This window comes from Salarias fasciatus, chromosome 20 (assembly GCF_902148845.1).
Source record: "Salarias fasciatus chromosome 20, fSalaFa1.1, whole genome shotgun sequence".
NCBI classification, from domain to species: domain Eukaryota; kingdom Metazoa; phylum Chordata; class Actinopteri; order Blenniiformes; family Blenniidae; genus Salarias; species Salarias fasciatus.
Genome location: NC_043764.1, coordinates 24,626,439 through 24,765,858, shown reverse-complemented (window position 1 = coordinate 24,765,858; position 139,420 = coordinate 24,626,439). Strand labels below are relative to the sequence as shown.

The window sequence follows — 139,420 nt, the reverse complement described above, 5'->3', positions numbered from 1 at the left end:
GTTAAAGGGGGTGGGGGCGTGGGGGGTAGATGGGATGGAGGGGGTTGGGGCAGAGCAGCAGCGGCAGATGAAGTTTAATCACCCCACTGGCTCCGTGAACCTGAACTCAGCTGAGTGATCCAGCAGCAGAGTGAAGAACGGCGGGAAACACACACTGAAACATTCAGACGTTTTCATGATACAGGATAAGCTCCTGGAACTAATTCAGTATGTGTGAAAAATTGCCAATATAAAAATAAATGTTTCGCTGTGTGTATGTTTAGAGGAATATTTACAGTGTTAGAAATAAGTCAGTGTGCTGGAAATTTCTCTGGAGAAAAATCTCCATCTTTGATGTGTTTTGATTTGTTTCAAGCATTTTGAACTTTTCTTTCTTTTTGTAACGTTTGGTTGGAGTCGGTTTGTCCGAGAGTCTGTATATGTGTGAGACTCATTTTGTGTTTCTGATTGTCACAAAACAAACTAGGAACTCACAACCCACCTGTTTGGCTTATTCATAGTAGTATTTTTGTTGATCGAAATGAATCAATAAATAAAAAAAATTAAACTTGCATAGATACATTTGAGATTATATTACAACACAATGCATCAGTAAATTTCTCATATTTCAATTAAAATGGTAAATCTTCCATATTTTTGTAGCTGTACGACACAAAAACTAACATGCATACAGAATTTTTCCCTTACAATTTAACCTCCAATCCTTAAAAATAAAAAAAAGTTGTATTTCATTGAGTCAGAATATTTTTTCCCATATTTTTTTTAAAGAGGAAGTCACAAACTTTTAGTCTGTATAGGTATATAATCTGTTGTCTTCGCAGCTGTATTGACTGTAATATCAAATATCTGATGCAGCTTCATGCTAATACTAATGTATTTGGACAGAGATTTATTAAATAGAAGCTGCTGTAGACAGTTAAAAATACACTGTCACACCGTTAGATGTAAAGATAAGCTTTATAACTAAAACTGTAGATAAAAATTCTCAACTAATACTTTGTCGCCTCCTAGTGCCAATAAGCAACACAGCAGAAACAGTAAGAATAATCCTGCTGTGACCAAAACACTCCAGTAGGAGTAAAACAAAATCACTAAATTCAGAGGATTTTTTTTCTAAATGTATTTATTTTCCATCAAGCTGAATGTACAGACATGGCCAATGCAATACTCCACTTCATCTGGAGATTCGGATGCTTACAAAACACTTCAGCTGTGATACGAAAGAAATACTTCAATAAAAACACATAAAATGTCACAAACAAACAAACAAACACCAGCAGTTCACATTGTGTGAGACGTAACGTAAGCCGCTTCTCCTCTGGAGAAGTTTGAGAAGAAATAAAAAAAAAAAACATGACAACGATCACGTGGAGTTAAAACGCTCAGCAAAAGTAACTAATTCTGTTAGATTAGGTTTTTCTGAGCATCATTAAATTCTCTGTTTGAATGTTACATTAAATTCTGCTGCACAATTGAAAACCAGAGCAGTTGGATTGTTTCAGAATCTCTGTACAAAACGTAATTTAGGTTCTACTGGTACCATCAAGAGCAAAGATCACATCAGAAAAAATCTGAACGAGGTTCACATCGAATACAACTTCACTGGGAGGCCTCACCATCTGCTTTTACATTTTAGTTTGAAGAGACACATTCTCACACCGAGGCAGAGAAGGCACAGATGGGGGCTGTCGTCAAATAACAAATTACAACATATCAAATCTGCACGGGCTTTTCTTATAATGCCAAAAACTACTGACGTGAAAGGAGGACATGGTGTGGTGTGTGTGTGTGTGTGTGTGTGTGTGTGTGTGTGTGTGTGTGTGTGTGTGTGTGTGTGTGTGTGTGTGTGTGTGTGTCTGTCTCAGGGCTGCACGATATCGTGACCAAAAGACTGAACGCCACTATGCACTGTTCATTCAGACCAAGCTCTACTAAACTAGATAATGTTAATAGATATTATTTTACTGGTTTACATGCAAAGAAGCAGAAAACACAAAAATCAAAGAAAAAATAAAGAAATAAAGTGCTGGAAATGCTGATACAGATCTGATTTACAGAAGGTATCAACATCATTACACTCCGCAATGTCGTGCAGCCCTGGTTTATGCTTAGTACTCTAAAAGCACAACAAATGAACTGAGCTCAACATTTTTAAACACTGGTTTCAACTATGCTGCAATAAAATCTTTAAAAAATTAAGAGAACAAGACAATGAGAAAGTCTAAAAGCTGTTCACAGGTTCCTACTTATCTGTTGCATTGCAAATTGCAGAGGATGATGGATGAACTCTTTAAGTGTGCATGAAACATGCAGCTGTACGAGTTGCAGCTTGACCTCAGCGGCTGAGTAAATATTGAATACTGGATAAATATCGGGAGTGCGTTTGAAATGTGAGTGATGTGAAGAAGTAGTCATTCATCAGGTGCGGTGCGCGGTAAAGATGCAGAGGTTTGTCTGAGTGCAGCTGGTGACAGAGACAGTGTAAGACCACCTGATCCGAGGTCAGCTCCAGGGCTTAACTGAGCATCTTGTGGCGGTCAAAAACAGTCTTGCGCTGCTCCTGAACCTGCTTCTTCCAGCGCTGCTGGGCGCCCTCCACCCGCTCCAGCACCGTGTTCCCTCTGGCCTGACTGCTGTCCACCTGAGGACGCATCTCCTGGACAACACAGGACACGAACGCATGAAGACAAGCTGCACAGTAAAGGATTCCTGATTGAACATGATTCAGAGAAACTTGTTCATGCATTTATTTTCAGTAAGCTGGATTATAACAGTGTGTTTACAGGTCTCAACTCCACCTCCAGATTAAATCCAATTCAAGCAGTGACTGTACTTCCATACAGCTCTGAAGGCTTACCTCAGTGTCCTCCTCGTTGTGCAGAGGCTGGGTGTAGGGGTCGTGTTTACGGATGAGAGGATCAACCAGCAGCAGAAACAGCATGTAGAGCAGGAGGGCTCCAACCACAGACAGGTAGATGATGATGGTTACCTGGAATATTCACAATAACATGACAGATAACCTCCAGTAACACAAATCCCAGCACACATGGAAAAGGACTTTGCAAAGCCCGGTCATTCAAGCCTCAAGGCGAGCCGGTACCTTGATGGTGTTGCTGCTTCGCTCCTCGTACTTGCACTCGCACAGCAGACAGTAAGCTTCCACGTCATGACCGGGAACAGGCATCGGCTCCACAACATGGAGGCAGTTACTGTGAAACACACACAGCGTCTTCACTGAACAGAGGAACTATTTATATACGCTTCAAGCAGAACTGAGCTCAAGAGGCACATCACCACAAAACTTACTAAAAAGTCAGGGAAACTTATGAAGACTTTCAATCCCTCAAAGACAACTTAAATATTGTTGCAGAAACAGGTTGAGATTGAAATAAAAAGTTTCTCTCACCAATCTTTCTGGGAGACGTTCCTGTTATAGATGTGACCGGTGATGTTTCTGTATGGAGGGCAGATGCACTTACAGCGAACATCCTCAAAACTCTGAAAGAAAAAAACAAACAAACAAACATCAGATCTGAATGGTCGCAAATGTTTTCCAACAAGACGATCTTGCATGGCGGCCCAATCTCAAGCTTTTTACAATTAACAACAAATCTGATTTAGAAAGAGCTTATAATACTTCTGTTTGAAAGATACATACATACAATCTATAGTCAGAAAACAAAATAAATAGGTAAAATAATAACTAAGGTGCTACAAATATGTATACAATCTCACACAAGTGACACTTAAGAGACCTAAACTGTTTATGGTTTGACTGCTGCTTCTTACATTACATTTTTAAAAATCAGCACAAACATTGCTTTGATGAAATATACATAATATCTTGCTCTTTGTACTCATTTTATGGGCTGTGCTGATCAAGCCTTTCAGGCCGTATTATATAAACTTTGCCTGCACTTATGCAAGCAGATGATTCATTCAAAAAAATGTAAAGACTCACCTCTTCAGGCCTTAAACATGATACCTGCATGTTATGTTTACTGTTCTGCCATTTTTCACATGTTATTACTGTAGTAAATCTAATTTATAACGGTTGGAATTTAAGAAATGGAATAATATTTTTTTTAAATGATTTAAAAGGGCCAGACACTGACATGATGATTGACACTCCAGCGAAAAACATCAAGGGTTCAGGTGCATGCACAGATATTCATCCCACAGTCCAAAAACAAGAGTTTGAGGCTAACTGTTGTCTCTAAATTGCCTGTAGGTGTGACTGTTGGTCTGATGGACTGGTGACCCTGCCTTCACCCATTGTTCTCCCAGCTCCACTGCCCTGCACCCCTGACCCAGATGTGATGTAGAAGATGGATGTATTATTCAAATACCCTCTGACTCTTGTTCGTTAAAAAAAGGTATATATAATATATGACACTGTTAATGAGTACAGACATGTCCCACTGACTGTCATGTTGTGTCTAATATCTCTGGCTGTCGAAGTTTATCATCTATGCTTCTTACCTACAGCCACTAAGCTTTCTTAAAACAGATGCTATTTTTCCTTATCATTGTGCTTTCCCTTATTAAACTGTTACATTCGTATTCACTTTGTCCGGATGCAAATCTCCATGAAGCAGATATCCAGTCATTGGTACAATATAAATATTAAATATATATAATTAGAGAGCGTTATATCAGAGTGCGTCTTTTACCTTGGCCTGTGCAAACGCAGCAGCATCGAGCAGCAGCAGCAGGGTGACTGCAGCAGCTCCCACAAACATCCTGGAGGATGACATGTCCACCAGGAGCAATCAGGACCACCAGGACTACCAGAACCAGGACCTCCAAGACCAGCAGAACCACCAGTTCCGAAAGAGGTACCCTGAAGAAACAGCGCACATTCGAGGAAATGAACGACACGAAGCACACAAAAATGCGTACACAGTGACAATTTAACCTCCTAAACAGGAAGCGAAAAGTACATTTAACTTACGTTAGACGAGAGGATTAAAGTGCATCCGTGTTTTTATTCAGGAAGAAATAAAACGTTCGTTGAGAGATGGTAGATTTATCTTCCTCTTCCGGGATCCAGAGTGACGTCACACTGAAGATAAACCAGAATCTTAAGCGACACTGCTCCCTAGCGGACAGAACATGGCACGACATAAATGTTATATTAATTTTTAAATGTAAACTTTTCTTATTATAAACTAAGACTTCAAAACATGCAGACGATTAGTAAGTTACAATCAGATATAGCCATTTTATGAACTGAGATAAAAGAGTGACGGTTAAATGAACATTGCAGGGAAAAAGACCCACAGAAGCTGCAATAATGGCCATAAATATGCCATAAAAATGAGAGAACAAAATGAAAGTAAAGTACAATAAATGTGAAGATAATCTCAGTTGGAGGGTGAAGAGAAAGTTGGTTGTAGAAGTCTAACATTGATTCTTACTTGTTGTTTACACGTTTCAAAAACTTGAAGAGTTAAAAGAATTTCCCCCTGGGATTAATAAAATATTAATAAGTGTCAGCAATGGGGGCGGATTTAGAAAATATTTGTTTATGCAAAAATATATTTCATGTCTGGCAACAAAATTTATTAGGACTTCAAATTTGACATTTGGGGGTTGTAATGTATATACACGATGTACATGTACGATGTACGATGTACGATGTACATGATCCTTATAGAAATTTTATATTAACAATTTTATTTTTCATCTGCACACACTCAGTTCTGTGAGCCTAATAAACTGTATTTTTTGTGTTTTGGCTCTATTAGACAATTCCAATCATCCTGACATCCAAGCACCCACAATGCTGATGTGAATAATCTTCATAAAAGATTTAATCAGCATTGCCTTCTAATAAGTCAAAGAAAATGTGACAAACAATTTTTCTTTCTCTCTTTATTTGATGGATGGGTACTTTTTATTCTGCCATGCATTCTTGTAAATTGAAATCATTACTTATTATGTGACAGTGATTGTAGACGTGTAATGTGAGCATGTATTTTGAACACTAGTAGCGCTACATTAGTACTACTACTCTATTCTATTCTATTCTATTCTATTCTATTCTATTCTATTCTATTCTATTCTATTCTATTCATAGTGCTTTTATAATTTATATTTTTGCTGAAAAGTATTTCATTTTAATCCTGAAACCAGAATATGATTCCATCAATCGTATCCAAAGTGTGTGATTTACTATTTGATGTCTTTCCATCTTTGTTTCATTCCATCTTGTTTCATAATCAAAGTTAATGGTCCATCTGTGCATGCATCTTCTATATCTACTTTGTTCAAAGAAAGCTCATATAGAGTCTCTGCCATGTGGATCACTTTAAAAGAAGCAACTGAAAAAAAATTGTTTGTTTGTTCTTTTATTTCTAACACTCAGTCTCACACTAGTGATGGCTGCAATCTGATAGATTCTGACTCTGCAGCAAGCACTAAACCAAGTGTAAACAATATCAACGTCAAAATGACTGTAAAGGTGCTTTTGATTCAGTTATTTGTGCAGGTGTGACTGTGAATGTATTAGAAGAGCTAAGGTGATGTGAATATCAACACGGTCCTCATATGCAGCAGTGCTGCTGTTTTCTGAAGCAATCCAAAGAAACAATAAAAAGCTCAACTATTAGCCAGTAATAATAAAAACAATAATGATATATATATACTATATATACATGTGGCACATATTCGTTACCTGGAGACCCAATCAAAAAAGTAATAATTTATGACTCATCAGAATAGTTTCAGAGTCTTAATGGTTGTTTTGTCAAATTCTGTCTCCCTGTTGGAATTTGAAACATCAACCTCGGCGTCTTGATCCAATCGATACCTCTATTTCCAAGTAATCCTGCTTTCACATGTCTCTCTGTGCAGTAAGATACTCAAACCTTTAATAAACCATAGAAATCAATGACTTACAAATTTATCCTGAACCTCTTGAGCTTGTGGTCACACAGATCAATTGAGACCACGGTTATTTCTCTAATGAGCAATGATATCAGTGTGAAGAACGCAACGCAATCCTTCGTGTAACCTCGCACATCCGTCCACACGAGCGTTTAAAAACAGCTGTCAGGCTGCCAGCTCATTGTTTATTCCACACGCTGTATGGAGATGTGGAGGGTTTGGGGATTTCCGATCTACAAAGAACAGATTCAGTTCAGGTCTACGAGGTCTTTGTTGGCTGTGCTAATATGTACAAATACACAACAGACTGCATCATGAGTGTGAGCCGTGGGAGTGAGAACATGTTCACCTGGGACACAAACACAAGCAGCTCTTGGCCAAACTACATTCAGCATGAGAAAACAACATGTAGGGAAATGTGTATCTTCAAAGGAAATGCCAATATTTTGGCATGTTTTACATTTTTTTTTCATCATATGGTCCATTTGCGTACAGTTCAATGAGCGCTGTTACATATATAACAACAAAAGTAACATGGTAAGAAATTAGCTTTAAAACTCATTTCAAGATGTTTAGTTAATTGACATAAAAAAAAGAACTTCAATTGATTTTACACCTGCAAATAATTACATTTTTAGGTCAACTTTTAGTAATTAATGAGTGATCAGTGTATGATTTTATGAAAGATCGTGTTATTGCTGATAAACCAATTTATGAATGAAGGTTTTCCTTTTTTGAATAGGCGGGGTTTTAATAAGTCAACTAAAATCGTATTGTTCGTACTTCCTGTGTGTTTTGATCAATTTATTGCCTTTTCTTTAAATTTCAACGCTGTATGTTTTGGGTGTTGGTATATGATTCAGAGAATCAACTAGATTTCCAAGCCTGCAGTTTTTGATTTTTCTGATCGTCACTATCTTGTGCTTATGATTCATATACACTATCTTCAGGTAGGGATTTGCGTGAGCCCCTCACCTGTAGTATATTTCGTTTCTCAATTCTCAGCTCTCAGTCTTCTCTGATGTGCGGCTGCCCTTTACACCCGCGGGCCAATTATAGCATAAATGACAGTGACCAGAGCTCTGCGCCGGGGCTCATTATCAGTTCACACTTCTTTAAAAAAGGCGAGGCAGCCCCTTTTGTAGAGGGAATTAACAAGAATTATTCCATATAAAAGGAAATTAATGTAAAATAGCACAAAACTGGGAATGTCTAATTGATGCAAGCAGATACAATAAATGTAGACACAGTCCTTGAGTGGTGGGCTGTGAACACACCTGGACTGTAAAGCAGCGAAGGAAAGGTATCCATAATGGAAACACTGCAGAGGTTCTCACCTCATAAACAACATCAGGGGGAGTCAAGCTCCTCTATTTGTTAGGTTATCTGGAGGTATTGACTGCATCACGTAATTTGAAGCATTCATTTTCCAGAGATATGGAAAGAGGGGCTGCTTTTCCCACTGAGAGATGCTACAAGGCCCAGAGCAGAGCAAATTGGGAGCCTACAAGGAGATACTGGACTGGAGAGAATTTGCTTGAATATATTGTGAAATCTACAGGTGATGCAAATAAAAAAAACATTCAGAACTTGTATTTTGGATTTCGGATCACAGATTAGACCCACAGGAATATTCTACTTTTAAAAACCAAATTACAAACATGAGCTGCAGTAAGAGACTGCTGGTTTGCGTCCTTAATCTCACATTTTCAATACACTCCTCAAGCTTCCAGCATGTTTCTTTTTGACCTTTATCACATCATCTGCAGTGTCTTTTTGCTCTCCACTCATCCTCTGTATCATGCTTTTGGAGAGAACACAGTTTGAATAACAAGACCATCTCTGGGAAGCGATTCCTCTCGTCTCCTCTCCTCCTCTCCTCTCGTCTCCTCCCTCTCCTTGCCGCCGAGGCGATGCGCCGTGGGCAGCAGGACTATTCTAATAGACACATATAGTAATTACAGTAGTGGGAGGCGGCAGACGGTGGTGGTCCAGGGACAGCGCAAAACTATAAATCACAACTCCAGGTTCCACCCTCCTGAGCGTAGCCGATCACGCTCAACCAAAAAGCAATTCTGCCAACATGTGTTTGCACATTTGTCTTCATCAGCCACTGGCTTGTTTTGGGCCCTGGCGACTGGATTTTCCTTTCCCATGGTAATCAAACAAGGACTACTTCTCAAGTGTTTCAGTCAAACTCCTCCATATATAAAGGCCGCGCAGTTAGTTAGACACACTCGAGATGCCACGAGTGAAACTGCTCTGCGTTATGAAGGAGAAACAAACAAGTGTTTACGTCATTAAAACCCTCTGATGGAGTGCGAGCTCGTGTGAAGAGTATCCTAACAACAGCGGAGGTGCTGGAGGTGTACAGCACGCGCCCTGCTCTGCTTTATCCGTACGGACAGCTGCCTGTCAGCCAGCTGAGCCCGCGCAGGGGGAGAAGGTGTGTGCTGAGGAGCCGGTGTCAGCGAGGTGAGAGCAGAGCCCAGCGACGCTGAGCGGAGCTGAAATGGATGCAGAGGAGAGAGCGGCTCCTGCCTCTGAGGGACACCGATTTTTCAGCGAGGAAACAGAGACCGCTGGAGCAGGAGACTCAGCCAGACAGAACATGAAAGCCAAGAGGAGCCATGACACATGATGGACACAAACGCAGGGAGAGAGGCTGTCCCCCCTCCTCCTCCTCCTCCTCCTCCTCCTCCTCCCGTTCTCACCCGCCGCTCGCTGTTTCTCACTCTCAGTGGTTCTGCGGAGAAACAAGAGTCCCCCCCCCTGAAGAAGAGGCTGGGAAGGGGGAGGAAGGAGTGATGATGCTTGAATCCCAGTGGCACCGTCCTGAACTCTGACCCCGCTGTAATATGTGGTCTTTGATGTTACCCGAGATGTTTAGTGAGCTTCAAAGAGAGCTTCCCGGGCCAATCGCAGAACGAACCGGGGAGGAGAAAAACACCGCAGCAAGCTGCCAGAAATGCGGTTGCACCGTTCAAGGTAAGCAGGGGTCAGGCAGGGAGACAGCTGAAAACAATAGCAAGAAATGAAAGGTGACATGAATTGAAAGGTAGATAAATAGCTGCAGGGGAGGAAGGAAGTTTGTTGTTGGTATAAAAGGATGCGATGTAGGCTTTGGTCTGGGAAAAGCTGCCAGGTGCTTTAACAAGGCTTGGCAGGCCAGTCAATAGACTGTCAGCCATTAAAGTCCACATTTAAGTGACACCAGCTCCCGGACTGATTTATACTTCCACTGATGCAAAGAATCCTTCAGGATAGAAATACTAGACACCTGGCCGATCTCGTCGGTGAGTAAAACAGAGCGCATACGTGTTCGTCCTGCGCGTCAGCAAAACAGAGCCATGCAGAAACCGCATGTGACGATTCTTTCTGTGTCGGCTGCCTCGAAGGATTTGAACCAAACCAAGTGGTCAGAAGTCGTGCAGGAGCAGGGCTTCGTCCAGCAAAACCAGGACACATCAGAAAAATCTTTCTGACATTAATCCTCGATAAAATGACCTCCGGTTTCAGTCCCACCAGTGTGGAAGGTGGTTTTGAAGTGACCGGGGTCTTTACTGGGGTTGCGTTGCCCCTTCTTCAGCATTCTTCTTGCAGTGGCAGGCAGTGATTTACCCGCCGCCCCAGCTGCGGGCCACATCTGCAGGCATGACGGAGCTCGTCCGCCGGGGCCTCCTCCACCGAACGCCACTGCGACTCAGACTCCTCCGCCGCAATCTGACCTGGCAGCTCCGTGGCGTGCCACGACGGACCGCCCCCGGCACTTTCACAAACACAAACCTACACAAAAGTATCGTCGAGACGCAGATGATATGGAGTAAAAACACCGGTCGGCGCGGCGTGAACCGAGTAACAGACACCAGGAAGCAGGTGCTTCCTCTGAAAATCACAAAACATGAGATGAAACCACAGCGATCAGAGAGCAAACTGTCATCTCACAACTCCAGGAGTCAAACCCTGATGAATTATTTCAGAATACTGTAACCCTGAAACACTTGTTTGGGTCACAGTCAACCCATATTGACAGCAGTGAGAATTCCCTTAATGCTTCAAGTTTTATGACTTTTCCTTAATACATTTGTAATATGACTTTCGGACAATGTGAGGCCAAATCTGAGCCTTTTGGATCCACCTGTGTGATTTGATTGAACAAAACTGCTCAAGTTTTGCAGTTACTTCTTAGATTTTCATATTTTATGTTAGCCAGGGCATGCTACCGGACTCTTATTCACACAATGAGTGCTGCAAAACCTGGAAGATACACAGCCCCTGCCTTCTGAAGCAAATCTATTGAGGTTTATTAATTTCATTCACTAATGTCAGATAAACGATTTATACAATTTAATAAATTGTTGAAAGAACTCTATCAAAACAATAAGGCTGTGACTTTAACGCGTTAGTTACGATTAATTAATTACAGAAATTTTAACGCGATAAAAAAATTATCGCAAATTGTCGCGGAACGTTTGTCACCGGACGAGTTTCACCCGGACATATTTCGCTGTGACACAACAACGAAACAGCTCCCGACTTGGTGACTTTCTCATTAAATCTGGCGACTTTCCAAAGCCTCCTGGCGACTTTTTTTTGTCAAAAGCGACTAGCAACAAATTTAGCGACTTTTTCTGGTGCTCTGGAGACGTGACAGGACGTCTCGTTCTGCAGCTGCTGTCCTCAATGAGCTGCGGGTGCTGCGTGAGCCCCTCCCCCGTCCCAAAGCTCTCACAGGCGGCCAGTCTCACGCAGCACTCCCTGCTGCAGTCAGAGCAGAGAGGAGACCCTCACCACTCCTCCACACTTCAAATGAATCGCGTGTGCGCAAGTACGCCACTGCTCACTTGCTGACAAACCAAGAATCAACAGAAGAAAATTCATTTGTAGTTCTAAACATATTTAGGGTGTTTTTTTTAACTCACATTTTGCTTCTCCCGTGACGTTATTCCTCTCTCCTACAGCGTCCATTACAATTACATGCAAATTGCAAATTAGGTAACGACCTCATCTAGCGACTTCTGGCGACTTTTAGGACAGCCAATAGTGACTTTCCTTACTGGGGAGTTGGCAACACTGCTCCCGACGACAGCGCACTACTTGGTCTCGTGCACAGAAAATTTAGATTTAAAAAGCCAGCGGATGGCAGCGTGGATAAAACCAAAGCTGTATGCACATTGTGCAGCAAAGAATTTGCATACCATTGCAGCACATCGAGCCTGCTATATCATCTGAATGCTAAGCATGTCGCAGCAACGGCCAACACGCAAGCCTGGCATACAGCTGGAGTTGAAGAGGACGTCACTCTGACTACTTCAAGGACCCTCGCCCAGCCCAACAAAAGTTGCACTAATCAATGTGTATTGGTTTAATTGTCTTGGTTAAATTCCTCCTTCCTTGCTGAAAAAATGAAGTGTTTTGTTGCTTAAGCTTATGTATCACTATATTGATTCACAATACCAAAATCCATTAGAAAAAGAAAGGTTCTCACTGATCTCGGGTCAAATATCGATATGCGATTAATTGAGATTAATTAATTACAAAGGCCCTAATTAATTAGATTAATTTTTTTAATCGAGTCCCACCCCTACAAAACAACTTTTGAAGAATATATCAGGTCTGAAACAAAGATTTGAAGCAGGGGGGTCAGACATGTTCGAGTTCAGGGGCCACGTCATCTTGATTGGGTCAGATCAGTAAAATAGCCCTATAATAACCTTCAATTAATATGATTAAGTAATCTTTGATTTCTCTTTGTTGTGGTGCAGAGTGCATGTGAAGAAAATGTCTATAGTTTCACAAAACCAAACAATTACTACTGAAAATGACAACAGTGTAAACATAAAACCAATTTTTAGGAAACCCTCAGGTTTTGCACCCTCAGGTGCAAAATGCTCGCTGGTTTGACTGTCTGGACTGGAGCTAACTGAGGACCAGTTTTGGCCCGTGGGCCTTATGTTTGACAGCCCTGATTAAAACTTCATTTGAATAAGCAGATCATACGAAGTCAGTCATGACGACTTACCGAACATGATGTTCCAACATTTAGAGATCAAAACCGGTCTTTCTGCAGGGAGTTTGCATGTTCTTCCCAGGTTATTTCAGGCTTCCTCTCACACTCCAAAGATGTACTGTATATATTTGTTGAATTGTTGTGTGAGTCCCCCTGGTCTCAGTGCAGGAGAAGAATATTAAAGAAAATGTGACCAGAAAGCAATTTATTACAATATTTCTGTTTACAAAAAAAAAAAAAAAAAAAAAAAAAAAGTTATTGATAATTGCTACTAAGCAAAAATGCAGACAGGAAACAGATGCAGCAGCAAAAATGAAAATAAAAGGAAACATAATCCCTGAACACAAGATGCTGAGCAGCAGGTTACTTTTCTCAAGCAGTAATGAGGAGCAGGTTAAAGTTTCTGCACCGCGTATTTCTTGCAGCCTTAAAACCTCAACTTACTGACTTACTAATTTCAGATCAGATTGGTGCTACAAAAACACTGACACCCTTTTTTTACATATTAAGCCGGTATCCTTGTGTTCTGTACATAAATCAATACAGCGATGAAACAATCAGAAAATTAACACATGTTCCTTATTCTTCCTTTTTTTTTATAGACCCTCTCGTCTCCCTCTTCGCTGAGCACCGGAAGGTGGATCAAAGTTGCCCGGCCCTCTTTGACAGCCTCTGTCATATTTCACTCCGTTTCCAGTCTTTATAGACTTTATCAATATGATCTCTATCACAGGAGGATTACAGAGGCTGTTTATCGGATCTGAGGGAAAACAAAAAAAAAATCGAGGATTGTGAGAAGATGAGGAAGGTGGAGGTTTGAGGAGAGAGAGGGAGAGAGAACAGGAGGAGGTGGGTTAACGGGAGACGCTCCACTGCCTGGCTGACAAACAGAGGGTCCCTCCAGAGCAACGCAGATGAGAGGGAGAGGAGGAGGAAGGGAGAGGGCTGAGAGAAAAGGAGGGGAGTTTGATGTGGGCAGTCAAGCCCACCACCCTGCAGCAGCACCACCACCCCCCCCCTTCTCTCCCCCCACCCCCAAGCAGAAAATCTATGCCGGCTCTCTTAGCATTCCTGCCGTCTCCTGTGAAGGCTCTGTGGAGGGGAGAGCAGACAAGTGGACTGCGAGTGCGGCCCTGGCCAGCCGTGTGTGATGCTATCTGGGAGGTTTTTTTTTTTTTTTTTTATCCCCAGTCTTCCCGTTTAGGACGAGGTGTTTGCTCAGAGCTGACAGGACAGGCCGAGCGCCCAGCCACTCCGAAACCTCCACCGGGGACCTGAACCGGACACGTCCTCCCTCCCTCTCTGTTTGGAGACCAGTAGATCAACTGGTCCACCATGCAAACCATTCATTCAGGACAGTGAGGGAACAGAATCACATTCAGAATTTCATATGAACTCTCTCTGTCGAGAGTCATTCAGTGACCCAAATGAAGGAAAAGCCAGGCCAAAGACAAAAACTTATTTAAAATGCGACACTGTAAACATACACGGCTACATCTGGGTTCATGCATTTGAATGAAAAGCATACGAGATAGTAAAATATGAAAATATAGAAGTGTCGGATGGTAAACACTGAGCATATAGAAAACATCTCTGCTGAAGTATCGGCGTCGCCTTTGTGCCTCTGTTACAACGACAACTTTTGCATTTCTGCTCGCCGACTGTGAAGCCGGAGTACAGTCTCACAGAGCTGCAGGCGTGACTGCAGACTACCTGCATGCAAATGCAGCGCTGCAAAACAAGGCGACTGACAAAAAGGAAGATGACAAATGCCCCCGTGTGCCGGATTTCCTATCCCATGCAAATCTGAAGTGATGAAACTTTTACATAGTGATATTTATGGACAACGACGGCGGTGTGGAAGCTGGAAAATCGATCAATAAACCAATCAATCAAAAAAAGGTTGCTCAACTTGGGTTCATGGTGAAACACTCAATATAAGCTTTAGTATTCTGGTTCGTAAACTGAAGATGTGGCAAAGAGTGATACAAATGCACAGTAGACCTGCTTATTTTGATCTTAAAGAGCATTTCCACACAGCTGACCTCGATTCTCTGACAACAATCCAAGTGCTATTGATCATCCATGATGCTTTAATCTCCATTACCGCTGCTCCACCATGACTCCTGAAGCACAAATAACCAAAGCTTTGTTGTCTTTAATATCTCCTTCCAAAGTCGGCGGTTCCTCTGTCACCTTGAGCCCGGTTCGTCATGCTCGTGTGATTGCTCTAAAGGTCACAGCTTGTAGCTACTGTCATTAGCTGTCACTCTCCAGGCGCCCCCTCCCTCTTCGTGCTTCACCCCTCCTTCAAGTCACTCTCTGTCATGCATTTCGTTCTTGGTGGCTGGAACACGGATCAAAGTGCCATCCTTAGTTGGACTTTGAAGGTTAAGAGAAGTGAAAGGTGATCCCGGCGCAGAATGAGTCTGCCTCGGTGCTCCTGCGCTTTCAGATGAGTCCAGATGTGGAGCAAGTGGAGTCAAATGGATGGAGGTATCTCAGTGTGGAGCTCAGCGTCCGGACCACGCAGGTGGAGGAGAACAAGCAAATGTATGGATTCCTGAGGATTCACCGCCTGAGGGGAGAAAAGGGGGAAAAGTGTGATTCTGGTGCTTCAAGAGTTCCTAATCAACGTCTAATATTTGGAGTCGCAATAAGTGAAAAGATTCTCTGAGAATCGAAAGAAGGAAATTAGTATTGTCTTTAAATAAAATCTACATTTTATGAACACAGCACATCTAAATGAATGATCAATGGGTGGAGGGGTGGCGGCGGACAGGAACAGTAGTGAAGTGAGGTGCATTCCTCTGCACGCCGTGACCACATGTGGTTAATTGAAACATGTTTGAGTGAGAGGAAGGAGAGGAAGAGGAGAATTAGTAAAGAGACAGCAAACACAGGTGTGGCGTTTCATCTGTTGGGGAGGTGAGGGGTAATCACGGCAAACTTTAATCAGTTCAGATCAATTATTCATGGTCAGGGGCCTAGCGAGCTGATTTCTAAAATGCCCCTTTCTCTCCCCCTCTCTCTCTGACAGCACTGTATGAATTATTCAGCCTGCATTTACACAAAGAACTCCATCTCTGATACCTGATCAGTCAGTTAGAAACATTATGCAACAGGGAATGTCAATTAGAAATAGGGAAACGGGTCTCCTGATAAGTGCACAATAAAAAGAAAAACAAAGCCACTCAAGGAGAAGACACGATAACATCCGCCACAAGAAGTCCAGAAGCCACAACTTAGTTTTCCTCTGAAATGATTATTCATTGATAAGGAAAATTTTCGGCTTTAATGGGCTCAGCCAAAGTCAATAACATCTCTGCTCTGTATGTCTACACAGCATCCGTCAGTTTATCTATTCACTAAGTGAACTCCTCCTACACTGTGTCACACCAAGGACTCAGCCCCGCTCCATGCTCGCCTTTTAATCGTTTTCATCACAACTCACCTCCGACTCTTTCAAAAACACTTGATTTAGCCCCCGCTGCTCCTTCCGAGTGCCGCAGCTGCCTAATCGCTGCTGTCTTCTTCTTCTTCTCTCTCGTTGCAACAGGTTGTTTGTAGCTACAATAAACTAGATTATAACGCCGGTTGTAAAGCAAGGATCACAATCTCGCACGCCAAGGCCAAGTTATATGCTCCAGACACCGTCGGTGTTACAGCGCTGCTCTCCATGGTCGCCTTTTCATCTCACCTTCTCTCTTTATCATTTTCAACAACAGGTATTTACTGTCATCGCCATCGAAATTAAAAGCAGCTTCTCTGTTTTCAAACAGTGTAGTTTCTTTTGAAAGGCCTGCAGGAAAACCTTCGTCCTCAATTCTTTTTAGATAAATCATCCACAAACAAAAACGCGCAGTCCTGCGTGTTTGATGTGTGCAGAGAGTCTAAAATCTGTGTTCGCATACACCGATTCTATGGCTGAGGAAGCCTGTGAGTTTGGATCCACACGCCGAAAGCATTTCAGGTTACTTAGTGAGACTGACAATAACCACAATGGCGGCCTTCAGAGTGTCCGGACTCCCAGTGGGATTTGGGAGTTTTATAGTTGAGAGTCACCATAAATAGCAAACCAGTTTGGTCTGATCTGTCAACACAAATGTCCTTGTACTCGCCGTTGTTAACTTTCCTGTGTGCATTTCTGTGTGGCTTCATGACAAAAACAGTGTGAACATGAAACTTTTCTGAAGCGATGCGTTTTTCACTTGAAAATGAAGTTAAACAGAAAGGACTATCCTTTTCTCACTGATATCCACAAGCAAGTGTTTGTAACTGTAAAACTATTTATTGAGTTTGTCTTGCTAAATTCATGTAAATCTTATCCATTCATTTCTACTTTCCCACTGACAATCACTCTGTTAACACGTCTCCGGAGGTACAGACACATGTTGTAATCCTGCTTTACTGCACGACTTCCGAGGACACGTCCTAAAAGTCTATCTGAAAACTTACAAGGACAGAGGAGGTAGTGGGATAAGTGCTGGATAGAGAAGGGGTGGTCAGGCAGAGAAAGGCAGATAAATAGACAGTGGAGAAATGAGAAAGTGTAATTCTTGCTTGGCACGATTTGTCACCGCGTACCTGACAGCCACCAACCATAAGTCACCAAATAATCACTCTCAATAATTCAGAGGGATCTCTGGTGTCCTCCCTTCCCCTCTGCCTGTCCTTGTCATGCGTTCCCATGGCATGAGGTCGGGCTCACGCCCGCTGACGCCTCAAACTCCCGGTGAATGCAGTTTGACCAGACCACCCTCAACGTGACTGACTGTACCGCCGCGGCGCATGACAACAGGTTTAGAGGGAGGGGTGGAGGGACCGGCGCCACATGTCATTCATTCCTCCCCGCGTTTCTTAGCAATGCTGCGTCTCACCGGCCGGACTAATAGGCTATCATGATTGACATCTCCATGGGAACGTCCCACTGCATCACTAATACACAATTCACCGCCGCTTCCTTACATTCCAATAATATCCCCCCTCCAGCAGGCTGACAGTGAGGGTAAGCAGTGGCTGCCTTTGTTTTCTCTGGATTTTCATGCGTGAAGTGTGCTGAAAACCACTGATCAATGCCAAATTTGTCAGCGGATATAAATTCTACAGGATAGAAATATCTGCCTGACATGGAGGTGTGTTATGTGTGGGTGGAACATGAAATACAGACGGGTGAACAGCAAAAAAAAAATTAAGGAGTAACACAGAATGAATGACCGGGCAGCATCGTGATGCAGATGTTCTATCATGGCACAATTAATAAGAAACTAAACTCTAAACGCTGAGATGATTCTTGATTTTGTTTCAAGTTAACAATATTATAATTTTCAAAAGTCTGACCAGGATTTGTTTGGGAACTCAGTTGTGAATGTTTCAGTAAATGCACTGCTCCTTGCAATTTAGTTTTTATTAATTGCACCAATAAATAATCATTTGAATTCTTGCAACATTAAAAAAAAATATGGAACAATTAATCCTGAAATGTTATGTCACGACATGGGAGCCGTCCTTCTGGAGCACAACAGTTCAGCTTCATGGGGTCAAAGTGACTCAACAGCTGTGAGACATTTTGGAAGAACTTGTTAAAAAAAAAACAAAAAAAAACTCTCTTGTCTGCCTCCATCAAGTAAACGAGAATTTGTTAAACCTTCACAGACTTTCAAACCTTCATCCAAGCGGGGGTCACATAATGTTCCAACATTTTATCAAAACATTCATGCAGTTTTTCTTCTTCTTCATCAGAAATTTCTATATGCTCCACATCGTGAGCTGTGTTCGCTAAAATGAGTCTATTAAGAGCCGAAATGCGGCTGAACAAGGGGCGCGAAGGACTTGGAATAACTGCGAGAAAATATGAGCCAGATAAATGTATAATTTTTGCAGCAGCATGTGTTTAGGTTGGGATCGCTGGACAGTTCATTCATCCCCGTCATGCTGCTGTCAGAGCTCCGCCGCAGACGAGTGATGACCACTCTTGTCAGACCGAGTGCGGTCTGTCTCCCTCTGAATGATAGAAATGTAGAATATGTCTGTATGGAAGAACCGATCAATTTCTTTGGCTCTGTCCTTCTGTGTTCTTTCCCCTGTCATACTTTGAAAATCACTGTAATCTTTTCTCCTCTGATAGAGAAGATTTGGATGTTTGGTTTGTCTTTCTCTCCCTATCCGACTCTTCCTCCGCACCTATACTCGGGGAAGGTTTTCACTCTGACATCTGTCCCTGCTGTGTATCGCTTTTCGACCTTTTCTCAGTGTGTGTGTCCATCATCCCTTTTGTCCGTGTCTGCTGGCTTGGGTGATCATGTGTGCGGGGTGTGTGCTTGTTTCTCAGCGTGGCACAGGAGGGGGATCGCCTCCAACTTGGGGATGCTCTGAAAATGTCACTGTTTGGTTGTGCTCCGCTTTTTGACACAGTTTATACAGCGCCAATGATTTCCCTTCCCCAGTGCGGCCTTCTGCTTTGTCTGCCCGGAATCATGAACGGTAAATAAGTGGTAATGAGAGTGAACGGGAGGGGAAGTCAGCCAACGTCTTTCTGTCATCGCTTTGGAAGGTTGCGACCCTAAAGCACGACGGCGCAGAGCTGCTAAATTATTCAGGCTGTGTCTCAAGCCCTGATCTCTGGAGAAGATGGGCCTGTGATTGCTGGGTTCGGACTGACTGACATTTGCACATGAAAATCGCCTCTGTTTCCCCCAAACACCGGTTCTGCTCAAAGAAAACAGCGGAGGGACCCTGGTTCTGTGTGAGGGGAGGGGGCTGATGGCGCCGGAGTAACGCTGAGGAGCAAAGGGTTGGCTGGGGGTGGTGTAATTAGAAGAACACTGCTGCACAGCGGTGGAGGCTTTGCTTTTTTAGATATGCTGCAGTGAACAATCAGACTAATTTAGCATAGTTGTAACTCACGCAGAAAGAAAGAAAGAAAGAAAAAAAAAACACGAAGAGAAAAGTTGTGTGGTGAAACTGGAGTTCGGGGGAAATGAATATCCCGAAAGTGTCAATATAATGAGCATAAACGTTGCACGAAAACTGGAGTGGCAGAGCAAGACCTCTGGGACTGGCTGACTCATTTATCATCTTTCTTAGTGGGGTCAAGGGCCATCTCAACGAGACATGAGCAGAAATGTGATTTTAGTTGTGGGGATATTTTTGCACCAATAATGCAATAATACTGCGCATTTCCCCACATACTTATCGATTAAGTGACAGTCTGTGTGCACACAGAAATTTCAGATGACTGGGATTAATGCTAAGAGGAATCAATCTGCTCCGAAAGGCCACCGTATGCTCTCAGTGAATGGCTCAAGATCCCTACCACAGGTGATCAGGTCGCTGGTCCAGTGGTGTGTGTGTGTGTCCTCACTGTCCATTAATAGAAAATTGAAATTTTGTTTTTTTTTTTTTTGTTGATGTTGTAATTTATAATAATTTTCATTAGTGTGTTACCAAAACAGCTTACACAATCCAAGTTGTGAAATGTTATTTGTCCAATTAGAGCTGAAGAGCTTTTGATTAATCAAGCGGTGTGTGTGTGTGCGCGTGTGTGTGTGGGAGCAGAGCGAGAGCTCTGTATGCTGGACCATGTCTCTCAGCTGAAGGCGAACGGAGCCGGTGCTGTGGGTGGGAGGAGGCAGAGGTGGAGAGGTGTAAGGGATAACTGGCCTGCCGGGATGGAAGGGGGAGGAGGAAGATAGGTGAAGGGGGGGGGGAGACCACAGCCCAGCAGAGGGAGGGGAAGAGAAAAGGCGAAGGAGAAGGAGAAGGAGAAGGTGGAGCGTCGGACAGATGACAAATTGTGATTAATAAATGTGGTTCTGGACGGCAGTGTGGAGGGTTGTTATTAATAGAGAGAATTAGAGTGGCTGTGCAACTCAATCTGCACACTGTCACTCTGCATCAGGCCCCATAATCAGAGCCTAATGAAACAGCGCAGCACCAGGATGTAGACACATCCACACCCATGCATCCGGCTTATAAGTCCTCACTTATGGTAGAATGAACACGCGTGCTCTGGCGAGCCATGCATTGCAAAATCAGACCAGAAACAAGTTATGAGCTCGAATAAAGAAACGTCATATTCAGTTTTTTTTTTCTTTTTAAACATCCTACAAAACCTGCAACACAGCACCCTCAACTTTCTCAAGCACATCCTGCTAAAATCTTCCTTGATGCGCTTCAATGTCGCTAATGGCTTCTAAGTTGATTTACATGAGATTCATCTGCTCAGCTAAGAAGTGAGATCTTGATTCCTGTCAGCGATCGCCGCGGCAGACATGAAGAGGGATCCCACGGGGAGCGGCGGCCCTCCGGCAGCCTCCGTCCTCCGGGGGACGATATGTCAACGTCTTGTGTCAGAACTGGCGTTCAGTGAGTGCTGGCTGTTCTTCACATGCGATCGTGCAGCTAACTGAACACAAAACACAAAATGTCACATCCAGAATACATGCGGGTGATGTGTGGCGTGCATGGGACAGGCGAGCTATTCCTGCTCACACCGGTTAAAAGAGGGTTTCAGGAGTTGCTGTGGGTGGCTGGATTTAAGAATTAGTATGTCTTTAAGAAAACGTATGCACAAAACAAGCACAGCAGAAGAAATATAACATGAGTAATGTGGCCATAAATAAGTTTCAGCTCCTCTCCTATTTGTTTACACAGAAGAGAAAGGAGCTAAAGCCAGAGCTGGAATTATGCGGGCGTGTGCACAAAAGACAGAGATTTATCCTTGGTGTATCGTAATATATGAAATCAATTATTAAACAAACTAATAACTCAAAGAGCCCAGTACTGATTCCGCGATGGCTCTTTTGCTGTCAGTGACAGTCGAGTCTATGACCGCTTCAGCGAGGTCAGTGCAAGTGACACAACGAAACGATCCCATTGAATACAAACAAGACACATTTCATCAACTTAATGCATAATATTGAAATTTTTGGTGCGTGTGAATACCAAGGGGGAAAAAAAACCTAGAAGGAAATGGGGAGAGAGGGAGACAGACAGCTGAAAGACACGCGCATATTTCAATATTAATCACCTCAGTAATATTTTAACAGGCTTTAAAAATCCAATCCTGAGCATATTGCCTCTGACTGTTGGCAATGATTATCTGCCCCATGCTGCTCAGGACCTCGGAGCACTGTTCTAGTGGGCCAGACTGACTGACCCCCAAACGAGGTCTGACAAAGCATTTAACTCCTCCCTGCGCTCCTCTTGCTATATCAACATTTCCCAGCGGAAAATTCCTCGGGTTCGGCTCTCCGGGCCTAAATACCCCCGAAACCGCTTTACTTCAATTTCCCACTAAATCCAATTTATCTTTGGAAAACCATCATAAGATGTTGGTGATTATCTGTCCCCCCTCGCGTCCGCTCGGCTCAGGTGAGCTGATCCTCACATAACCAGACCGTGGTCATCATATCTGAGGAGGGGGAGAGGTCGAGGAGCCGGCGCTTGATGAAAAGGGAATCATCAATACTGTATGTAGACCAATTCTCCTCGCTGCCCACTGCGTCGGCCATTAAACTTTAAACTCATGGATGTGTGATTGTGCCTGTCAGACAGGTGACACGAGACTCCCAGGAAACGATGATATGGAGTAGAAATCTGTCGAAGATGTTTCTGAAATTAGGCATAATCAGAAGTGAAACTGGAGGAAGCGCTGAGACCAGAATACAAAGCGCGGCCGTCCATAACTAATGGTGCAACATCTTTTTTTTGTTGTTGTGCGTTTTCCTACATATATCTGGAGGCATGTACGTGCGGACACTGCTGTGTACAGTCAGGTTTTGGCGAGGGGAGAGAGAGCGGCACAATGACTGGGGCAGGGTGTCTCACTAATGAGGCTTTATAGCTGTGGGATGCGAGGCACACATACAGACAATGGTCTGGGGAACATTTAGCGTCTCCTCCCCATTCCTCACACATCACGCCGAGCCAGCTTTTACTCAGTCACCCTCCTCTGTCCTCTCACGACGCCTGGCACACAGAAGATGAAAACATCTGCCTCCGTTTTGCAACACTTTATCAAACATTTTGCCGGAGAAGAGTTCACCCCTAACAACAGGTGAATGTCACACTAACAAGATGCGGCATCTGTGCCGTGCACATTTGTCTCAGTTTGCAGTGAAACAATGGCAGCATGATCATAATCCGGACTGCAATGAATAACAGGACAAATCAGGCTGATCTACAGGTGAAAGTAGAAGTAAATGTTGTATGGAGTTATGAGGAATTTAATGAATGCAGAGGGAGGGAGGGAGGGAGAGAGAGAGAGAGAGAGAGAGAGAGAGAGAGAGAGAGAGAGAGAGAGAGAGAGAGAGAGAGAGAGAGAGAGAGAGAGAGATCTAACAGGTGTAGACTCTGCCTGTGGACCAAACGCTGTGAGAGGCTCGACAGCGGACAGACGCTCCGGATAGGAGCCTCACATTTCTGCGCGCTCCGCCTCGTTTGGATTTGCGTAAAAAAAAAAAAAAAAAAAGAAAAAGAAAAAGAAGAAAGAAAAAAGAAAAGCTGCTCTCCTGCAGGTATTTCAAGGGGACTTCGTCTAATTCTGAAGTTAACAGCTCTCTGAGTTAATTTTCTGCCTGGAAAGGAAAAGAGAGGATTAGGCTGTGATTGAGAAAGTCGCATCACTTTTCTGGCATCTCCTGCGCGCGCCCGGCGGCTCCGGCTCCTCGTTTGGCACAAACTCCTCCAGCCGCTTCAGTGGGACGCGGAAAACACCGAGGCGCAGAGATTTTGATCTGTCAACACTGTTATTTGACGAAAAACGAGCAAACGGTGAGTTCCGTTTATTTTCTAAATCCTGTTTAACTGATCAGCTTTGGCGTTCAACCGGAAGCAGCATGTATGACTCCAGATAATGCGCGAAAGTACATAAATAATCCCACAATCTCAGTTACTATCTCAGTTTGGTTTAGTTTATAATTATTCCATCATTTTTAAAGGATTAATTTTAAATTTTTTTATTGTAATTGAGATAATTTGCATCTAATTGGATAACATCAAATGATTATTGATTGTCTTTCTGTTTGTTATTTTTCCAGATCCTGATATAGCCAAAGGAAGAATCTGCCAAGGCAAAAAGAAGAATCTGTCAAACCAAATCGTTTGTGTTTTGCTGAAAAAAAAAAAACACCTTTTAAATGTGGAGAAACTGAAGGGGGAGGTCATAGGATGTACGAAGAAAAGATCACTAATGAACTTTTTTTGTTTACAACCATGGCATTCAGTGAGACATCCACATGAAGTGACATCCTGTGAATCTTCAGGGGGGGCGTGAAACATCTCTCTCGAAAAAAAAAAAAATCAACTGTAAATTTCCCCTCTTCCAAAGTAACGAGCAAAACAATACCTCCAGTCCCTCTTCACTGAGCTGATTTTGGCACCAGCTTTCACTTCAGCATACTTTTAATAAGCTCTGCTTTCACAATAAGCGTCTGGGTGCCAGTTATGGTTTTTGTTTGATGCTGAAAACTGAGCAGAGCTGCAACAACAACGACGGTGGAAGTCAGAAAACTGCAAACCAGACTCAAATAAAATAAATAATGTTTCCTTGTGATGTGTCTCTACGAATCTGAGAAGTCCAGATTTTTTTTGCGCTTTTTCCAAAAGAACTGAAGTGTAAAGTTTTTTATTTTTCTTTGTAGCCATATCCACTTTTGAAAGTCTGGTTTTTGGGTTTTTCCTGGACATCCTCGCAATTCCTCTCGGATCTTTTCTGGTGTTTGTTTCTTCCCTGGCCGTCTGCCATTTTGTCTTCTCTGTGGTACGTGACCCAGAGATCCGCCGCCCGCCCTCCGCCCCCCTCCACGTCCCTCCACGTCCCTCCACGTCCCTCCACACCTTTTCGTACCACACTGGTTCTCTGAGAGGCTCCATCCTGGCTGGCACTATTCCTGCCAAGGGGGAAGAGGACTTCCTTACGCTGGCCGCCTCGCGGCTCAGCCGCAGGAAACGGGTCATCGGAGCTGCTGTAGGTGTGGCCATGGTCCTAATACTGTTGGTCGCCATTCCCCTGCTGGTTCACACGACCAAAGGGGGGCATGCTGGGAACGCAGGGAGCCATTATGAAATGCTCGGGAGCTGCAGGATGGTATGCGATCCGTACGCCACGTCTCAGCCGGGTCAGGAGCTGACGGCCGTGTCTCCGCCGCCGCAGGATTACTCCGGGAAGAAGATGAAGTCCGGGCTCCGGGGGCCTCCGGGGATCCCGGGCCCTCCGGGAGCACGTGGACCTCCTGGAGAGCCGGGAAAAGCGGGGCCACAGGGGCCTCCGGGTCCGGGCCCCGGCGGCTACTCTCCCTCCCTCTACACTCCCAAAATTGCGTTTTACGCAGGGCTGCGCAAGCAGCACGAAGGCAGCGAGATACTGAAGTTTGACGACGTGGTGACCAACGTTGGCAACTACTATGAACCCAGCACTGGCAAGTTCACCTGCCCGCTGCCTGGCATCTACTTCTTCACCTACCATGTTCTAATGAGAGGTGGTGATGGGACCAGCATGTGGGCAGACCTGAAGAAGAATGGACTGGTCAGTAAAACTGTGTGTGTGTGTCTGTGTGTGAGACTGAGCTGCGATCATGCATGACTGTCTGTACAATACATAAATTTTCTGCGCTTGCTCACATGCACGGACACACACACACACACTCACACATCAGACCTCTTCAGCGCTGACCGTCCCGCCTCGCCATTGACTCATATTCACCTCTGTAGCATTGGGCTCTTCACATTCAGAGCACATTCCACTTAGCAGATGGCAACATGACAGCCAAAGAATGAAACTGCAATCTCTCTCCTCATTAAGGGGAATTCATGCTATATAGTCTAAAACTGCAGCCACGTATATCTGCATTCCCACATGTACTGTGGCTAAATGACAAGTGGCAGAATGCAGCCGCCGCCGCCAAAAAGGAACAGTCTAATTAGTAAGTATCATACACGGAGCTTGATTATCGCCTAAACAGAAGTGCAAAAGAGCACAGGAAAAATGTCTGTCAGAATGTGGACCAGTCAGTTTACACCTCAGAGAAATAAATAATGAATGTAAAATTGACAGTCCACTCATCCACTCTCTCATTCCCCAGACACTAATTAAAGACACAGGGGCTGATGGTGGGGGGGGGGGGGGGGGGGGGGGGGGGGGGGGGGGGGGGGGGAGAGGAGACGTGGGATAAATCACAGAGATTTCAACAGAGGACTCCAAATTCAGGAACCCGCCGTCTTCAAGTTGCCTTTTACATTCATTCATTCATCAAGGACTCCAAATGCAAATATGTCTGTGCTCAGATCTCACTCTCTGGATGCAGTGAGCTGAGGACTGTTCAAACACATGGCCTCATGAATACAGCACCGGCCTACCAAAGAAAGTACATTTAGACTTTTGATATGCAAAACTAAATGTTTAAAGGAATTAAAAGAAATTCACCATTTGATGGTATATACCTGAGACCATAAAGGTGAAAATGTGTCTCAGACGGCTTGCTTCATGTGCTGTATTGTCATTCCAGTCATTTTAGCCTGCTTAATAATTTAGACATCTTAGATTAGGTCCCGCGAACACCCGCTATACTTTCCTCTTCTAACCCCTTCCCGGCTTGTTCATTGATTCTCCATTAATTATCTTTTCACTCAACTCAATTATTTAACCTCACCTCGGTCCATCTGACACCCGTCATGTGGCCTCTTCAAACAGTCCTGTTAAATAGAGCGCTCACCTAACAGGCTCTGCCCAAACACGGCGGCTGCAGGATGGAAATGGAGTGTAAATGAAATTCTGCTGAATATCTGATCATGTTTGGAGGTGCTGAGGCCCTCGGGCGGGCGGGTACTCTGCCGGAGGGCAGTCGGTGGCTGGGGTTTACGGACTGGGCACTGCGTCTGACAGCTTGCATTTCTGACTATACATTCAAACAAGCTGTTTTAGCACCGCCGTAGGTGCTGCAGCTTCACTGGACATTTTGTCTCGACTTAAAGGAATTGCCAAAACCATAAATGCGCCTCCATCTTTCCTTTTACTCTTGTTGTAACTTTAACATCCCCACATATACATTATGTTTGTGAGCTTGTCTTTTTTTTTTTTTTTGAGAAGACAAAGTTCAGGCAAATTTTTGAGATAATGTGTCTGGAAAAAAAAAAAAAAGACAAGAGAACAGGGACTTTTTGAGACACCGAAAGAAAAACAAGACAAGTGAGCTGACGGTCAAATCAGGGGTGGAGCAGAGGAAGATGGATGACTTAATGGAGGTGTGGAGACAGTGGGCTGGTAGACGAGGCATCGGGGAGGCTGGTGGTGAAGGCCAGGAAGAGATCAGGCATGATGACCAATGGACACCCACTCAACGCATCCCGGCTTGACAAGTGATCAAGGACGAGCCGAGAAAGAAAGAAAAACTGTTCCGTAGCCTCACACACACACACACACACACACACACACACACACACACCGGCCGAGCGAGTGCAGAGGCTCGTTAGGGACGATTCTGAAGCAGGAGTGTGTATGCAGTTTGAACACACAAGGATTCCTTCTGAGAATAATGGATGTACACCTCCATCTGTATCTTTGTTAATGATACTCAAACTGGCACGCTGCGTTGGCGGCTGGTCTTGGCTCTCGTCACGTGGCAGGAGTGTGGCGTGATGCGGCGCCAACATCTCAGGAGGATGTTTTGGCTGTGGCGACGCTTCCGCGGGATCCTCGTGGATCCAACCGCCTATCACGCCGGCTAAATCCCCACCCTGCAAATCCTACCTGCTCACACCTCAATCTGACTTTCACAAATCACTGCAGCATGACATGGCCTCAGAGCCGGGGGATTTGTGATTGAAGGAGGGTCACACTCCGGCTGCTTCAATGTTTGTAATTGACTGGGAATCTGAAACCGACGTTTGATCGACGCTGTTCCCCGCTACTCCCGTTCAGGCGATTAACCACCGTTCGTGTCCTTTGCACAGTCGGAACACAGTTCACAATTTCAGCGCCCCAGTTTGTGGAGGTGATGGATGCGCATGAGGAAATCATGATTCTTAAAGATTTACTGCTGATTTCGTCCTGCGTAAAATAAATAGCAAAGAATGTTTTTTTTTTCTTGATGCTGCTTTTGCTGTTACGTGTTTAATCACTCCGTACCTGATTGATTGTCCATGATACATGAGTTGTAAACCACTTAATATTCAATCTTAGTTGCAAATATCATTAGGCAGTTTATGCTAATGCTGGCACGCTGTTCATGCTGTGAGGGATGGCGATACGTCACGCGTACCTTCCCCTTTCCCTCCTCATTGTCCTGCTATGTGAACCGTTCGCACACTGACTGCCATCTGTTCTGCACACCTCTGCTAAATAATCTTGATGCTTAACAGACAAAAAGCACACAGTCCCAGGCTTTCCTTTGTGTGAGCGCTGAAGGTTATCACACTCTTGTTCTCTGAATTTCCTCCTTGTTTTTTCACCTGTCATACTCTTTTTTTTTTTTAATTGCTCTGTTAAAGGTCGAGTTATTTCACACAGTGGTGTTAAAATGTCATCACTTACTGTAATGACTGGTACCTGTATCACCCTCCTCAGTGAGGAGACGTCGATGTGCTACAGGTGAAATATAATTAGCTTCAAAAAGACAAAAAAAAAAGTTAGCAACACAGCTAAATCTGTCCCTCCCAGACGAGACAAATGTTGTCTTGTTAGAAATCTAAATGAAACCTGAATATGTGCCTCCAATGAAACACAATCATTAACAGATAAGCCTCCTTCTGCTGCGCACAGGTAGACCACAAATGGTGTAATGCTGAATGGCAGGTAATAGCAATCCAATCCACGGTTCACCGCTCAAGTCGCATGTCGCCATGTAATCCCCGGGCTCCCGAAGGAGGGGGAAAACCTATTCAATAAATATTCTATTTCCACAACATCTCCCCGCCTCCCCTCCCAAACCCTCCCGCTATGTGCCGGAGTCCCTTAGGTAAGTTTAACAGCGACTTTTCTATTGTCTCCCCTCTAAGAGGTCAGTATATCACAGTGAATGAATCCTGTCAGTTTTATTACCAGTGGAGCAAAGCACCACAGATAAAAACAAGACTTTATATACCCCCACATCTCCCCGGTCTCACAAAATAGCCTCGCTTGATCAGTCTGTTACTCTGGGCCCCCCTTTCCTCAACTCTCCGGCTCTTGTTTTGCCCCAACCCCCCCGCTGACCGACCCTCCCTCTTTATTTTGTCCATCCCTGTCGGTCTTATGTGCCGAGCCTCGGCTTGTATAGAAAATGACACCGCAGCTGCTCCTCACACCGCCCCCCCCCCCCCCCCCCCCCCCCCCCCCCCCCCCCCAACTCCCCTCCTGCCGCCTTCCTCTTCGCCTGTGGCCCTCTGCTCCCAGGCGTGTTTACTGGAGGCCCTGTAATGAAAGGGATAGGCGGAGACACAGACAGCCACAGGCCAGCCCCGGGGGCCCCCCGCCTCACGGCTCACAACCCTTCCAACTCCAGGATCTGCGCCGTGTGCCGCCCGGTTCACAGGGATCAGCCTGTGTCCTCCAGCCGTATCCATCTCCTCTGTCGGCTTCCCACCCTAATCCCACCACGGCTCCCTTCGCGCCCCTCTGTCTGGTGTCTACACTAATGGATGGCTTGTGTCAACTCTTCAAGCGCAGGGAACATCACCTGAAGCATCAATTCTAAGATCGCGTGTTATGAAGCTAAACGATGAGCATCATCCTGTTGTTTAAAATTAAAGTGCACTTCTGTTAAGGTGGGTGAATTCTGAGAAGACCCGAGGGGGGTAGTATTTTCCCACAAACGCTCCTATTATGCTGTTTGGCCAAAATAATGAGGACGATGACATATTCCTGGTGTCAATAGGAAGTCACAACAACGGCATCACTGTCAGCAGCAGCCAACGATGCAAATGTGATATTGGCTGTCACTGCTCACATCAAGCACAACAATATAACCTTTACAGATGACAATGCTGCGCTGTTTGCAAGTTGGTCTTATGAGGGTTGAAGAAAGAAGGAAATTCAGGTGTGTGTGTGTGTGTGTGTGTGTCTGAAAATAACACTTTTTTTTGCCCGACATTCATACTGAGATGAACCGATGAGCAGACATTCAGTGAGAATTAAAGCTCACCCATAAACATTTAATTTAGAATTTTTGCATTTTCATAAAAAAAATTACATTTATAAGGAATTTCTTCATGTTTTTACTAATTTGAAAAATTCTGGAAGGAGTGTCAGCGCTCCAGTTACAAGTAAAATCAGTGCTTTCTTTTGTGGATGTAACAGGAGAAACAGTTTAAGAGAAAAGCTGTAAAAATAATCAGTGGATAATAATTTGAGTTACTTTTGTCTTAATACATGAACATGATGATCATCTGAAATAAGACAACAGATATAATTAGTAACTGGGATATATCTTGTATTTTTTTTATCCCACTCTAAAAGCAGGAGCAGGGTTCACATCTTCCTGCAGAATCTAAACTGGGAGGAGAAAAGCGATGGTCGCACTGGTTGTGGAGCTGAGAACTCTCAGGAGACGGATCTCTCTCTGCTCCCCTTAATCAATCTGGTTCAGGGCGGACAGAGGCGCACTTAACCAGCGGTCACCAACATGCTGTATGTTGGATGCAGAATCACGGCCTGCATCTCATTTCTGTACACCTTCAGATATTGTTCCCACAATGAATCCCAGCTCCGGGCGTGATAGATGGCGAGCGGTGCGCTCAGACAAGGGCAGAACAGATTGGTGCGAGGGGGGAAAAAGAGCTTCTCCTTCTTTTTTTTTTTCTTTTTTTTTTTAGTTACAGTAATTCAGGCTCTGTTGCTCGGCGATCGACTGTCTTCAAATTGATGCATGCTCATTGGGGAGAGAGGGGCCCCGGCGGTGGGAATGACATGATGGTAGTTGAGTTGCAGATCATATTCTGTGGCTGTCATGGAGATGTGCGTGGCTTGTCTGGCTGCTGACATAGATTGAGTGCTCCCACCATGGATGGACACTGAACCAGACACCAGGCCACCGATGGCTGACATATGTCTGATGATTGGAGCTGCTACAGCAGAATTACTGACACATCCCACTTAGGAGGTTATTTAGGACTGCTGCCGTTTTCTGCATTTGCAAATTGTGTATTTTTTATATCATTCCTTGTTTATATTTTATTTCAGACACATTTTTTTTTCTTGTGTTGTTCTGTTTTGAAAGATTTATTGCAGTATTTTTTTTTTTTTAAGTTTTTAACATTCTGATGTTAGCTCTTGTTTTCTGTTTTCCATCTTCATTGTGCAAGACTCCCACATTATCTAAATAAGTGCAACAGTAATTAACTTTATGGGAATCGTTATGCAATTTCCTTCAGTATCCCTACATGTCCACGTAAAAAAAACATATAACATGAATTTACCTTAGGTCTGATTCCTTTTATCTCGAACTTTAGCACAATTCAGGGATGTGCACTGATGTCCACACTGAGCAAACCCAATTAAATGTGTTAACAAACAAGCAAAGATCCACTACTGCTGCGTCAATAAGACTAAACTCACACGCAGCATGCAAATGTGAAAGTGTCTAGCTCAGGCATAGCCACTCGATATCATGCATATTGAACTGCAGCGGCATCATAAGCAACAGGTCAATAGCTGATGTGGACAGCGTTGCCGTTTCTGGTTTCCCCCTTGCAGAGCCTGCCGTCCCCGACGGGCCCGCCTTTCTCCACATCCTAATCAGATCTCTATCCTCCAATCTTTGGCTCCAATAATCAATAAGAGAAGGAGTAACTGTTCTCACCTCTGGGTCACTGTGTCTGTCTTCCTCCTGTTGAACCACTGTCGGTGAAATGTTGATATTATCTGGTGTGTTCTATCTGAGGTTATCAGAGTCTGCGTGAAAGAACAATGTTCTGACTGTGATTTATCGTCTGTTGGCGACAGGTGAGAGCGAGCGCCATTGCTCAGGATGCCGATCAGAATTACGACTACGCCTCCAACAGTGTGATTCTGCATTTGGACGTAGGCGACGAGGTGTGTGTGCAGCTGGACGGAGGGAAGGTCCACGGCGGAAACACAAACAAGTACAGCACCTTCTCTGGCTTCCTCATCTACCCAGACTGAATCAGATCCTCGACCGCAGACCAAGGAGGGATTAGGAAAACACCCACACACACACACACACACACAGACACAGACACGTGTGTACACAAAATTAATGCACAAACACGCAGAACACACACCCACAAAACTAACGAAATATGCATACAGATGCATGCAAGTCAGCACACACATGCATATAGCTGCATACAGACATTGTGAGGTTACAGCAGAACGCAAAAGGCTCGAGTGCGAATCAGAAGAGGAATTGAGTTAAAACTTGTGAAAACTGAGCCAATTCTCGTGAGCATTTATTGGCACTGTGTGTGTGCAGACATTACGTTAGGCATATGTACAGTATCCGTGCCGACAGCAGCTCCTCATTGTGGCTCTGAATGATCTAAAATAATATGTGTTCTGTATTAATGCGAGAACTTGAATATTATGAACACTTACACTTGTTTCACTGCAATAATGGTGTTGAGGGTGCCATTAATTAAAATGACCGAGCAGAGTCACACACAGTGTACTGCAGTCGTTATCTCCGCAGCATTTATTTATACATTCCTGCTCTCCATCCCGATGACCTCTGATCCTCCGGCCTGCCTACATTTTGCAGCTTCCTATTGTAGAACATGTTCCCTAAGCTTCAAAGTGAATCACACGATTGGAAACGAAATGAGCTCCTGTAGTGATTTAGCCTGCGCCTGAAATGAAAAAAAAAAAAAAAAAAAAAAAGGCCGTTTTAAATAAAGCGCTGCTTGACTCGTGTCTCCGGTTTCCCATCGTGACACAGGATCATGTCACCCTGCAAAATCAAACTAAATACTGTATGTGAACGTTAAAACATATCACAGAGCATCTCATGAATGGCACTGGTGTGCAATGACGTTTAATTGCCAAGTGCATTATCGTGTGTTTGTGTATGTGTGTGTGTGTGTGTGTGTGTGTGTGTGCATGGATGCATAAGAGAGACTATACAGAAAATGTACAAAATGAGGAGTTTTTGTGTGTTTTACCGACATTTAATCTTGTACATTACGGACATGTTACTAGAATGACACTGCCATATCTGTTTAGATTTTTATTTTTGAGAGACCCTGTTGAAGTATCATCGTATGTAAACACAGTAACTTTGGGATGAGCCATCTGGTTTGGTTTGCCAAAAATGGCCGAGTAGACAGTTGCTATTAAAATATCTATACCTACCTTTTCCTGTGTCGTTGTATGTTGTGTTGGCATGGTGAAGATCAGGGTTGAAAACAGGCGGGTACATCTAATGACCAAAAAAAAAAAAAGACACACATCGAGGCCCTTGTTAGGTTTTCTTTGAGGCTAACATTCTGACTTGACTTTGGAGAATTGGTGATACGGCTCAGCTTCGTGGACTCACAGCGGAGATCGAAGCAGCAGAGGCGGACTACAGCCACCGGCCGCCACGGCATGGATTTCCAATACGTCTTAAGACACTAAGACACAAACATTAATACAGCCATATTGACCTCGGCTTATAATACACACAGGATCAACAAAATCCAGGCAATGTATACATTTTAAATGCGGCAATGTAGTAAACAATTGCACAAACAAGCCAAACTGGTCCACTGCTCGATAACATTATTTATTAGAGGCTGAACCAAGATCATTTGTTGTAAAGCTAACAAATAGGAAAAAAAAATAAAATACATCCTGGGAATTTGTGGAATTTTCCCCTAAATTGTTAGATGAATTGTCTGGGTTTCTTAAGGAAGGAAGACACAAATACACACGCACACACACATGGACCTGACTCTCAAATGGTTCAATGCAATGTCAGATATTTGTTTTCAGCTGAAATCAAAAGATTTTATATTTATCTGGGAAAAGAAAAGCGGCACAGGAAAGTGACAGGAGAGAATTCAGGGTTGTTTTTGTGTTGGTTAAAATACAATTTGAATATTTCTGCCTTGTAAATGACTCAACATCTCTAAATGTATTCCGCTTTTCCCTCATGTACTTTCAAATAGAAAGGCTGTGCTTTTTCTTATTTCTTGAAAAGGAAATGAAAAGCATAAGTACACTAAAGCCAGTCTTATTTTACACATCATTCACTCTTAATCTGAAAAATAATGTAAAACGACTGTTTTTAAAGAGCGTTTTCATACTGATGGACGCCTTGTACGTGGTTGATTTCACCAATTTATACAAAGGCCAAAGGTTGTTAATATGCCCACTTCAACAGTTCATAAGCCACAGAGAGCTCTGCCCATTAAAGAGAGTGAATCTTGAATACCTCTCAGATTATTGGCAAAAAGGAAAGCGCCTAATTAGAGCCGAGAGGTGATGACATCCCAGACGTTGAAGATTTGGCGAATCTGTTGCTCCTGAGCAGAAAAAGGAGGATGTAGCGGCGGCGTGCCTGGGCCCAGCCCCCGGCTCTCTCTCCTGGCAGATTCCAGTTGAAAGTTAATTGGACGGGGAGAGGTCTGAGTCGGGCTGGGCTGAGGCCCATTAGTGATTCCCCTGTCGAATGCAGAGCCACGAGGATCACAGACTCACAAATAGGAGGATTAAAATAATCAATAGCCTTGACTTCCATCGAACCACACACACATACACACACCAAGTAATTAGTGGACAACCTATTCAGCAGTGGACTATGACACCCTCCTGAACCTTACCACCACACACACACACACCCCAACACACACAGTGTCTAATGAGGGGAAATAGTTGTGCCTGCTTGTGAGGAAAATGAAGAAAAGGTCAGGAAGCCACTGAACAGCCCTCTACTGCTCATACCTCAGTGCTTTGTCACTCACATACCTCTGAAAAATCCCAACACACCATAAAAAGAAACAAGCCCGGATTCATTTGTGAAAGGACGAATCGGCGCTTTGTGTTTCTAAAAATTTGTCACAAATGACACATTAAATAACATCAGCTTCAAATGTAGACAGAAGCTTTTTTTGAGATGGGAGTTGATCCAGTAAATAATCGTACAACGTATGTGTAAATAAATGGATGCTGTTAACATATCGGATTTCAGACGCAACACTGCCCTCTAGCGCCAAGAAACAGCAAAAACCTAGCACAATCATTGTTGTGCCTCTTTCAGAAAAAAATAAATTCACAACCAAATAAACTTGAGGGAAAAACCTTTATTTAAATGTGGCAAAAAAACCATTGAAGAAAATAAAAACATGGAGAGAAATCTGAAATGTTTTTCCTCCTTACAATAATATGGCATCGCCACATATTTCCTCAGCCAAATAGAGCTTTAAGAAGTTACTGGAATAATGTTGAATCCAACAGATCAACAACTCGAATGCTCATAAATGATGGAAAAACTTAAAGATTACAAGTTGGTCAAACGTGAATGAACCTGGAAACAACAGCCAGGATCATGTGTGGTCTTTTATTAGGGAATGAAAAGGCACTTTTTAAATTAAATGTGGGGAATAACTGATGGAAAAGGTTGGAGGGGGAATGTAAAAGACGTTAGATGTGAAAAGTTGAATAAGGGAGGGGAAGGATGTTCTTCTTCTTCACCCGTTCATAACCATTCTGACCAGCTCTGGAAAAGAAAACAAAAAGAAGAGGTGTGAGTTTCATCATCCAGATCCTGACAGAGACCTGCTACAAATACAGCATCTGGCACCAAGGTCGCCTCCGCATCCTGCAGCGGGAACGAGATGCTGCATTTGGAGGCAGATCCCCAAAGAAAGTTTAGAGCTGGGACTAAGCCAAAAGCAATTGGCCCTCTCTGATCCCCCAAAAAGAGCTGGTTAGAGAAGCCATATCCTCGCTGTATGCTTTCCTCTAGCCGAGCAGCAGAGAAAACGGAAGGTCGGGGCAGCTACAGTCCAGTCACAGCGGCCAGCTAAAAACTCAATCTCCTTCCATAACAGGAGAAAATAATGAGCAGGAGAGCGACTCATTGCGGTTCTCTGGTTAGTAGAAAAAGACACTGGTCCGGTGCTTCCAAGCTGGCGCTACACTAAAGATAAATAAGTACATTGGATCTATGCAGTCTCAAAATAAGCAGCAATACAAGTCTATTGTAACGACACCGCCGACATGCAAAAGAGATGATTAAAAAAAGCTTTGGCATAACCACTGCACCCGTTCAAAATGCCTCCATAAAGAGCTACAGCGCTTCTATGAATGAGACCAGCCTCTTCCCTGTTTGTTGGCTAGATCCCCGCTTCAACGGAGGGCGTCGCTGCCACATGCAGAGGGGCATGCTGCAGCCAGGGGGCAAGACAGAGGGCTGCAGGACAGAGGTAAACAGAACAGCAGGAGGCTGCCTAAAGACGAGGGAGACCACCAGGCTTTCCCACACACACTCAACTGCAGGTCAAATACACTTAACACCAGTGCGGCCAAAAGGCTGAGCTGCTGTTCTGTTGTCTGTATCTAGGTGGGTTATTTAGGAGGTAAAAAAAAAAAGGCAGGAAAGCCTGGAGGTCGCAGCCCGCGGTATACACATTGCCCGTACCGGCCCTCAGGATTGCATGACGTGGCGGACAAAGACTGTGGAAGAAGAAGAGTTAACACACGGTCAGCAGATCACATTAGAAAGAGGACCTGTTGACGAGGGATGTAACGATGCATTGCGACACAATTAAAAACCGATATAAACGTCTGACCAATTAAATCAGTGGGATTAAAAAAAGGCACGATGATGCAAACAGTGGAGTGCAATGTAGCTTTTCTGAATGCTTATGAGCACAGACGCTTCCTCTCCCTGATAAACGTGTCAAACTTTGCTACGTGTTCAACATCCTACAGAGTGGAGACAATCGGCCCAAATGAACAAAGTCGTGGCTGTGGCTTCAAGGGATTTTGAAATACAGGAAGCTCCGGGAGGCGTGGCAGCATTTTGGTTTTTCCGAGGTCAGAAAATAACGGATAAGGCCAAAACAATCTGTGAAGATTGCCAGAGAGTAGTGCCCGACACACACGGTCCTACCAACACGATGTGGTATGTAAGAAGCTCCGGCGTTCGGATCTACTAATTCCAAGCTGGAAACAAAAGTTATTCACCTTTAGTCCATAGTGTATTTTATGAGGGACTTGTTTAAAATATCAGTTAATTTATTCAATGTTTTAAGAAAACAAAAGATATTTGAAGTTCCTTTTTATAAAAAAAGTAAATATGCCTTAGCTTGTCCCTTACAGCGAGTTACTGTATCTGAATAAAATAAAGCTTAATTTAGTGCAGCATTGAAAAAAAATGAGAAAATACAATATCGCATTGAACATAAATAGCAAAAAATATTTCAGCCAGGATGGCAGGACTTTGTGAAAACTTTGAGAGAGAGAGAGAGAGAGAGAGAGAGAGAGAGAGAGAGAGAGAGAGAGAGAGAGAGAGAGAGAGAGAGAGAGAGAGAGAGAGAGAGAGAGAGAGAGAGAGAGAGAGAGAGACACACACACAAAGTTCTCTCTTTGGAGCCAGAGGGATATAAAATCACTGATCACAATATTTCATGTATTTTACAGAGCATTAAAACTGTGCTTATGGAGTCCAAAAAGATTCACGAGCAGCTAAATGCCTCAAAAAGGGGTTTGAACCTTTGGCTCTAAAGAGAGAAACACAAACAATAATAACAAAAAAAAAAAAAAAAAAAAAAAGCCACAAAGTTTTTGCAGGTCTGTTTTCAGGGAAAACGGAAGCAATTCCAACAGTTACCAAGACAGATATTACCAACAAAACAGTATGAAGTTCCCAGACAGATGCGGTGAAGTGCTTCATTAAACCACTCAATCATTTGTATAACTGCAGATGAAAGAGTTCCCTTCGACCGGTAGAACAGCCCGCATGTTGGTTCCAGTTTGGGTAAAACCTCTGATGGTACATCGCAGCTCTGCCCGACTCGGACAGTTGAAACTGATTTCTCATGCTGTCGAGATATTCAGTTCATTTAAACTTGATCCCCTTTTATATTTGAAGTTACAAACATTCCTCAGGGGTACAGCGGCTTTAATACAGCAAAACACGAGTCGCTACAGCTGAGAAAACAAGGTGCTGTTTTAATCACTGTCAGCACAAAAGCAGCATCTAAAGACTAGCAGTGGTTACATTCACAGGTCCAAGAATTAAATAAAATAGATCTTCTCCATTATCAGAGCACCAAAAGTAATTTTGTTGCCGTTTCATGAACTTTGGAGGATATTACATTGGACTTCAGCTTTCAAACACATTCACCGTCACATCTGGACCTTACCTTCGTAATTGATCAATCCGTTTGCATCTTCATGTCCTGCCAAGAGTGTCTCCACTTCCTCCTCTGTCATTTTCTCACCTGAAAATGCAACATCAACACAATTACTTCAAGGAAATCAGTGAGAAAGCCATGATTGCTGAAAAGAGGTGATGACATTTTTATTGAAACTATTGGAAGGAATAAAAACAAAGGCAATGATGATCAATTATTTCACCAACATTTGTGTATTTTTTCTAAAAATGTTGTAGAAAGATTTTAAGTGAAGAAAACTATCAACGCAATTTCTCTTTTCAGGCAGCTTTCTATTTGTTTTTGGTGAGAATGTAACTTGCCGAGCGTGGTGAGGACGTGACGTAGCTCGGCTCCCATTACTGTGCTGTTGCCCTCCTTGTCGAAGACGCGCAGCCCCTCCACGAAGTCTTCCATGGAGCCCTGGTCTTTATTCTTACTGACGGCCTGTAACATGGGGAGGAACTGCTCAAAGTCTACCGTCTTGATGCTCATCTCTGTGAAAACATGAAAGAAAAACAGGATCAATCACAGAAAATTTAACTTCTGAACACCAAAATAAGTGGAATATTTCCTTCTCACCCTCGGCCTTGGGGTTGCCCAGGACTTTGAGCACCTCTCCATTGGTCGGGTTCTGTCCCAGGGCGCGCATGACGTCCCCACAGACACTTTGGGTGATTGTCCCATTTCCTGCTCTGTCGAACAGCAGGAACGCCTCCTTAAACTCTGCCAGATACACAAACAAAGATATAATCAGCCACTATAGAGGAATGATATAGAGACAGGAAACAAACACAGAAAAGAGAGAAAAAAAAGCAGCACACTGAAGGAAACGATGACAAGCATTAGTTTGAAAGAAGGCAGGACAGAAAGCAGAACTCATGATAAACCTACTGATCATGACACACAATTTAGCTTTGTCCAACAAATAGAACAGACATAATACTGTTTTTTTTAATACACTAAAAGTAGACTACAGATGCTGTATAGGCAATAAACGCAAAGCGCAAAAAAACAATGCTATCTGCATGCTGCTAATGACACAATCACATCATTTATTAATAAAGCAGACAGTTTTAACTTCTCATCAATACTGGACCAGAACTTTGACACTGTATTGAGTTGCATGAGAAAAACACATGAATTCAAATGACTAATACATCAAACATGATTACAGTACAGGTGATGAGTATAAAGGTGATGTAGGCTGAAGCTTCATTGTTTTGAAGCCTGAAAACATATGGGTGCACTTTCATAAAAACGTTTATAGACTTCTGCTCAACCATTGTTCAAGATTTCTAACTTCACAAAATAAAGTCCTCTTGAACAAATCTGTAAATGTACATCAGAACTTCAACAAGTATAAGTAGTACACTCAGTGAACCTGGACTGAATAAAGTGGTACTGAATCAATTGATATATTGAGTGTAGCTCAAATTCTTTAGTGCCATCTCTTCAATAAGTCACATATGCTCAACTGTAAATTCCAAAAGTTGTGCTTTTTGATCAAAATTTAGTTTGTAGGTACTTCTAAGAGATCTACAAAAATTGTGGACTAGTTAACACATGCAAAAACATACAATATCATACAATAGTTACAGCACACAAAAGCTACAAGTCGAGCATTGGAAATAACTGCTGAATAATAGTTGTGCAACAAACAGCTTCAATTCCTTTTTAAACTAATCCAACATCAATTCTCATGCTGAGGTTAAAAACAAAACGTGGGGTTGTAGTGTCTGCAGTCAGTGTGCTATATCTTCATTCGTAGTTTCACGAAAATTAGAAAGAATGCATCTTGCAGAAGGGTACTGCAAGTGTCGAGAGGGATTTTCTTTGTAAAGCCTTTGAGATGCTTCATCCGACACTACACATTAATATTTTAGAGTGTTAAACAGGCAGTCGCCCAGTATGGTACTGAGGCTTTAATACATTAAACAGTGATCACAGTCGGGACTTCCACTCATTTCTACTGCTGTCAAAGTGAAGTTTTCCATGTAGTATCATCAAGCGGCAGTAAGAAAGACTATTCTGACCTTTCTGGTTTAGCTAAACAAACAAAGAGCAACTGGGAAATTAATGCAGATTACAAAACATCCGGACACAAGACGGTTCCTAACATAGTATGAACTAACCACCAAACACGTTCAGGAACTGTTGTGGAGTTTTTTCCCCCCTCCTGTCCTGAGGAATGTGCCTCTTCCCTTCTGGCTTCTGAGCACTTTTCCAAACTCCATATTTGGTATGAGAGGAGTGGAGGAAAGGAGGAGGAGAGTGAGAGTAGCTATGGCCTATTATGTCAGTGGTGATTAAACACAGACAAAAAAACGCAGTGGGACAAAAACCATCCACCAAAAGTTGTCTCGCACCAAACATGGGCACAGTGGAGATGAGCCCCTTCAGAGATAACAGGCAAAGTTTATGACAATCTGACAAAACCAGGACGGCTTACAATCAAACAGAACAATGTTTGTGAGAACAAATGTAAACAAGATCAGAAAAAACGTCAACGCTGGAATAAAATAGGAATAACTCACATACCAACAAAAAGTTAAAGAGGCCTTTCTTTACGTTTACAACAAATCCTGCCGCAATGCCAACATGCAGATCACACCCTAGACGCAATCAAGATAGCCAACAATTTTGTGCAAGGCGTGCCCTTTGCTGGAACTTACCGTGAATCTGATCCAGGTTAAATTCAATCTGGAAAGGACAAGCAGTTGCAAGTAGGAAAAAAAAAAATGAAATAGTGCAGAGATAAAAAGGAGGAAAATCTGAAACCAGAGCTAAAGGCGAGTGAGGAGCGGAGCGACAGTGAAGATATAATCTGACAGGCAGGTAAAAAAGCATGCCCAACAGGAGAGGTGAAATGGAAATACTACAACACAAAATCAAAACTCACCCATAACTTGATCTTCCGAGAAATCAGACTGTTCAGAGAGAAATTAGGCTACATGAAAATCTGCTCATTTTAGTGCGAAAAGCCAGAGCTAGGATCAATTTTTTTTTTTCAGAATTTTAGATGTTTCTGCTAAGTTAAGGAGTAAACTTTGCTTCTACACTATACGCAGCAATTGTCAGGGCCTAAAGGGCTACTTTAATTCTATTATTTCTCTAATTATGAGCATATTAACTTCGTCCGTTGGGCTAACGCTAGCTTATCAAAAGTTGCACTTCCGCCTTATGAGAGAAGACCGAGTTCACACACCCAGACTGCTCTTATCGTCTTTACTGAACCAAAGCCTGTTTCTCAAGACACTGACGCTCGGCTCTAACTGCAGAATGACGGTTGTAATGCTTTTTAAGTGGAAAAATGCGATAAAAACCCACCATGGCTGTGTCGGTCGAGGTGTGTCCGGGACGACGAGGAACAGAAGAATGTGACGGCTCGAGGAGCAGGGCGGAGAACACCCTGCAAGCCCTGCGTCATGACGTCACCACGCGCCCGCACTGGAACCTCCATATATAGAAAAAAAGCTCAAAGTCTGGCGCGTGTTGTCCACCTCAAGGGCAACAGCTTCGAAATATAATGCCTACATTTATTTATAATTTGAGGCCAAAATCAATCTTATTTATTTTATTTGCTTTGGATATGTGTATATATCTGCACTGATACATAATATAGCATACAGGTAAGTATGTCTGAACATTTTCTTCCTGTAAATACTTTATCGATTATTTGTGAAACATTCTGAGCACTGCTTTTATTGAAAGGTGACATATAAACATAAAGCACTTTTGGCCCATTTCTATGGTGGCCCATAAGGGCCAAAGCCACAATACGACAGCAAGAGCCACAATACAACAGCAAAAGTCACAACACAAATGCACAGCAGTCAGAAGAACAGGATTTATTTCCAGGGACAGTATTAAATGATGGACTAATTTGATTGAAAGCCTATTGTGCACTTGCTTGTGGCCTTTGCATTTGTGTTGTGGGTTTTGGCTATGTTGTGGCCTTCACTGTTATATTGTGGTATTTACATTAGTGTTGTGGTTTTTCTTTTTCTTTCTTCTTTTTTTCCAGCTGTATTGTGGCATTCCGTTTGGGCCACTGCATATTTGAGTGATCTACCGATGACCGATCATGCTACATATTTTAATATTACATATTAACATACAGTGGTTGCAATCTGTCAATTGGTTTATTCTTGAGCATGCTATCAATCTAATGCATTTTGTTAATTTTACATATATGGAACGTCTACCTAAGTTGGGATGTTGAAACATCAGGAAGATTCGCAAACATGTTTCAAAACGTCACCTACCTCTGGCATGTTGTGTGGACATTGAAGTTGATCCGTTAAGGATCCTTTAGTTATGCAGTGTAATCGATAGCTTGCACCCATCACATAAAGGTGCCTGACATAAATATTGAATAATTGTTTTTTTTTGTGTGAAAATATTCTAAATGCAGGATGGACTGATTTGCAGTGCCAGTGTTTGATTCTCAGTAGACCAGAGACAACATATTGTTGTTGATTAAAGTTTTTTTAATCACCTTTTCTGAGAGGATATTTTGAGTTTACTGATAGAGGGACGTCTCAGAAAGTTGGGACAGGGGCGAGTCAAGTCTGAAAGTAAGAGGTACTAAAAAAAAACAACCTAACAAGCATTTTGCAACTAATAGTTTAACTAGCAGTTTGATTCATGGTCATCTATCTTCTACGACTTTGTCTGGTTTATGGTTGTGAGCCAAGTAGTTAACTATCACTCAGCAAAGTGACCTGGACATGGACCTAGGGGCAAATAAGCATCACTAATTAAACTGAAGTGCATGGTTTTTTGGATTGAAGGAAACCCAAGTACCTGGAGGAAATCTGCACACAGGAGGAGAACACGTGAGGTCTACATCGAAAGGCCCAGCTTGTATTTGAACCAACAACTTTCTCGCTGTAAGGCGAAAGTGCTAATCACTGCTTAGTACAAAACAGGCCTTGTTTAACAAGCCAAGCCAATAATTATTGTTTCTGACCATGACTAATCCTTTATGGACACAGTGCACCCTGATTTTTATTGTAACTCCCAGCAGAATAATAAACAATGTTTATTACAACATTTTAACTGTCCTAAACTAGGGTCTTCTCATGAGAAACACTGTGTGAGCCTCCCCAACACGCATCATAACCATATTTTAAAAAAAAATACCTTAAAGGATGTGCAACTGGATTATTTTAGAGAAAATTCTCTGAGGAATGATTTCAACACCATGCTTATTGCAAGAAAAAGTAAGGAAGCTCTATAATCAACGAGGGTTCAACCATGTAAAACCACAGAGTGCCTAAAGCTTTGCCTTCTGTTGAACTTTTAAGTCAGTGAAGCTTAAATATGCCTTTAAATGTCCAAATATTTAGAAATTGTCATTTAGGGGAAAGTACTGAAGAGGATAAAGGCCACTCTTATGTGTATTAGGGCCTTTTTGATGCGACTCTTATCACTGCCAATGTTGAGGAAACAAGCCATTTAACCTTCTAATCACTGAGTCAATGGATCCTTTTGTTGTCTGGTTGTGGGTTTACATTACAGTATCTTCAAATGACAAATGTCCCTCTGTGGTTTTGTTACTTTGTCGCCACTGACTCGTGTTTGGCTTTAGATTAAGGATGCAGATATGAGATAAAGAGGAATTGATCTTCCATCTCTTTGCAGCTCATCCGGAGACTTGTCCTTTCTGCGACGTCGGTCATCCCACTGTGTGCGAAGTGGGTGTTTCAGCATGGCCCACATATCCTCCCAGGCTAAATGGGGCAATCTCACTCCACAACGCCATGCAGTCCGAGCAGTGTAACACATAAAGCACATGCGAATGGCAGCGATGCTGAGAAACCAACCAACAGATCACATATTGCTTCAACTTTAAAATAGGATGTTATTACACTTAAAAAAAAAAACACATTTAGAAATTTAAATGATAAACTTATGACTCTCAAAAATGTTTTCCTTATTGTCATAGATGTCATATTTGGTTGACGCTTTGAAGACTGACACTGTTTTACAACATCTGTAGAGGTAATGAATGGAAATATGATGCTTCTCTCAGCAGATTGACTTATAAGGAAAAATACAAGTAAAGCTTCTGACTTAATTTGTTGTTCACTTTAAGTATTGAACCATCATGTTAATGAAGCAGGTTTGCTTTTTATCAAAGCTATCTGGTGCATTGGGCGTTGTAGTCACCTTTCTGAGGAGAAATAGCACACGCTGCAGCAGGAAACAGCCTTTCAGTCTCTAAGGAGGCCAAAGACTGACTGACAGCCAGCGGGACTTGAAGTGACCCATTTCTTCACACTGACTGTCAACTGATGTTAACAACTTGATCTGTTTAATTAGCTTCTCAAACGCATTTGAATATGAAAAATCCATTGCAACTCAACCATCATACAAAAACGCACACACACATTGATGAGCTTTTCGTCAAAATTAAACACCCTCTTTCGAACCCGCTCACCTCCAAAGTACTGGGATCAAATGGCGAATCCAAAGGACGCAGCATCCTTGGTTTCTGCTCTCGAGCTGGTTTTGGAGTAGCAGGAGCTGCAGGGAGGCAGGGAAACGGAGGACCGGGTCTGGGCTCTGCCACCGGTGAAGTAGACTTCTTAATAGATGGTTCTCTTTTAGGAGCCATTGTGAGTAAAGTAAAGAATCACTGACCTGAGCTGACTCACACATGTTAAACAGTATGAACTATCCACCAGAAAGGATGAATGTTTATTCTTTTTCGACTTTACAGAGATGTCACAGTGGATCACCTTCCTCCATCTCTTCTCTGCCTCCTGTACTCTTACAGCTTTTGAAGAAGTGACGTCATTCTGAAGTGCAACAGTCAAATGCATTGAAATTTTCAAGTCCTCCTGAGAGTCCCTCTTCACTTGGTGAGGTCCTTCAGGTATTGCAAGCCTTGGCTTGTGTAGTCAGTTGCTTTTGTTGGAGCTCCTGAAAGAGTTGAAACTGTCCACCGGACTCCAGAGTTCCATGACTGAAGAGGAGAGAATTCAATCTTTGGCATAGCTGGAAGCTGAGTCTCCAGTCCAAAGTACTTCATCCACTCTTCTATAGCAGGTGGTATCGCTGCTTTCGCCTCTGAGCCCTGCTCACTGCTTCCCAACAGACCAGATTCACAAGCGACTTAGAGAGCTCCTCCTGCGATGGCCACCTTCGTGGCAAGGTGGTTCCAAAGGTGGTCGAGAACAATCGAGCCAAGATCCTGTGGGCCTAGGAACAGCTAAGATCCTGCGCAGAACCCTCAAGCTCCCAGGCCTCTGGTGGAGGACCCGAGCTTGAAGGAGACAGACACAATACCGCCGGGGTGGCGAGAACACAGTTTTTCATCTTAACCCGACACAGTGCATCCAAAATGATCTGGAATGCAGTCAGGTTCTTCTCTCAAATCTGGTCTTCATTTCACTGGAAATGATAGACTGTTAACTGTACAAACAACCACACATGTTTAACTGCACCTTTTTGATTTTAAGAAAGTCATCCAGCCCTTCCATTACAACATCCTATTAAAGTGTCCTAATTTATTTCTTTCAGAAAATTACATTTCAGCATAAGAAAACATATTTTTTTGTTCATGTAAGTCAGTGTTGTGAACATGTGCATGGGAGTTTATCAAACATCAATATCAATATAGCATCATATTTAAACCAAAACTGATTCATTTTGAGAATCTTTATACCATTCTCTCTATAGCAATGGTTATGTGGAACCTGTGTTTTGCATAAATTATTGTATATTCTTATTCTTTCTAAGTTTAATTGGCAATGTGACAAACATGAGAATCACATTTGAATTCAGGCGAACAAAATGAGTTAATAATATTATTAATGATTCATTTCTTTGCAGATAAAACTTCTTGCAATGGTATTTAGACTCTATGGTCTCTATTACTGTCGTTCCTGGAGCCTGACAGAATAGTAGCCAAACAATAACACTAGAGGTCGCCATCACACAACAGGTGGAAAAGAGCCAATAGAAGACCTCACGCACTCAATAATAATTAACACACACACACACACACACACACACACACACACACACACACACACACACACACACACACACACACACACACACATCAGCTGCGGCAGGGAGCTTTTGAAGTGGTTCTAAAACGTTAATATTGCTGTCTATGTGTGTGTACATGGGTGCGTTTCTGTATCCATCCATCCATCCATCAGAGGCATTAAACAAACAAACAAACAAAAAAAATAAAAAAATAAATAAAAAAAAAATAATAAAAATGTATGACTGAATTGAACTTCATTGTGTGCAGAGCTGAGAGCAGATTTACAACCCCTGGCGTCACTCCACCCGCTCATCCAATAGTCATCGCTCCCCACCAGTCAGCAGATTTTGGGCACAATCCATCGCGCGCTCAATGGGCCTTGAAATCACCGTTTTGTGCGTCCTGTGCGTCAAAACAAAGGCATCGGTAAGACCCTTGCTGCGAGACCAACGGCACTTCTGCTTCTTCAACAACAGATCGATCATGCAAAATGTGAACAAAACAAAACAACAGCCTCAGAATGATCAAATTAAATGCATAATGTTAAAAAAAAGAAAAAAGAAAAAGTGTCGGATAAGTGATGTGTTGGCACGCATATAATTAGATCTTTAATATTTATCTACATTTGTCCATTGAGATGTGAATAGATGATGCTGGCCTGCAGCCTGTTCTCCCGCCAGCTGATTGGTGATGAGTCTGCCGAGCAGACAGCTCAGTGTCAAACAGTTTAAGAAGATTATCAGGGCCTCACGTTTTCCTCATCATTTCCAACAATAATCCAGGAAAGAGGCTAATAATAACTCCAGAAATACCCTATATGTCTTTTCCCAGATTATCTAAGGCAATCCATAAGCTGTATTTAGAAAATTAAAATATTATCCTATTATGTTTTCCAGGTGTCTGCGCACATGTCTGAAATTCATTTCCTAATTTATTACGGGCTACACTTAATTGTAAAAATTACCAACATCAGTTCCCAAATATTTCCCTTTGTGTGGAGTGTTGTGAAAGCAAATTGAATTACTCCAACTTAAAGGAAATGTTTCAACAGATCCTCTGAGGTGCCCCAACTGACTAATGAAATTATGGCAGTTCTCCCACCTAATGTCATTCAAAGTCCCCCCTGCTACAACAAATCTCTGGACCACCTGATTTATTTTTAATGATATTACACCCCTCGGTTGGCTGTGTCATGGTAATAATTGGGGCTGCTCCAGCTGCCTCTAGATCACATTAGCCAGGCTTAATATTGACAGTGCCGAGCGCGCTGAACAATGAGGCTTTGGGGATAGAGAGCTTAGAGGCTGCCTTGCCAGTGGGTATTCTGCAGGAGGTAGAGGAGGTGCAGGCCAGGATGCTCCCATTCCCTATGCCCTGGAGGACTGGCACCATCATTAAGCAGTTCCTTCTATAGTCCCGTGGAGCTTTAAACCGATCACCACCAGATCCAGACCCCACCCAAACCCAAGACATCAAAACCATCTTTGCAGGGGACCAAAAAAAAAAAAAAAAAACCAGGGGCAACCTGATTCCCTGCTCGTCTTTCACCGGATGGAGAGACTTGCCAGGATAACAGCTCAGCAGCTGCACCTTGTGTGGCGTCCTGCTGTGACAAAGTGCTGGGATAAGACTCAGGGACAAATACTTGGCAAGACTCGCCTTATTACAGCATTAAAGTCTGCTCTTAGAAGTTCACGTTCAAAGACGTTCACACATTTCTTTATCTCTAATAAATACATTAAAAAAAACACTGAATTTAAAATGTAGTAGTGGGTCATATAATTTGTAAAAGCACAATTATATAAGATAATTTGAATAATCTCTAAATGCAAATTGAAAAATACCCAAGATTTTCTTTCAGATTTGATTGGAAAAGTGCATTTATCCGTTAGACACATTTATGTTGCAGGCTTGTCTCCTCGCTGGATTTGCATAATGGTCACACTGGGATTCAGACTAGGCCACTTGTGGGACACATGCACCTGATCACAGAGACACCGTGGCTGTTTGCCAATCACACCTTCGTGTTTGATTCTGCCAATTAAAAATCACCTGTGTTTGTTCTGCGGTTTGTCGGGTTTTTCCAACATCATTTGTTTGGATATTCTTTTAAACCCAGATTCTGCGGTCCGTCCAGAATTGCTGTTTGGATCGGAGGGGATTTTGTATTGGGGCCCACAGATTACCGTCGTTGATTAGTGGTCGGGTGTAATCCTTTCAGACCCTCTCTCTCCAAAACACCCCTGGGATATGCCCATCTCCCCGAGGACCAGCAGCGTGGCAGATGGATCCTCCTCCCCCCTCTTCTGCCCCCTCTAACAGCACACCCAAAAACACTGTTGATGTCCTGGGACGGAGGTTGTAAAGTATCCTGAATATGAAACCACAGGCACCTTTGTTTGATGGCTCTCTCCCCACTTAGTGAGAATTGCCCTCAGGCCCGATTCCCATTCTGTAGCCACGTTTCGGCTCAACTGGAATGTTTTCCAAATCCATTAGCCCAAAGGAAGACGAATAAGCTGCAAACAATCTGCTCATATTGCTGAGATGAAATGCTGCCAGATCTTATCCACATTTACTTTGTGATACAAGAGGCTCTCAGTTGTTGATATTATAGTTTTGTGGACATGACGTACCATTTTTTTTCAGGGGGAAAAAAAGCACCTTCTGAAGTTAAACGTGGGATTATATTCAGACAAAGAACACATTTTGCAGCTTTAAGCAGACATCCGAAGCTAAGCAGACTTCTGGACCAATGTGAATTCCTACTAGCAGTCTATATAAATGATTCAAAAACAAAACTAGAGGTTTTACTTAAAATCCATATTTCTGCTGTTTTTGTATTTCTGTCCATCTCTCATGTTCATCTTAAGTGAACAGCAAACTAAAAAAAAGCGTGCTCTGGGGCTTTTGTTTTTCTTTGCCTGAAAATACATGAAATAGTTCCTACAACTTTGTAAAAAGTTGAGCTCCTGCAGATGTAACATAACAAAAAATATATTGATAAAGTTTTGGCGTAGATTGGCAGCATTACATGTGGTCTCATCGCTGCAGCTCCACCACCCCCCCCCACAGCCCACCCCTCCGCACGCCAACCCCTCGCACAAATCCACGCTCCCTCCATCTTTTATGATCACTACAAGGGGCTCAGCTTTCAGGAACGGGCCAGGGAGCATGTGTGTAGAGCTTTAATTCCTATTGTATTCGTGCAGGCTCGGTGTGTGTGAGTGTGTCTGTGTTTTAGCAAAAGAGGGAGAGGGAGATAGAGATGAAGAAAAAGACAGAAACAAGGACCCATCTGTCAGCACAGTGCACCAATCCCTCCCATTCCACTCCGAGTCCCGGGGGACGGGAGCGTGAGACAATTCACTTGTGGCAGTGCTTCATTTATTTATCTTTTGCTGTATTTTTTCAAGGAAATGGGTTACCCACCATAATAGCAACATCAGCACTTTAACAGCTCTTCTCTTTTGGTCATATCTTAAATTTTGGATAACTCACTGAAGTTCATGACAGCATTTTGAAAACGATGCAGTTTTACTCTAAGGCCACTAATTGGTTCTGTTTGTTTTTGTAATAAAGCCATACATTCACTCAGAGAACAATATGCTATAAACATTAACAATGTGTGGCCAGACGACCAAGTTGCATGACTTCGAGTGAGCTTCAGCTACAAAGCTACCAAGTCCCAGGAGGATGTGGACTGGGAGTGATGACAGTACGGAGGCCGCCATAATCGTGATTGTACATCAACTCCAGCATTTGCAGAACTACCAGGACGGTCACGCACATGAGCAGCGGCAGCATTTCTGCTGTCGACAAGAAGATGACCCAATAGTTTTTAGAAAGTTGTGTTCTCGCCCATCTACACTGTCACAGAACTTTTGAAAAGACGTTTTGCATTTTCACTAGACTGTTCACATGTTTAAAAATGTTTACACTACGCCTGTGAAAATCTTGCAAACTCAACAGAAGTTGGTTCCGATCAGATGTGCTCGCCGTGACCTCTCACGGAAGGTTGGCCATCTATGTTACTGCTTAAATGGGAGCGGGAGAATTCCCTTTCCGTTAGTCAGTCAGTCATTTGGGAAACCTTTGGGGATTGTGGGAGACTGAAAGGCTTCAATTCCCCATGCAGGCTGCAGGTGTGGAGAGGCCGTGCTCACACTCCAGGGACAGGAGGGGAGTGTATACGTGTTTTTAGGGGGTGTAGAAAGTGTGTGTACCTGGGGACCTTTGGGCACATCATATTAATCACACGCACGCACGCAGACACAAAGGACAAAGGCTCACCTCCCTCCGTGTCCAGTGCGCCCCGTGCCGGTCACTGCTCCGACCGGGACTGATGAGGGCCGTTATACCGATGGATGCAAACTGCTCCAGCACCGGGCATCATTTTGGGGCCGAGGAGCGTGACGCTCGAGCATCCAAGCAACAGATGACCCCCCCCCCCCCCCCCAACACCACCCCCACCAAGCCCCAAACGCCTCCTCCACCCAGCCATCTGTTCAGCTGTGTCTAATAAATCGTCAGATAAGTGCCTGTTTTTACGCAATGCTCGCGATTAGTCACGTGAGTGTGTCTTGCGTCCCAGACGTGCAAATATGGTGTAAACTGGAAAAAACAAGAGCCCACTGAGGAGTTGGCAAAGTTCAGTCACGAGCACAGCTGTGCGCAATCGCGCGCACAATGGGATCAATGCGGGGGCACGTGCGACTCGCGAGACCTCCGCTGTCAATGGTCGGTGATGACAAAGGAACCCCACTGAGCCGCAGCTCGCCGCGCACGAGGACGGAGCGCGTTTATTATGTTGCGGTATTTGTCGTCAAAACTGCGTAAAGACGTTCAACACAGACGCACAAATATATTTCCCCAAGATGACAAAACTTTCCAAAACTGTTCCCCTGCAAATTTATTCTTACAAGAAATATTGCAACAAGCTAAACAAAAACAAATTATAAACATGAAAAACCTGCTATTTCTTTTGAAAAAATGTTGAGAGAGAATATGATTGATAGAACATCGATTTTACAAATATGGGAGTCCTTTTATTGCTTAAGACGTGTAATTCAATTTTTCATGGCGGGCTTAAGCTGACCATAAAGTACCTGCGTCTTCATCAGTGTATTGATCGATGCAATAATCAGATAGTCTTCGGCTGGAGGGTGACGCCAAAAAAAAAAAACCGAAGAAGACAATTGAATGACTGAGCAACAACGCACACACCTGCTCTTTGCACACCAAGCTGTCAGAATCACTTAGGCTGAACGCGCACACATGGAAGAGCGTCTCTTAACTCAGCAAAGACAAGGAATACACTGTGTTTAATTAAGTGGAAAATTTCATAATCCAACCGACTAATGAAGAGACAGGCCACGACAGTCCATTGATATAGTTAACACACGCAGAAGCGCAGCAGAATAGAGGAATTCTCCATTTATTCACAGCGAAGAGAGATACTGTACACATCTCATGCAGACTGAAAATGAGAATGCAAACATGTCAACTCAGAAACCGTAATGCAATCACAGAACAACTTGTTTCACAAAATGAGGTGAAGTTGGCATAAGTCATACACAATCCTATATTCTAGTAAATATTATTGTTGCACTGTTGTGAAAATGATGCATTCAAACACATCAATTTTCTGAGAACTGTCACCATCTGAGCGCTTCGTGATTTACGAATAATAATAAAGATGGGGGCTTTTGTGCGCGCGCTCTCTCTCTCTCCATGTTCCGCACGCATGCACCGGGTGAAACTTGTAGTCACGGGCCTGCCACGCGCGTCTTTGGCTGAGTTGATGGTGGGTGGGGCGGCAGAGGGAGGGGCCTACCAGACTAAAGGCAAAAAAATTCAGGCTGGTTGTGCCATTTGGTGATGAAAGTTCCCGGTGCGCACATGGCAATCTGAAGGCGCGTAGGAGTTTTGGGAAACCGGCAGATGCGCGAAGATTTTAAACGATTTTCTCTGGACTTGATTTCATTTCTTTTTTGTGCAAAGTCAGTCCGACGTCAAAAAAGGTGAGTTTTTAGTTTCTTGAATTGTTTTTATTTGTGTTTACAGTCAAGCATTACAGATTACAGATGTCTATATATTTATAGAATTTCTGTTTCGAATCACTGACAGGCAGCCTGTTTGTATATAAACTATCACACATTTACATCATTGCAAAAACTTAATCAATTGTGATGAAGCACTGTTTGCCCAAAGTTATGAATTCATAATGACTAATCTGTTCCACTTTTACGCATTAGTGCGCAGTAGGTAATTAGGGCAGCTTCCCGCAAATGTTTCGACTTCTTTTTACCAACATAATCATCATAATACAATTATGACTTATTTGAGAATTAGAATTTTTAATCATTTAATTTACAAAAACTAAAAAAAAAAATACTAAATATAGTCCACAAGCAAACATTGTGGTGTACCAGAGAACCCTACTGTTTTGTAAGTATGTTGGGGCTTGTCCACGTTTGTTGATTTGTATGTTCCCTATTTAATCTTTGAGCTTTATATGCTGAGTAAATCCCGCCGTGTCCCAGATTGACAGCGTCTCTGAAACGACCACAGCCTAAACAGCAGGGGACCATTCAACCATTTTTTCCCCCCCAACATCAACCCTATCTTCCTTAATATAAGAATATCACAGAACAGCACATTTTAAAACGTGACAGTTTTTCTTGATCTGACAGAGGAACTGGCTGCTCAGTGAGCTGTCCACAAGTCGGTGCTGAAATGAAGCCAGGCACAAGTGCTGCTTTCAAACACTTATCATATAGTCAATGAAGGAGTTGAAACATGCTTTGATATATACTGAACTTTAACAGTGAAATACTGAGATAGTGACCGGTTGTTTGTGTTGTTGTTCCCCAGCTGAGAAAATGATGACCAAGCCATTTGCGAAGACTGGAGACATGACCGACCTGGTGAACTCTCTGGCCTGGCTGGAGGAGGAGGACGGGAGCTCCCAGGATGGAGACGAGAGCCCGGAGATGAGGGGGCGACACAGCCTGGCTGCAGGAGGCCGGAGCCGCTCCTGCACAGAGCTGGGTAGCGAGGACATGGAGGAAGAGGAGGAGGAGGAGGAGGAGGATGAAGAGGAGGTAGGACCAAACGGAGAAAAGGCCCCTAAAAGGAGGGGCCCCAAGAAAAAGAAGATGACCAAAGCTAGACAGGAGAGGTTTCGCGCACGGCGGATCAAGGCCAACGCCAGAGAACGTTCCCGGATGCACGGACTGAACGACGCCTTGGATAATCTGCGCAGAGTGATGCCCTGCTACTCCAAGACACAGAAGCTTTCAAAGATCGAGACTTTACGGCTGGCGCGCAACTACATCTGGGCTCTGTCGGAGGTGCTGGAGAGCGGCCAGTCCCCGGAGAGCCACGGGTTCGTGGAGATGCTGTGCAAAGGTCTTTCTCAGCCCACCAGCAACCTTGTGGCCGGCTGCCTGCAGCTGGGACCCAGTCCGGTGATTCTTAATAAACTGGAAGACAAGTGCGGCGGGCCGGGGGCCGGCGGCGTTGTGGCTGGCCATCCCCTTAGCTACCCATCCCCGGGTCTTCCCAGTCCTCCGTACGGGTCGCTGGAGGCCTCCCACCTCCTCCACATGAAGGGATTCAAGGGGCCTGCGTACGATAACCCCTCCCCTAACGAGTGCAGCAGTGGCACCCCGCCGTACGACGGGCCGCTCACTCCCCCGCTGAGCATCAGCGGAAACTTTGCCCTGAAGCAGGAACCTTCTCCCCATGAAACAGAGAGAAACTTCACGCCCCATCCCAGCCACCATGCCCACTACCTCTCGTCCCACCACTACCCCACCTCCACGGCCGGCGGCCTCCCGGGGGGCCCTCAGGCCCACCCGCTCTTCCAGACTTCCCGGTACGAGCTGCCTCTAGATGTGGCCTTTGACTCCTTCGCTCCGTCTCACCTGGTCACGTCTCACGTGAGCACCATGTGACCGCGAGGGAGCGGCGAGCGGCTGCTGTCAAACCTCTCCTGTATAAACTGATGTACAAACGACGACCGTGGTTCTGCCTGTACAGAGCGAACGGTTTGCATTTCTGTTTTCCGGTACTCTGGGAGGGCTCTGAATGCTCAAAGAGAGAGACTCGTCACTTCAACTCAATCTACCTGACACAAACATGAACCCTTACTGTAATTTTATTTATTATTTTCTGTTCTTAGTTATGTTGACATGTCGATATAATTCTCTCTCAACCTTCAGTTGTTTGAGTGGAGCCTAATATTAGTTTACCAAATCAAATTTTCATGTCGAAGCATTACTGAAATAATTCAGGTTTTTCTTTTAATTAAAAAACATGAGAATTGAGAAAGAACATATGCATTTCCACCTAACAAAAGAGAAAATCTCATCCAGCTTAAATTGTGCACTGAAGCCTACAGCCAATGCTCTCATTACAAACAATGCATCTATTTATATCTGTATTTAATATTTATTTTGATAATGTCTTGTCCGTTTTATATTTTTCTCAGCACAGTTTTTGTTTCACTGTCTTTTTGGTTTGTTGCCAGACACTGGTGGCTCTTCTGTATTTAATTTATTTATTTGAGGTCTTCAGGTACTTGGTTATTTGTTGTCTGTACTGTTAATATTTCACTGTTTCGCACTTAATTGAATAAATATTCTTATATTATATACTATTTCCATAGTAATAATGTGTGCCATGTGTCTTTTGATGTTTTTATGAGTAAAATCTGTTTGGCTTGAATTCATCATGATGAACATAGGTAGGTATTGGATTTCAGTTTTAATGACCTTCTTTTCATTAGTAGTGGAATAATGATCCGTTTCCCCTGAGTTCACTTATTGAGTTCAATTCAGGACACAAATTTCACTTATTTTCAATCATTTTTGAAAAGGAAAACTTGAGCAAACTTAAGATACTGCATTAAATATGAGCTATAGCAGCTCACATCAGACGATGTCAGTGTTGCTCTTTGACACAGTTTCAGCTGTTTTATGTTGATTTAAGGATTTAATTGCAGGTTTTTAAACAAAACATCACAGTTGTTTCCATTTATATTTTTATGTTTCCATTCATATTGTTTCATGAAAAAAAACCTACATACATTGCAAAAAGAAATGTCAAGTCAAGAGTTGGTTTATAATGTATGAAAGTCAGGGGATGGAGGAGTGTGTGTGTGTGTGTGTGTGTGTGTGTGTGTGTGTGTGTGTGTGTGTGTGTGTGTGTGTGTGTGTGTGTGTGTGTGTGTGTGTGTGTGTGTGTGTGTGTGTGTGTGTGTGTGTGTGTGTGATGTCATTCAGAGGCTTGCTCTGGGCTTTCCGTCGGGTCATTTGGGAGGCTGTTGTGGGCCATGGGAAAACTGCTCTGGGGAACAGGTGAATGTGTCACAGCGGCTTTTCTGAGTCGCAGTCGTTCACTTTCCCTCACACATGTCCCATTTTCCCATCGAGCTCATGCCAAAACACTGTAGGGCGAAACCTCCTTTTCACATCACTTATCCACATTAGAACATATTAATTTTCACTGTCAAACCACATCCATATGCAAAAAGTTAGTGTGAATATTTAAAAGAAAAATGCTTGTAGTTTGACATGGAAGCTTATTTCCTGATCACCATCTCAACACATTTATATCACTCAACCAATGACACAGTGTCGGTTTTGACTTTATAACTGCCTTGAAGGACGCTGTGGCTCTTGAACTACACAAAGGGCAGGGTGGCAAAATGCAACAGCGGAGTTGAGAGGGCAAGAGCTGGTCTGTACAAGTGTGTTTATCCTCCAATTGTGAGGAGGACAAGGTGCTTTGGAGGTTGTTGTCCAAGAGGACCCCCCCACCCCACCCCCCACCCCCCTCTTCAGCTACCTCTCCAAAGGTTTGTCTTTTCCAGTCCTGGCAACAGTGCAGAAAGGCCGGAGCAGAAAGGGGAACAATTGTTTTAGTGGGCGCCACTGGTCTATTGTGAACGCAGCCTGTTCTTTCTCTTGACCTGTGACCCGTATTGTTGTTGAGCTTCTCGTTCGGGGAGGGCAGACAGCTGGGGGAACCGCGGGGGGCTGACGGACAGCTGGGCCAATTTGGGCTAAAAGAGAGGGAGAAAGAAGAGAGTGAGAGCATGAGGGAGGAAAGGGGAATGAAAGAGTGAAAGGGAGAGGGGAAACAGTGTGTAGTGGAAAAAAGAAAAAGAAGAAAAGAAGAGGAGAGAGAGGGAAAGGGCAGCAGAGGTGACCGAGGTCCTTGCTCCTCATTCAGAGTTTGTCCTCTCTGCTCTTGTGTGTCAGCCTTGGCACGGGAATGACACATAGCTTTACACAAGCAGACAGTCGGCCTGTGAGAAAGAGAGTTAGACGGAGCCTCTTTGTGTCTTGGCTGTTTTGTTGTGGCTAAAAAAAAAAAAAAAGTTGGGCTGGGAGGAGAGCAGCGAATGTGAATTCTCCTCTAGAGTCCAAAAACATGAGTGGATATGATGATAATCCCTGTAAATTGACTCTGTATACAAGATTACAGACCACAAAGAGTCTCAGAGATTGGGATATGATGGAGAGTCGGATCATTAGTTTAAACAAACTGAAGGTTTCATAGATTTGATTTATTGCAAAGTGAATAAAAAAAAAATCCCAAAATACAAACAATTTGATTTTTATTAACCTGCATCAGTCTGAAGACAGAAGAGCTTCGCTGTAGATTTTGGTACCGATGTCAAACATATGATCAGAGCATCACGGAAACTTAATCGAGGTTTTAACAATATCCAGACTCACCGTCCAGTAAAGTCACGTCAGACAGAAACTTCCAGACATTCAATGATGCTTCGCTCCAAAATCTGATCTCAGTCTTCCCTTCAGTTGTACATTTCAGTACTAAATATCGAGAACATCAAACCTGTTAACAAAAACATTCCAACTCTGAGGCCTATTTGTTTTTAAGGGAAATTCACATTCAAACCAAAACTGAAAAAAAAAAAAAAAAAGTATTTTGAGGTTTTGCTGTGCAGTGTGAAGCTGTCCTCTCTTTTCCTCTCATTTTAGTTATTTTAGTTTCTATGTACTGCACACTTAATCCACTGGCCAAACAAGAGTGGCTCACACAAAAATGAAAAGGTCCTGATCCATAGGAGCTAGATGGAGGGATAAAGCATTGTGATTAAGATTGTATTAATGGGGCCATAGGAGGTTGGAAGGCTTTAATCAGTGTCTGTGTGCCGATAATCCCTCTGCCTTTAAGCTGGGGCGAACACTGTGATCGCCCCTCCTCTTGGGCCTCGGTACACACATGTACACACACACACACACACACACACATCTCTGCAGGCTGCACGGGGATATGGGTGCCCAGGTTGAGAGACGGTGTGCCCCGAAACGGAGACGCCCTGGACGTCTTAACGGGAGCAGCTGGTAGAAGAAAGACCGAGACGACGGAAAAGATGAGATCAAAAACAGAGGAGAGTAATGAAAGATGGCATTGTGGGAAGATGGTGAGGCTCGCTGGTGAAGAACAAAGAAGATTATAGTGGTTAGCATGAAACTTTATTTCCCGACGCACGTCCGTCTCATCAGCCTCGGATATCTGAAGTCTTGAGAAACAGACTGTCTTTGAAAGACAACTATCCAATGATGATATCCTCATCTGAAATACATTAACAACCTCCAAAAAAACAGATTTAAATATCTAAGTTTTCAATGGGAGGGGAGGAAAGAGGGTGGCTCACAGGTTCATTACCTCTGGAAATGAATGTAGAAGGTGACATTGTGTGGCTGAGGATGAGGGGAGGACCCTCCACACCCAGAGTTCTCCCCGAGTACCAGGGTGTAGGAGTTAAAGAGCTTCTAATGGGATCTGGATGCTGTCGTGTTTACCCTGGCCCCCCCCTCTGCACGCCCACCGCATTGTGGAACTTGCCGGGCTTAGGGACTCCACAATGGGCCGAGTGTGGGGACAGATGGAGGTCCCTTTCCAATAGTGCACAAAAAACAGCCAAGGTAGGAGGGCCACGACGTCTGAGAGGGCAGGCGGCCTGCAAGAGGGGTTCCACAGGAGAACGCCAGAGACGGAGGGGGAAAACTGTTGGTCTCCTAATCACGATGCACAGTGTCCAGTAAAGAAAATTTTATGACTTCACTGCTGAGGTGTCAGCTTTCATCAGGCTCTGATGAAGGCCTCAGATAACGAAGGGTTAAACGAGGCCAGTGGAGGGGATAAACGCTCATGTCATTCGTTTAGGGCTGAGCGGCGCACGAGGCATCGGGGCAAAGATGCTGACGAGGACAGAGGAGAGGCTTTGGAGGAGGGTGAAGGGAGGCACCGGCTCCGAGAGCAACAGATGGGGCCTGATGGAGAGCTCAGGTTGTAAAGTTTCTGTTGGTAACATCTGTCCGTTTGTCCATCTGCTACACTCACTGTTTACAGTTTGTTTAGCAGAGACTCATTAATTAGTAAACTGCAGCCGAGGTCACCGGCGCAGCCCCTTTGTCACTGTGTATTAATTGGACCTGAAAGGAACCAAATCCACATGCAGCAGCAGCACACTGACTCCAGTTATTTTAATCGCTTGATTCGTTGATTATTCCGATAGGTTTATTCTCAGGGTGACGGAAAGCGGGGCGAAGGGAAAACATAAGGCCGGGGTTTTACCTCAGCTATGATCCAATAAGACGAGAAGCGTTTTTCCCCATTTCCCACGGATAAACGCAGCACATCTGTGCCGCTCGGAGACAGAAGTCGCACCACGTCTATCCCTTTGTTCATTTTCTGGATCACACACACAAATAAGTGGATTGACGCGAGATGTGGGCATAAGCCCCGATTAGAGTTACATTAGCAATTACTGTAAACATGCTGCCTGTGATCTGTGTACTTACACGCCACCATTTACCTAATAAGAACAATATTATCAGGAAATGACTTAAATATATAGGCTACTTTATACTTTTCCACCCTTCAACTGTTTAAGAAACTTTCTTTACTTGCATTTGAGAGAAAACCATTACTGACACCGGATATATTCTTCAGTATTGAGTAAAAAAAAAGTCCTGAAATTCAGAGGCATTACAGTTTCATTAGAAATGTTACATCACGTTGTGGTATTTTACTTTTTTTTTTGTCTAAAAATATTCCCTCTTCAATTTGCTCTGCAGTGAGCGGATAAAAGAGAATTAAGCAGTTGATCTGGGCTCAGTGGCCAGAGTGTTACATTAGACATTAATCCAGAACAGAGGAAGGTTGGGGAAGGGATAGCATCTTTTAATCCCGCGCTCCATCCATCCGTCCATCCAACCTTCCCTTCAGAGACACACACAAAAAACCTCATTTTTCTACATCAGGGTAGTCAAACAAATTTCAATTCAGGAGGCATACAGCCAAGTGGACGGGACTGGTAAAATAATGCCATCTTTAAATATTAACTTTATAGTTTTTCCCTTTCCATGGCATTGAGTGGAAGTTTTGGAAAAGTCAGTTTTTTGCTAAATGCTTTGCAATTAGTGAAGAAATAAGGCCAGTTTCACTGATTTTTTTTCCTGGTGTAAAATTCAGTCACATGTCCAAATGAACTTTTCCTGTAGCTTTTGCATTTTTGCAGTTTTTTGTGGGATTATTATTATTTTTTTTTTTTTAACAGACTCAACCTGACGAACTGCATTGAAAAGTCAAATTTATTTATTTATTTTAATTTTGAGGCCAGATTGGAGCCTCTTTTGGACCGGTTTTGGTCCATGGGCTTTCTGTTGGACACCCCTGCTCGACATCAAAAACAAAGTCAAATTTGCAGACTTCACACAAACATTTTCAGACTTCAAACTTTTTTTTTTTTTTTTTAAATGCACAAATCTGCATTACAGTGTGACTTTGCAATCCTCTGGCGTTTATGGCATTAGCACATTATTATAACCCTGCAGTGTTTCTTCAGGTTTCTTAGATAAGTGTCCTGGCAGGCCCTCTCCTGCACACTGTCCCTCTATATGTAACAGATGTTACTGGGGCAACAGTTGGTATTGAAAAGGAGGGGCTTCAGGCCATCTGTCCAGGGTCAAGGTCTGAAAAGGGGTGGCAGAGTTGGTGGCACGTTTAGGAAAATGGCTAGTATTTGGTTTGAAAAGAGGGGAATACAGCACACATTGTAATCCTGCTGAATGTGCGCTTTTCATTCCATTTGGCAAATGAGCAGGTTTTGACTGCGAAAACTGGGAATTCAGCAAAGTCAGTCAGTGAAATGGGGAAAACAGCAGCTCTGGTGCACAAGCACCATCTACTGGTCACACACATAACTACAACACAAATATGTAATACTCCACCAAACTTTATTCACATTTTAAACGGTCATTGTTTCAAGATTAAAGGGGTCTGCTGCACCTTTCCAAAAAAACTGAACTGCAATATTAAAAAAAGAAGCATCAAATGGAGTCCAGCTGTGACTGAAGGCATGCAAGTGTGCGGTTTGTGTCTTCTCGGAAGTAGGCGATCCTCTGATGACAAACCTTTTTCTATGGAAAAAAAAAAAAAAAAAAAAGGATAAAAAGCAGATTAAAAAAAAAAAACAGTCTTTGTACAAAGTCTGACAGAGGAATGGAAAGAGTTTTTATGATACGTACAAGGTAGACCTTCAGCCTTTCTTTTTCCAAGTTAAAAAACTCAGCCACAGTCAGCTCTGTGAAGTCTTTCTTCATTTTCAAGAAGCCACAGTTGGGGGATCGTTTTTCATGTTCAGACCTGGCAGGGTAATGTATTGCACAAGACATTAATTCAAGGTAAAATGATTAATATAGTAGCAGTCAGACACAGGGCGATTCACACTGCTTTATGAATGAATAAGTGAATTTATTTTGTCAGTAACCGATATACATGTGAAACAAAAAGGGTCAATATTTACAAAGTCATTTGCAGCCTATGATATACTGACTGAACAGGACTAGGCAGACGCAGAAAGCCGATAATGCCAAACCTCCACTTCTATCTACATATACAGGCTATCATGCAGAAGGATAGAGTGAGGAAGAAAGAGAAAAACAAACAAAACAAAAATAAAATGAAATCATTCACAACTCTAACTCGCAAAAATAGATTTATGAAGCAGCTCTAAGAAAAACATGAGAAACAAATTTTGAAATCATTGGTTGCAACATTCCAAAGTTTGACTCCAGTGAAAGAAACATCTCCTCACGCCTTTGTCAACTTTGGGCAGAACAGAAATGGAAACGTACCGCAGGATCATGCAGACTATTTTCAAAAACAACTTTTGAACAGAACCTGGAAGCGACAGCGAGTTCGATCGGAACTTAGTTGGGATTATTTTTCATAAAACACGTCAAGTTTCACAAAATTTGATTGCGAGGATAATTTCTTATTGCATTACTTGTAAGATATTTACTGTTTTTATAGTCGATTTGAAGGTTGATTAAACAGTTCTATAACGTAATTAATATGAAAAGTCCTATAATTCAACACACCTCTTGAAATCTTCCCTTTTATATAATCAATGCATTTTTTCATGGATAATTTGTGATCGATCGTAACCAAGTAATTTTGTTGTCAAACTTGTTCAATTTTAGAATCACATATTTAATTAAGTTTAACTTTCACTCATAGTTCCTTCTTTCACAAAATCATGAATTTTCTTTTAATAGTCAGATGATTTATTCAAATCAAACCAGGATTTGAGGATTTCCAATTTCTTTTCATCATATTCAATAATTCCTTCAGATTTCTCCAAGAACAAACCAAATTACCGTCATCTGCAAAAATAAACTTCTACACATCTGCAGCTTCGCAAATATCATTAATATACACTGTAAACAATATTTTTGGATGAATTTATTTTAGTCTCTGCGTCTGAGGATCGGGTCGCCGGGCACCCTGCCGTCGGCTGCCACCCAATCCACATTGCACCCGGCCCCTACGGTTCCCTTGGTGGGTGGTGAGCCCACCCGAGGTCAGGCCCACGTCGTCCCTTCGGGCTGAGCCCGGCCGGGCCCCGTGGGCAAAGACCCGGCCACCAGGCGCTCGCTTACGAGCCCCAACCCCAGGCCTGGCTCCAGGGTGGGGCCCCGGCTGCGCCATGCCGGGCGACGTCACGACCTTTGTTTTCCTTCACATAGGGGCTTTCGAACTGCTCTCAGTCTGGCCCGTCACCCATGCCCATTCCGGCGATCGAGAGGGGCCAGCCGAGGTGGCTCGGGCATCTGGTTAGGATGCCTCCTGGACGCCTCCCTAGGGAGGTGTTCCGGGCATGTCCCACTGGGAGGAGACCCAGGGGAAGACCCAGGACATGCTGGAGAGACTATGTCTCTGGGCTGGCCTGGGAACGCCTTGGGATCCTCCCCAGAGGAGCTGGAGGAACTGTCTGGGGACAGGGAAGTCTGGGCATCCCTGCTGAGACTGCTGCCCCCGCGACCCGGCCCCGGATAAGCGGTAGAAAATGGATGGATGGATGGAATTTATATTAGTATCTATCAGATCAAAGATAATCATCACATAATCACCATAATCTCTCTGGCCAAAGTAGGGCCAACACCTAAAAATATTCATTAAATTCTTCTGTCTACTGTAATGTTCGAGCCATTTATAAAAAAAATTGTGAGTTCAGATGTATTATGACTTTACCAAAAATATTTATAACATTCCCAGTCCTCTGGATATTATTTTCACTCTCCTCCAATATTTTACCATTCTTCAGTATTCTCATGAGACGTCAGGTTTTTTTTTCTTATGCAACAATTTTTTCTTCATTCTCACTTGGTTGTAAAAAGGTTTTATAAAGAACATTTTTGTTCTTGCATGCTTTCTGGGGACCTTTAGTAATCCATGGCTTCACTGTAGGGTTTTCTTTCACCTAATAGTCTGATTAGACAATGTTTAGTGAATGATTTAAATAAATAAAAAAAAAAAAATATCTGATTAGGATCATCCACATACACCTCATCCCAGTTGCAAGCTATGCAGTGTTTAGTATTTAGTATATGGAATCTTTCTGTGGTTCTTAACCTTACCAATTTGGAAGAATTCTGACCTTCACCCTCTGTTTTGGCAAATTGAAATTACGTAAGGTTATAAAAATTGCAAGATGATCACTGATATCACTTAAAAGCAAGCCACTTGTTTGATAGCAACCATGTTCATCAGTAAGCTTAGCATTTTTAGTTATCTACTGGGTTTGTCAATCAGGGGCCAGAGCACCGACCTAAACATTGTGCTGCAAAAATCTGACGTCAGATTGTGTTCTTCTCATTTGTTCAAATGAATATTAAAATCAGTGTAAACGAATGCTTTCCGATTACAGATCCTCCCCAAAAGATTAACAACAGTATCCAGACATAACTTAATGCAGGATCCAGGTGCTCGACGCATGCAACTCAAAAATGTAATCTTAAATTTGACAGATTGTATTCCATCTGTTATGCTTTCTTATACTGTCAATAACTGTACTGTCAGTAACTGTACCATCAATTACTCTACACTTAATCCCACTCTGCACATAAAATTACTCTGGGTCAGTATCATTCTCAACACTAAACAAATAAAAGAAACACATAAAACAAGGTGATTAAGATTAAAATCTTAGACCTGTAAACACACCATAACTACAATCCATCTTACAGAAAATAAATCCACAAGTTTCTTTGAATCTTGGGTAGTCAGAAATCCTTTGATTCTTGAAATATTTTCCAGATGGTGCAAGCTGATTCTGTTATTGTCTTAATGTGGCTATTGGATTTTAGGTGAGTCCATTCCAGAGAAATCTGCTCAATGCACGACACAATGGAGGCTCGTTCAAAATTCAGTTAAATTTTCAAAAAGAGAAAAATATTTTAAGCTCGATCAAGAAAATTTAAGTTTAGATATATAACTTTTTCATGCCCTGTGTGAATTTTCCATCTGACACCCAGAGAAGTGTTATCTACTGCACACATTTCCCCTCCTGGCATTACATTCCTCAGTGACTCGAAGCTGTGATGAAGTGAGTCAGAACAAGGACTGAAAAAGAAGACATCCATCTCTTACCAGGGGTCGTCATCTGGCTCCCAGCCTTCAAGCTCGATCAGACAGTAGAAGCAGCGTGCCACGTCGGGCTCGTGGTCAGTGGGGCAGTGAATAAACCCAGCCTGGGCCATCTGCAAGGACAAGGCACAGAGGCTGTCAGGTTTGAGGCATTGGAAATTAAAACAGAAGCACCACAAAGGTTTTTTTTTTTTTTTTTGTAACCCTCTTTTATTTACTTCATAAGAAAAATGATTTAGTGAGATTCAAACTTGGAGGACAGTCTTGTTTTGGTGCTTGGGAGATGTTTGGAGATAGTAATATAGCCTCAAGTGTTACTCATCTAGTAAATTGTCAGCAGCTCATCCATCATGACCAGACTGGAGTTGGGATGAGCGCTTGATGAAACTGAATCTGGCACCTGCTGAACTGTAAATCATTTGCTGTCAGTCCTGGAAGTGTGCGTGTTTAATGATAAAGCTTAAATGATATGCATGCACATAATCATTTTCATATAAATCGTGACAGTTAATATATTTCTAAGTGTTTCAGAGATCCACTCTGTCTCCATTAAAAGTGTTTGACTAACAAAACTAAAAATCGTCGATCAGATCACAGGTGTTCTGAGGAAATGGAGCACATTGTTCAACCTGGTTTTGACTAATCAGCAGCTTCTTACCTTCTCAGGTGTGCAGTTACAGTCCTCTCTGAATGGCCAGTCTACGAAACTCAGCTCACGCATATCGACATTGTACATATTGTGAACTGTTTCAAGGCCGCTTTTAACTACTTTCGAACTCGCCATAACTTCAACAGGCAAACCAAACTGCCGCCTGCAACTACTTCGAGTAGAGGAACCCACCTGCAAATGAAGTGGGCGTCGCCATTTATCCAATCCGCGCCGGAAGTCACGAGCGGAAGTTTCTTCTTCGTGTAATTATTATTCGGATTTTCTTTTCTTTTTTTAATGTGGCATCCATGGAGTAGCAGGTTGTCTTAGGAAAACGAGAGAACGGTAAGGAAAAACGAGTGTAGATGTAATTCGTGATATTTCTAATTATTTTTTGTGAACAACATGAAATAGACATAACGGAGTAAATGGCTGAGCTGCGCTTTTGCGCATGCGCGGAATCACCTCGCACATTTCTGCGGGTCTGGATGGGCACGTGGACTGAAGGTGGGCAGGAGGAGAAGATGACCACCAAAAGGCCCGGCCAGGTAAAGCAAGGCCAGGCTGGGCTGCAGATTGACCAGTCAGACTATTGGAGTTTGTACCTGATTTAGTATCGATTTTCCTCAGTTTTTAGCTTTTCCTTGTTTTTTTTTTTTCTGTTGTCACTTTATTCTTTTTAAATGCAATTGAATGTGTACTTTAGATCTTTGTTTCCTATTGAACAGTAAATTACTTGAAGTGTTGTTCTTTACAGAATGTAAGCTGTTTTTAACTTCACATGGCTTTTTATAAATCGAAATTATTTTGTTTTCTTTTGTTATATATGTTAGATATTTGGTCATGAGATGTTCTATTGTAATATTTTAGGCTTGAAGCTGTCTAGGAGTAGTGTTTTTTTTTTATATATATATATGTATATATGATGAGTGACCCCTTAAAAACATCCTGCCTAGTATGTTAATAACATGTGAAACATATAATTCTAATAACTTTCGATCTGTGAAGTCAAGTTTAAAAATGTTTATTGTGTGTTGCAGTAGACTGGCAGATTTGAAGTGTCATTTGTGTCACTAATCTAAAACATTATTGCTCAAATGATGTTAAATCGAGACCTGATTTTATGAAACATTTGCAGCTGATAGTTTTAAGCCTTTATTTTCTCACACAACAGCATCATAGTAGATCCTTGAATATAAATACACCACACACTGGCTACACACTTGATAATGGAGTCAGTAGAGAGGAAACTGCACTGCTGTGTGCATTAATTAGGATTTTTGATCTTTTTTCCCCTCACATCATGTGTATCATGTTTCTTGCTGAATGCAAAATTGGATATATCGGTATTGGTTTCATATAGAACAGTAAATCCAATTACACGACTGAAATTTAAGTTTAATAAACTCATAAAACTACGTTGCTATATTTAAAACAAGGCGTCACATTTTTTTTTATAACATTACAGTCAAATGTTTCTTATTGAAGGAAAATTGCACCACTGTGATATTTTCTTTGATGTTTGTGATATCTCGTTCTAAAGAATGATACAATCAATATTTCATGTTGTGCTAAGTAATTGATTCATGGCAGCATAGCCCAAAAAATGTTTCACAATATCAAATGTAAACCAGACACAATAGAGAGGAAGCGGGACGTCAAATTTAATGGTGTGTGGTGTAACCTCTACTCCCGTGTTTATGACTGTGAGGGACGGGGACAGTTCTGGTCCGCAGTGTGTCTCAGTAACTCGACCCTGCAGGACCACGGGTGCTGAAATGTGCTTACAGCTGTAAACTGCTGTCCCTCTCCCCTTCTAACCTTATCTCTCTGCAGACCGCCTGGGAAGGCACTGAGACGCTGTGCATCTGCTTATAAATCTGAGAGTGTGAGGTGTTTAAACTGACGTGTACTACAGTCTAATGGCAGCAGTGTGAGAGTCTACTGACCAGCAGGCCTCTGGACTGTACATGTGATGTTACCTTCTGCAGAATAGCATTCACCTTTGAATTTCTGCATGTGTGTGTTACTGTTGTCACTCGGATTTTCCCCATACATTCAAACCTTTCACAGTTTCTCTCCACTTTTTCCTAACATTGCCGCAGGTGTGAACTGACTCAGTGTGCTGAATCTAAAATCATTTTTACAGTTGGATCTTTGCTTCCATTCTATACCTCAAATCCCACTTTATACTCCTCAGGCCTTCACTAATGTTGACTCACTTTCTCCTCTAATCTTTTTCCTTTCTCCCTCTGACTGAGCTGCCCTCACTTATTAAGGTGTGCCAAGATTAGCTGGTTGAATATCCTGCTCGGGCTTTGTTTTCACACGGGGCTGAGAGTGAGAGGACGAGAGAGGGAGGAGATTTGATGTGAGGAGCTGGAGGGGAGGTGACAGTGCCAATGTGTAGGCAGCCTGTATGTCCAGAATCTTTCCATTGCTACTGTAGATGTTGTTTGCTATTCAGGTGGATTTTCTTTTGGAAGTTATTGTTGAGATTTTTGTCATTTTTCTTTAACCAGAAGAGCTCTGAGTTTCATGGTGGAGGGATTTAAGGATTTAATACCTGTATGTGTTGTATTTTATTAGGGTGGAAAAGTGGACTCAAATAACTTAAAGTCGTGGGAAAAGGGGCGCTGTAAATGTGGAGCACAGGTAAGATATTAACTCCTAACCATCTTCTGCTGCTCTATCAGTCCATTTAAAAAACATGCAGTGTCTGTATGGACTTTCCTTGGGTTTGCAGTGATATTTTTTGTGCTCTTTGTTGCTTTTTGTGCGTATTAGAGGGATGCTGCACAAATTATATTACAATCAACGTGTGTGTGTGTGTCTGTGTGCTTTTGCATGGCTATCAATCATTTATTGTCATCTTAAATATACAAATATACACACATATGATTACATGAGACTGGCCCAAAATGCAAATTTAGGAAAAGCTCATTTTGTTCAATTGAAAGTCCATTAATACGCGCAAACTTGTTGAATTAAAATAGGATCCCAAACATGTCTATTCTATGAGTGTGTGAAGCAGTCAGAGATGTGCTCATCTCGTCGTCTTTCACCAGCCACTGTGGAATGTCTGACTTTCAGAAATAGTTCTGTGAAGAAGATCATTACTTTAAATTGCTTTCCTCTGAACTCCACGCTGTAGTTGTGATAGCAGCCAGGAATGTGCCAATTCAGAAAAGAGCGGCGGAGAGGATCGTGGCGAAGATTGAACTACAAATGTGTGGCTCTGAAAATAGCTGGAAAGAAAGACACCCTGTCCTCTGCTGCTGATGTAAAAATGCCAGAGACATGTGAGTGTGACAGTCAACATCAACATTCTCCATCTCTGAGGGCCGTGGATTCACAGGACAGGCACACCCACCTGAGCACACACACCCTCACAAAACCTCCAGCCCGTCCTCCTTCGGCCGTGTTTGTGAAGCTTTATTGACACATCAATTCATTCCGTTACGTGTTTTAAACTACTTACTATTCTTTCATTCAGAAATGCAATGAAGCAAGCCTTGATTTTTTTTTTCTGTGGAAAGCTGCAAAGGCATCACATATAATAGTATAGTGTATTTTTTAATATATAAAGTGAAAAAGTGAATTGACCCACTTAGATTCCTCAAAATCTTTAATGACAGATAAAAAGACTAAATATTTGTGAGGCTTATTAAAGGCTTAGAGGTCAAACAAAGTGAAGTACATGCAAGTTTAATTTGCAGGGAGACGTAAAACCAAAGCAAATAAATGAGATCATCATAAACGAATCAAGGAAATTCAAGATTAAACAAAGTAATTGGATTGAGATCCTTTTTAATTGAGGACATCGTCAAGTGTTAAATAAAATAAAAACATGTGTTTATGAGAGTTAAATGAAGAAAATCATATTTATTTTTGCTTCATAGTGATCAAGAGTGAGATATGGGAATTTGTGCCTGTTTTGCTCAGCTCGGCTCACACAGTTGGATCTTCATTTTCAAACTGAACGTCGGCATCCTGCATTATGTAATGTTTTCCACAGGGAGGAAAATGAGTGAATATAAGAAACATGCTGTACTGGAGGCTGCATTTCCTGCACACATCCTCACCTGATCAATAATCTAAATTTAGTGAGATGATGATCCCTCACAGATGCAAAGTGATACGTGTGTCAGACCTGCAGGCTCAGGAGAGTTCAAGGGGAAAGCAGAGGTCCTTGTTGGTACGGAGTGGACGTGTTGTGTGGCAGAAAGCGTGTTAGTTCAATTTTTGGAGCATAGAAAAGATTGCTGTGAGGATTCCGTATGTTTTCTTAGCTGGACTTCCTGCTTTGCCCAGTGTGCTGACGCCTGGAGCATGCCTGGCCGGCTCACCTCTGACCTTCATAAGCAGCCTCTAAATTCACCACCACAGTGCCAGAAGACACCCGGAGCGTAATGTATAACCTCGGTGTGGACTGTTGTATCGACAGACATTTTTCCGCTTCACCGAGCAAGTAAACTCCGGAGGAGGAAAACGGGCAAACTAACAATTCTGGAAAGTCACAAAGCGCCTGTGGGCCCGGGCTCATAAAATATGACTAGAATTTATGATCACTCGAAGTTGCATTTTGACACACTCTTTGAGCTGTTGTGAGGAAGTGAGTTACAGGCTGCCTGACAAATTTCAGTGAGTGTGGATTTACTGTGCGTTCCCCCTGCAGGAGAGAAGGAAGAAGACAGATCTTAGCTTTATTTGAACGATTGAGTTTGATGTGCTTTCTTCCAACACGCCTCATATATCTCTCCCAGGATTTCTCGGTGCGTCAGCCGGGTAAATCCTCAAGCCTTTCATGTTCAGCCGTCGTTCCTCTCACATTTGACCCGCTGCACTCAGACTTCAGCACACTTTGCAGATAAAACCTGGGGATATTGGCCTCAGCAGCTTTGTCCACACTACAGGTCCGCCGTATAAATAGCTTTCCGAATGCGTTAGGTATATCAGTTTCAGTTTGGTAGGCCATCAATACCGTAACCAGCTGTGTTTCCTGTCTGTTTGGTCCCCTTATTTACCCCTGTGTGTGTTGACATGGCTCTGGGAACATATCACCCTCTCGGTTTACACGGGATCATTTTACATGATGGAACTGAGCTGCTGTCTAGTACCAGAGTCTGGAGTCTGTCAGCACTTTCACACAATCCTGCGTTGACAGTTTAACACCGGCAGAGGGCAGCATAGATTAAATATAATCATCACTCAGGCTCTGCCCCTGTGCACTGTGGGATCCCAGCTTACTGGGAAGTATCTTTTAAAGCTCATGTGTGAGTTGGACATGTGGGATTTAAAGTTTGGTTTCAGTCGCATTCTGTGTGGGTGGGTAAACAACATGCCTCCATGATGGATGGTTAAAGTATTACTCAGGCTCAGCTTCCCCGAAGTCATCACTGTCCTTTTGAAACTGACAACAAAACACAAAATAGAAGGAAACCAATTCCACATTTGGAAATAAAAACCCCTAAAGCAAAACTGAAAGTGCTAAGAAATTATAGTAATAAAAAAAAAAGGCTATAAAAAAACTTAACTGATGCAAAAAATCTAAACAATGTATTTTTTTGTTGTTGACTCAGATCATCATGAGACACTCAGAATTGTTTTGTTGGCTTGGTCTGTTTAAAAAAGATGTGTTGTTCAGTTCAATATCACCACATTTTCAGCATCATATACCCTCACTCAGTAAATTGATCAGCTTTAAACTATTTATTTTATTCCTTTTTTCATTTTTAGACAGCTGATGAACATGAAAACAAATATTTCCCCCATGTGTGAATCGAATGAATCATGAATGAATAAAAGATCAATTATGGGGATTAATGATCCTGATCAATCTGTGCAGCTTTATAAATGTTATGGTCACGGGGAGCTGAAGCTGATTCCAGGATAAACCCCTGGATAGGTCACTCAACCATCACAGGGCAAACACACACATACTTACACATTTCATACCTGTTGGGTAAACCAGGAGTCACCAGATAGCCTCAAATTCTTTATTTGATTGTGGGAGGAAACTAGAGTACCTGCTAAAAAACCCTTACTGGTCAGAAAGAACATGCAAACTCGCAGACCTGACCTGCTGTGGCTCACTCCTGTTCCACAGACTGAAATAGCCGATAGTTATGATGGTGTATTATGAGCTGAGTTCAAATCAGGACTTGTAATACACACAGTAAATGTTCCTTTTTTCCTGGTTAAAGCTATTGTTACAAGTAAAATGCACTTCCTCTTAACAAAGTTTATTTTTTAATGTTTAAGTGGCTTTTTTAGAATCCAAAGATAATATAACAATTTGGTCAAGAGCTTTTTTTTGCCCCAAGGACAACTATGACGTAGGAACAAAAAAGGTCATTTTTGGAGAAAGGATAGTCAATTATTTGAAAATGATACAGTACATTCTTTTTTCCAGTCACTTTTAAGCAGCTGCCGGAGGTTTAAGAATTGCCACTCAAGTTGGAGATGAATAAGCTCAAAACCAAATAAGCTTAATTAGTTTGACAGATGGCTCAGTATTGACTGAGCTGTACAGACAATTATGAGCAATAAATATATAATGATCACATTCAAAGGGCATTAAAAGCTGATTACATTTACTCTAGTCATTACTGATCGGCCCCATAATGCACGGAAAGCCCGACTCTCACATAATTCATTATTCAGATAAATTCGTCCTCTGAGGACACGTCACACGGGTGCCATGATGCCGTCACATCCACAGGTGATGGAGTTCAGGACAGCATCTTTAGATCAGTGATTTCATGCGACTGGCAAAACAATAAAATGAAGGAAGAAAAAGAAATTCTTCCGTCTAGTTCTGGTCTCTTTCCATCACTTGTTATGTCACACACCTGTCCCATCATGCCATCTGTCCTCTCCTTGAGGGACTTCACCTTCCCATCGCCCGCCTCCCTCCTGCCTGCCTATAGATGATACTGGATCTCCTTGCTCTTATTTCACCCTCTCATCATGACATCCATTAAAGTGGCGCTGGGGCCCGGGCCCCCGTTGGCCCGACAGCACATTAGCACTCGGACCATTGAACGCCAACAAGGACTGACTCTGAATTATTGATACCAACACAACTAATGAGGAAACCCTATCTCAGCTCTTTTGCTGACACAAACACACACAAATACCCGCGGAACGACTTGCATACACAGCCGTATTGATGATAACTAAAGTTCCTGCAGCGAGTGTCCCATTTTCAAAAACTAATATTCCTTGCACGTGGCCCATTTCCTGCAGACACTATATGTTTGTATGGCTGAGCTGGGAAACCCATACGCTCAGACTCCTTTAACCGGTCTGTTTGTTCCTTTATTCATTTCAGATCAGTCTCACTTGTGTGTATTATTGCAGTTATCTGTGTGTAGCACAGTGTAGGCTCGGTGGAGAAATCATTTTTCTGGACCTTTGTTGAGTGCAGCCGCGTGTGCAATAATACCGGCAGGTTCTTACTCGGTGACCTTAATTTACAGTGCGTAAGAAAATCTGTTTGTGTTTGCGGCCCTAAAGTCTGCCAGTGTTTACATACAGCCGCTTAAACATATGCAGCGGAGCTGCGGTGCTGTGAGGTATCGGAGGTGTCAGCCAGCCTCCTTAGTATTCACTCCAACACCCTGTGACTCACTGCCTCAGCCTGAGAGCGTGAGAAGGGTGGCGGCGGTGGGGGGTAGAGATAGAGGAGGAAAAAGGAAAGAGAGAGCAGGACAACAGGAGGCACCACCAACATCAGGCTCCGTTCTCTGTTGCCCCGGGCTCACGTGTCCATATCTGTCTGTTTGCAAGCATGACCGCCCAAGGGGATTAATTTTTGTCAGCTTTGTTAAGCCTTCTCTGAGCTTCTCAATAGCATCGCGGCTGTGTGATTTTCAAAACGTTTCTCTGTAGCCGTCCTGTGAGGGAGGCGTTGTTTGAGTGGCTTGGCGGCGTGGAGGAAGTGGACCACGAGGAGCTGACTGTGAAGCTCCTCCTCAATTAGCGGCCGCGTTTGTTTCTGTGCAGCAGATCTCCTGCGTCCGACTCTTTTGTCCGCCTGCTCCTTCCTTCTGGTCGTCTCTTCTTGTCAGTCCACGTCTCCTCATCGCTCTGTCAGTTTGTGTTTAGTTTAATCTCTACCCCCTCCTTCTTGTGCTTCCTCCGCGCTGTCGCCTACTATTTCATCTCTTGCCTTCCCTTCCTCAGCTCCCAGTGTGAATTCTGGCTTCTTTTTTGACAAAAACACAGAGGTTGGTAAGATGGATAGCCGTACTTGGGCAGGTTAAAAGGAAGTACATAAAAAAAAAGAGAGGGGTAAAGCTGCATGGATGAAAGGTTAATCCTCTAACAGGTCCTCAGACACTCGGAGTCAAAGGACAGAGGGGGGAGGGTAATAAACAACAGATACACTAAGCAGATGTGACAATCATGCTCTCGGAAGGGGGGCGAGGGGTGTGGAGAATGTGGAAAATGAAAGGGAGAAACCGTGTTCAGAGAGACGGCATTTTCAGTCAAGCGCTGTCTCTCCTTCATGACTTCCACTCTGCATGATGACAAGTGTCTGCCGCCGCTCCCATTGGCCGAGGCTGCCACCAATCAGAGCAGAGGCATGTAAGGTGCCTTTAGGTTATACCCAACCCCAAAAACAAGAAGCGAGAGAGAGAGAGGGAGAGAGAGAGAGAAAGCCAGAGTGGGAAAGAGAGTGTGTGTTTTTGCTGAAAGAGACCTAAACAGACGCCGACTTCACAGCAAAATGAAGACCTTCCATTTGAAGCTCCTCATGAAACGATGCAGCTGAGAGGCGACTGCTTGTCAGCTGCTCGTTGGAGACCACTGCAATTCCTCCTGTCTGCTGTGGAGAAGAAGATCTGGGCTGTGTAGTCTCCTCCTGTGATTGGCCATCGCACTTTAGGCTCCCACCTCCCCCTCTTCTCTCTCTCTCTCTCTCTCTCTCGCCCCTCTTCTCTCTCCCTCTCTTTCTCCTCTCTGCTGCTCACCACCTCTATCTGTCCCCAGGCTTACCTGAGCCACCACTGCAGAAACACTGGACCGCCTCCTCCTCACACACACACACACACACACACACACACACACGCGCGCCCGCTCTCTCTCTCTCTCGCTCACACACATACACACACACACACACACACACAGACACACACACACTCAGTTTTTCACCTGGAGAGGGTGAGCGCAGGAGACGGCATGTGCAGCAGCAGCAGCAGCAGCAGCAGCAGCAGTCTCTCCTCTCATCCAGCGCTGCCTCTCTGAGTTGCCTCTTTCTGGAGAGTGGAGAGGAACTCTGAAAAGACATTTTGGAGCCATTGTCCCCTCGGCGAGATCGGGAGAGACGGGGGGCAGTGAGGGAGCACTTTACCGCCCAGGGACACCAAAGGCAGCGCACAGCATGATTTTGGGTGAGTTGTTGCTTTTTGGTGCATGGGATTTTGAAGAGGTCACTCGTGATGTTGTGTCACTAATCCCTCCTCAAAGTTGGCCACCGGCGGCTCTTCATTGACATTGTGCTCGGTTTCCATTCCACGCGGACATCTGTCAATACTAAGCCTTTAAATCGTGGTTAGTGCTTGTAATTACGATAATAGTGTGCCATTAATACGGCAGGTGTGAGTGATGACAGGGAAGGTCGAAGTGCTTTGGAGCAGGACTGTATCATTACGGGCTGTTTGGTCACATGACCACGCTTCATCATCCTCATGTTCTGTCACAAGACATGAAGTAGTGACACTAAACAGTTTCTTCTCAACTTGCAGGTCACCGATGAAATCTAGTTTTGTGTCGTCCTCGTCCGTCCTCACTGCGCTCCTTCTAAATCATTACCATACAGGTCAAACAAATGACATTTTGAAAGACACACTCGTCCCCGAGCGAGTAAGACTGTACGGCTTCCAGTGGCCACACGTTGCTGTGTTCTGAGTCAGCCAGTGCTTTCTTCTTTAGTATGCTGGTCTCATAGTGGCCATGTCTGAGAGGGGATCCTGTGTGGGCTGCGTGCTCCACACAGTCAGCTCCTACAGGAAGATGGGGGCTTGCCACTCTGTAAGTCCGCTGTGGCACAGCACAGGGAGAGTATAGGCCTGTTTATCAGGCAATGCAGTGTTTGTTAGCAAATTGAAAGTATTCGGTGCCACTGTGTGTGATTTGTTCTGTGTGTGTGTGTGTGTGTGTGTGTGTGTGTGTTGCTGTGTGCTCTGCCGGAGAGGCCACTTTATTTTAACGCATGCCTGGGCTGATTCAGGCGCAGCCCAGCTCCTCTGCCCTGCCGGCAGGCATGTTTTTTTTTTTTTTTTTCCTTTTTTTTTTTTCGGGCAGACATCTTTAATGATTATAGGGAGTCATGTTGTCTGAGGTGAGTGGGTTTGAAGTGTGAGCACTGAGCAGTATGTATACCTGTGAGCAAAAAGGCTCCGAGCAAGTCAGAAAAGTTCCCACCTGTCTGTATGAGAATAAATTAAGAACTTCTTACCTTTCTCCCAGGCTCATAGCACATATTTCTGCATTACTTTGAGAATTTGATTTGTGTGTGTGTGTGCGTATGTCTGTATGTGTGTTTTGCCTATAGGTCTCATGGGCTATGTTCAAGTTTCTGCAGCTGGTCAGAAGTAGAATTATCTGACTTTGGCCTCGTGTTACTTAGAGACAAGTACTGTCTTGATCGGGTTGCAGGTGGTAGCAGCTCCCGTGAATGATATTTGGCCAGGACATGTTAACACCAGCATTACCTCTCAAGCACAGCCTTTACCTCTTCAGCAAACAGCAGGCAGACTTGCCCAGTGGCTTAAGTGGAGGGCAGTTATTACTGTGTCTTTATTTTAACTGTCAGGCTCTAAAGTTGTGCTCGAAGTAATAAAACATGGAATGTCGCTTCAGTTGTTTCGGAAATTTTGCCTCTGCAAACGCACGCAGACACACAATCAAAGTGTTTGTTTATTTTCACAGCGGACCAAATGGTGTTTAGACAGTGATGATAAACTGTAGCTCAAACATCTGTATTCTTTGAATTTTATGAGTTTGCTGAATTTCTCACCTTCACAAATGCCAAAGACGCAGACCGGGGCTTCTCCTTCTTTACGTTGACACTTAGATAAGCATCCTCCATTATTTTTGTGTCAAGACTGAGGCTTTTCCAGCCGCTAACATTCAGCTCTATTTGCATGATGATGTGGCTACTGAGTGATTTGACATTTCTTGCTTTCCTCCTCTGAAAAGGGTAATGTCATTGTAATGACCTTTACAATTCTGGAGCCGGTTGATCTCGACCTGCAATCGGCAAATTTCAGCGATTCCGTTCATGATATAAACCTGCAAGGTTCTGATAACAAATCTCTGTCAAATGGCGAATAATATTTCCTTAAAGATGTGGTCTTCAAGAAAATCCCCGAAATGTGCACACACACTCAGTGTGTGTGTGTTGTCTACAAGCTGTGTCTGCACAGCCATAAGTGTTTGCACATCCTTTGTTTCCTGTGACCTTGAAGCGAATAACCTTTACCACTGCTGCTCTGTCTTTCACGGTGTATTCACAGCTCTGTAGTAACCAGCTTTGCAGGCATCGAGCGGCCTTGGCAGAGGTCTTTGGCCACTGTGACAGCGTTGACAGTCCTGATGCTGATAATGGCATGGATTTGTGTGCTTTATACAATGCCACAGGCAGCCAGCAGCACTGTCTGCCTGACATAGGCTCTGCACCATCCTATTGGTATGGTGCTGCCGTTGCTGTGTGTTTGTGTGTGTGTGTTTGTGTGTTGAAGTGTGACTGTGTGTCTTTGGACGGAGAACAGAGGGAAGCTGAAAGCGAACAATGGAAAGCTAATGGAGAACATGATCACCGGGCTCCTCTTGATGTAGAGCTTCTGGATTGACTGTGGAGTCATTGTGATCACCTGCAAGGTTGGAAAAAAAAAAAAGAAAAGAAGCCTCAGACCCTTTCAGGTCCCGCATGCCTGGAGGGAGCTTGTGGTATGGAAAACACTTTTAGATAAGAACCGTGCAGCTTCCTTCTACTGTCACCCAACATTCTACACGAGAACTATCTGGCAGGCATTTCTGAAAAATGGACTTTTTCGCTCAAAGTTTTTTCGGGGAGCTGTCTCGTGCCATGATCAGCTCGCGTTTGGGCGTTGTTCGACGTCTCATCCGTCACGTCTGTTTGAATCAGAGCTGACCTCCTGAGCTGAGGGCCGTGCAGTCTATCTGTCTCTTTGTCTTTGTGTTGGTGTCCCCGCTCCGGCCTCATCTGTCTTCATAAAGTCTGTCTCTCTGCTGACCTGTCTGCATAGCTATTGCTCATTCCGTTCACCCTGCTCTCTCTCCCTAAAGCCCCTCCGTCCAGCAGCCTGCACACACTCACCTGCTTCCAGAGGTCACGGCACAGGGACGCCGGAGGAGAGTCAGTCTTTCAGCGGATCAGCAGTTTTTCTCCCATTTTCTTCATGAGTGCTCTGCTCTCTTTGTTTATGTCAGAGTGACATAGTAATTATAATTCCTTAATGAGCCAGATATTTTGTATGCATGGCACAGTTTCTCCCACCCCCTTTAGGCTTCTTTGCATATCCAAGATGTAACTGGAACACTTTAGTGCAGTTGAAATTTGATAATTCTGCGGAGCCATTTGCTCGAGATCGACAAATTTAAAGTTTCAGATTTCATCATGTTGTTTTCCAGAGCATCCAGATTCTTTTTGGTGGGACTTTTTTCTTTCAAGCGGGGAGTTATCACATTGTGGAATGTGCGCAGTGAACATTTCACTCACCTTTTAACACTTTCATAATGGGTCTAGACACTGAATGACAATACTTATTCCCATGATTATACATTAGTAGCTTAAGATTGACCAAGTATGTAAGATTAATTAAGGACACTCATCTGCAAGGAGACGGTGTATTAGTAGGTGTGTGTGTGTGAGAGAGTGCAGGAGAATGAGATTCAGAGTGTTAGCGCTCTCTCCTGTCTCCCTTATTGCTTTAAGTCTGGCTCACCCCTGACTTGTGGAGATCCCCCCTCCGTCAAAAAGCCACTATAACAGGTCTCTCCCCTTCTTCTCCTCCCTGCCTTGCCTCTGTCTATTGCTCCATTTGTTTATGGTGGAGTGACTGTGTGTCAGCAGGCTGTCAATACTGTCTGTAAGAGACTCTAATGAATAGGCCTGTTATTGGACTGGTGGGAAGGCAACCCATTGTGTCTGTGAGTGCATCTCCGTGTGTGTATGTGTGTGTGGCCCATCGACGGTTGTAGCACTGCAGAGCAGAGGGAGGTGGAGGTGTCTGCTCCTCTGACTCCCACAGCTCCACTGGCCTCACTGCAGTGCCCTTTGTCAAAGACCAGTCGCTAAAACTGAGCAGCGGAGCGACGCCACAGTCTGCATAGTTTTTTCACACAGTGAAGTAGTGATGCGGCCATCTTTACTCGGAAACCCAGAGCGTCCACATGATGCAGCTGTTTTTACACGTGCTTTGATAAAATGCATTGTTTATGCAGCCCACACCACTGCAGCCACCTGCCAACACCACGAGCTGCTGCTGCTGCTGCCGCTGCTGCTGCTCCGTCAAGCACAAAAATGCACCTGTGCGTGATTATGGTGTCACATTAGTGCGTTCACCAAGGCAGCCAACGCTGACTACTTGCTGGGAATCCTGGGGCTACGGGACACCTGGGAGTTGAAGCCTGGAAAATGTTCAGCATGCTTCAGCAGTCAGTCTGATCACCAAGTGGAAAGAGGCACAGATACAGCGCTCTAATGTTTGCAAAGAAACACTGTTCCCTTGATCAAGTAAACTATTGTCACCTGCTTCCTTGATGTTGTTGCTGCACTGGACTGTCAGTCAACTTTCCCGTTAGTGGTTTTGTGACTGATATTCAGGATTTCTTTGGTTTTGAGCTCAGGAAGTCAGAAGTTTAACTGTAACAGTTCAGGTGCACGCTTGCTGAAATGGGTAAATGACCTGGTGAACGCCAACAAAACTCCTTATTATTATATCTTATTAGTATTTTAGTAGGTTGGCAAAACTTTCTAGTTGTCGTATGAAGCTAATTAGATTTTCTCTTCTTGCTAACAGCAGCTCAGAATGCAGATTAAGAATTTATGTAGCAGAGACACACAGTACATATTGATATGAACAGACTGTGCAGATGCACAATGAATGTACAAAAGCTCACGTCAAAACAGCCATTACAGGACACTTCTCAACCTTTTCTGATCTGTACTTGACAATAATTTTCATTTTCCAGGTTGCCAGCATAAATAGAATAAGAGATTACATGTTCAGGCGATGCTCTGGACTAGTCTTTGCATTGTCTGTTTACATATGAAGCATCACCAAACATAAAAACTCAAGTGGTTTTATTGACACACTAATGTGAAAATTCAATAACAGTGTTGGAAGGTACATGAATAACAATTTCCCAAACAGCAGCCAAGCGTAAAAAGGTTGAGCAAAGCTAACGTTTGGCGGCGATAGATGTTGCATTAATCATGCTTGCTCTATTTCTGCGTGCTCAGAAGAGCAGAGGACTGGATGAGGAGGGGGAAAGAGGAAGAGAGGAAGGCAGACAGATAAAATGGAGTGAAAAGTGTCCTCATGAAAGAGAATTAGCTCCATCCAGCTCTGTGGGGGGAAGTGGAAATTCCTCTGAGTGCTGTTGAGATAGGGTTTCACACAAAGACCAAAAGAGAAATCAATTCTCCTTGAGCTGCTGCAAGGTCAATTCATAAGGGCAATGGCTAGTGAGGAGGAAGCTGAAGGAGTGGAGGAGGAAGTCTATGAAGCAAGCACAGAGCGGCAGGACAGAGATTTAAGGAAATTATACAAAACAGTATGCATATGGGGCGCTTTGGCTTTCCTTTTTCTTTTTTTTTTTTTTTTGGATACAGCTGTGCTGAAGGGAGAAATCCATCCTCTCCTTCGACAGTTTGCATTGAGCTGTATTCACTCAATATCATCTGACTCATACAACCAGGAAATATGAGCGCTATATCTGACACTCTGCTGTGAATGTCATCCTACAGCTCTGCCTGAACTTTCCTCGTAGCCACCAGGACGTTTCCTTTCTGTGTGACCTTATGCGTCCAAACAGCCCCGCTTTACTACAACTTTCCTGCAAGGCTCACGGACTGAACGAACGGTTCGAGCTTTTGCTTCCAAGAAGCCTTAAGCTAGCTTTTAATCCTTGATGTTACATGAACAGCTCAAAATAGTCTAAATCTCCACCCCAAAACGCCTTCCCCTGACAAATAAATCTCTCTCACTGTGTTTTAATGGTGTGTGTATAATAGCTGATGGGACGCAGAAACCGTCTGCTGCTCAAAAGGTGAACTTGTTTGAGCTTGGAGCTGCCCTCTGTGGCACTTTGCCCACTTGCAGCAACTGTAGTCACAGTTAGCAGAAAGGGGCATGAAAATAGGTTTGGTTGAGTCTTGGACCGGAGCCGGGGCCGCCTCGCTAGCAGGTAGTTATAGGATCTGCGTGGCGCAGGGCTTAGCGCATGGCGTCTGGTATGCACACCTGTCTCCGAACAAGTCCTCCCCTGAAGAAGAAGCTGCCCTTCCCCTCTGCTACAGAGAGGGAGAGGGGAGGGAGCGGGAGAGGCTCTGCCAGGACCTGCACCACTGCTCCCTGCCCCTGCCTGGGGGGGGGGGGGGGGGGGGGGGCAGGGAGCAGGGGGAGGAGGAAAGGGAGGACGGGGAGGGAGCCGTGCCAGAGGTGTGGATTAGAAGGGCTGTAAGGGACACAGGGGTAATGAGGTAGCTCAGGTCATTCATCTGTGTTTCTATGCAGCTTTATCTCGTTGCTGGTGGTCTTCTCGGCGTGGTATGCGAGGCTCCTGGTATTTATGAATGGCACACCTTCAGCAGAGCAGCTTTTGTGTCTCTGGTATGTGGAAATCTGAGTGCAAATCTGTGGATATGTTCAACACAGCTCTCTCCTCTAACTCTCAGACTTGTTTAATGGCTCTTAATGTGGCTGGAAATCACACTGATAAAATGTTACAAATAGAGGGCAGAAAGAAAGCACAAAATCGAGGATTTCCATAAAATTACCATAATCAGGAGTGGCTGCAAGTGGCCCAAGGAGACCGGAAAAACTGTGTAAAAAGAACCGAGCTGACATGGTATTCTTTACATCTGAACAATGGTGGTTAGTGTTGGAGCTTGTTGTGGTTTTTACTTGTTAATTTGGCATCAGGTTTGACAGCATGCCAGCGGAGAACAGTCAGCGGCCCACATGCACTGTATATAACAGCAGCTGCTTGTGGCCTCGTCCCGAATTTTCTCATTTGTGCCTGTGATGGCTTGTGTAAATGTGAGAGATTGTATTTACAGTAGCACCGAAGATGGTTTTTTGTGTCTGCGCTGGGCCAATAATCACCAGCCAGCCACTGCCACAAATCTTCATTAGAGGATTAGCCTGCAGGGAGACAGCTTGTGTTCTTTTGCTTTTATTGGTGACTCTACATCCAGCACACGCAGCCCTGCTTCCTCCCCCTTTTATGTCTCTTCTACTTAAACCTGTGAACATGGCTGCAGTTCACCTGAGAATCACACGTTGAAAAACCCATGTGCGGAACACGAACGCTGACCTTTTCCTTTCTTTCTATCTCAGTTGCCTGCCTATATGGTCCTCTGTCTGTCTGTCTCTCTGTTGCGCTCTTTTTTTTTTTAACATTTTGTAAAACCCATATGTATGTAACGCACACACACACGCTGTCATCTTGTTCCCCGGAGGTGCGTCAGTTGCCTGGTGGGCGCTCATATTCAAGACAAAATAAATTAAGGTCACAGCAGGGAGAGTCGGACCAGTAAAGGACAGCGGGATCTGCCAAGTGTCTCCGTCTGTATGTGTATGGAAAACTGTTTTTGTCTGTCCGACCTCTAAACGGTGGCACGGTTCCTGGGAGAGCTGTTGTCAAATGGCTTCGGTCCCACTCAGAGGACGCTGGCCATCATTGCACCATTTTGCAGGATAAACGGCGCCTTCCATGTCTTTGAATTTAGATGAGAGAATGTAGTGATTAATGACTTTGTTAAGGCTTTTTGATATGACCAGATGAAAACCTCTTTTATGCCTCGAACTGTCTCTTCCAGGGCTTTCCGTTTTTTTTTTTTGGGTCTGAGTTTAGATATTTAGTTCAATTTAAAAAAGACTTTTGATGTAGTGTTGGATGTATTAACAGCCTCTAATGTAAAAATAAATATATTAAAAACTCCTTTGATTGCTTACATTCACTAAATACACCAAAAAAAAAACAAATTAAACCACCCAATGGAAAATATAAGAGGCTGGTTAATTTGCAATACTGTGTCTTTGGTTCCTAAAACTGTAGAGCTTTTTAGAGAACTGAGCTCAAATCTCTCAGTGTTTTATAAGAGGCTAAAATTACGTAGCCGTCCATCACAGGTAAACACTGAGAGACGGACCATCACTCACACCTACGCACAAGCTAGAGTCACCCAAACTTATTTTTTGTCTGAATTAGGAAACCGGAATGCCCCCCATTCAAGAAAGTAAAAAACAAACAAACACAACAGCACAGATGGAACATGCAAAGTCTGCACAGGATGATCTTGCCTAGATTCAAACCCACAACCTTCTTGTAATAATAACCAGAACCAAGTTTTTCAATATAAGTCAAGTTTTTGTATGGAATCTCCATAATGTTTTTGTCACAGCACTGAATCTGGCCTCATTAAAGTAGCTGATGACGTTTCACCACACTTGATGTTCACTGCTAATTTTTTTGACCTCAGCTCAGTCAGACATCAAAAACAAGCAATTTTGTGTGACTGTTTTGAAAAATAGGCTGGCCTCAGGGTTATAGTTCAGACTGGTTTAGCTCATGTTTGAGACTCAGGACCTTTTAGTCGCTGGTTCTCTTCAGCTGGAAGTGATTTGTGGTGTTGGAAAAATATTGTTTACCTCTTGATTCATATACTTTCAGGTAATTCTTAGTTTACATGATACTCTTTCTTATTTGTATCTTTATGCGTCCTTCTGGGAAAAACCAGCAAAATGTAAACTCAACCTGAAGCAGGGGTTTCAAACACATTTTAGTTCAGGAGCCGGCACAGACCGGTGAAATCATGCCATTACAATACTTAAATTTAAAGTTTTTCTGTGTTGTGATACAACGTTAATGTGATACAAATGTTTGTATTTTCCACAATACCACAAAATGACTAAATCTCATCATCAAGCCAGTTTCAATGATACCTGGTGCACAATATGAAATGTCCAAAAGTCAGAAAATCAGTGTTTTCTTTGAAATTTTTACAACTTGCATGGTAGTTTGGAGAACCACATTTGAGTCTCTTGTGTGCCGGTTTTGGCCCACAGGCCTTAAGTTTAAAACCTGACCCAATCCAAATCTTCCTTCCTCATGACCCCAATAAAATCATCTGTACTTCCTTCAGCACATTAAGGCACATTCAGAAGATAAACATCAGCAAGGTCACGTCCTCTGAGTTACAGTTTATCACTGATAATCAGCCATTTTAAAGTTAATTAAGGCTTTTCTGTTCTTTTAAAAGTACCGTATAAGCTCTTGTTATAACGGTGAACTGCTGCAGTCCTCAGAGCCGCGGTGCAGCTTCAGATCTCCAAGCCAGAGAGCATCGCGCTTTGCCTCGGAACTGTTTGGAAACCGGTCGAGCAGTGTGTGTTTGAGGGTGACTGGTGCTCTCAAACTGCCTGCAGTTGTGATTGTGACTGGCCGTCTCTCTGCGTTTGCCCGGTGATGGACTATAACCTGTCCAGGGGCTTCGCTGCCTTCATCCGTCATCAGACGGCTCAAGCACCCCGTGACCCCGAGTACACTGAACTGCTGTCACAGAGGGATTATTATTATTACCATTATTATTATTTTTTTTATTATTATTAATGGTTCCATAGGGCTCATCTCAGTCAGCCTGAGCCTCAAACCTCCCCTCAAGGGCAGTATCGCATTCTGCCTCAGTGTGTGGGCCTGTGTAATCCATCGCTGCAGGGAGGGTGACCTTCACAGCAGGCTGCCTTGCAGCAGGCTGCCACGCATGCAGTCAGGGAAGAGGACGCCTGGACAAAAAGGGTGCTGGGGGCAGGCCACAACACTTCTTAGATAATTACCCTTTTATACGCAGCCCTTGACGTGAGGTTATTGTAGATTTAATTTTTTTTCTCTCCACTGGATTTGCTTTAAATTCAAAGATAAATTGACATCAGCATCAATTCCTTCAGCTCATTCAGTTTTTTTGAGTTGTGTTATATTTATCCTATTTAAATCTTTTATGTTGCTAACTTTGCGCAAGTCGTGACAAGGAAACAAATGGTAAAGTGCTCGGCGATGGAACAACTTCCCTCATTTGCAATTTGTCCCTGCTAGAATGTAATTTACAGTTTGAGATGTGCCGCGTCCGCGCCGTGCTCCCTGCTGTCAGAGTAAAGGTGAAGTCAGAGACAGAAAAAGTTATTGACAGTTAAGTGAGGAGATGACGCAGCCGAATAAGTCTCCGCTCATGAATGATGCATGTCCCCACTGGCCCTGATGGAGAAAGAGAGTGAGGCTGGATGACAGCCGGGGTGCTGTGTGTGCATGGTGCAGAACAAGGTGAGACTCTGCGTGGAGCAGCCTCGTGTTCGCCGCCTCCTTCGCTCTCCTCCGCGTTTTCAGAGGAACACACAGACAAATCAGGGGTTCTCAGAGGAGCTGTTACTGTCTCCACGCGTCTGCGTATCCACAGTGACCTTAACAATGCTCCGCACTAATTCTCCCTCTCGCCTCTCCTCTCTTTCAGCCTCCCTCTCTCTGAGCCCCTCTATTTTCGTCAGAAACAATCACTGTATTTTCCGTCTCACTGCCCTGCTCTGCCGCAGTCTGAGGCTCCGATCGCGTAGCGGAGGGAGATGGGAGTAGAGAGGGTGGGCGTGGGAGGTGTGCAGCACGCAGGACGCAGACCGGGAAGGATACATGATGGCTTGTTGTCGTCGTCGTCGTCGTCGTCGTCATCGTCGTCGTCGTAGCGTCACATCTGTCCGTCCTCTCAGCGCAGCCAGCTCGCAAAATGCACACTAACTGCATCACTAGTGTCAGTGGCCTCCCACACACACACACGCACGCTCACACACACACAGTGGCATGCTCAAGTTTGCGAGCTGTATCTGCATCGTGCATCAGCGCGACTGAGTGGAGCCTAGGGTTGCTTTACTTTTGCACGCCATAGTTTCCCGAAATAGGGACAGAAAGAGAGGTTTAAATACTATAAGACCGATCTAAATCATGCCTCTGATGCCTCAGCTATATATAAAGCAGCGGTCAAACTGTAAATCTCTCCAAAATATGCAATTACAGCCCGGGCGGTTTCAAAATAGCAGCTCCAACACATAAAAACTGGGAGTTAAACAGAGGAGAAGACAATTATTTCTTGTTGTTGTTGAACTGTTGCAGAACGCAGTGCAACAGCTGGTCGGCTTTATTGTTTTCTCGCGACAAATTTACCAGAATCCACACAAACGTATGCATATGTCAGCAGCGGCTTCGGGGGCAGCATCAATATTCATTGAATCTGAAAATCTGACTTGTCCCATTTGCTTGGTTTGAGAGAGACGCGAGAGGGTATTACTTGGAGGATAATTGTTGGTGATAAACTACCTCTACAGACATGGCTGCATTGATTTGGATGCAGTGTTTGTGTGGGGGAATGTAACAGTGATAGATCTCAACACTTTACAAACGGACCCGGCCAGCATTTGAATAAAACATCGTGCATGGGAACAGCGTCGTTGGGAGAAGCCATTAACTCTCAGATTAGTAGCAAGTGGCTAATGTAGTCAGTCACTGTGTTTCCCTGCACCACTCAAACAAACACATCAATCCAACAGTGTGTGTCAACATACTCCGTGATTACCGTGCTAATCCCGGAGCAGCACGCAGAAGACCAGAGGAGATCATTACAATCAGACAAGCAGGCCGGAATACCTCTGCAGTTCAGATTTTTTTTTTTTTTTTTCTGCACACAGTCATATTCTGTGTTTTTGCGGGTTTGATAGCGTTTGTGAAATTAGAGCTGAAACTCCCGTTGTTTCGCAATCACTCGCAGGCACCGATTTTTCTAGCAGCACTGCAGTAATGGCATGTAAATGTGTCGAGTGTTACAGATTTCATGGTGTGTTAGTGAAGCCGGGAGCGCCTGGAGGCTACAAGAGGACCGCGCCGCATGCACGCGCGCGCTTGACAGTGTGCCCTTGTGCAAGACGCGTCAAATTCAGGTGTGCCACATTTTTTGGCACAAAGTCAACACCTGTCACGCTGATGTGGATTCTAAGGTGATAATCGTGGGTCGTAATTGAGGCAAAGTTGGTAAAGGAGGAATGAAAGATGCATGCTGGGTTTCAGAGGAAAATATCTGCGTCATTTTAATGAACGTGGTTCAAACCGAGTGTAACAATGTGGCTCGATGTGCTTTTATTCCTGACATGAAAAGATTCAAACCAAGGTCACTGCTGCTAGAAAATGTGCTGCAGCGTTCCTCCATATTCTGTAGAGCAAATATTTACATTGACTTTATTGATCCAGTTTTCTGGCCAAACGTAAATAAAATTACCTGGATGGGAAACAGTTTTCCTGACTCCTCAATAAAATTTTATATGGCTTGATACTCTGTTTCCTAAAACAGAAAAAAAAAAAGAATAGAACAAGAGAGGAGAGGCCGGTTATGGAGTGTTTCTATAAATGGTATTGTGTATCATAACATAGCATACAGAATATTTTTACTGTCAATGATCTTCAACAACAGAAAAATGTCACTTAACTAATATGTTGTCTACAGTTTATTGTGTTTAAATGTATGTTTATAAGTTCTGACATTCATTGCACTCCTTTTTCATAAAATCTAATCTCTATTAAAATCATTTTCAAGGCTGTTTTTTCCCCTGTCTTGGCATTACTGCGTAAAACATAAAATACTTCTGTCTCAAAACCACGACCAGACTCACGAGACTGAATTGAAATACAGTCATGATGTTTCATTGGTATCAAGTGTTTTGTGTCTAATTTTCCAGCTGATGGATGAAGCAGGTGTCGTCGTCCTTGGATGTTTTGTATGTCATTTTGTTGAGATTATACAAACCAGGGGTAACAAACATAAGGCCCTTGGACCAAAACTGGCCGAGAAGAGGGTAGATCTGGTCCACTGAAACACCAAGAAAATTGTAAAAATTTCATGGAAAACAGATAAAACAAAAGTGTTAAGACACAGCAGAAGACTTGAGATATCAGTGAAGCTGCCGTGACAGTCAGAGACCACACTGATAGCAAACTAACCTGAAAACCATGCTGTCTGGGCGGATTTGTAAAACCCTGCATAACTATAAGAGAAGTGTTTTTTGGACATTTCACTGCATTTTGCACTAGAAAGTATATTATAAATTTTCTTTACGTTGAAATTGCAGTTATTTCCTTAACAATTGTGAAAATATGGACATTTTCATATACTCTGCGCCATAACAAAGAAAAACTTTATTAGTAATTATTATGGTTCTACTTTACCAGACTGGCCTTTCAACTGAACTGAACCTGACCCCCCTGAATCTAGACAGTTGGTTCAGAGCAGATTTTATAACCATGAAATTTCACATTAACTCTAATCACAGACACAATTTTCTTCTTTTCTTTTTATTCATATGAAGCTTAAGCTCAGTGCAAATCATCCTGATTGCAAAAAGGAGCCGTTTATAGCATTTATTTGTATAAGTTAAGCTCTGGTGTGGCGTTGAGGGTTTCTGTTTTGATGATGGTGTGCAGAGAATATGTACTTTTGTGCATGCTTGACATCTTTCATTGTCACCTTCTTAGGACTTGAAATGTGCTGGCGCTGCACATGCTATGCTCACACACGCACACACACACACACACGCACACACACCTCGATATCACTGGGCTGTCTTCCAATATTAATACTGGAGGCTGACAATGCTGTGGAGCTGTATGGACGTCACACTGTCACAGCAGAAGAGAGAGAGAGAGAGAGAGCGAGAGCGAGAGGGAGGATGGTTAATTTTGGATGCATGGCATGTGGAGTTAGGATAACCATCTTTTCTGCTGCTTTCCTCCACCACGCAGTTTGTTCAATTACCATTTACTGCAGAGAAAAACAGAGATATGGAGGAAAAGAGGGAAAAGGGAACAGTGGAAGAGAATAGCAAGAGCACCGAAGGAGGAAAGGAGGCGTTCAGTGATTCAGGGGACGAGGAAGTAGATGTGAAAGATTTGGCGAGAAAGAAAAAGGAGAAGCGTTGTGTGTGAGGAGGTGCGGAGGAAGCTGAGGGCTCAGGGCGAGATGTTGTGCTGCTGTCACATGAATATGTCAGGTAACACTACCGTGGCCTTTTGCGCGCGTGACAAGGCAACCCTCGTGTGCGTTTTTGTTCAGACTTAAACATTAATAAACATAAAACCTGTGCCGCTCCAGACATGCTGGGATTCTGTTATGAAACACAGACGCCGCTTCTGCTTTGAAAAGTGTCATGGGCTGTAGCTTCAAAAAAGGAAACTTATTCAAATAGACTATTCCCCGCTCTCTGCATGAGGCTCCAACCATACCAAATTGAGATATATGGAGATATAGCTTGATCCACGAGGCTCTCTCATCAATTCTCCCCCTCTTCCCTGCATCCCCACTTTTAAATCCTAATCCCTCCCGCCTTATCTTTCCTCAACCCTGCCTCCCTTTCAGCTCCAGTCTCTCTCTCTCTCTCTCTCCCTCTCTCTCTCTCTCTTCCTCTCTCTCTCCCTCTCTCTCTCTCTCTCTCTGGCTCTTGGTCCAGTATATGGAGCAATTATAGAGATGATACCCACTGTCAGTCAGCAGCTCAGATGAAGCTGGGCCTCTTTAACATGCTAATGGAATGCCAGATTCAATCAGGGCTTTGTGTGGCAGAGGGGAGGGCAGCGCTGCTCATTAAAAAATAAATCATAATAACAATGCAAAAGCAAGCAGCACCTCGGCCTCAGCACTGAACTCCCTCTCCGCTCTCTGCTCCCTCAAACAACTCTCTCGGGCCGCCATTCCTCTTCTGGACCCGTACCCTCATTTCCTTCCGATTTTCAGACTCACTGAGTCACTGAATGGCGCCGTTGAGGGGGAAGGGGGGGGGGGGGGGGGGGGTGGAGGACACGCAGGGTGCACGAGGTGCAGAGTCCCCGAATCATCCCCGTCCAAAAAAAAGATGTTGAGTCAGCACTCTGTCCTAACACGCTTTCTCAATCTTCTTCATCTGCCCTCTGCTCACGCTCCCCATTAAAGCTTTGAGTGCACGAACACACGCACAGACACATACACACACACACACACATGCACACACACATTTCGTGGACAGTTTCTCTTGCGGGTTTTCTACAGGGTCAAAACAGACCTGCTATAGAATTTCCTGACTTTGCATCATTTCGTGTTTACACACACACTTAGTCACATTTAAACTCTATTTATTTAGTGTGTGAATTCTGCGATGAGGAGGCAGAAGGAGTTGTTCCTCAAGGGTGAAAGAATTGTTTTTTGGGAATCATATTGTTTGTCTTTATGTGTAAAATTGAATTAAAAGATTATGCCCTCGTTTCTTTATTGAACTACAGCCAGGAGCCGTTCAGTTCAGCTCTGCTAAACACGAGGTGCTTATTTAATGTTTCACAGCATCCGGAAAACCCACTGAGTTCATTCATTTACTGTTTGATCAGTTAGAAAAAAAAAAAAAAAGAATCTTCAACTCGAGCCACTTGTGTTTGTATCAGTGTTCAAGGTTCCTTTGTGATGATTTTCATTTCATTTCTGTGAAGGAGGGTTTCCAATGAAAAGTAAAAATCTAGTCAGGCAAAAAATACAGATATTAAAAAAAAAAAAAAAAAAAAAAAGATTTTGGTAAAAATCTTTGTGTGTGGATACACCTGCCTGACCTGCAAAAACACAGATGATAATAAAACTTGTATTGCAGCTTGTAGTCTGAAACTAAAACATCTTCCAAAGAAATAAAAGCAGGTAACGACCATTCAAAACTAGAAGTATTGACATGAAACCATTTTGATCAAACCAGTTTACTCCTAAATTTATAAACTTCAGCATTGATAACTGTTCCTGTAAGCTGCTGTGATCCTTTTCCATGAACTCTGAATCCTCCTCATAGAGTTTAAAACAAGACGCGAGCCAGTTTAAAATACCATAAAGGGGCGGAAATAAAGAGAAAAAAACAAAAAGCAAATACTCAAGGAACCACTGAATGAAAAATCTTCTTGAATGCTGTAATAAAATGTACAAATAGCTTTTGTTACAATGTAAAAAAAATCACATGCTGAGTAGACACATTGTGCCACAGTTGACTCTCTGGAACAGAAAACAAGAGTTGTGGTGCTTTGCTGTAAACGCACCTTCAGTAAGGCGTCCCCAGAGGCCAGGGTCAAGGCTGGAAAGTGAGACACTGAATCCTGGAGTTGTGTTTGGCTTCACAGCGGCGAGACGCTGACGTAATTCAGCTGTCACATTGAACAAGCATATTGCAGGATGCTCAGCGTCTGATATCCTTATTACGCTCATTACCATTCTGCTTTGGAGAGATTTTCAAAAGTCAAGCACTCCTTTTCATCCACGCCGCGCTTTGTTTAAGATCTCTCCACGGAGGTGTGATTCATGGATGCTCAGCTCCTCTTTAGTCATCACGCTTCAACACCGGAGAAGGCAAGCTGCTGCACGTGTGTGTGCGTGTCAGTGTGTGTGTGTGTGTGCGTGCTAGATTGTGGTTCACATGTCCATAGACCAGAGATTTATTACAGCCAAGATCAACCAGAACTCACTGAATAATGCATCACTTGCTATCATGGAAAAATATGCTGAATAGGCCTCAGCTGGGCTTAGAGGTGTGGGAGGTGGGATGAAAAAAATGAAAAAGCACGACGCTCGCTCTCGACTTAACTTCCACATATGAGACAACAGAAGGGAAACGCTCCTCTCCGCTCTGACAAATGAGCCCGGGTCTGATTCAAGGAGATTTTATGAGCTCAGCCGAGATATCCGCCGTCCACGTGGGCCACTTGAGGTATGTGATGAATTTCACAAATTGCAGCGTGTTGTGGAGCCTCTTCAGGACTGCATTTTGAATTTCTGATCTTGGCGTCACCTTGAGAAATGCTGTTTGGCTTGTCCTGATTTACTAACCTCCTCGGCTGTCCGCGGCGCTAAGGAGGGAAGGTGTTGGGCACTGATTTAAACAAAAGTGCCATTTGTGGCCACCCCACTGACAAATGACATTACAGAGGAGACTTCCCCCCCCCACAGCACTTAAATGGATTGGGCTGTGGCCGGATAGCCCAGGGATGGACAGGCAGCAGTGTGTTAGAGGACAGGCTCGTGTGTTCGGGTACTCCATATTCATAGACGACACACTGCAGGGCTGAAATGAAAGCAGTGCTTGTCAAAGCCATGAAGTCTCCTCCTCCTCTCTATTAGGCTGATAGCACACTGCCCTCCACAATCCTTGGGGGATGGAAGTCAATGAAATGGACTGGCAAACAGTGGCAGGGCCACATTATTGCTATTGCTATACATTTTTTTTTTTTTTCGAAATCCCACCAGTGCTTTTTGACTCCTCCTGTCCTCCTGCCTCCGGGGTATAGGGGTCTAATCTCAGACACAATCTGCCGCCTTTTGTCGCACTCCTCCAAAGAGCATTTGGGCTGATCCACCTGTTTGTTGTGGAGTGATAGAGTTCCACACCTGAGGGCTCCGGTCTCTGGGAGGTGCATGGGAATAAAGTCACCGACCATTGTTCCAGCTGGGTGTGTGACCGCTGTCTCCAACCGGGGCAGCAGGGGAGGAGATGGGGGGAGAAATGCAGGTCCGGGTGGGGGCTGGGTGGCAGGGAGCAGCTCCGAACAGGCTGCAGGGAGGGAAACAATGGACAGAAAAGGACAGGTGGACGGAGGGGGAGTGTGCTGCCTTTTCAGACCAAGAATGTCACCTTGTCCTCTCTCCCTCCGCTACTCTCCTCCCTGGTTTTCGCTCTCTGCTGCTTTATCCGCCTATTGCCGTCGCAGAGTGCCGCTGCAGAGATTTTCCGTTGGTGTAGCGGTCTCCTGTCATCACAGAGAATCACTTTCTCTGAGCCGAAACAACAAAGTAGTGCCCTTGTTCCTCTTCCATCGCATTCCTCCCGCGTCCCTCCATCACTGAGTCAGACGTGGCCCACAGCCACTGATATTCAGTCACATCTCCTCCGGACAGCAGCTGTGATCATCTTACTAACCTGACTGGCTCCCGGCCAAGGGAGGAGCAGACGTTACAAAAGGAAAATACATAAAAAGCTTGAAACCTGAGAGAGAAAGAAAGTGAGCAGACACAGCAGAGAATGTGAAATAGGACGGGGGAGAAACGGGAGGAACATGTGTTCCGCTGTGAAGGTCTGCAGGACGTCACCGAGCGCATGTCCTACAGTGGGAACTCATGAAAGTCAATTACATTCTAAACTTAATTTTAAAAAGGCCTCATATATCTGGTTCCTTTGACATTTTCCTCTGTATAGTAATTTCTACTACTTCAACATCAATGTGTTTTAATTCAGCATTAGTTCAAGTGTGGTACGGAATAAAACTTAATAAAAGCTTAATAAAAGAAAGAAACAGATGATATTTTAAGAGATATTGACTTTTTTAAATAGACTTCCTTTTTAAATCAAACAAGGCATTTTGTATCAGTTAAAATCGTCATTTTTTTTAACATTCATGGTGCAGAAACATTACATATTACAGATTACTTTGTTGTATCTTCTGTTAAATACCAGGTTTGTATAAGAAACGAGACACATCCAAAAGATTTAATGTTCTTGCACTGTTCTTTTTAGTTCATGACTTTAATAAAAAATGAAGCCAGATTGTTCTCCCACTAATGGGGAACCTGAGCAGGGCTCAGACCGGAGTTGGGACAGGTGAGTTTCACCTGACCGATGGTGTGTTGTTACACTAGTAATCCTTAACAGTTCAACCAAACCAAATGTATTCAGATTTAACATCATTTTAAATCATATAGCAACAACTACACTTAATGATTTTGGGACACTGTTAAATTCCATGAAATGAAGGAAAAAAAAAAAAAAGCCCCACATGGGCGAGCAGGGGAAATAAAAACTCTCTTGCATATCCAGACTCTGACTTTACCCGTTTCATGTCAACGACTCCTGTTAATGAACTTAAGAATAAGAAAACATCTTTTTTTGTTGTTGTATTTTTTAGTATTAGCTGAAAATCTGTTGCTAAGTTTGCATTTTTGGCAGCTTGTAATTTTGTACAGGTAAAGTTTACTAGAGTGATTTAGAGCAAAGTGAAAAGAATAGAAAGAAAAATGTCCACTGGAACTTCTCATTCCACTAAACAATACAACAAAACTCATGTTCCTGCTTTTTGTGACTCAGATTTTCTACAAAAAAGAATAAATCAAAGAGTCTGCTTTCATTTTTAAATTATATTGTTTCTTTCAATGAAATACCGGTGGACCAGTGTGAAGTGTTTTGTATTCAAAAAGCTACAATACCATGTAGCTTGATCTCAATTTCTTAACTTATGAATGAAATAGGTATGCAATATTTCAGGTGTTTAAAATTGTATTGACAGTCCTTTCACTGTCATAACTCAGTGGGGTTTTCTGAAATATTGGTTGTAAATTCATTGTTTATAGCATTTTGTTGCTTATTTTCTAGTGTTGTTGAGTTTAAGGTTATGGATGATAATGATTGCATTGGAAATATTACTATGTCAATATGCATAAAATTCTGGAGAGGTCTCTTTAATGCAAGGTAAAGAAATTGAGAAAACTGCGTTAATGAATGCGAGCCGATGGTCTGAAAAAGGCGACCACACAGGGGTTTGCGTTTGCTCACATTTGTGTTTGTTTGATGCACTGGCTGTGACCTTCCCAGAGCTGCTCTGTATCGTGGCTGTGTGCCTCGTCTCCGGCTCCTCTCTCAGCCCTCCTCTCTCGGTGTTCCCGTCATCCCTGCCTGTCCCCTCCCATTAACCCTGACAGCTATTTGTCTGTCATTATTGACCTCAAAACAGCACAAACACTCACTGTCACCATAGACACACACACACACACACACACACACACACACACAGGCTGCAGCTTACACTGCAAAATCATTCTGTTTCTGTGTGCTATAGTTCAAACTTAATTATGTGGTGTGCTTTTATCACTCTGGGTGCTGTGGAGATAAATATCACACTGGAATGTAATGAGTCTCTGGCCAATTCAGGCATATTTTCATTAAGTCTATTAATCCTGTCCTGGTGCAAGTTGTAACATGAAACCCAGCACAGAACTACTCCTCCAGAGCATCATCATTGTAAGTGCTGTCATTGATTTAAGGTGGAACCAGGGACTAACTATATATCAGTCATGTGGGAAGCGATAAAGATATATCATTTTACCGGCCCACCTTTTCTGCCCCGGGATAGATATATGTGACACAGAGCTGAAAAAAAAAAAAAAAAAACAGGAAGGGGGAAAAAAACAAAACAAAAGGATTTGACTTTGCAAAGCTGATCAGAATGTTACATTCGTTTTTTTTTTTTTTTTTTTTTTTCCTGCATGCATTCTGACTGGAGAGAAAACACCTCAAATCAAATCAACAGCTTGCTCATGTCAGCGCATGAGTGTTTGTTCGTGCGTTACGCCAGAACACAGTCTCTCACCCCACAAGACACAAACAGACTCCAAAAGTTGGGTCGACAGGAGCCAGCAGGAGATTTATCTGACGGATTAAAGGGCTGTTCATCTGCTTCTGCGGCTCCGGCACGTGCATTGGCACTTGTCTGTATCCTGGCCAGCTCTGGACACTATGTATTGTTTAGTTATAGGTTGTCGGCCAGGGGATATCAAATTCAGCCTGTCTTCGCCTCATTCCATCCCATTATTTTTGCATTACACCTCCTCCCCGAGTGCACATCTTTCCTCCCTCCATCTTCCTTGGAATCCCCAGTCAGCTCCTCTGTGTCTACCGGGGAGACAGACTGGCAATTAAATCCTCCCAGCCTTGATTCTGCTACTTAGGAGAGATCAAGGTAGGATCTTTTGGGGGGCTTTTTAACTCCTGCCACTGTCATATTATCTCACGAGGGTGTCATTACGGTCCCATCCACTCTGTCATTAAGCACAATATTCCCCCTCGGGAGAGATGTAGGGTTTACTGTGCCGTATGTGAGTGTGTCTGAGTATGTACTTTTTAAAGCACTCCTGTGCGTCTGGTGTTAGTTGTTATATGTCATACATTGGAATAAAATTTGCTCTAAAATGAGATATTTGTCCAAACTAATGGGAACGCTCATTCTCTGTTGTCTGCACAGAGATGAACTGGATTGTTAGTACTCTCACCCATAAGTGGAAAAGCATTGCACATAGGAGCCGTTACATGTCGCTCTTAACTTTGTTTGACCTCTATCCTGCTGGCACGATTATTTTTCTAATTGCAGCCGTTCAGCATAATACCATACATGCCGAAGCCTGTACTTTACCAGGACTTTACAGTGCAATATAAAAGTGAAATAGCTGTTCTCCAAATTGGTAGGTTGGGCAAAATCTAAGAGACCTGCAATTAGAGCGGAAAGTTCAACCCCCTAACACCAATGCAGAAAAATGTACACACACATACATACACACGCACCCTCACACACACACATACACAAACATTGTGCAGTTAGGCTTCGCTGGCTCTGGCAAAACAATTCAGGAACAAAGGCAGTTTGCACCTCATTTGGATATCCAAACAAAGTCAACCTGCACAGTGCCATCTTTATGGTTTACTGATTTGTGAGCGTGTGTGTGTCTGCGTGTGTGTGCGAACGTCTCACTGCAGTGCACAGACCACGTTCTGGCTGAAGGACCCGGACATGTTCGGACCAATACTGAGCACCTTGCTGACATCTTGAGCAACAACCACTGCATCGTTTCACCTGAACCGCGCTGTTGAAGGATATTTTTACTCTTACTTAGCAGGCAAACACACACATGTTTACCTTACTCGCAACACAAACAGGGTATCCAGCTCTTGTTTGTGGCCATGAAGCAAGTTTGAGCTCTCCCCTGCATAATCCTCCCATTAAAGCGTGGCGTAACACCACGGTTCCAGGCAGCAAACCAAACAGATCTTGATCTCCATCCACCCCACCTCATGCGCGTGTGTTAATCTTCACAGGATGCTGGAAATTAGCATACCATGATTAGAAATGATGGAGTAGATAGGAACTTGCTTTTTTATTTTTAAATCCTTTTTGTGTGGCTAAATTAAAAACTTGCTTTGGATTTGGATTCTTTTTTTTTAAAGGAGCTCAGCAGCGCACTCTTGTGGTCACTTGCAGCCACATCTGTCCAGTGTTTTAACACGCTTGACATAACGGTGAAGGAACTTGAACCTGCTTATGAAAGTCACATCGCTCCATGTGAGTCGGTCCATGAATCAGCCCTCGCAGAGCGAGGCTGAGGGAGGTGAGGCTTCACGGCTCACTCAGCTGTCTGGAGAGACAGCAAGCAGGCAGGTAAACAGCCAAAACACACACACACACTTGCGGTTAATGGCCTGCACAGTGTTCAATGCTGGAGGTAACTAGTGTCAATCCAGTGCCTTAAATGAGTGTAACGTCGGTGTGTGTGTGTGTGTGTGTGGCTTCGCAGAGGTAAATTCCAGAGTCACCTGCTTCATGATGGACACTGCTGCAAAACCACAGAGACATGCGAGTCTGGAGAATTTACCTTTCGTGGCTGTGAGCCGTCTGCGTATGGGAGAATGGTTCGAAGAGAAAAAGTACATTTAGTTTTTTTTTTTTTTTTTAACTGTGTGTGTGTGAGAGAGAATCAGTGAACCGTGGGTGTGATTTTCTTTGTGGATTTGTGCGGGGGCTTTTGGCCAGGGGCTGTGATCCTGTTGATTGCACTTCTGGTCAGGTGAAAGAGAGCCACTGTGTCCTGTTGCGCCCCGAGACCGGGAGGGAATACCGAATGAAAGAAGGGTCAGATTTTCCTCCTCCATCTCCGTCTTGCATCCTCCATCACGCTGCCTTCACGGCTGAAATGAATGGGCCGTTCCTCTGTGCCCGGGCACAGCTGGACGGGATTCACACTGGGCTCATCATGAGGGAGACGAAGAAGGAATCAAAGTGAGAGATGAGACGGAGCGATGGAGAAGGAGACAGGGAGAGAAATAGCAAAAACTCAGTCACATGCTGGAACCCATATGCAGCACTAAATCAGCGGAGGGGTGTCAGCTTTGTTGGACTTATCAGTCTTTTTAGGTCACCGCATCCTGTGTTTGACTTGTTAAGTTTTTGTCTGGCGGCTCCAGTAGGCATGGCATGAGTAGCAACCGTCCTCTGAACCGCCAGACTGGGACCGAGGAGCTGCTCATGTTGTTCCTACAGTAGAGCAGTCTGGTGCGTCTGCATCGATGGGGGGAGAAAAAAAAAAGAAAAAGCAGATTTGATGAAAGCTGTGTCGGGGTTTGTGTTGAGGAAGCTCCGAGTACTTCCCCGGTCTCTTTAAATCATCTCACTGACTCAGAGGCCTCTCAATAATGTATACATAAGCCGAGGGCAGGTTTTCTCAGGATTTAGAGCCAGCAGTTAGTCTGAAATCTCAATGCCCCGCACACACCGGGTCGATGGAGTAAATTATGAACGCTACATATTAATCACTAAAGCCGCTGCTTGACACACAACTTTGAGATGCCAAAAAGTATTTCTCAGCTGTTGTAACGTTATGCTAATCTCCGTCAGACCCAATGTGCTGGATGCCAGCGGCGCCTGTGCTGGTGATATTCCAACATCAAACACGTCGTCAGCGGTGACTGTAAATCGAGTGCGTTGTCCCGATGCCTCTCCTCTCGTCTCCTCTCCTCTCCCTGCACCATGAGGCGGACAGGTGCCCGCTTTACAGAGCACCAGAAACCCAAGCTGGCAGCCATCTCTCCCGCCACCTCCTTCCTTCTCCCTGCCTCCGCTGCCAACAGCCCTGGCACATCTGTGCCTGTCCAGCCTGGCCGGTGCCAAGGACTCTGCTCCCATTGTTCTCTCCTGAATGCGCCCAACGCCCATGGGAAAGAAGGCTGAGCGCAGCGTGGCACAGCCGACACAGCCGGTTAGATAATCTCAAGACATGAAAAGATTCTCTTAGCCTAGATTCTGGAAACAGCTTTTTTGTCTTGCAGCATACGCAAGGAAAACACCCGATGGTGTTTTCTCATATAATTCTTTCCACGTCAGCTTTTTTTTTTTGTTTTTTTTTTTTCCAGAAGCGAAACATTCACTGGTTTGAATACAACCTGCAAGAGCATTAAGACGTATGCATATGGATGAAATGATATTTCAGCTTACTCCAAACAGCAGCCCTCAGCGATATTATGTTTTTTATTTCATTGATATGATTTATGATTTTTCAAAATAATGGATTATTTAAAAGCCTAAATTAGATTGCGAGCTTTTATTTACTCTGGTGTCATAAATTCGTTGTGCCATAAACTCGGCCGGAGGAGAAGCAAAACGCAGCGAGGCAGTGGCCATATGAAAGGGCTCTCCAGCCCCATCTGTTATTTGCACTCTTCTAGTGTTTTCTACAGTATGCTCCCTCGACTTGTTCAAACCAAACACTGACAGGCGCATAAAGTTGGGGAATTAAATGTGTCACATGGAGAAATGGGATTGGGGAGATTTGTTTGTGTGTTTGTTTGTGTGTATGTATGTATTTCCCAAGTGGAGGCGGGAATGTGGCCAATAGCAGATTTATCAGGGGGCGCACAGGCGGGCGAATTATTGCAAACGGGAGAATCAGTCGCTCTCGCCTTTGATCTCTCCTCTGCCTGCTCTCTGATTCTCACCCTCCTTCTTTAACCCCTCTTCTCTCAGCTGATACTGCAGCCCTTTTCCTTTATAACTGCTTCTTTTCTGCCTTTACCTGCAATTAGATTTTTGCTGCCGTTTTCTCTTTGCTTTTTCTGATATTTCTATTCGGGGTACAAAAGTCACAGCCGTCTGCAGAGAAATGAAACAGTCCACATGCACATTTCAAACAAGCCTCTGGCTGCAACCCCAAGCTTCCGTCTGTGTCCCGCAGGCTGTTTACGAGGTCTGATTATGACCCCTGCGAGCCTGGAAGGATTCCTGGCACATCAGTGGCTTTAACAACATTCAAATCACTGAGCGAGTCTTCCCAGATCCCTCAGACTGCCCCGTCCATCAGCCGGCCTGACACAGACGCTTGCATGGATCCATTTCCTCCTGCCTGCATGAAGGAAAACCATCTGAATGACCAAATATGTTGCACAGTGTGAACACAGTTAGTGGAATTACATTTTATTTCACTTCAGACAGTCTTTTACAAGATTTATTTTGCAAATATTGCATTGCAAAGGTTGCAATATACTATACAGCCTAATTAGGTGCTTATTTTTCATTCTTTTTTTTCTGTTTTCAGTTTATCCGTAACCCTTTGGTGGTTAAAATGTCCAAAACTTCACATCCAGCACATTTTCCCATTTGAAATCCAGACTGCATGCTTTCCATTTGTGCCCTTGTGTTTTGAAATTAAAAAGTGGTGTTGATTAATCGGGGAGTGTGTGTGTGTGTGTGTTAACAGCTATGTGTGTATCATGAGCTCAGAAGCAGCGTCGTGTGCACACTCGCTGCCGTTCACTCTTCTTGTTCTCATGTTGCTCAACATTTATGCTATTGAAATAATGGCAATTAATCTTATTTTATGAGCTGTGACTCCACTGCCCGACTTTGACATTTTGCAGAACCGAGCCAAGTATGACTACATACATACATGCATTTGCACACACACATACACACACACACACACACACACAGTGCAGCAAAAACGTTTGCAGGTCGCGCTGTCACACTCCTGCACCATGCAGCGATTTGTTTGATTTACACAGTAAGAAAATCCCCAAAGAGAGATTAAATTAATAGGGTAATTATACACTGCAGTCGCACTCTGATTTATGCACACTGACACACACACACACACACACACACACACACACACACACACACACACACACACACACACACACACACACACACACACACACACACACTTTTCCCTGATGGAATAGACTGTGTCTTTGCTGAAAGGACGCCTCTGCACCTCTCACTCCTATCTGGTCTGCAGCTTTATTTACTTCCTGAGATTTGAGCTTCTTTGTGCTGTTGTAGAGACACACAGACACACACGGTCCTGCGGTCAGCCAGTCGCTCTATCTGCCTGCCAGACTCCGCCTGACCCAGTGCCAGTAACAGTCTCCACGTTGGAGTGCAGACTCACTGGGGAGCTGCAGACGTCCCTACTGTGAAATTCTATCTAATTGTAGTGTCTGTCCATTCAAGTCAAATGCACTCAAACAGATATTTACAAAAAGATGCAAACGCCAGCCTATGTTATCAGAGTGTTGCAAGGTGTCATGATAGATGAAGTCTCGGCTGCTGTATTACTCATAATTTAGAAGCACGGCCCTAGAGGATAAGCCTCTTTTCATCAGTCATGAAGGTATAGGTGAAGCAGACAACAGTTCCCCTGAAAACAAACAACTTAAAGAACAACTCAGCTGGAAAGACGAGAAACTGCATGTCTGCGTTTCTGAGAAATATGTGCTGGGAACCTTACCTGGGAAACCGTACTTTATCTACAATAACATCAAAGCAAATGTATTTACTCAATAGAGTTTGCTGAGTCAGGATGTGTCGCTGAGAGAAGTGTGATGCGGTTGCAGCTGGATAACCAACAGCTCTGAAACTTGTTCCTTATGGTGTCAGAAGAATTGTGTCCGTGCATTCCAACATATATTTGTGTATTTGTGGTTTGTTCAGTGGAGGGGACTCTCATGCCTAACTAGAAGTAATGATGCAGTCTTATCCACCTCAAGGCCCACAGATGTGCAGCAGAAGGCGGCTGAGCCTCAGCTGAGACTGCACTTTCTCTCCAGTTTGACAAAGTCAGTCTCGCTCTATCTCTCGCTCTCGCTAATCCCAACTTTTGGAGAGTCCTCTTGGTAACACCGTGTTTTTTTTGGGGGTTTTTTTTTCAGGCAGCGGTTGTATAATGTTCTCTGATCACAGTGACTTGGCGTAAAGCTTAATGAAAATGCAGAGGTGTCAAACGATGCCCCAATTACCATATGAAAGTGTGGAGGCAGGTGGAAATGCATTGCAAAGCAAGGGACGGCGAGTAACATAACGAGAGAGTGGCTTAGAGCAATCCCAAAAAGGGGAGCGGCGGCGCTTTAAGTCTCGGAGGAATTTAAAAGCCACAAAAATCCAGTTGCGGATATTAAGAGGCTTAATCTAAGAGCTTGCTGAGGCTGAGTTTTGCTGTGTGGGCCCCATCACTATCATCCTTGACAGAGGTTAGAAAGGAGACAAGGGAGGAAGAGGAAGAGAAGAAGAAGAGAAGGCAGATGGGAGAAATGGCGAGCGGTGGATCATTGAGACAACCTCACATGCTTTTAAGAGGAATAGAATTAAAAATTGGCTCAGTGGATGTTTGCGTGTGTGTGTGTTTTTGAGGCTCACCTTGCAGGGGTGAGTGCTTTCTGTCCTGTGAAAAATGGAGTCAAACGGAGGGCTGGACGCAGCTGAAGCCAGGGAGCATGTGTCAGGCATGGGTAAAGGAACCGATTCATTCATCCCCACAATGAGACGCGACTAAGCAATCCAACAAGTCGGGATGACACAAAGCGACACACGCCGAGATAAAACTCATTATCATCAAGCTGCAGATGTCTCCCAGGAGAGAGGAGCGAGGGGAAGAGCAGGCTGGCAGGCAGCAGGATGAGAGGAATCCCCACCGCCTCGGTGCCGTCTTTCTTCTCCGTGGCATTCCTGCTTCATTTGAAGTGAATGTTCGGAATAATGCATTGCTCCAGTGATGTGAATCCTACAAAACCCTCAACTTCACACCGTTTCCATGCGCAGCAATGACACACTTCGGTGCTTCGGTCTTGTCAACTTGTCAGGAAAACAGAACGCCTGTCTGCAGCAATCACTGGTGCATCATTAATGGCCCAAAAGATTGTTCTCTCATGCTTTAAAAACTGCATGTTCTCCTGTTGTGCCACATAGTTTTGCTTCGTCCGCAGAAGAAAAACTGCTTTTGCAGTTTAATTATTGCTCTTTGTACTTTTTAGAATTCAGCTCCATGTTGTAGGAAACAGAAGCACTCAGTATGTTATGCAAACTGCAAGCTGCACGCTCTACATTGTTTCTCTATCTTTGTGTTTGTGTGCGCAGGAGGCATTAACCGGGCCGGGGCAGCAGTGCCAACGTTCTTGCGGACCCCCACGGTGATCCAGCCCCACCTGGACATGAAGCCCTTCCTGCAGTTCCCCATGGAGACCCCCCCTCCTCCGCACAGCATGAGCCTCTTCCACAACTTCAACACGGTGAGTCGATGCGGACACAAAGGAGCGCGAACACTGTACTCTCTGCACACGTACACAGCATGAAAGAAAAACAGAAAACAGGACACACTTTTATGCCAAATTTAAAAAACGGTTTGCGGAAAGTTATTGGCTCTTCGTGTTGTTCTCTTCATTTTGTGTTCAACATATTACCATAATTCCACATACAGTCGGCGGTTTTAAAGTGGTGTTACATCTGCTTGAAGAAGACAGGCAGATTAGTCTGTGTATGAGGAAAACAGGGGCATTCGTAAGAGTGAATTATTTCACACGCACTTTTCCCCGTTCCTTAATTCAAAGCCCGAGGAATTAAAAAGTGGTTCTAAAGCCATCCTTGTAGTTGGGTACTTCAAACAGCGCAGCTTGTTTGATGTGGTATTTATTTCAGCAGAGGGGGATCTCTCCGTTTCTTCTTCCCCGGGCATTAACTAGCATCTTATCTGTTAGATTAGACTGTGGAGACTTTCGCAGTTCCCCTAACTCAGCAGATTGTGGCGGCTGCTTCGTCCAGACCACAGTCAACAATGTCAACGCGTTTGCTGTCAGCAATATGTAAAATCATCGAACTCTGTTTGTACGCCGTGCAGAGCGATGCTATTCCTGGACCTGCAGCAGACTCGGATTCTTTGCATGTGCAACGTATTTGGCTGCAGTTTGCAGGGCGGCAACGTAGCAAGCTCTCGTCGCTAATTGGAAATCTCTCGAATGTATTTTGGCCATGCGTGACGCTGCAGGGATATTAACAGGAATCCAGACACTTTAAAACACATTTCAACAATAAAGTCATTTTAATAGCCCTCCTTGGTCCATGACATAAGTGGAAGCGTTTTAAAGACTAAACTGCACTACGCCCAGCAGACATGGATTAATAGAGATACTGAGATTTTGCAGACACCGACTTTCCACTTTTGCCTCTGTTAGCACGGCCCTAAAATCATTCCTGCTTGCTCTTTCTTTATTCTGTCTGGCTGCCTCTGCAGCACTCCCTTTGGATCGCTCGCTTTCTCATTCTGTAACATCTCCCCACTCCCCGTCCTCCTCCTCACAACGTTAACTACGTCTGAAGGTCCACAGGGACACTGTGAATGTTAATAGATGCTGCTGCTGCTGCTGCAAGGCAACCCTGGGTGAGCAGTGTTTTACAGCTCTGTGGCCAGGAGATGGGGCCATCGGAGAGGCCTGGAGGACATCCTGACCTTACAGCTGTGCTGCAATACAGGCGCGTCAGACAGGACTCTGTGATTTACATCGACTTTAAGACAATTGATGCGTGACTGATGGACTCGATCAGACCGATACAGCACTTGATATTTGATTCTTCAGTTCAGAAGAAGAGCGTTTGGTGCCTGAAGTGTGTGCCGCTTTTAGCGTTTGTGGCGTGTACATACTGTATAGCGTGCCATGAAAAATACACACAAAAAAAATGAAAACTATTTCAAATGAATGTTATGTATTCCTGTTTTTCTGGGGAGAATATCACAGCCCTCAGCTCTCCCAGAGATGTTTTATGTTTAATTTAGTGTTGTGTAGTTGAGTGAACTTATACGGGAAGACTGGAGTACCAGAGCAAGCAGCCGAGGCTCTGTTTACATCACGATCTGTTTTTACGGCTTGTTAGGCTGAAAAGAGGGTGAACTGGGATTACTTCACATACAATTTCCAGTGTCTTGCGTGCTTCCTATTGCTTCCCTGCACCAACACATTTTGACAAATTTGGGAATGCATAATATTTTAGTAGAGCCCGTCTTGTAGCAGCAATAAGACAGAGAAATGTCCCGCTACAGAGCTGGAAGCTACTTCTTCTATCATTCTGTCTTAATAAGCGATCTGTGCTGAGTTTGTACAGTCTTAACGAGACTCACATTCAGGGTTATGAGCCTCATAGCAGAGGAATGGCCTCTCCCAGAGCTACGTGCAGCTTTAATAGTGCTTTAATGTGATTTGTCCTCTACCTGCCTGTCTCACTCGATGTGCCTGCAGACAGTGACGAGGCTGAATTATTTATCTGCAGCAGTTGGTTCCGATATAGACACACGGACTTACGCATCTGCGCTGAGCTGTTGGCACTGAGGCGGGTTTGCTGAAGCTACAAAGATGGGAGATTTTGTGCAATTAAAGATGCAAAGCTGCATTCACACTTGCTAAATCTCATCCATCATCTTTCTGTCTTTTATCTCTTTGGCAACACTCGAGTGGCAGAGTGCAGGTCGTAGAATAATAAATCAGCAAAGTTATCACTCGATATGTTTTGACCTTTTCCCTTACGTGGTCTATAAACAAAATAAACTGGGATTTTTTTTTTTCATGTGCAGAGACTCTGTTAGGTGATGACATTTGATAGACAGTGTTAACTTTAAGACAGAGTGGACGTCATGTCAGAGGACAGGAGGACACAAAACCCTGGCTACATCAGGACAGATCGAGTATGCATGGAGAACCTCAGAGAGAGAGAGAGAGAGAGAGGGAGAGAGGGAGAGAGGGGGAGGAGAAAACTGGAAACCCGAGAGAGGGGATTGCACTACAGGGAAGCGTGAGGCAGAGACAGAGAAAGTAGTTTAGAGGAGAGAAGGAGGCTGAACAAAAGGGAGAGGCACTTGTTCGGTCATGTGTATGAAACAAGGGTAAGGGAGAGAGATTTGTCTTGCAGCACCAAGAAGAAAAAGTAAAGAGAGTGTGCTCACAGGAGGGAAAGCAGAGGTCTCAGCTGGCAGTGCCTCGCTCGGCATGGGCCCTGTGTTTCACTGAGATAGTCTGTATTCGGCTTTGCAACCCACCAGTTGACTGAATGGGTGAAGAAGGTGCAACACACACTCTCAGCCTCGCACGTGCCGAGACCCAAACACACACCTCGGCCAGCAGCACACACACAGGAGGACCAATGCAGCTACACGCATCTCCAGACACAGAGGAGAAGAAGGTGAGTGCCTCAACTCTTGAAGCTTTTTTCTTTTTTTTTTTTTTTTCCTCTCCCTGATCTGGGCACCGCTCAAAAGCAGTGGAGAACTTCTGCTTCAAAGGATGTTTATATCTGGCACAGTGTGGATCTCACTGTGACTGCCAGAGCAATTCTTCTGAGAGACACAGAGCGGGGCTTTCTTCTGTGGTGGAGTTCAACCGTTCCAAACATTTTGTTTCGGGGATTTGATCAAACACGCGAGAGAAAACAAAAAGGAACAACAAAAGGAAGCAGAACAATCAAATGCGAGGAAAAGTGAGAGATAAAAACTAAATGTAGACACGTAAAAACCAGTGAAGAGGGGCTTGTTGAGTGGCTTGTTGATGCTGTTTCAGTTCTTAAGGTGCTGGTGTGGCTGCTGAGTCAGTTCACGGTGTGTGTGCTTGATTTACACCTGCCAAAGCTCTGAACACATTCCGACATCGCCACGTGAAATTCCAGTTAGATCTCAGAGTTTTGATCAGAGACTTCAAATTCAGTTTGAAATAGCCTTTCTGATTTTATGAGAGTGCCGTGTGAGTGAGTTTTGGAAAATCCCCATTCATTTACATCGTAGTACTCAGCTCGTATTTCATGACGGCATGTTTTGGAGAGCTTTCGGGTTCGCGGCCATGTGACCCGCCTTCCAAAAAGGCTTGTTGGCAGCTGGACTGTGTATTTAACAGCTGAATCGACTGGATGGATCATCGTTGACCCACGCCCAGCGCTCTGCACGGCCCGTCTGAGGAAAAGCCCATAATTCATGTTTGCAGTTACTCCACCAGGCCTGCTCAGCCTCTTGTTAAACTGCATTTAGGGGGGTGAAAGGTCCCTTAATGGACACCCAGATGAGGGAGAAGAGGAAACATTTAACAGACGCATAAAGGGTTTATTGCAGTGATTTTGTTGGGTTTGACCAGTTTGATAGACTTTTATCAATTTCTCCTGAACTCCCAGCGGCAGTAGAATGTTCATGTGCAGAGAAACAGGGAGTCATGGAATGGGAGTGTAGGGACGAGAGCCAAATGAGATAAGGACGTGCGATGTGACGACGTCCGGCCTGGGCCTGTCTCGGTAACCCCCCCCCCACTTTCTCTGGGGTCCTTCCTCATATTATTTTTCTATCTGTCTCAATTCATCATCCCCTCCTTCACACTTGCATTCCCTCCTCCAGATGGTGTGTTTCTGTACCGTCCTGCCACCCAGCTAAATGTCTCAGGGCTCCTCCCCAAGTTTAACTTCTTTTCACCCTGTTTTTAAGGGTTGCCGAGTAACGAGGACTGTAGAGAAATTCTGGTTGTTTGTTTTTAAGTCAAAAGAATATTCCTTTCAGCTGCTCGTCTCTCTCCCTCCCTCCCTCCGGCATTGAATATGAAATGAGTCTATGGCTCTTGGTCTGAGACAGCCAGAGAGAAATCCTGGTGATTTGCCAAATTAAGCCCAGCGATGTACCAAACTGAGTCATTCAGACTCAGTCCAATCCTCAGTTGTTGGAGCACACTCCCTTAAGAATTCAAAACACCAGACAGCATAAATATGATCGCTTTCAGGCCACCACAGTCCACCACATCAGTTAGTCTCAGTCGGGCCTGCTGTGGTTGCAAACATGTGTCAGACAGTTGTCTGCAGTGAAACGAGCACGGGCCACCGAGTCCATCGCTAATGCTAAGGTCAACTTACAGTAATTGTGAGATAATTTCAGCTTCACACAGAGCTATATAACTGGGGTGTTGCTCTTTGGGAATAGTACAGGCTTTTGTGTCTGGGGCCAAATTTATACGCCGGGCTTAAGCAGCAACACGGGAGAAGTACTAAGTGAGCCAGTTAAATTTATACAAGGTGCTTAACGCCACATGTGATGGACAACCCAGCTGCAGCAATTAGCGCACGGACACTGCGATGCTACAACCTGGTTATTATCACCGCGATCAGATGCTCTGGCTCAGCAATGCAACAGGTGTCGCCGTTGTAGCAACATCCTGTCAACACTGTGTTTTGAACATAAGCAGAGACGCGGCGCGAAACTCGGGACGGAGTCTGTGAACACTCGTGTGTGACGTTCATTCACCCTGCAAGTTGACATTGTTCGGGTTGAGTTGAACGATTATTCAAAAGGGAATTCATCGTAAACTCTAGGATGAGTAGCAAAGGTCACGGTACATTCACCCTGATATCATTCTGCGTCCACATCACAGCTCACCCTTCTCTCTCTCTCTCTTTGTTGTCTCTCTGTCTGTCCCTCACTCCGGCAGATGGACCCGGTGCAGAAGGCTGTGATCAACCACACTTTTGGGGTTCCTCTGGTCAAAACCAAGCGGCCAGTCATCTCCTGTAACGTCTGCCAGATCCGCTTCAACTCAGAGGTAAAGAAACGGCATACATTCTATTTCCGCATACCGTTTCCCTCAGGAATGTGTTGATAGGTCCTCTGTCCTGACGTGGATGTTGACTCAGAGGACGTGTTTGAGTTGTGCTTCGGCTCTCCTGACCTCTCTGGAATTTCATTAGTTTCTTCGCATCAGTTGCATAAGAACAACTAATGAAGCCAAAAACAAGAGAATTGTTTTTCTTGCTTATAAGCTCATTTGGATTGACAGCCTCGGCATATGGCAACATGCAACGGCGAGCTATGAAACAAGAGTCTTTTAAAATGCACAGAGTGGCTCTTGTCTTGATTTTGTGCAGAGCGTTCAATTAATCTTAACAGCAGTTTCATCTGTTTTCCCATATGGTATAGTTTATCTAAGCTCGTAATTGAAGTTTAATGGCACATCATACCCATGGGCAACTTGCATACATGACTGATGACAAATTAATGATTGTAAAGATGATATGAATGTGCACTGCCAAGCGCTTCTCAGCCGTTTCTTTGTAGTGCAGGCAAATGAGACCGACTCAAAAGAGTCATACGTGTGGTGTATAATCTGGCTGTGATTCTCTGTTGAGTGGTAGAAATTTCAGACCAGGGCGTACGTCCATCCACAATACACAACATTAAGGAGTGGACCAGCGCTATATATACCTCTGAGGGCTACAATCATGGTTTCAGCGCGGCCGCGGAGCTGTAAGGCTGTAATCTTCAGTCCTCTCCTCAGCTGTGTACACAGGAAGCAGTTGGACCCAGATGTTTATGCAATGAAATACTTTGAGACCCACGACTAGTAATCAAACACTGACCTTACTGGGTGGGACGTGCCATTTGGAGCAAAATTAGGACGTAAAGCAGTGAAGGACCAACAGACTATATTAGATTTTTTTTTCTTCAATGAAAACAGTGGAAGCAAAAATTAATAAGATAGTGTTACGTAATATGCACATAAAGTGCCCAAAGATTCAAAACAAAGAATGTATCAACCAGCCAACTTAAGTTCACAGTATGCCGGAGCCGAATCCAGACGACCATGAGTGTAGGCTTAAGGTCACCAGTCCACCACAGGACAAACAGATAGCTTTCATGCTCCATATATACTGAAAAAAAGGAAAGAAAAGAAAAGGAGGAAGACTGTGGTGCATCATCCGTATCAGACAGCTGTGAGTTGTTTGTGCTGTCAAGAGAAAAGCAATCCTCCTTATTGTCGTAGAATGACTCCCCACCCACAGTGTTCTCTTTACGTTATGTCAAATAAAGATGGATATTTCATCGAGGATCAGCAAGAAATGCTTCTAAGAATTCTGCTGTGCAGTTTCAGCCCCCCCCCCCCTTTTTTTTTTTTTTTTTTGGACTCTGCCCTTGATGTTGACATTATCTGCCATCTGTTAGCTGATTGGGCTGCTCAGGTCAAAGAAAGCTGTTGGAGGGGGGGGGGCTGCTCACCATGTAATGTCATGATCACCGTATTTGTCTTCAGAAGATCTATTTCTCTCTTCCTCCTCCTCATTTCACACATCATTTTGCCATCATGCCTTTGTCCCATTTGATCTCTCTCTCTCTCTCTCTCTCTCTCTCTCTCTCTCTCTCTCTCCCTCTCCCTCAATCTGTCTCTCTCGCTCTTTCATGCTGCAATGCTGCATTATTTACAGTGTGGAAATGCCTAAAATTGCCTGCCACTACTTATTATAAGATGCATTCGTCAAGGGCATGGATTAGTGTCTGGCTCTGACAGCCCCGGTGCATCTTGGGAAAAAAATGGTAGAGAGGAGACTTGTAGGGGAAGGACAGGAGGGAAAGGATGGGGGAGGGATGGCTCCCCGCCGTCCCTGCATTGTGCGCCGGTGTGAGGTGCTAAACGGCGGCTTATGCAGAATAACCTTGGTGGCATGCTGCATTAGTGACATCAGAGGCTCGGTGGCGCTGCATTGACCAGCGTCACAGCAGCTGCAGCAGGAGAAGCCTCATATGCATCTTTTATTTTTTTGTCTCTCCCGCTGCCTCGCTGCTCTCATCCTCCACTTTCGACCCCTTCACTCTGCTTCCTGCTTATTTATTGTTTTTTCCATTATCTCCGTGTTTTGTGTGGCGCTCCAGCTGTACGGTTGCCATGCTTGAGCAGCGTTACCCCGAGAATAATAATGATGATGGAAAGCACTTGTTCAGTTGGAGCTCTCTGCATAATGAAAAGCAGGCATTGCACACTAATGCGGTGCAACTTTTCCTCTCTCTGGTATTTTTGTCTCTTTTATATTCCTCCTAGTGCCGACACAGCCCCTGACATCAGCCCGGCTTGTTTTGTAGCACTTTAAGTCACTCCCTCATCTTCATCCACGACCTCACGGTGAAACTCGGCGTCGTGGCAGCACATCCCCTCGGCTCTGTTGAAGAAGAAACCCTGTGTGGCTGCTCCGCCGTGTGCTGTCATCCACCTTTCTATTGCCCCACATTCCCCCCTTCATCTGAGAGATTGCCTCTCTTTCAGCAGCCCCCGACCTCCCCGCCCATCATTCCCCCGCAGCTCTCCAAACTTTGATCTGCTGGCTTTGCTGGAGCACTTCCTTAAGACCCCCTCTGTCAGGGTACGGTTACAACCCACGTTGCGGCCATGATTTACAAGGAGCATGCGATCTTCTGTCTTACTGCAGCCGATGCAGGAGGTTTACTGTGCCAGCTCGTGACCTACACACACATACATGGAGCTAACATACACAACGGTCGTGGCCCGGCAACATTACTCATCTGTCTCTGCCCGCTTTGCCGAGCCGGTCCATCACCACACTTGAGCCTGTGGTCGGCGTGATGTCCTGAATGTCACTCAAATTCTCCAAGCCTTTCAGCACCTGGGGCAGCTGTCTGCTGCACATCAAGGCAAAGTCCTTCTCCGTGCGCTCCGTTTCTGTCATAATGACCTCTCCATGCAATTCTTCGCCTCATATCGGCTCACTTATGAGAACAAGTGCAGTCTTAATATATGTATGAGCAAATACATGATCATAAGGAGTGACGGAAGGGTCGTAATGGCCAGATTATCTAATGGCAAATGTTTTAATGCAGGTGAATTGACAGGAGTGTCTGTTTTCTAGCCACTGCACAGCGAAGCCAGACCTTTGGCGACAGCTCAGAAAAGCAACCCTGTATCTCATCTGCCATGTTGTTTCTGACTCGCATACTTCTGTGGAGACACAGAAAGGAGAGAAAGACTCTCCGAAGTCCCGGTAGTCTCCTGGCAAATGCCTCACCTCTGTTGTTTACACTCTGAGCAAACACATTAACTACTAGCTTCCATTTCAGCAGGAGATTAGCCACACCGGCTCGTGTAATAGATCGCTGCACCATTTTCTTTTTTCCTGGAACGCAGGGCGATCTTCATTCAGCGAAACCTCCCTGGCCCTCAGTGCGGATCCCCGTTTTATCTTTACAGCGAGATAATGCATATGGTGACTTCACTGTATGGTGGCATTTATATTTAGATTTCGCCGCCAAGGAATTAAGTTGGAGACTATACGAGAGCCTGAACCTGTTTGCGGAGCAGCTGAAGCCGATGACAGAATTTATGTGGTGGAAATCCATCTATACCATCTCACCACGGCACTGTGCATACTGCAGCAATGCATGTGTGTTTTTGGAGGGGGGCTCATAATCGGGGATCAACTAATGGGCCATCCAGGCAGATGTGGCTTCTCGCTGACCCTCGGTTCAACTCCCTCTGGCCAGCATGTCAGACTGGATGTAGCATGAAAACTGGAGCCAAGAGCTGTCAGGCTGTACGTGCAGTAAAGTTTTAGCTGTACATTCATGTCTAGTGTAAACAGACTGACGATCTAAAAACAGACTCGCTGTTGCTGTTTTACTGTTTTATAATGTCTTGCTAATTCAAACACCTGACAAGAAGATAAGCAAGGGACAGGAGAGCAGATAGGTTTTTGTCTCGAATGTCTCCATCACTGCATCATTGGAGCTTTTTGTTATCCTGCGTGTAATCCATCTATCTATCCAGCGTAAACCTGCCTGCCGTGTGGCGTGAGTCCGCTCTCCGGAGTATATTGAATAACACGCCGTCACAGTGACATGTGCGCCCGTCCAGGTGTCGCGGTGAGTCTGATCCAACCTGCTGGCTCCCTGTTTTCATAAACTTTTTCGTTCCCCTGTTGTCTTTCAGAGCCAGGCAGAAGCGCACTACAAAGGGAACCGACATGCCAGGAGAGTCAAAGGCATCGAGACCTCTAAGAGTCGCCCTCAGGAGGGGGACAAGCCTCATCCTCTGCCCCCCACCTCCTCCCCATCCCCGCCCGGAGCGCCTGGCACGGCCCCAGACAGCGAGCCCAGCAAAGCGGGTGAGAGAACACGAATATGCCACCACAAGAAGAGACAGGGGGGGACAAAAAAAGTGCTTGTGTAAGTCTTGTTGTGGAAATAATCATCTGAATCCACACAGGATGTTCAGTGCCTGATGGTTCTGATGGAGAATTAAATGGAAAATATGCAAAAATAACAGAGGAATGTAATCTCTGCAGCTTTGCCATGTGTCGGTGTTCCTGTGAGGATCTCAGCTCTGTGTGTGGTCTGATGTGACAGCAGCATATTTTATGACAGAAGACACTTTCCAATAAACAGCAGAAGCTGGTGATTACGGCACTTTTTATATGGATATAAATAAAAACTTTAATGATATCCTCATAGGAAAACAGAATATTGACTGTACATACAGACCAGCAAGAAAGCGAGGTTCAGGATCTGTTGATGAAAGTTTGAATTTATTCAAGCTAAAAATACCGAAGAAGTTACTTGGACTAACTAAAAGTTTGATGCAGTTTTGCGCAATATGTTCCCTTTTCCTCTTTGCTGCTCTGGCCACTTTAAATTACAAGACCAAATTAAATTGAGGCTTCACTTCAAAGCGGTGGGTCAGTCAGTCTGAAAACAGAGTTAAGCTGAAAACTGTTTGATGAAAACAGCCAGCGATCACATGAGAAGGAAGCAAGGTTCATACGAAATCTGCCCCAAATTTCAAATAAAGTCACACTTTTTATTTTCAAGTTTGCATGTATATTCTTAAGGTATGAAAATATACTGTTCATGGCATGAATTTCAGAGTGCGGGGGCCCGAGGACGCTCACATTACACGCCCAGTAAATTATGTTCTAAAAATGTGGGTTTTAATGAATTATTGATAGTTTTTCCCTCCAATTATTTCTTTTCATCATGATTTCTTCTAAATTATTAAAGGTATCACGATCGTGCTGGGGAAAGGCATCCCTCTGACCTCCCAACGGTGCCCCAGACAGTGCAAACATGCACACGCAGGGAGAACGTGCAAACTCCACATAGGAAAGCCACCAGCTGGAGTCAGACTGGGGATATTCCTCTTGTGAGGCGGGAGTGCGAACCACTACACAGCTGTCCGGCCGTACAGACAGAACCCTGTTTGCTATTCCAGCAGTCCATTGTTCAGCTGAGCCATAAAAAAACTGTTTTCTTTTGGGGGGTATTCATTCATTCAGACTGTGAGCAGGTGAGCTGGCTACAACGAAACACATCAGTTTAACAGCTCTTTGGCCCCTTTTCAAAGAATCCCACTGCGGCCTGTGTGTGTGTGTGCGTGTCTGTGTGTGTGTGTGTGTGTACAGTACATCTGCATGTGTCTTCACACACTCTCAAGTGAGCCGCAGCATTTGCTCCGCAATCAAAATAGACCACAGAGCCAGAGCCCTCACACGCTGGTAATGAGCGCTGAGGCTGATTGAGGAGAAATACAGATGACACCATCCTGGAAAAGTCTGCCGGACCTTAATCTGAGCCAGCATCTCCAGTGACAGAGACCGCACAGCTGATCTGTCCCTCATAAAAAGTAACTCGGTGCTGACAGGCTCATTATCCGGTAAGGTGTGAGGCATGATAAAGGCATCGGAGGCTCTTTCTTTAGCGGTCTTGACTTCATCCCTTCCCGTTTGCCTCATCTTTGTATTTCGAGCTGTGATTCAGACGCCGGGCGCTGCATTCATCTGCCCGTCTCTCAGAATTTTCCATTCCCTCAGTGTCACCGCTCCGTCCTTGGATTAAACAACGGGCAATGAATAGACCGGCCGTGTTTTGGTGACATTTACAAAGGTTTCTGTAGCTCACTGTTTACCAGACATTTCCACCTTATTGATGTGAGGGCACAGCGCAAACACCATAAATGAAAAGATGAAACTCAGGCCCAATAAAGGCCAGTGTGACACACAGGAGTCCGGCGCTCAGCGCCGACCTGCCTTTTTGTGTCTATAAAAATAACACTCAAGATTTTATTTTCACCGGTCCCGGAGAAATAAAGACAGCCAGGCCTTTTCACTCACTCCCCCTCATGGGGGATCTGAGACCGGCAGCAGCACGGTCCCCATTAGCGAGACTTCCTGTTGCAAAGTCCAAATGCATAAAGGGCCAAAACCAGCCTGCTATTATTGAGTTCTGAAAGTAGCAACATGTGAAAGAATGCCTTTTTCCATCCAAGCGTCTTTCTCGTGACCCGGGAGCTTTGCCTCTTCCTGGTTTTTGCTGCGTGCTTGTGTGTGTGTATGTGAGTGTGACCTCGGTGTGATCCACGGCGGGGGGGCAGATGTCTTGGAGGAGGCAGCTGTTTGTTTGCCTGAGCTGGAGAAGAAGTGTCGCGGTTCAGGATGTGGATCCTAAAGCAGCTCAGTCCGGGCGGTTTTAAGCCAAACATGTCACACTGGAATTCATCTATAATGTATCTGTACACACAGGGTGTGAATCTGTGTGTGTGGGGGGGTCTTTATTGCCTTAACAATGCAGTCGGTTCTAGAAATGTGTTTTTTAATTAGATTAGTTGTTCATTCCACGCATTCTCTTCCAGCCATACATTTGTTATATCATATAAAGATAAAAAAAGATCTGAGCGTGCCAGGAAAAGCGCCCTCATACCCTCGGTTTGACCCCCCCGCCTCCCATTGGCTCCCTCATAAACGCATAAACATATACACACTCGTTTAAACAATGTGGTCGGGCTCATATAAACACACTGACTGAGGACCGAAGACATGATTTACCACGCCGCAAATCCCCGACAGCGCATCGCAGCACACTGTTGATGTTGTGGGATTTTTCTTGTTCGCTTCGCCCTTATTTTCCACAACATCTCGTCCTGCTATCAAACAGCGGTGACCCACTGTATCTTTTTGTTATTCTGACCTTCGCTTTTACACGGCATCATCTCTCATTAGCATATCAAACGCAGCGGTGACGGCCGTAAACCTGACATATTCGGACCTCGCCGAGGGATGAGGCAGTGAAAGGTTATGGCCGTTTGATTGCCGTTGCTTCTTCGCCCTCACGGCTCTCGGCGCAGGTCACGGGTTTTACAGCCCTCAAAGGATTTGCGGTTAGCGCTGCGCCCAAAGAGGAGGCCCTTGGCTTTGGGGGATTTGGCCTGGTGAGCTGAGGGTTTGGATGGGCCTGTGGGCAGCGGAGCGGCAGCTGCTATATTGGAGAGAGACTCGGTCTTACCTCCCTCCCTCCCCTCTGTGCTCCTCTGCCGTCAGACACTCCCACTCTAATGAAGGCCCCGGTTAAAACCACACTGATATTTAGTCCACACAAACACTTGCAGACGCACACACCCAAGGTCAATTAAACAGATGACTTTCATGTGAGGGCTTAGGTTGCACGGCTGTGAGGTGGGAGAAGTATTTAGTTACACTGAGCCGCTGTCCTCAACTCGCTCCCTCTGTTTTGTTTTGCCGTCTTGGAATTTGAATTTTTAGACATGTTTGCCAGGTTTTTAAGCCTGTTGCCAGATACTTGATTGAATTAGCCAGAAATAACAACTCTTGATAAACAGCGTTTGCATAGCTGTGTGTGTGTGTGTGTGTGTGTGTGTGTGTGTGACTCAGGGTTCGGATTCAGGCCAGACGGGGAAAAGACACCCCGATCTATTATGAATGTGGCTCGGCTCTTCTAAGGCCAGCATTGGGTTTCTGAGCTTGTTAAACATTAACAATAGGCATAGTGCGGGCAGACAGAGTCATCCTAGCCACACACACGTTCGCACGCACATACACACACACACACACACCCACTGTCTATATGTCAGCGAACAATGGTGAACCCACACCAGTACATTTCTTGTTCCGTCCTCTTTCAACTGTAACGTTTTATGTAACAGACTGTCTTCCACATTAGCTCCATTGTCATAAATGTTTTTTTTTTTTTTCTAAAGAACGTATCACACACTATAGAAAACATCAGTCTCAGAATACAGATGAACTTATTTCGTATCAAATCCCACGGTTTCTAAACAAACCCTCTCCCTCTAGAGTGCATACTATACATAGTTTTAATTTCCTGGAGTGGGTTGGGGCGAGGAGGACATAGAGGACTATAGAATAAAGCATCTGGAGCCAGTTATGTCTCTCTGCTAACGTGCTGATGAATAATACCTTCTTCTGTCGGACGATGAGGTCAGCCGGCCGGGAGGAAGGTCAGTCCACGAGACCGTCAATCTTTGACTTGGCTTACAGGGTGAGTCGTTCAAGACTCCAGAAGACAGTAAGATTAGGAGAAAGTATTGTAAGAAGTTGTATTTTCTCCTTGCTGATTGGAAAGTTTGGCTCATGCAGAACAGATCTGTCACTGGTCTCTAAACAGTGAGTGGTTCTGAGTTGCTGAGACAGACAGTGAACTATTGTTACCACTGAGGCCGAGAGGACGTCGACCTGAACGAGTTCTCCGCCAGAGTCAGAAACACTGAATGAAGCACAGCATGAGCTGAAACAGTGACTGGATGATGGATTTTGTGGCGAACCTCCAGGCCATCACGGATCACAAAATCTCTGATTACCACTCGGTCAAACACCTCCATCCCTTCCCACTTCACTTTAACTCAAACCACATGTTAGGAGTACTGCGGGCTTCAGGTTCTGTTCCAAAAGCCACACAGAGTTGTTCATTCGAGCCTGGATTGGACTGGAACTCCTCAAAAATACTGCAGAGAACTTCCCCTCCACCATTCTCTGTGTGTACACTTGTTACATGCTTTGCTTATCGTGTCCAGCGCAATCAGTGCCGTGAAAAAAGACGCATATTATGATTTATCAAGCTCACAGTGAAGAGCACATGCTGCAGATACCACTTTGATCCAGGGCGGCTTTGCAGACTTTTCAGTGCCATGAAGAGCGAGAGCTAAAAATTTTCTCTTTTTTTTTTTTTTTTTTTTCTTAATAAAACATCTGTTTGACAAATGCTCTGCGCGGCCAGCCGCTCTGCAGCTCTGCAGCTGGAAACTTCCAGTACGGCGAGAGAGGGATTTCTCATCCTGGAAATCAGTGGAATGGAAAGCACTCACATTGGCATCTTCATTACAGATGATGCAACTGAGTGACCAAACCGAAACACAAGAATTATTACAGCAGCACGTAAGACTCGGAGTGAAAGAAAAGTATGAATACACCCCGACCACTGTCATGGAACCAGACGACGGTGTGTGAGACAATTCTCATTTAAAACAAACAACAAAAAAATAGATAGAGTCAATATTTGTTTTTCTTCCCAGAAATACTACATGTTATCCCTTTAATACCATAATCCAGGCAGGCTTTTCTGCTGCCTGCTTTTGGCGCTTCATCCTGTGGAGTTTAGAGAAAGGCTGCTGGAGGGGGGGGAGGTCAGAATACCCCACCCAAATTTAGGGGGTCTTTTTCCAGCCAGGCCTCTCTCCTGGGTGAATACCGAGGGCCGTGCGCATGGGAGTGGCTGACCAGAAACATGTGTGCGTGGAAATATATGTATAAACATGGTGTGCGATGAGAACGTTCATTTTCTCTCCTATGAGTGACCGAAAGACGTCAGAGAGGCGACAGGAGAGCGAGAGGAGCGCTGGTTTCATTTCACCTGGTTTTCTTTGTGTTGTTTGCATCGCCCGCTGACGGAAACTAAACGCCGATACTGCTTCAGCCGAAGCCAGAAACAGCAGGTGTGTCGCTGGGACGCAGAACAGGCCCAGGCTGAGGCGTCTGCTTCCTTTCCCCCCCCCCCTCCTTTTGGGAACATTTCAATAAAATGAAACCACATCAGGGAAATTTAGTCTAGAAAGCTTCAAAAGGCCTCAAACATATTAAACACGTGCCCATCCTTTTACACCCTTTGGTTATAGCTTTTCCACTTCTGAGCTACTTTCGATGTGAGTTAAATTAAAAGGGACGCTTTGTGAGCCATTGTGGCCACACATTATAGGAAATATAAAGCCCTTCTGAAAGCAGGAGCTTTATGTTGGTCTGTCTGATCTACGGAGCAGGCCGGGCCTCCCGTTTTCAACTGCCAGTGGTTAACAATGCGGTCAGACGCAGCAGAGTTTGGTTTTCGGGACTACTTTCCATCACTTTGCAAACTGGGAAATGTTTAAATTATAAAGTGTGTGTACTTTATGTGAGTTTCTTTTCAACTTGTATTTAGTGTCTTTCTCTGTTTCTCTGTTTCTGTAGATGAGACCAGGCCTCTGTCGCAGCTAAATGGGCCCCTGCTGGCCCCGGGGCCCCTGCCCCCCCTCCCAACCCCTCCGACTCCACCCATGGACTCCCCCGTGCCGTCGGTGTGTCCCCTCATTCCCGCCCCCACTCCCCCCGTGGTTCCCCCGGCCTCCACCTCCCCGGGCTGCGGAGGGGGCAGCTCCACCTCCGAGCAGGCCGGATCCGGACCCCCGGTCTCAGGAGCAGCGGGGACCCCGGCCTCCAGCAGCCCGTCCACACCGGAAACAGAGGAGGACAAAGCCAAGAAGCTGCTGTATTGCTCTCTGTGCAAGGTGGCCGTCAATTCCTTGTCACAGCTGGAGGCCCACAACAAAGGTGGGTGACAGTTGTCCAAAACAAAACAAAACAAAATGTGAGAATACAGTCACTGTATTTCTGCCTGGAATCCATGATCGTGAAGTAATGGCTCTAAAAGTTTCTCCTTGAGCTCCCACGCTATGGTTGGATTCCTCTTTTATTCAAACAGCGCTGTTGTTGTTGGAAGCAAACGGCTCACATCCTGTGCGCTTCAGAAAAGTTGCCAAATTCGACACATGAAGCCACTTGTGAGGAAAATTCAAATTCAAACCATTAACGTGATGCATGTCTGATGGAAAACAAGTAAATGGTTTCATACAGATAAGAGACATGTCAGTAAATAAGGAAAAAAAACCACTGAGATCCCAGTTTACAGTTCAAGCTTTGTATTCTTATCCTCTCATCAGCAACAGGATTCAACATGTATGTTATGATCGTACATTCTGGGTGAGTTTGTCATCTAGAAGCAGTTAAATGGAGCTTTGCTCCCGTATATGAGTCAGTATCGTGGTACTCAGGATTCACCAGCATGAACATCTCAATGCCATCAAAAACTCAGAAGCACTGAAGAACTACCTGAACTTTGGAGTTACATTTAGCCGAAAACACTCAGTCACTGCACATTTTTGGACATGAAATCAAAACAAAAGCCATCATGAGAAAGTTTAAAAGCTTCACATGTGGGTAAATACAACAGCAAGACAAATCACGTAAAGAACAAATAGATTTTTTTTATATTTAACAATCTGTCTCATTTTTTTCTTTAATGGTATTTATTGGTCAACATGTTTTCCCTCCTGAAAAATGTGTAATAATAATATATTTAAACTAATTCAGCACATGTGGGAAAATAATTGATAATGTTTATTGAGTTTGTTTTTTTTTCTGAAAGTTATTAATGATGTTCTATTCATATTACTTCATTGATACTGCTCTGGGTTCAACTGAAATAGCCTCTCTTTAACTAAGAAGTGACCAGATGAAAGGAGTCGAGTTGATCTGAGCTCAGTGAAGGTTACTGAGACAAACACTGATCAGCAGATAAATGATCTGTTTGACACCGACATGCTCGACCTCTGTAACTGAGCTCTGCTCTCCTGGTTTCCAGTCCCCCGTCAGTGTGTCCAACAGCGCCGACCCTCTGGCTCTTCTCCTACACCAGAAATAATTATTCCAGAGAAAACGCCTCTCGCAGATTCATGATGCGTCTTGTCAGTTTCACCGCAAAAAAAAAAAAAAAAAAAAATGCTTAGCGTACCCCGAGGGTTTGTGTTTGAAAGATTTGCAGCTGAGGATGGCGGAGACGTGTACCCACTGCATGAGGGATTAAAGTGGAGGGATGGGAGGAAAAATGGCTGTTATGTGGGTGAACACGGCACAATAGCAGCTCAAACATTCTGTCAGACAGCTTTCACACATGACGACACTTTCTCAGGGTAACGAAAACCCCTGAGGTGCTCGCCGCCAGCTTTAATCTCTCCTGCGTCGTAACGCTGGACTCTCTCTCTCTCTCTCTCTCTCTCTCTCTCTGCTTCTCGCTCTGTGACCTTGGTCTCTCTGTGGACGGTTTGTCTCTGCTGGACATCCACTCTGTCCTTTGGGAGTTGGCGGTATATGAACTGTTACGCTGATGAAAGCGACGGACATGCAGCCAGCGGTGCCACCGGCTCCACCACGTCCGTGTAGCTCTATCCTGCTGGTCTTGAGCAATGCTGGCCCCGGCCAGCTCGGCCAGACGTTAGAGCAGCCAACAAACACTCTTGATCTCAGATAAAGTATTAATCGATAAAAACGCAATCACTGTCACTATTAATAAAAGCCTAACCTCTGCAAGTCTGTTAGAATTCCTTCTCTTCCTGCTCTGATTCATTGTTGATTAGTGCTGCAGGGACGCACCATTTACCATGTGCACGTGCATGTAAGCACTGCGGAGATCACACGCAGTATGTTACAGCGTCTAAACATGATCCTGGGTCGCAGCCCGCTGGCGGCCCGACGGCGCCGAGACTCGACCCCCGAATAACGAAAAGTTGAAACAGCTGAGAGTCGATGAGGGAAACAATCTGGAAGCGATCACCGTCGCTCGTTGTGAAAACGCTGCATGTTAGCCGGGTTGAGGAGTAAAAGCATGTGTCACGCAGACGCAGGCGCGTGGCACGGATCGAGGCGCAGAGAAGGAGAAAACATCTCCTTTGTAATGGTATTTCCCCCCCAATAGTTTGACGTCAGGGCTGTTTTGTGTTTTCAGATGTATGTTTTCTGCGTGTGTGTCGGTTCATGAGTCAACATTAAAGAGACAAAACATCCACTGGGCCGTCCACTGTCAAACCAAAATAGAACAAAGGCAGAACAGACACCCCGGGAGCGCATTTCTGGCCACAAGCAAAACCTGTCATTCCAGCCGCTTTCTCCCCAGTGCAGCCTGCAACCGACCCCCCCACCCCCCCACCCCCACCCCCAGGACCTCTCCCCCCCCTCCCTGTAACCTTAACTCTGTTCAAAGGGAGTAACTCCAATTCGTATCTCAAAGTCAGAGCCAATGACAGTGGGATGCTTTCCGTCAGTGTCGACGAAAGGGAACAAAAATGTGGGACTATTTAACAAGAAGCTCTTCTGGCACTCTTTAATAACATGCAGCGCTCAGAACATTTTCCTCCTTTCAGCCTCATTTGCACATGCCGCCATATGGACTGCAAGTTGTCTTAATTATGACTGCAGAAACTATTGCATTGCATTGAGTGTTGATCCAGAGGAACTTTTTGAGCGGATCTGATGAAGGCCTGTGTTCACATCAAGATATCATTTGTCCCAGATTGTGTGTTTTTGTTTTTTTTTCTATTTACTATGTGTATGACTAATACCGTCAAGGATGAATTAATAATTGAAAAAAGATTTTAAACCCATCAGTCAGTTATTTTCCACTGAGAGAAAATCAAATACCTCAGTATTCTAACACCCAACAAAGCTGCGTTTCATAGTAATATAGACTTACATTTCCAGACTTGACATTTACTGTCAGAGCGATAGAGTTCAAGTGTGTGTGTGTGTGTGTGTGTGTGTGTGTGTGTGTGTGTGTGTGTGTGTGTGTGTGTGTGTGTGTGTGTGTGTGTGCATCCCTCTGTGTGCTGTCTGTATGTCGTTATCCTGCATTCTCAGTTTTACTGCTGGAACAAGCGGGTGGGTGAGACACGCTGTAGCGTCGACTACATGACCTTATCCCAGACATTCCTCTGATCAACATCTTCTTATTCAAGTAATAATGTAACACCAGAGGGCTTCGAGTTCATCCACTGTCGACTCAAACGTCAGACTGCTGCCCTCTTCTGGTGGAGGACGAGTACTGCATTTTGAAGATTTTTGTGGATATTGAGTTATTGGTTTATTGGAGAATGAGGCCAGTGGTACATTTTCTTCTCTGTTAAACTCAGATTTTAATATTTGTTGTTGGTTCCTTCGGATAAAGAGAAGAAAATTATAATCTTCTTTTTATTCAGGGAGAATCAATCTGAGTCTGAATTTTAATGACGTTTCATTGTGTTGTATTAACTTCTGTATTTGTAATGTAATGTCCGTTGATAACGTGGGTGTGTATTTCTGTGTGTGTCTGTGTCTGCAGGTACTAAACACAAAACCATCCTAGAGGCACGGAGCGGGCTGGGTCCCATCAAGGCATATCCTCGCCTGGGCCCCAAGCCCAGTGGAGAGCAGGGCGGGGGGCCGGTGGACCCCAACACTCAGGAACGAACCTTCCACTGTGAGATCTGCAACGTGCGGGTCAACTCTGAACTGCAACTTAAACAGGTACGAGAAAGAAGACTGTTTAAACATGTCAGCACAACAGAAGATTAATGATACATGTGTAATTTCACTGCATTGTATATAAAATGAATAACAGTCGGATTACAGCTTACTTTCGTGTTCCTACCTTTGTTTTTTTTCTTTTTTTCCAGCACATATCAAGTCGAAGGCACCGGGATGGTATGGCAGGCAAGCCGAACCCCCTCCTCAGCCGACACAAGAAGCACAGGGGAGCTGATCTGACGGTACGCATTTCAAGCTCCTGTGACACAGTCGGCAAACCTGAGACACACACACACACACACGGATCAGAGAGACGGTGATACTGGGGAACGTGAGGACATCTCGGGACATGTGATCCCTGCGAAGGCGCCACAGCTCTAGTAGAAAGTATTAACTAAAGTGAGCTGAGATGAAACTTGTGCATTATGTCAGATGAGGAGAGTCTGCAGGGGAAGTCTGTATCTGCTTCCATGCATATGTTGGCCTTCTGGAGCTAATCATTCCAACTCTGTCTTCCCCTCCCCCTCATGTCTTCTCCCTCTTCCCTGTCTGTTTCCAGTCTTCTTTGACCTTCTCCAAGGATCTCACCAAAGCTTTGGGAGCGGGGCTCCTGCCCAGCCCCCTGGCTGTTGCTGCAGCAATGGCCGCTGCCGCGTCCTCGAACCCGCTCGCTCTCCGGGCGGCTGCCCCCGCACCTCATCCGCACCATCACCTCCTGCAAGGCCCGCCTCTCAGCCACGCCATCCTGAGACCCGCGCCGGGGCCCATCCGCACCACCCACGGGCCCATCCTCTTCTCCCCCTACTGACACACCCCCACCCCCGATCTGACTCCCGTCGGGCAGAAACATCCACTCCAAAAGCACACTGTGAAGCTACAAACATGATCAACAAACAGCAATTGATAGGGGGGGGGGAAAAATAATCATCTAAATATCAGACTGAGAGAATTATCGAGGGAGAGGAATAGCGGGACGGAGGACGAGGATGTGTCTCCCTTTTTCCCTTTACCTGACAGTCTCCATCCACTCTCCCTTCATTTCAACAGACTTCTGCGTGTTCTGAAGAGGAAATGAGCAGAGGAGAGGAATCCATTATGCATCGAATGCCCTTGTACATTTCCCACCTCCCCCAGTCCCTCCCTTGCACTCTGGCCCTGTCATGGCCACCTCAGTAGCTACAGAAGAAACACATGCAGATCTTTCTAGAAGCGTTAAACCACATGTAGTGTTACATAAATCTTCTGAGCCAGGTTGGTTGTCCTCCTGTCATCACGGCTCAGTGTGTTCTTCTCATCCTATGCACCTCAGAACCAGAGACAATAATGTTATGTCAGTAGGGTAGCTGCTTCCATCGGTCTTTGCTGTGTTGCGCCATATGTAGCTGTGGCGGCCTCCTCAGTAGTACTGTACATGTCCTGCTCTGTGCCGGAGGCCATCAGCTCTTCAGTCTGTGACACTAGGTCCTTGGTAGATTCAACATGACTTCGGCTGACGGGCAGGCGGTGGTAGCCATATCCGACGGTTCGGGGTGGGACGGTGGGGTTCAGAGGGCAGGAAAGCGACTATAGGGGACTGCGCGCCCCTGTCATTGGTGAGAAGGGGGCTGGCACGGGTCAGTGGAAGGCTTCTCCCCCCGCAGCATGCACACACAGCCTCGGCAAATTTATTTTTAAAATAGAAAGTACCAACAAAATTGGCCTCGGGGCACATCTGCCATCCTCCATAACAGTCAAGGAGGAGGGGAAGTCACACATCGGTACATGAAGCACTGCGGTGTTTAATACATAATCACAGCGTTAAACTTCGATTTATTGAAGGACTCCTGCGCTTTTACATGCAGTGGCGAGGGTCACTGATCTGAAAAGAACATAGGCGACACAGGATGAGACTTCTGTTCAGAGGAAGCTATGGAAAAGGTTATTGACATCCCTTCACTTCTCCCTGACCTTTGAGAGCAGACTCACTGAGTGCGCAGGCAGGTAAGACTTCGGCGTGACCTTGTGTACCGATGTGTTTGAGTTATTGCTGCGTGTAAACTCGCGGGAAGGTCGCACAGTGTCAGACTTCTTTCTTGACCTCTGCCACTCCCGCTTCGTCCTCCTCCCACTCTGCTCCTCTCTGACATCCAGAGGTTCATTTGAATCTGCGATCAAGGACATATTAACACTGGCAACCATTACGCTGAGAGGAAACAAACTAAATAGAGGAAGATGAAAGCCAAATACATTCTTGGAGAAATGATCTTGAGCTGAAATGACAACCCAGCCTGAATCCTAGGGAAGCCGCCAGGAACGGGAGCCACAAAGTCCAGCCCGAGGCGTCCCACCATACTTCCTGTCTTACAACTGAAAGCCATGAAACGCACCATGATTTGTTTTCTTTTACAAATACTGGTGAGCACTTTGTTTTGTTGGGGTTCGGACTGTTCCGTTTGCATTTATATCACACATTAAAAAAGAGCAAAACAGAAAACACAACTAAAAATATTTTTGTAGGTAGGAAATGTTAATAACTTCATCCATGAAGGGAAAGAAAGAAAGAAAGAAAGGGGGTAGGATTATAAGTGAAGTGTAGTGGATTATATAAGTAACTCAGACAGGCAGTCCAAATGACTCAGTGGGGAGCCACAAAAAGATAGCTGAGCAGCAGCAGACCCGTCCTTGCCTGACAGCTGCAGACTAACACCTTTTTTCTGAACGATATGTACACTGTGCCCTTTCATTGAGAAGCAATGAGATCTAATGTCTTACCTTTGTCTGAATATTGCAATGCAATGAGCAATTTTTATGGGAGTGACTTGTTATCATTGTGACATGTTGTGACATGTTGTCTGGACTCGTGTGTGAACCGGGAGCGCGCCAGCCGACAGACCTTTCTGTTCTTCCATAAGGAGTAGAAATCCCGGCGGGGGGACTGAGAGCGAGGGACGGAGAGAGACGGAGGTGTAGCTGGGCGTAGGGACCGACCCTTCATATTAAAGGGCCTTTTAACTATGGTAATCTCTGCTTGGGGAACAGGGTACAACACCAGGTATCAAGGGATTAAAGCTAGATCTATTCAACAGGATTTTTTTTTAATATTATTATTATTAGTAGTTGGATTTCCTGAGTTGCATTTTTTTTTCTTGTCTAAGTGAAATACTGAGAAACATCATCAATGCCATTACTTAAAGACGAAGCTGGCTGGGCGTCAGCTTCCACCATTGTGCTCTTTTTTTTTCTTCTTCTTCTTCTTCTTCTTCGAGTTCATTTTGTGAGTGAGATACTATTCCAGGATCCGTGCTCTCCTTCCTGTTGGTGTGTGTACCGTATGTATTCTAGTGTGTGTTGGGACCTGCTCTCCCCACTTCCCACCAATCAGAAACAGAGATAGCCTGGAGTTACAACGTGGCCTGATACAGTAATGGATTCAAAAAAATAAAAAAATAAATAAAAAATCTGCACGTTTGATTCGGGGAGCTTGATCAATCATCCTGGATCAATAACCCGATCTAATATAGGTACTGCAATTTTGTCCCTGGTAGGTCTGTCGAGGAGCACCACAGATGTGTCCATGTTGTCAAAAGTGGGAATTCCCAGAGAGTCATCTTCATTAATCACATGTGGGAAATAAATGTTAGATTCTATCTATTTTCCGGGCAGGTATTTCATGTTAGCTGTGTTTAGGCTACTAGCCTTAGCCTTATTCTGCCCTCAGTCTCGTTCAGAGCGGAGATGGAGAGGCTATGGTGTAATTTTGTCTTGCCAATAAAGTTATTTTTGAATTTCATTATCAGAGGGACAAAGCGTTTGTATGGCGAACTGTAGCAATACCTGACTCATTCTGGCTACTCTTGTTTATTGCAATAAGAAAATGAAACAATAAATGTGTATGTGAGTAAAACATTATAAATGTAATTTAAATGAAAAAGAAACTTTATGGTAACTACTATTGGTATCAAGAGAAACCATGGTGGAAAATAGTAAATGTCAATAAATCATGAAATGATACCGTCTGCAGAGTTTTTATGAACCTGATCTGCTGTGTGGTCCAGTGCTTTGTAGGAATAAATAATTTGAAAAAAGATGCATCAAAACCAGAGTACATGTCACCAATTCACCGTCCAGTTCAACATTTGGTTTTTCACATTCAAATACTTCATTATGGAATTATCATTGACTCACAGTTTGGTTTCAGAATGAGGCCAAAGACACGGTCACTGCAGCTCTTCCAGCTAGAAATGAAGGAATAAATCAAATATATGTTCCTCTCTGTATTATTCCCACCATCACACTCAGCAGTCGTTCTATTATTAACCACCGGGCAGCAGGAAATGACAACACGATTCTTTCATCGACTCAATCATGACCACTGATCTGATCTCCACGCCTTTAAAACAGAGACCAGACTCGTTCCAAATCCATTAAAGGGTGCCACCTGTTATTTTGTCAAATTTCACTGGATTAAAGCCTTTCTTTCTCAAAGCGGTTGTAATGTTATAAAATGATGCTGCCTTCACAAAAAGATATTTTTTTCTCGTGTTGTTACAAAAACTGTCAATTTGAAGTCACAATGAGTTTAATAGTCAATTCTGCTGTGTGTACAGTGCAGCCTCAGAATGAACTCTAATTGTCCGTGGATATGAAAGTGCATTAGGCCTCACTGAGCTCAGATGATCAATGTGACTTTAAAAGCCTGAAACGTTTGGATCAATTTCACTTCTGAGAATGGATTTAAAGTTAAAAGAGACTGTATGAAAGTGGCAACCTGTGAAAATGAATATTTATCCATATGTCATGAAATTAACCTTTGAATCCGACCCCACAGCAGCCTTGTCAAAACATTTTTAAAACAGTGAAACACCAGAAACATTGGAAAAGTAAATTTCTTCAGCGAATGGAGCTCCCTCTGAGCGTCTGCAGAGGTGTTAGGACGAGACCAGACTGTATTCATCATCCCACATGGGGGAGGATTCATCACAGCAGCAGTTCCATATGTTAGTGTGTCAACATGTGCAAACAACTGAGCATTTGTAGCGTACTCCCATAAACATGCAACTTTTTATTGGGTCCTTCATCTCAGCTAGGAGCAGGCGCAGCTGAATCTCATTTGTCAGCAGCAGACGCGGCATTGTGCTGCCTGATGAAGAGCAGCATTGTGCTGCTGATTTCCAGTGGACGGCCCTCGTGCCGTTGCTCAGAGGTTGTTTGTTTATTTATTTATTTGATTTATTTGATTTTCCGAGCCGCGCTCTCTGCTCTTTCCTCTGTTCAGCCACTAGATGGTCCTGCTGTGAAGCACGTCTGCCTGAAAAAAACCGGTGCAGGAAAGCTGAGAAGAACAACTCTCTTTGCATGGAAACAACAAAACAAAACAAAACAAAACAAAAAAAACACTCTGAAGAGTTCACATTTTTCAGTTACGTAATACTGTGGGTGCATTAATGTGGAACACGTGATTTCCATGTGCAGTTCAACACTTGTCGGTGCTCACAGTATCACACCGCCCTTTCAGCTCTGTGGCCATCATTCAGAGAGAGAGCTATAGGTGGACGAGACAGATGGTTACTGTGCCTCCATTCTTTTTTTTTTCTTTTTTTATTGCCATGCTTGTTGAACACATCGTAAAACTAAATGAGCCATAGAATCTGGCTGTAACTACTTTAAAGATTAAGACAATGAGGAAGTTGTCTTCATTTACAGCTGAGCAACTCCACAGCTATTTACATTATTCAATATAAACTTCTCTGGGAATACCACGACTCAGTCTCATTCTCTTAATTAAAACAAATCCCTCAACATTCCTCTTTCCTATTTATGCATTACAATATTCGAAGGCAGCAGCCGTAGAACCAGCTTTGCACTACATGTCTATAAGAAGCAGAACCAGCAGCTCTTTCTTAAGAGCTCCATGCATTGAAATGTGCCAATAACACAGAGAGACGGTCAGAAGACGGGCTGTTCAAATGGAGTCTGAAGAGGTGATGTGTAGCTGCACTTTCCTTCAAATGAAAGTCTGCACCTGAGACGAGAGGGCATGTTTTTTGATTTATTTATTTATTTATTTCTTCTTCTGGCCGTCTGTCTGTTCTCACCGTGTTATTTCTGAAACTTAGAAGAAAAACAGTTTGTATAACGCGGACTGTGTGGGGAACAAAATATATGAGAATGACCTTTCTTCTTGATGTAAAAGCAAAGCAATGATGTGGCCGTCTTTTCGCTACAGCTGCTTATTAACGCGGTCGAAGCACATTTCGGCCGCTCGAAAAGAAATATTGACAGACTCAGTGGCTTTTAAGGCAGCGTGTTGTCATCTTTTTGGGTCCACATTTCAGGTGTGTGCATTACTATTCATAGCATGGTAATCAAACAGCAGGGGAGGAGGATGTCTTCAGAATGTCTGTTACTTCCTCATAAAATCCCAACTTACAATAGAATATTTCAAATAAACACACAAATTATCACACCTCCAATTCCAGATAACGCTGCACTGTGGGTGTTTAACTGATGCAGGGGAATGAAGGTGGTAAAATATATAGAAAAAAAAAAGATGAATGATAAAAAGATGTTCGACGTGCATGTCAATAAAGAGAAAGGAAGAACTGTTCCAATGCACTCGATAAACTAGACATTAACGTTTGCAAGAAGCCACGACAAGCTTAAGTTTTTATGATCTTTTTGTTGAACAAATCGGTGTAAAAGACTCGAGGTGCGTCTGAATGTGTGAAATGTGATAGCAATGCAAACGGTCCAAACCCTGAGACGAGGCCGTGCCAAACGCAGAGCGGCTCGTCGGGTCTGATCCGGCTGCGTCTGTGAGGACAGAATCAGTATGGACCCTGCAGGAAACACAGAGGAGCAAACCAGCTCCTAATCCCATTTCCTTTAACCGGCCGCTGAATTTGCGTTCAGATGCTCTTTTCACGTCACCCCGTTGCTTTTTTTTCTTCAAATGTCAGACGTGGTCGTTAACATCGGGGGCAGCTGCGAGTCTTCTTACAGGCCTCGCCCTCGCAGATGGAAACAGATGTTTCTCATTAAGCCTGACTCGGCTCTCCTGTTCCATTCATGTTGGTCGGCCGTTGTTCTCGCCGCTGAAGGCGACACCTCGCCGCTACAAACATTTATCAACCTGAAAAATCCTCCAGACACACCGAAGGCATCCGAGAAGGACGTCACAGAAAGGGATCGGTCTTCTGACTAATATGTTGTTTTCTTCAGGGAAATTAAGTTGATTCTCGACAATACACAAACTGTCACTGCGGCAACAGAACGTCGAAGTCTCTCCGGTATTCGCTGCTGGAGAAGTCCGCGTGGTATAACATTCACTGAACCGCATGCAGGAGAGCCTTGAACCTTCCCTGCTTATTATTAAAAACCTAAAAGTGACATTTCTTCTTCCCGGCGCCTTGCTTTCGTCAGGCGCCTCACGGTTTGAAGGATGAGCTGTCAGCGGCTCGATGCTCAGTTTTGTTGGCGTGGCAGCGTCTCCAGACAAAAGACAGGGTCGGATGAGAGCGTTCTTCAGCCCTTCCAGCAGGAGGAGGCGGTCAGGTCCAATTGGCCTTCTGCGCCGCGGCGGCGGAGGAGGCCGCGGCAGAAGTGAATCCAATTAGCGGTTTTTAGGCAGTGAATTGATGTCTTTCAATATGAAATTCACACTTTCTGCTACCGCCGGTTTTTGTCCTTGACTGTGAATATTCCTTAAAAAACAAACGAAATGTAAACCTGCGTGGCACCAGCAACACACTGTCTGTACATGAGAGACACTTTGAGAAAATTAAACGACACAAACATCTGATTTGAGATCAGACTGAATGTTAAACTCATCCATAATACTGTCAAATCTTTACATATATGACTAAATTTAGGGTCAGGGTTAATGCTAGGGTTATATACTGCGACAGGATTCTGCAGTAGACGTACTTTAATAAAGGTTTACCGTACTTGTGTCCAAAACTGCAGGCTTTTAAAGCAAAATAACAGCAAAGTTTACAGTTTGAACCAAAGAAGAAGAAGAAACTGAGACTGAAATATGTTTCAATTGTTGATAAAGGCTGTTTTTATAGTGATGTATTGCCCTGCATTCGATTAAATACATTGTTACAGATGCTTAAAATATCAGGTTCCGTGCTCAAATAAAATAAGTCACAAAACCAAACAGCAATTTCTGATCAAACAGTCCAAATTCTTTAATGTTTTATCCAACTTGAAGGAAACGAAGCAAACTACAAAGAGACAAGCCTGTCAATTCTGGAAAAAAAAAATAGAGAGAGAGAGAGAGAGAGAGAGAGAGAGAGAGAGAGAGAGAGAGATGGATAGAAGCTTTGGGCATCATGTGTTTTGTGAAGTTTCCAGATGACAGCCTGGTCAGTGAGGAACAAGGAATAAAATGTGTGCACTACTCTGAATTTAACTTCAATCTGTGAAAAGATTATTCTGAATATCATTTACTCCCCTTATAATGTGTATCCCCCGATCCGTCTGCTATGATGTTCTATTTCACTCGTGCTCGTGGGCTGCTGAAGCAGATCAAAGGAAGGTCATGGCCGTCCATCCATCCATCGTCCATCAGTCTCCAGAACCATCCAGCTATTCAGCACCTTCAAGACCGCCAGGCTCATGTGTTACATTACCGACAAAATGGAGTCAGTGAACTCAGCAGCAGGGTTGTTTTGTCATCCATCAAAAAAGTAAAATTGGTTTTATTACAGTTAATGATTACTATTATTTAATGATAATTTTATTGATATAGCATCCCTCTGAAGAGGTTTCACATAAGTGAGAAAAATTAAATAATTAAAAGTATTCACCATGTGTGTGTGCGTGTAATGATGCATTGCTTTGCCACACACACGCGCACACAAACACACACACCTCATTGCGTAATGGTGGTCCCCGATGAATAGTAGAATTTATCGTGGGAGCAGAAGTGAGAAAGTTCTGAAGTGAAGTGAATGTGGGTCAACAGGACGGAGCGAGTTCAGCAGCTGCAAAAGCATCAGGTCAACCAGCAGTCTTCAAAAGAATGAATCATCCTTTCATTTCAGTCGGGTTCAGTGGAGCAAGGAGAAAAACATGCAAGGATGAGCTGCTCCAGGATCAGATGAGAGGAGAAAAAACACTTTACAGGAATAGAGTCGTTGATTATTTAATAAGCACGGCCACAAACAATAACTGCAATAACTGCTGATTTTTATATAATCAATTATTCACCAGCTAGCAGAAATTGAGAAACTGTCCTAGAAAAGACTTGTTTTTTAACCTTGTTCTGCCATTTTAATAGCCATCTCAGTGGCTGTTTGTGTTAAATTTCCATGTTCTACCTGCTCCTGTTTGGAAACTGCAGCTTCCACCAAACTCCAGACATTTAAGTGCATTCACTAATGAAGACCTGTCTCTCTCCGTGTTTGTCCTGGCATGGAGGAGTGTGTTTGGTGTTCGCCACGTCTTTCCTATGACTGTTGGAAAAAAGGCACCAGCTGTTTTCCCCTAATCTGAAGCAGTCGATAATAATTGATCATTTGTACAGACGACAGTGGAATCACAGCAGGAGGCTCTCTGGTCCCGGTCTGGGTCTGGGAGGCGGTTTCCTATGGTTAGTGATTTTGCGTTGCGGTCCAGAATGCGAGCGGCTGTGGAGTGTTTGTCCTGTGATAGACTGGCGACTGCTCAGTTGGGATCAGATTAAACAAATATTGTTTCCCGGGATCAAGATGTTTCTAAAAGGCTTTAAAACTATAACAAAGCAAGTGTGTAAATGACAAACCCAGCGCAGCTCATCTCCTCATTAAGCAGACACACTCCTGCCATACTGTACAACTCCTCGCCGCTGCGATTAGCCAAAAGGCCAGTGTGTCACAGATGTCCTCCCAAGTATGTGCTATTTAAGTCTCCCACAATGCATCCGAATGGAGCCTGCAGCATCTCAGGAAATGACGGCGATGAAAACGGCGGCGGTGTGAGTGGGAGATGGAAGACGCAGTGACACTGAGGCTTTGACGGTCAGACAGTCGATGTAATGTGAAAGATGGGGTGCCACCTTTAATTAGACCGCGAGATGGAAGGAAACAAATAATGTTGTCATTCGGCAGCATCCTGTTGTGACAGCGCCTTGCTAATTATCTCTTTGTCCTCTGACGCATGGAGGTCCGAACAATAGATCACGGCCGAAGATGGAACATCGTGAAGAGCGGGAGTGAAATAGATGGGAAAGATCAGCGATTATCACATAAACAGGACGGACGGATGAAAGTATCAATTAAAAGATGTAAAATAAAGTAAAGCGAGGTGCTGTACTCGCCACATGCTGCACGGGATGACGAGTCCGAACAGAAGAAGAAGAAGAAATGCTTTCATTTGTGAAAAGTACACCATCGTACGCAGAGAGAACCTTTTCCCTGCTTTTAAGAAGAAGCGGCGAGCATTCAGGGGCTGGAGGTCTTGCTCGAGGGTCCACAGCCGAGGCCATTAGGGTGAGAATTAGCGCTGGCTTTGAGCTTTCTCTACTAAAGTCTCCTGCTGGTTCGTGCTTCTAACACTTCTGATTCAAAAAGAATGGGTCATTATTACGAGCTTAAAGAAAACCTGATCATAATTATAATACAGAAAGAAAGCAGAGAAAAAGGAGAACAGGCAGAGCGAAGCCATTTTGATGGAATCCGTGGTCTCCCGGAGCCTCGGCTCACTTTGTACCAAGAGCTTTGCACTCGCTGCAGGTCAGCAGTCCATCTCACGGCTTTTGATGGATTCACAGATGTGGTATTAAATAAAGATGTAATACTCCTTTCAGACGAGTTCTGCTAACACGTCTTCACAGGTGCCTCAGTTAATCTCAATGGAAGCGGTGCTGAATGGAGCCGGAGCCGCATGCTGAGAATAGAGTTTCTCTCACACTGATTTGGTCTCTGCTCAGAGGAAGAATGGAAACCTGACTCGAGCCATCAGCAATGAAACATTTACAGTCCGGTTTAATGGAAGTACGTGGCTGTGAAGTTATCTGGGATGATGAAATGTTGCCATTTCTATAATTTTCATGCACACTGAGTATTAAAGAAAATGATCTCTCGTGTCGTTTCCCACGAATTCACTGCGGAAATCTAAAAGCGCAGTGGATCAGTGAAAACAGCATCGGTGTGACAGAACGGGTGTGACTCTTATTATTCATGACACAGTGGATACCAATTCTAACACAAATAAAGAGGGAGTTTCTTAAAATTATTTTGACTTTATTCATGTGGTTTTTGTGTTTGTGGGAATATGAGGAATGACGTTTATACAAAACTATGATGATGGGTTTATGAAATGGAATGTTTTCACACCGAGTTGATAAATCACTAAAGAAGAAGTTCATAGTTGGGGTGAACCTACCCCAGCTCCGAAATCCAAATGTGGATGAGGAGTGGGCGGGGCTGGTTTTGATCATTTCTTTAAAAAACACAAAGAAAGTAGGAGTTTTGTCGCCGGCTGTGTCACCAGTCTATTAGTGCAAACTTGCACATTCAACAGCTGGTTTCATGAGCTGCATCCCCCGGAGTGTGTGCATGCACAGGGAGAACATGCAAACTCCACTCCTAAAGGCCCCTGTGAAGCAGACGCACTGACTACAGCAGCCACCAAATCCAAACGTTTGAGCACTGATTCAAATTGTGGTCGTCCTCGGTATCAGTTTGTGATTTGAGTGAAAAGAGACCGGGGAAATATTCAACTTTAATTTGTGTTTTCCTCTCTGCTAAGTAATTATTGATTCACTGAACAGTTGCTCTTTGCTCCAGAGGGTTTGTTTTCAATAGGGGTGTCAGTTTGACAGTAAATCTTACATTTCATGCAGATACATGCGCTGTTGTCCCTGGCCTTGCATGTCTAGTTACCATGTTGTCAGGAGCAAATCACGGTACAGTCCTCATCATCAGACGGTGGAACCGGGAGATAAAAACCACATTATACAGTTATGCCAGATTTGTGATGAATTATAATGCCTGTGATTAGCAGATAGCAATGTATAATGAGTTTACAATGCCCACAATAGACTTTAATTCCCCTCCTCCCTGTATCTTATCAGCCCTTATCGTACTCGTCCGTCTCTCACGTCCTCGGTTTCAGACGGCCAGATTCTCCAGTAAGTGAGGTGGAAAACAGACGCGCTCCATCTGCCATGTCATGAAAACCTCCTCCTCAGACAGATCTAAAACGCCGTCAACGATTCGACGCGGATTGAGCCGTTTGCCTTCATGTCTGGCCCGACCGACGTGGTGCCAGCTGTGTTTACCAGGACGCCGTGTGTTACGAAGGTAATCACTTTACCAGCCCCGGCCTGCCTGTTATGGATGGCACTAGTCATTTACAGAGGAGAGCCCACGGCCATCAGTCATCTGCATGTGTGAGCGTGAGTGTGTGTGTGTGTGTGTGTGTGTGTGTGTGTAGAGGGGTGAGGCTCATCCAGCTTTTATCTGTCTGTGTCTCCAGTGAAGACAGCGCAGTAAAATCAGGTATGATCACTCAGTAGAAATCTGACTTTATTCCTCATGAATAATTCACAATGCACAGTCGTCCATGATCTTCATTGTGAAACAAAAAATGTCTTCACTTCAGCTTTTTCCCAGGTTTAAACTCATCAATTTCTCTGCATCAGGTCAGCCAATCCAGATTAGATTGTTACTGAACCGCATCTCATCTCATATTCCCATAAACCACAGCAGCTACAGTCCGCTGGTTAATCCTGTGGCTTTTTTTTTTTCCTCATAAAGATATTTGAAAAGTGAAAAACCAAACGCCATCAAGTGCTAATTGCTCTGCAGACATCTCGATCAACTGAACCGCGTCTTAATCAAGCAGAACACGGTGACGCTAAGACGAACTAACAGGCTAAATGTTGGTGACAGGACAGTGACTGCAGCTGTATTATATCCAAACGCTGTCTGGAGGAATCCTGAGGCGAGGCTGGAGCAGATACGGTCCTTTCCCTGCGTGTGTGTTTTCATGATCTGCTTTTTATTTTTTGGGGGAAGAAAATGATTGATTAAAACACAATAAATGGATGATAGAATCAATATGTACATATTACAATTCCCTTTTTTTTTTTTTTTGATAGATGTGCAATGTTAAACTAAACTATACACACAGAAGTTCACAGTGGAAACTATTCATAGTGGTGTGTTTTAATTTAAACTGGAAATAATACTTGGAGCGAGACAGCAGCATGGACGGTGGAGGCATCGACCTGTAAATCTTCCTGGAGGCTGGTGGCAGCTGCTCTCACTTCCCTGTCTGGTCTTTAATGCCATGTTTACCAGCAATGGCAGTGAATTACGTGATGATCCACCTGTCCACGTCTCTTTATTTACTCACTGTTTAACTGGTGGCACGATTTCAAGTTAAAAAAAAAAATCTAAGCAAAACACTTTAAGTCACAAAGTCTGAAAAACCAAACCATTTGTACTGGAATGTTTTTTTTTTTTTTCCAATCTCAATGTAAAGCCAATTTTGGTTCAAAATACAGCAAAATGTAAAAAAATAAAAAATAAAACACCCTTCTTCAGTAGCTGTGGAAAGAACAAACAGGACAAATAACCATCATTAGTCCAAGCATTTAACTCCTGAACTGCTTTAACCACACACTGGTCATTTAGATTAAAAATTTACCATAAAATGCATGTTTTTAGAGAGTGAGAGAGGATACCTGGAGAACCCAGACATCATGCACAGGGAGAACATGCAAACTCAGCACAAAACGGTCTCCAAGTCCAACAAGCCCTTACACCACAAACTGCAACACCTTTCAGCCTCACTGGATTCGTGATTCGAGTGTTTTTTTTTTTTTTTTCATAACACTCGATAATAGCAATCAGCTGCACCACGTCTAACCTCAGTAAGTGGAAAACATTCACACATCCAGCGCTTTACGCTCCAGTCAAATGAAAATATGTTGATGTTTCAGGACTGATCGATAGCCGACCATGAATGTAATAACTGCTCTTTCTTGAAGCAGGCATGGACAGATGAGGTGAATACTCTGTGAATAATGTGTTTCATTGACATGGTCTCCTGTGAAAAGAGGGAAAAAAAAAAGTGCCAGAGGTTATTCTTCGCCCGTGTTTTTTTTTCTTCTCCAAAATCACCTCGATTTCGTTTAAACTTCAGTTCAAACTTTCCACTTTCACAATGATTAACATGAACTCCATTTAAAATATGTGGACCAGGAGCATGAAATGGCACCGAGGCAGCAGAGGAACACACGGTCAAATCTCTTAAAGCTTTGTATCTGATGTAAAACTCACTGACCACATCAGTAAATGAAGAACAAAGGACTAATTCAGCGCCCCTCAGGAAATGACCGAGGTAATTGCAACAGAGAAAAGATCAATGCGGCATATATTATTCACAGCACTGTCCTGGGAAATTACCCACCGTGTCTCGTGGGTTTCGGTCACATCACAGCTGAATTAAACATGCGCACTTTGTTTGGTGTTTGTGCATTTATGTGTCTACTTATACTCCTTTTAAATATTCAGGTTGCTGTCATGGCTGCATCTATGGACATATGGAGCGCTCAGATATACAAATGCAGGAACTGAGAAGCTCTTACACTGGTGAGAAGAGTGAACGTTTCATCTCAGGGTCTTAACTTTGCGACTCAAGCGTCTCCGTGTCACTTTTTGATCTCGTCTTTCCATAACTGTCCCTGACACATGTCATGAGCTGGAAGGACTGGATGAAATAAGCAGCAGGGAGGCGCCGGGTCCAAGCACGGGCCGTCACGTTAACGCCAAGGTGTGCTGGAAGCGCAATTGCATTTATTTTATTCACACCATGAAAATGAGCCTTGAACTATTCCTTAGATTGCTGTGATCCACTGACCCATTCATCCATCTTCTGGACAAATTTATCCAACTTTGGTTTGCAGAAAGCTGGAGCTGATTCTGCAAAAACTTGCAGCTCCAACCCGGACAACTCCACAGCAAGTAAACTTTTTATTGCGAGCTTGGCAGCTCAGGAGTCAGTGTGACTCACTGAGGCTGACGTGAAATAGACAGAATAATATCACATTAGAGTATGATAGTTTCGTTCTGCTCTGCTCAAAGATTTGACCAAACAAAAAATAATAACAAACTTTTTGGGGGATTTTTCTGAGAACTTACTTGCTGATTCTGACAAAAGGCACAGACTCACTTTTTAAGGATAAAAGCTGCAATGATGAGTATTTTCTCAGTTTATGCATTTTTATTTAACTAGTTATTTCTCACTGTGGGAAAAGCTTGATGGGTAAAAAGCTACAGTTTTTCATCATATAATGGTGTTTCAGCACAGTCAGTTCTGCTTGAGGATGTGTTTTATAACTCACTTCCCATGTGCGGTTATTGATCTACTCAAAAAAAGATAAACAGGATACACTTGAATAATAATAATAAAAAAAGAATAATCTTTTTGCTCCTATTACAGTGAAGCTACACCAATTAATCGAATTGAATAGAAATAATTATCACTTCAACATGTCACCTGGGAAATATCAGGCAGCAAGTGAACATTTTGTCCTCAAACTCGATGTGATGGATGTCGGAGAAAAATGAAAAGGTGTGAACTTTTCAACGGCTTCAGCAGGTATGAGCTGTGACGGGTGAGAGCAGTGAATGCAGCGGCCAGTTTTTTTTTTTTTTTTTTTTTTTTTTCTTTCTTCATACGTCATGTGTCTTGGCCCTCGTGTCTGCACGGGCAAACACAAAGCACCAGGATGTATTTTTCTACTTTGATATCTTCCACCTACCAGGTATTTTTCTTTCATGGAAACAGTGTTCCCCGGTGACCGAGGCCTCTTACAGGAGGATATTGCAACACGCCACAAAACAAAAATGGCTCAGGGAGGGCTTGAGGAAAAACAATGAGCTGGAGTTGTTGACATGACCTCGAAATTCCCCAAATCTCAACGCAATTGAGCGTCTGTGGGATGAGGTGGACAAACAGGTGTGGTTGAAGAAGGCCTCGCTTCACCATGTACATTATTTAAAGGGTCTGCTGCCGACATCCTGCTACCAGATACTGCAGCTCAGCTGCTGTCACACACAGTCTCCTAATTTCGTCTGCTGAGGAAAGGCCTCATCAAATCACTAAATCTAAATGTTTATTAACAATAGCTGAAGGAATATTACAGGATCTTACTTTGGCATTACAGTGTGTCTCGGCATGAAAACGAGTCAGGTAAACATTTTATGACCTTTTCCCAAAATCTTTGAACCTAACCCTGTTTAATAATAAACTGTCTGATAAAAAAAAAAGAAACTTTGCTGATGAAGAAAAGTTCCAAAGGTTTTGTCGTTTTTCATGCACGTTCCAGACAGAAAACAAGAAGTAATTTCTGCAACTTGAGCATGTGACGGCACCCATTTTAGGGACTGAAGTGCAAATAGCAGGATGTTGTCAGGATGCGCTGTGATGGACGGTGATTGTGTCTGTGATGATGAGCGGGACGCTAATGTCTCTCTGAGAGCATCCTCGCTGCAAGATGGGAGAAAAACGTGCAATACCGCTTGAAGATTGACCCAAAATTGTTGCCAGTTGAAAAAAAAAAAAAAAAGAAAAAAAAAAGTAGAGTGATTTGAGCGACTAAAGAGCCGCGGAGAGTTTTATTTTCTCCCCCGAGGGCCTGAGTGTCAACTATTGTCCCCGAGAGAAGATTAAAGGGGACAACCGGCTTCTGACGAGTCGAAAGCAGAAAAACACTTTCGGTAAACACTGAGGAGAAAGAACGTGCTGGTTCAGAAACATCGTAGGTAACAGTTGCACACACACACACACACACACACACACACACACAAACACACACACAATGTGGACTTATGCTAATAGACTTCAAGGCTTATCAACATCCATGCCAGTTTTAAAGAAGCAGCCTTCAAATTAACATTTAGATGGAAGTGACACTTCAGGACCTCCCCAGTCACAGATCAGGAAGGAGTGCGTGCAACAAAAAACTACATCCATCAAAGTCATTTTGCATGGCTCACGGAGAAGCATAGAGCAGACTCCGAGATAAATCCCCCCCCCCCCCATTAGATTACAGCCCATTAACTCAATTATTGACAGGTGTGTCATACGATCCACCATGGAGGAGCCTGGAATCATCCTGATCTGCTTATTTTAGTCTTCATGTCGCCACAAGCAGCGGTGACCAGCAGGCACGGCCACTAAGTGTCTGATGAACTGTGTGTCTGTGACGGTGTTCACACATGCACGGAGGCATGATTGG

The 139,420-nt window shown here is 44.0% G+C and overlaps 6 protein-coding genes across 9 annotated transcripts; 3 read left to right on the top strand and 3 right to left on the bottom strand.

The window, feature by feature from the left end:
- Window positions 1-1,111: 1,111 nt before the first annotated feature.
- On the bottom strand, window positions 1,112-5,060 carry tmem9 (transmembrane protein 9). The gene is made up of 6 exons (XM_030118569.1): window positions 4,955-5,060; window positions 4,674-4,843; window positions 3,407-3,498; window positions 3,101-3,209; window positions 2,858-2,989; window positions 1,112-2,656 (listed from the first exon to the last, which is right to left on the bottom strand). The coding sequence occupies exons 2-6, from the start codon at window positions 4,755-4,757 to the stop codon at window positions 2,516-2,518; spliced, it is 558 nt and encodes a 185-aa protein (XP_029974429.1). The 5' UTR covers window positions 4,758-4,843; window positions 4,955-5,060; the 3' UTR covers window positions 1,112-2,515.
- Window positions 5,061-24,571: 19,511 nt separating this feature from the next.
- On the top strand, window positions 24,572-32,069 carry c1ql4a (complement component 1, q subcomponent-like 4). The gene is made up of 2 exons (XM_030118332.1): window positions 24,572-25,430; window positions 31,821-32,069. Exons 1-2 carry the CDS (start codon window positions 24,885-24,887, stop codon window positions 31,998-32,000), a joined length of 726 nt encoding a protein of 241 aa, XP_029974192.1. The 5' UTR covers window positions 24,572-24,884; the 3' UTR covers window positions 32,001-32,069.
- A 3,027-nt stretch (window positions 32,070-35,096) lies between these two features.
- On the bottom strand, window positions 35,097-41,632 carry LOC115407821 (myosin light polypeptide 6). Of its 2 annotated transcripts, XM_030118330.1 has the most exons (7): window positions 41,525-41,632; window positions 41,097-41,124; window positions 38,777-38,920; window positions 38,518-38,691; window positions 38,186-38,263; window positions 36,457-36,491; window positions 35,097-35,532 (listed from the first exon to the last, which is right to left on the bottom strand). In XM_030118330.1, the coding sequence occupies exons 1-6, from the start codon at window positions 41,525-41,527 to the stop codon at window positions 36,463-36,465; spliced, it is 456 nt and encodes a 151-aa protein (XP_029974190.1). In that variant the 5' UTR covers window positions 41,528-41,632; the 3' UTR covers window positions 35,097-35,532; window positions 36,457-36,462. The 2 variants fall into 2 exon arrangements, with proteins under 2 accessions (XP_029974190.1, XP_029974191.1); XM_030118331.1 differs by lacking the exon at window positions 36,457-36,491.
- An 11,454-nt stretch (window positions 41,633-53,086) lies between these two features.
- Window positions 53,087-54,348, top strand: neurod4 (neuronal differentiation 4). The gene has a single exon (XM_030118866.1). The coding sequence runs from the start codon at window positions 53,087-53,089 to the stop codon at window positions 54,161-54,163; it is 1,077 nt and encodes a 358-aa protein (XP_029974726.1). The 3' UTR covers window positions 54,164-54,348.
- Window positions 54,349-60,580: 6,232 nt separating this feature from the next.
- Window positions 60,581-64,917, bottom strand: birc5b (baculoviral IAP repeat containing 5b). Its single transcript, XM_030118003.1, has 4 exons — window positions 64,840-64,917; window positions 64,185-64,294; window positions 60,779-60,896; window positions 60,581-60,670 (listed from the first exon to the last, which is right to left on the bottom strand). Exons 1-4 carry the CDS (start codon window positions 64,915-64,917, stop codon window positions 60,581-60,583), a joined length of 396 nt encoding a protein of 131 aa, XP_029973863.1.
- Window positions 64,918-67,379: 2,462 nt separating this feature from the next.
- Window positions 67,380-125,274, top strand: znf385a (zinc finger protein 385A). Of its 3 annotated transcripts, none has more exons than XM_030117998.1 (8): window positions 67,380-67,485; window positions 102,109-102,260; window positions 107,466-107,576; window positions 111,744-111,918; window positions 118,060-118,419; window positions 122,018-122,202; window positions 122,352-122,444; window positions 122,762-125,274. In XM_030117998.1, exons 1-8 carry the CDS (start codon window positions 67,473-67,475, stop codon window positions 123,008-123,010), a joined length of 1,338 nt encoding a protein of 445 aa, XP_029973858.1. In that variant the 5' UTR covers window positions 67,380-67,472; the 3' UTR covers window positions 123,011-125,274. The 3 variants fall into 3 exon arrangements, with proteins under 3 accessions (XP_029973858.1, XP_029973859.1, XP_029973860.1); XM_030117999.1 differs by lacking the exon at window positions 67,380-67,485 and adding an exon at window positions 73,958-74,231; XM_030118000.1 differs by lacking the exons at window positions 67,380-67,485; window positions 102,109-102,260 and adding an exon at window positions 104,773-105,195.
- Window positions 125,275-139,420: the final 14,146 nt, after the last annotated feature.

Bases quoted from the DNA above. Each gene is read 5' to 3' on its own strand.
- znf385a (XM_030117998.1), top strand. The intron at 111,919-118,059 runs GTGAGAGAACAC...CTGTTTCTGTAG, and splicing joins CAGCGAGCCCAGCAAAGCGG to ATGAGACCAGGCCTCTGTCG. The intron at 122,203-122,351 runs GTACGAGAAAGA...CTTTTTTTCCAG, and splicing joins CTGAACTGCAACTTAAACAG to CACATATCAAGTCGAAGGCA.
- tmem9 (XM_030118569.1), bottom strand. From the start codon at position 4,757: ATGTCATCCTCCAGGATGTTTGTGGGAGCTGCTGCAGTCACCCTGCTG. The intron at 2,990-3,100 runs GTACCGGCTCGC...TGAATATTCCAG, and splicing joins GAAGCAGCAACACCATCAAG to GTAACCATCATCATCTACCT. The intron at 2,657-2,857 runs GTAAGCCTTCAG...TGTGTTGTCCAG, and splicing joins ACAACGAGGAGGACACTGAG to GAGATGCGTCCTCAGGTGGA.
- LOC115407821 (XM_030118330.1), bottom strand. The intron at 38,692-38,776 runs GTGAGAAGGAAA...ATGTTTTCACAG, and splicing joins GGGCAACCCCAAGGCCGAGG to AGATGAGCATCAAGACGGTA. The intron at 38,264-38,517 runs GCAAGTTACATT...TTGCATTTTCAG, and splicing joins TCACGTCCTCACCACGCTCG to GTGAGAAAATGACAGAGGAG.
- neurod4 (XM_030118866.1), top strand. From the start codon at position 53,087: ATGATGACCAAGCCATTTGCGAAGACTGGAGACATGACCGACCTGGTG.
- c1ql4a (XM_030118332.1), top strand. From the start codon at position 24,885: ATGGTCCTAATACTGTTGGTCGCCATTCCCCTGCTGGTTCACACGACC. The intron at 25,431-31,820 runs GTCAGTAAAACT...TGTTGGCGACAG, and splicing joins ACCTGAAGAAGAATGGACTG to GTGAGAGCGAGCGCCATTGC.
- birc5b (XM_030118003.1), bottom strand. From the start codon at position 64,917: ATGTACAATGTCGATATGCGTGAGCTGAGTTTCGTAGACTGGCCATTC. The intron at 60,897-64,184 runs GTAAGAGATGGA...TTACCCTGCCAG, and splicing joins GAGCCAGATGACGACCCCTG to GTCTGAACATGAAAAACGAT. The intron at 60,671-60,778 runs GTACGTATCATA...TTTTTTCCATAG, and splicing joins AAAGGCTGAAGGTCTACCTT to AAAAAGGTTTGTCATCAGAG.